This window comes from Beta vulgaris, chromosome 2 (assembly GCF_026745355.1).
Source record: "Beta vulgaris subsp. vulgaris cultivar EL10 chromosome 2, EL10.2, whole genome shotgun sequence".
NCBI lineage: Eukaryota > Viridiplantae > Streptophyta > Magnoliopsida > Caryophyllales > Amaranthaceae > Beta > Beta vulgaris.
In genome coordinates this window covers 28,508,470-28,652,648 of record NC_079203.1, presented here as the reverse complement: position 1 = coordinate 28,652,648, position 144,179 = coordinate 28,508,470, and the positions used below count along the sequence as shown (strand labels likewise).

General features: G+C 36.8%; 3 protein-coding genes, 3 long non-coding RNA genes and 1 other non-coding gene across 12 annotated transcripts; 2 read left to right on the top strand and 5 right to left on the bottom strand.

Moving 5' to 3' along the window:
* Positions 1–44,276: 44,276 nt before the first annotated feature.
* On the bottom strand, positions 44,277–51,738 carry LOC104883566 (hypothetical protein). Its single transcript, XM_010668110.4, has 4 exons — positions 51,295–51,738; positions 49,991–50,044; positions 48,584–48,643; positions 44,277–44,566 (listed from the first exon to the last, which is right to left on the bottom strand). Exons 1-4 carry the CDS (start codon positions 51,601–51,603, stop codon positions 44,435–44,437), a joined length of 555 nt encoding a protein of 184 aa, XP_010666412.1. The 5' UTR covers positions 51,604–51,738; the 3' UTR covers positions 44,277–44,434.
* Positions 51,739–58,616: 6,878 nt separating this feature from the next.
* Positions 58,617–59,852, bottom strand: LOC109133714 (uncharacterized mitochondrial protein AtMg00810-like). Its single transcript, XM_019247406.1, has 3 exons — positions 59,646–59,852; positions 59,431–59,540; positions 58,617–59,283 (listed from the first exon to the last, which is right to left on the bottom strand). The coding sequence occupies exons 1-3, from the start codon at positions 59,850–59,852 to the stop codon at positions 58,617–58,619; spliced, it is 984 nt and encodes a 327-aa protein (XP_019102951.1).
* A 13,764-nt stretch (positions 59,853–73,616) lies between these two features.
* On the bottom strand, positions 73,617–95,106 carry LOC104883567 (uncharacterized). Of its 4 annotated transcripts, none has more exons than XM_057392568.1 (11): positions 94,717–95,106; positions 92,003–92,161; positions 85,426–85,563; positions 85,224–85,322; positions 84,766–84,855; positions 83,886–83,981; positions 83,669–83,812; positions 83,358–83,465; positions 81,639–81,690; positions 77,812–77,876; positions 73,617–74,077 (listed from the first exon to the last, which is right to left on the bottom strand). In XM_057392568.1, the coding sequence occupies exons 1-10, from the start codon at positions 94,813–94,815 to the stop codon at positions 77,848–77,850; spliced, it is 1,014 nt and encodes a 337-aa protein (XP_057248551.1). In that variant the 5' UTR covers positions 94,816–95,106; the 3' UTR covers positions 73,617–74,077; positions 77,812–77,847. The 4 variants fall into 4 exon arrangements, with proteins under 4 accessions (XP_057248551.1, XP_010666414.1, XP_010666413.1 ...); XM_010668112.4 differs by lacking the exons at positions 73,617–74,077; positions 77,812–77,876 and adding an exon at positions 81,169–81,552 and having other exon boundaries at positions 94,717–94,825; positions 94,918–95,104; XM_010668111.4 differs by lacking the exons at positions 73,617–74,077; positions 77,812–77,876 and adding an exon at positions 81,169–81,552 and having other exon boundaries at positions 94,717–95,104.
* A 1,270-nt stretch (positions 95,107–96,376) lies between these two features.
* LOC109136483 (uncharacterized) lies at positions 96,377–98,546 on the top strand. The gene is made up of 2 exons (XR_007271192.2): positions 96,377–97,495; positions 98,255–98,546. It is a non-coding gene; the product is annotated as an uncharacterized LOC109136483 (long non-coding RNA).
* Positions 98,547–99,641: 1,095 nt separating this feature from the next.
* On the bottom strand, positions 99,642–104,067 carry LOC104883568 (uncharacterized). Its single transcript, XR_788580.4, has 3 exons — positions 100,608–104,067; positions 100,419–100,526; positions 99,642–100,204 (listed from the first exon to the last, which is right to left on the bottom strand). It is a non-coding gene; the product is annotated as an uncharacterized LOC104883568 (long non-coding RNA).
* Positions 104,068–104,186: 119 nt separating this feature from the next.
* Positions 104,187–118,852, bottom strand: LOC125494954 (uncharacterized). Of its 3 annotated transcripts, none has more exons than XR_008968021.1 (5): positions 118,419–118,852; positions 116,118–116,187; positions 115,805–115,870; positions 115,521–115,585; positions 104,187–105,119 (listed from the first exon to the last, which is right to left on the bottom strand). It is a non-coding gene; the product is annotated as an uncharacterized LOC125494954 (long non-coding RNA). The 3 variants fall into 3 exon arrangements; XR_007271191.2 differs by lacking the exon at positions 104,187–105,119 and adding an exon at positions 105,801–107,793; XR_008968020.1 differs by lacking the exon at positions 104,187–105,119 and having other exon boundaries at positions 115,087–115,585.
* A 13,507-nt stretch (positions 118,853–132,359) lies between these two features.
* On the top strand, positions 132,360–132,466 carry LOC125495285 (small nucleolar RNA R71). The gene has a single exon (XR_007271923.2). It is a non-coding gene; the product is annotated as a small nucleolar RNA R71 (small nucleolar RNA).
* Positions 132,467–144,179: the final 11,713 nt, after the last annotated feature.

Genomic DNA, 144,179 nt, shown 5'->3' with positions numbered 1-144,179 from the left:
TAAGAGACCTCTTGTTTAAGAAATTAGGTGTTTTTTGCTAAATAATCACTTATATCATCAAAGTGGTCTCTTATGGGTGGTCACTTTGCCCATATTTGTAGTAGTGTTTTGGTTTTTGGGGTAAGGGACTTTGAGTGAAGTTCTGTAAGAGAGAAGCTTTGAGTAAAGCTAGTAAGAGTGAGAAAACTTCGAGTGAAGTTGAGAGGAACTGCTGTTAAGGGAACAGTGGCTCAGGAACTTGAGTTTAGGAACTCAAGGTGTGGCTCGAGATAGAATTAGGTTGTAACAAAGTTGTTTGGCCTAATTAGTGAAAGAGTTGAGTTTAAAATCCCTAGTGGTCGAGGTTGTTTCTTCTTGTTGGGCCCAAGAAGTTTTTCCTCGTAAAAATCCCTTGTGTTCCTCTAGCTTGTTTATTCGTTTAAGTTTTAATTTCCGCAAAAAGTTACGTTTATTTCTACACCTACAATTCACCCCCCTCTTGTAGTGTTCCTAGGGAAATAACAATTGGTATCAGAGCTGGAACTCACGTAAGATAGGAAACCCTATTGAGAAAAAGATCCAAGGAACAATGAATACCACCGAGAAACTTGAAGAAGGTTATTCCACTCAAAGGCCTCCTATGTTCAATGGGAAGTACTACAACTATTGGAAGAACCGCATGGAGATATTCATCAAAGCTGAAAACTATCAGGTATGGAGAGTCATTGAAGTTGGTGATTTCGAAGTCACAACTACAAATGACAAAAATGAGGTAACTCTAAAACCCCTTCTGATTATGACAAATCTGATTTTGAAAAATGGAAGTAAATGCCATGGCTATTAAACTGTTGCATTGTGGACTTGGACCCCATGAACATAATAGGATCATGGGATGCAAATCCGCAAAGCAAATATGGGATTTACTAGAAGTAACCCATGAAGGAACTAATGAAGTTAAAAGATCGAAAATTGATTTACTTATGAATCAATATGAACTGTTCTGCATGAAATCTAAGAAAGCCTGAGACATGTTTACTCGTTTTACTAACATTATTAATGAGTTGGCTTCTCTTGGAAAGTTTATTTCATCTGAGGAACAGGTTCGAAAGGTTCTTAGGAGTCTTCCTAAGGACAGATGGATGGCTAAAGTCACTGCTCTTCAAGAAACAAAAGACTTCACTAAGTTCAACTTAGAACAGCTGGCAGGGTCACTTATGACTCATGAGCTTCACCTTGATACTGAATATGGTGAAAGCTCCAAATCAAAATCAATTGCTCTCAAAGCAGATGAGAAGATGATTCGACTCGGAAGAAGAAGAAGCAGCCCTCATGGTTCGAAAATTTCGAAAGATGTATAGGAACATGAAGAATGGAATCAAAGGTAAAACTAAGAAATTTTCTAACAAAGCTGCTTGTCATAAATGTGGTAGTACAGATCACTTCATCAAGGAATGTCCCTTTGGGAAAATGACAAAACCAAAGAAAGGAACAAGGAACGCTTTGCTGAAAGGAACAAAAAATCTAAAGCACCTTTCTCTAAGGCAAAGTGCAAAGCTATGATAGCTGCTTGGGGAGATTCAGAGACGGAAGAAGAAGAGGAACAACAACTGAAGAAACAGCAAACCTTTGCCTCATGGCAAAACATGACGAAAAAGAAGATGAAGAAAAGTTGAGGTAAGTCAACATGGCTTGAGTCAGACTTAGATGGTAAAACTAGGCTGAAATATATGATCTTCTTTATGATGCAATTCTTGAATGTAGAGATGAACGTGAAAAACGTAAACAAACGGAACAAGCCTTAAAGGTTGCAAGGAACACATAGAATGGCTTAAGAAAATGAGAACAGATGTTGAAACAAGATTCTTTGATTATTTGATAAAAACTTAAAAATCAAAGAATGTTATGAAAGTTTGAAAAATGAAAATTATCTAATTAATTTAGAGATTTCACACTTGAAGGAGTTTGTCCCTGTTCTGAGTTCCTTTGATATAAGATCAACCCTTTGAAAGGATACAGATCTGAGATTGAAAATTAAAAAAGAAAAAATTTTTAAAGGAACAGATCTGTAATCTTAAAAAGGAACTGGTTGTCGCAAGGAACAGAGGCAAAACATGGTTGTCCTAAGTGGATTGAGAAACCACAGACCAAAAGGAAGAAGGTCTTGGTTTTGAAAACTACAAGAAAAGGAACAAGACAAAAATATGTTGATCTACCTAGTGAAATTTTGTATGTATGTGGAAGGTAGGTCATTACATAAATCAATGTCAACTAAAATCGAAATGATTGGAAAATGTGAAATAAGTAAGAAAAATGGGTTGTCAAAACAATCCTAGTCAAGAACAGGAACCCACGAAAGAGGGGTTCCTACAACTAACAATAGTTGATTTTTGCAGGTTGGAGTGAGGGGGAACAACACATGGTATCTCGATAGTGGTTGTTCCAAGCACATGACAGGAGACAAAACTAAGTTTCTCTCACTCACAACCTATGAAGGTGGAGTGTAACATTTGGTGATAATAAGAAAGGTAACATAGTTGCCTGGCAAGGTCGGTAAGTCACCACTACACTCTATTGAAAATGTATTTTTAGTTGAATGTCTAAAACATAATCTATTGCGTATTTCTCAATTCTGTGACAAGGAAAATACTGTAAAATTTGATAAAGAAAAATGTTTGATCATCAACATTAAAACTAAGAAGGTTATTTTGGAAGGAACAAGGAAAGGGAACACATACATTGTGGATCTAACCTTGTTCCTCAAATCAATTTAACTTGTCTTAGTGTTATTGAAGATGATTCACTTCTTTGGCACAAGCGTCTAGGACATGCTAGCTTTTATTACTTGAGAAACTTAGATCAAAAGATCTTGTTTTAGGATTACCATCCATAAAATTTCATATTGATCAAGTTTGTGATGCATGTGCACGAGGTAAGCAAGTAAGATCCTCTTTCAAATCTAAAACGATTGTAAGTACACTAAACCATTAGAATTAATTCATATGGACTTATGTGGACCATATGAAATTCAAGAGAAAGTGGAAAGAGGTATGTACTGTTTTGTAGATGACTACTCTAGGTTACTTGGGTTATTTTTCTCACTAGTAAAGATAGAACTTTGATGAGTTCCTTGTCTTTGCTAAAAGAGTTCAAACTTAAGTGGATCATAAAATAATGCACATTAGATCAGATCATGGCAAAGAATTTGAGAATTATAAATTTGATGACTTAAGCAGAGATAATGGCCTAGATCATAATTTTTCTGCCCCTAGAACACCACAACAAAATGGTGTTGTAGAAAGAAAAAATAGAACTTTGGAGGAAATGTCTAGAACAATGTTAATTGCTAGTGAGCTTCCAAGGAACTTTTGTAACACCCCCAAAATCCACACGCGTCTACCACTGCTACGTCGCGTTGACTTCGGGGGCGTTACCGCTGCGGTGGAACGCAAGGCATAATAAGAGTTTACGATAACTTAAAACATTGTCTTGAAAACTAAAATGCAGTGGAATTAAAATTTAAATACAACTCAGGAATCATCAATGACCCCTTTCATTCAAACCACAAACCATTTATATAAGTCTTAGAAAAACCAGTAATACTTGTTTCAAAATGCTTTAAATGTAAATACCAAAGCCTAGTCCACGTATGCTCGATATCATGCAGCAGCACCAGCACACCTAGTCTGCTCCCCATTGCAGCATCAATGGTTCATCGCAGTTCATCAAACACATAATAACACACAATCAGCTATGCTGAGTACGTAATGAACCATTGCATACATATAAGCATAAATGATGCACACATGAACAATCTTAAGCATGATGCTACATTATATTACATCCTTTAACCTTTAATCTTTAATCTTTATTTGGCATCGAACGGGCACCGTCATCTTACTAGAATCATACGGGCTACTGAATCCTTAATAGACACTAGGTCTATTAGATGAAATGCAAATACGGTTTTGTTCCGTCTCACACCCATCACCTTAGTATGCATACCCCCAAGATCGAACGGAACCTTCCGCCTACTTGAGTTATCAAAAATATAAGGACATACACTACTGTCGTCACAGTAGGCCTGCGTAGGAGCGTAGGACAAGTCCCACACTCCCCCCATTGTTCATCACTTGTAGGGAGTCCAGCTACAAGATATTGCCATAATTCATTTTAATATTAACCATTCATTTCATAACCACATATAGACATTTACCTGTTCTCTTAGTTACAATGCTCAAATCGTATCTCTTGTAACACTCTTGTTACACTATGGATACATAGAATCATTTACCTGTCCTCTTAGTTACAATGCTCGAATCATATCTCTTGTAACAACCTTGTTACACTATGGATAAGATTAAAAATGCTCATGTTTATACTACGATAGAATTACGCATTCCAATGCAACATATCGATTTCAATTACAAATGTCTAACCAGACAATCTCAATTAGGGGCATAAGCGGACTACGAAAAGTCCAGAGTCCAATCCAGTCCAGTCCAAACTTGTCGGACTGGACTGGATTGAAAAATTTTCTGACTGGACTCGGACTCAAATTTTCGAGTCCAAATATTTTTGGACTGGATTTGGACTCATCCCTTTGAAGTCTAATAAGTCCAACCCAGTCCAAAAATATTTATATATATAGTATTTATTTGATATATATATAATGTATATATTAAAAGAATTGATACTATTTTTGAAATTTTGGAGTTTTCAACTTTCCCTCTCTAAATATTTCAACTGGCACCAGACAATTTTACTTGGCGCCAGACTATTGCACTTAGCTCCAATTTTTAAATAAGTAAATTATACTAGCAGTACTACAGTAGTAGGCTAGTAGCCGACTAATTCTATCTCAGTTCACTCCTCAGTCCTTACTACTCATTTCCTCTTACTCTTCATGTTTTTTCTACCTCGCTGTCTCGACTCTCGCATTCTCTATTTCTCCCTCAGATTAATTCTCAGTCTCTCTGCTTCCTCTCAACTTAGATCAAGGTAAGCATCTAATTCAACTTTTATTCATAGTATTTTACTTTAATTTAAGCTTTCAATCTAATTTGTAGATATTGATAATTGAATCAGATGTCAAATGCTCAAGCATCTCAAAAAACGTTGTGAATCATTGAATCTAAATTGGGAAAAAAGATATAATAATCGGACTGGACTGGATTCGGACTCAAGAAAAAATTATCGGACTAGATTGGACTGGACTCAAAAAATATTTGGATCGGACTTGGACTCAATTTTTCGAGTCCAAAAAACTTTGGACTGGATTTGGATTTGGCAAAGTCCAATCAAGTCCAATCCACTTACACCCCTAATCTCAATCAATCAAATGTTCCCTATCATGCTTCTAGGTTCCAATAACATAGATTGCAACCTAATCATGATACTAATACTTGGGCTTAAACTGGTACGCGTACATACCTTGTAACGGAGAATTTTCGCTGTCTTAATCGAACGTTCCGCTTATGAAATTGGGACCTAAACCGTTAAATAAAAGCTGTAGTGCTACGTCGTTGGTAATATTAACGATTACTACGTAACTAAGACAATACGGTTTAATAATTCGAAGTAAACGATAACTAACCCCTTGTTTATGAATTTTCGTTACTTTTCTATTATAAAGTGTTTAACGTCTTTTAGGAGTCAAAGTTAGTGAGCATACTAATATTAGTTAGTGTCATTAGTCCACTATCTTTACCAAACCAATTTAAATTATAAGTCCAACCATGTTTTATGTCCAAAATCTTATGTCCAAAAGTCTTAGATCCGATACAGTATTATGTCCAAAAGTTATATCCGCAATTATAGTCAGAATAATAAAATGAACTCATTAACTTGAATTATTAATTAGCAAATTATAATTTAACATAATTATGAAAACATAAATTATAATTAAACTTAATATACTATATTCAATATATAAAAATGTTTTATACCGTTAAGCTCGCTTGAAATCAAGTTCCGGCGACCGATTTCCGGCAACGACGCAACACCACTCGCGCACTACCGCAGCAGCCTCGCACACCCTTGTCGCGCGCTCAGCACCACCAACCTTCGCTCACTCCGCGTCCGCTCGAGCCTCGCACAACTCGCGACTGTCGCCCGCGTCACGCTCGCGAGCCTCGCAGCGTCCCTCGAACACTCACGGGCTCCCTCGCACACCCCTCGACTGGCCCTCGTCGCGCGCCTTTCGCACAACCACACAAACTCGACTCACTCGAGCCCTTAACCTCACTCGCACGCCTTCGCTCCCTTGCACCCTCGACCTCACTCACTCGCACAATCCACACAACACCCTCGCTTGCACTGACTCGAGGCCCACGCCCAACTCTCGTGCGCACATGCTGCAGCGCTACTCGTCGCACAACACGACGAGGATCCGAGAAGGCACGGTGAGGGAGACGAGGACATGGAAGGACAGATAGAGAGGAGAGGATAGCAACGAGAGAGAAGAGGAGAGCAGCGGGAGAGAAGAGAGAGAAGAAAAAGGAAGATGACGGCTGAGGGAGGATAGTGAGATTTTTAGGGTTTCTCAACTTTCTCCTCTTATTTTCCCTTTTTATACCCTTCCAAAAGTGGTAACCCTAGATCGGGTGAACTCGGTTTACCCTTTATAAATCCGAAATTAACACAACCGACTCGTATTAATATTATTATATTCTTATTATTCTCTAAATAATACTAAAATATCATTTAATTATTTTCTTGGTATTTCTTAATTATTACGAATTAATTCCAGAAATACGGAGTATTACAACTTTTGGGCTGAAGCTGTTAATACTGCTTGTCACATAATTAATCGTGCCATGATGAGACCTATCATTAACAAAACTCCTTATGAACTTTATTTTGGAAAGAAACCCAATATCACCTATTTTAGAACATTTGGTTGCAAGTGTTTTGTGCATAATAATGGAAAAGATAATCTTGGGAAATTTGATGCAAGGAGTGATGAAGCAATTTTTAGGATACTCATCACATATTAAAGCTTTTAGAGTATATAACAAGAGAACTATGTGTGTTGAAGAAAGTATTCACGTAATCTCTGATGAATCTGACAAGTACAATCCAAGCATACAGGTTGATGACTATGAGATTGGGTTGGCACAATCAAATGAGAAAAATGCAGATTCAAATGAAGAAGAAGATGTAAAAGAGGAAAGGAACGAAGAAATTGGAAATAAACACATCGATGATGTTCCTGTTCCTCAAGGAGGAGAAGATATTCATGTTCCTCAAGACGAAGGAACAGAGTCTACCGAGGCTAACAGAGGAACAACTGATCATAGTTCTTCATCTACTCAAGGAACTCATGAGGAACAACTTGTTCTTCATAAGAGAGTTTCAACCAAAACCTTGGAGACAACAAAAGTCACATCCAATGGAACTCGTTATCAGCGACATATCCAAAGGTACGCAAACTAGATCTCAGATAAGGAACTTTTGTGCATTTCAGCGTTCCTATCAATGATGGAACCAAGAAATCATGAAAAGCCTAACTGACTCTGATTGGATCATGCTATGCAAGCTGAATTAAATGAGTTCAAAGAAACAAGGTATGGCATCTAGTTCCCTCATCTAAACAACAAAAAGTAATTGGCTTAAAGTGGTGTTTAGAAACAAACTAGATGAATATGGAACCATTGTAGGAACAAAGCTAGACTTGTAGTAAAAGGTTATAATCAACAAGAAGGAATAGATATGAAGAAACCTTTGCTCCTGTAGCTAGATTAGAAGCCATTAGAATTTGCATTTGCTGCTTACATGGGTTTTAAATTATATCAAATGGATGTTAAGTGTGCATTTTTAAATGGCTATCTAAATGAAGATGTATATGTTGAACAACCCCCAGGCTTTGAAAAAATAATCTCCCAAACATATCTACAAGCTTGATAAAGCTCTTTATGGGTTAAAACAAGCCCTAGATCATGGTATGAAGATTATCAATTCCTTTTAGAAAACAATTTTAAAAGAGGAAAGGTTGATAAAACCTTGTTCCTAAAATCAAAGGAACTGACATTTTACTTGTTCAAATATATGTTGATGACATCATATTTGGAGCACAAATGAAACATTGTGCAAAGAATTCTCAAATCTCATGAGTAATGAATTTGAAATGAGTATGATGGGTAAGTTAAATTTCTTTCTTGGGATACAAATCAAACAAACTGAAAAAGGAATAATTGTTCACCAACAATAATACATAAAGGAGCTATTAAAAATATGGCCTCAAAAACTCAAAGATAAATCACACTCCTATGGGAACTTCAACTAGATTAGATGAAGACTCATAGGAACAAGTGTTGATCAAACAAAATATAGAGAATGATTGGTTCACTTTTGTATCTAACTGCTAGTCGTCCAGACATAGCTTTCAGTGTTGGTTTGTGTGCTAGATTTCAAGCAAATCCAAAAGAGTCTCATCTAACTGCTGAAGAGAATTCTTAGATATCTTAAAGGAAAATGATCTTGGACTCTACTATCCAAGAAGTGATACATTTGAGCTAAAGGATATGCAGATGCAGATTATGCTGGAGATCTTGTAAATAGGAAAAGCACCTCAGGTATGGACAATTCCTTAGTCATAGTTTAGTTTCTTGGAGTACCAAGAAACAAAACACAGTTGCTTTATCCACTGCTGAAAGAATATGTAGCAGCGCTGCATGTTGCTCCAAATGCTTTGGATAAAACAACAACTTAGTGACTATGGAATAAACTTTGATTGTGTTCCTATTTATTGTGATAATACTGTGCTATTAGTATATTCTAAAGATCCAGTGCATCATTCCAGAGTTAAACATATACATATCAGACATCACTTTCTAAGAAAAATGTTGAAAAAGGTTTGATTAAACTTGAGTTTTGTCAAATGAGAATCAGATTGCTGATATACTAACTAAGCCTTTGCAAAGAGATAGATATGAAAAATTAAGGCTTGAGTTAGGATTAATAAAAATAAGTATTGTTCCTATTCATTCCCCATGTCTTGAATCAATTTGAGTGACTTTGTGTGCTAAAAATAATTGTGTTTAATTGCCTAAGACCATTGCAAATTGGAATGTTACAAAACATAAACATGAATTCAAAGGAATTAAACAACTCACAAATGTCACATAATACTCCCCTTACTGTTCCTAAGGTAAGAAACATGCATGATATGAAGAACTTGATATGTAGCATTAGTTGTTCCTATAGCACAAGTTCCTTAGCATTTATTTTCTTTCCAAAAATTAAAACTCATAAAAATTCCAAAAATCGAAAAATCCCAAAAATATAGGAATTAGATTTAATTAAATCTTGATTCTCATTTATCTTCTTTTCGTTTTTTTTCTTTTTCTTTTTACTGGTTCTATTTTTTCCCCCCGTGTACGAAAACACTGTTACATGCATTCCTTTCCCTCTTTAATTCATCTCTCTAGAAACCGTGTTCCTCAAAACTCTTCATCTTCACCATTAACGAAACTCCACACACCTCTTCACAAACCATAAAACCCCAACTCCACTTCACATCATGGCAAAAACCTCACGAAATTCTCCTTTTCCACCCTCAAAATCTCCTAACTCCTCTAAAATGGAAAACTCTCCTTCTCCCACCAAAACCCTCGAAATTGAACAAAATCAAGAAACACCCATTAACGAGCAAAAATTAGAATCTCCAAGAAGGAGTATGCGACGAAGGAACTTAATAGGGGAAGATGACGAAGAAGAGTCCCCGGAACAAACTCAGGGGGAAGAAGAAATCACTCCTGTTCCTTCCAAAGGAACTGGTGCTTCTTCTTCAAAGAAACGGGTTGAAAGAAGCGAATCACGGTATGTGCTAGGTTTTTGCGTAGATCTAGAATGGGTAAATAATGTAAAATTTCATAAATTAACAGACATTCTAAAGGAACAGGGTATGGAATTTCTTTTTTGAATTTGCGTTTAACAATGCACTTGTTCCTTTAGCAATGGATGAATTATGTGCGAATTTTACCAATACTAATGGTCTTTGCACAACTGAAGTTAGGGGGAAGAAAATTAAGTTTAATCAAGAAACATTGGGAAGAGTTTGGGAAGTTCCTTGCCAAGGAACAAATTTGTATTTCAAAAGGAAAGGAACTGTTTCTTTCCCTAATTTTCCTCAGGATAAAATTGTTGAATTATTTGGAGGAACTGCTGGTCGGAACAAAATAAACCATAACCGACTCTCTCCTCTTCACAAAGTCCTATTCAACTTAGTATGGAGAGCACTCATTCCTCGCACTGAAAAGAGGAATGAAGTGGGTCACTTAGACATGTGCTACATGTTCTGTTTAGACCACCACATACAAATCAACTTCCCTTCTCTCTTTATCCAACATCTTACCCACTGTATCGAAAATCACTGTGTTATTGGTTATGGAGCCTTAATTACATCTCTCCTTCATCATTTTGAAGTGAGACTTACTGGATGGCCCACTTTAGGATTGAAGCAGGGAAACATCTTGAATGAGAAAACTCTTAATGGATTGGATCTTTCTGTCCAATAGGGAGTTCTCACTCAAGGGAGAACAGCTCCCAGTTCCTCTAGCAAGAGGAACTGCCAAAGGTAGTTATTGAGGAACTGGCTGATGTTATTCTGGAGGAACCAATTCCTACACCGGCGGAACCTAAACCAAAAAGGCGCAAACACATTGCCAAAAAGCCTACCCCTCCTGTTTCTAAGATAGTGAGGCAGAGCACTAGATTGAAAATAGCTCATTCTGCCTCTGTTCCTTGCAAAGCTTTCTGTTCCTATCACCAAACTCACCTCTATCTCTCCCTCATCCTTTTCTGTTCCTTCCAGTTTTGAACAGATTAAGGATAAGTTGACTGGAGCTAACCCCTTTGCTTGCACATCTACATCTCTTCCACCAACACCACCATTTCTCCCTCCCATCTATAACACCTCCACATATGATTCCACTCCCGGAACTGATGGTCCTTCAACCCACCCTACTTCAGTTCCTCCTCCAAAACCTCCTACTGCCTCTGATTCCAAGGGTGAGGAACAAGCTTCTCCGGATGATTGTGGTTGGGTAAATGATGTCTGTCTTCCTGCACAACATATGATAAAATTCTATAATCACCTACACTTGACATTAGATGCTAAAACTGACACATGTTGGGTCTTATGAAAATTCTAAGTGATACGGTGATTGGGCAACAAAAGAAGATGGAATCAATGGCCCTAGCCTTGGAGGATTTGAAGGAGAGAGTTGGTGTCAATCATGGTGAAGTGATGAAGAAACTGGAGGATGTGGTTGAAGAAGAAGTTGTTGTGGAACACAATTCCCCTTCCCTTTCTTAGTTCTTAGTTCCTGTTTATCTTACAAGGAACAAGACTGTTATTTAGTTTCTTTTCTTTTTCTTTCTTTGTTTTGTTTTTGAACAAGTGCTATATAAAAATGACTTTTGCTATTTTGTCTATGTTTGTGATTATTTATGCATCATTTCTTCCTTGGAATGGCTAGTATTTTGTGATTGATGTTTGAGCAAGTTTATCCTTTGCAATGCTAACTTAAACAAACATTGGTGCTTGCTTATGGTCTTAAGGTCTTACAACCAATTATAACTTCACGCAGAGTTTATTCTTTTTGAGGATGACGAAGGGGGAAAAAGATTTAAGGAACAAACTGTAAATAAAATAAGTTAAGGTAACTGAAAAATCAAAAATCAAAATTTTGTTTTATTTTTCATTTTATGCTTTATTGTTTTATCGTCTTCATTCACTTATATTATTTGTTATTTCCTTAGTTTGTACCTTTGTTGTCATCATCAAAAAGGGGGAAATTATTGAACCCTAGTTCTGATGATGACAAAGAAACAAAGATGCAAACTAAGTAGTGAACTAATGAGTTATTTAAGTGTATGATTTTTAAGGTATCAGTGAAAGGAACTAGGAGAATACGAAGTCAAGGAAGAAGTAAAGAGAGGATTTCAAAGACTAAGTAAAGATGTTTCTTGAAGTTGATACTGGAGCAGCATTGGATAAGAAGAATAAAAGCAAGACGTTTTATTTTCTAGTTCCATTGTAAAAGGAACAAAGTAAGGATGGTAAGGATCATTGGTAGTCTTATTTGAGAGTGAGAGTTTGTTCCTTTCTAAGGAACAAACTAAATGGCACTAAACGAATCTGTTGAAGGAACTTGATATATAAAAGGAATTAGACTTAGGTGTGAAGTAGCATAACGGTACAATTATGAAGTTGAGTAAGTCATGCCTAAATAATAGGAAACCAGTTTTATCTAAAGAGAAAATCAGTTTTAATAGAAAATCTTTTAAGGAAAAGATTTTGTTTTTCGAAAAATATAAGAAAATATTTATCCGGTTTTTAAGAAGATTTTATTTAAAAGATAATATTTTATTAAATATTAAAATTCAGTTTTTATATTAAATCTGTTTTAAAATTAACTGATTTTCGGATAAAGCTCAAGAAACTCCTAATCTTTAGGAGTAGTGGCTAAACCATATCCACGTCCAAAAAGAGATCATGGGATCATGGGACATGATAAGAAACATGTTCCTTAAGGGAAGGATCATCATGGGTTAATGGATTTAGCATTAACTCGATTTTAACTCCCACGTTCTATATGTTTGTCACTATAAATATTGAAGTCTAAATAAGTTCCAAAGTGTGTCTGACTAAGTAATTAAGTGAGTTTAACTAATTAAGTGTCAATGCCTTCATTCTCTCATAATAGCCATTTGTTCTTGGCTTTCTTACTCTAATTCCACTAAGCTTATTTCGATCAATTGTATTTTGGTTTTTGGGGTAAGGGACTTTGAGTGAAGTTCTGTAAGAGAGAAGCTTTGAGTAAAGCTAGTAAGAGTGAGAAAACTTCGAGTGAAGTTGAGAGGAACTACTGTTAAGGGAACAGTGGCTCAGGAACTTGAGTTTAGGAACTCAAGGTGTGGCTCGAGAATAGAATTAGGTTGTAACAAAGTTGTTTGGCCTAATTAGTGAAAGAGTTAGGTTAAATCCCTAGTGGTCGAGGTTGTTTCTTCTTGTTGGGCCCAAGAAGTTTTTCCTCGTAAAAATCCTTTGTGTTCCTCTAGCTTGTTTATTCGTTTAAGTTTAAATTTCCGCAAAAAGTTACGTTTATTTCTACACATACAATTCATCCCCCCTCTTGTAGTGTTCCTAGGGAAATAACATACTCAATTATATACTAAAAAAATTATAAAATTTGATTATTTTAATGTATCAATTGAGACAAATCAAACAAGATCCGACATGATTATTTATCTCTTATATATTGGAAAAATTCAGAAAATTCTCTTGACTTTTTAATAGTGTCAAGATTCCAAATAGGAAAAATAAAAAGAAACAGAGTGAGCAAGTAAGAATGACAAGAGGAATCTCACCAATGAAATAGAATTATTTTCTTGCCAAACAACTTCATGTCCCCTTTCTTATAACTGAAAATGAATCATAATGATCAAAAGTTTAATACCTCATATTTTGAATATCTATTTAGGTAATTAAAATATTTATTTTTCAAAATAAATATTTTAAGAAAAGGGTATTTTTGTAATTTCACTGATTTTAAATTATAAATTATTTTTCAACCACTGTTTTAAATAAAAGAGCACACACTATATATGTCAAACAACATACATAGTTTTTATATATTTTGTCCATTTCTTATTTTATTTTCCTGCCTCTTCATGTTTACCCATGCACGTTTGATATCAATAATGTACTTAATTATATATTAAAAAAAATATAAAATTTGATTATTTTAATGTATCAATTGAGACAAATCAAACAAGATCCAACATGATTAATTATCTCTTATATATTGGAAAAATTCAGAAGATTCTCTTGACTTTTTAATAGTGTCAAGATTCCAAATAGGAAAAATAAAAAGAAACAGAGGGAGCAAGTCAGAATGACAAGAGGAATCTCACCAATGAAATAGAATTATTTTCTTGCCAAACAACTTCATGTCCCCTTTCTTATAAATGAAAATGAATCACAATGATCAAAAGTTTAATACCCCATAAGTATCTATTTAGGTAATTGAAATATTTATTTTTCAAAATAAATATTTTAAGAAAAGGGTATTTTTGTAATTGTGTTGATTTTAAATTATTTTGGCGAGATTATGGCGCCAACTTGGATTTGTCAAACTTTTATCCTAGTCAAAATTTTATTAAATAAGTTTTCTTTTAAAAAATATAAAAACATTTAAAATGAATATTTGAAAAAAAAAATTAAAGCCATGTTATGGTCGGCCATCACCATATTTTAAGGGGGGGAGGGGGGGTTTGGTTTTTCTCCGAACTCCCTAATTAAGGTGTAGGTTACAAATCTTGGTTTGATTTCTTAATTTATGGTGAATGTTACAAACTATTTAATTATTGAAAGTTAAGTACTACATATTCTACTCCTATAAATGCCCATAACTTAAGCCGTGTTTTCCACACAAAAACTTTGGAGAATTCATACTCTCTTACTTCAAGGTTTGTCTTTCTCTTCTTATCTATTCTAGTTTTATATTTCTTATTCAAGTTCCAATTTCCTTTGGGTTAAGATTTTTTTTTCAGGTTTATTTCTTACTCAAAAATATTATGCTCATGATAGGTTATTCATGTTTAAATTCATGATTAAGTTCATGTGATAAGTTACTTATTAGATTTTTATATTATTGGTTTGTTAGGAGATAGTTGAAGATTAAGACTAAGTGGAGATACTAGTATACTCTTTGTGCAAGATCAAGGTACATTATGTAGCTAGATCTTTTGAAAATGTGGTTTTATGTGATAAAGTTATTTATTCATTTAATGGTTGGATTGATTTAGAATTTTTGGTTTAAAATGGTTACACTATTTTATTATTCACTCTTGAAAGTGAAAACAAGGAATGATTTTTTAATGGTTTACAATATTTTGTTACTCACTCTTGGAAGTGAAAAGAAGGAATGATTTTCTTAATCATTTTTATAGAAAAGTTTTGTTATTCTTTTTTTGGAAAATTAAATTCTTCTTACAAGGAAAGATTTGATTGGTTTTATGAACTTTGAATGTTCAAAAAGTTGTTTATGAGAAAAGGAGATTTATTCATGACTTACAAGTCATATTATTATTATAACCGCTTGATTAACATTAAGAAGCTAAGGGTTCATGCTTCAAAGTCCGCTTGTTGGCAATTATAGTTACCCCTTGATATAGATCCGTGATGGGATGACTAGCTTGGGGGTGTGTGTGCACACTTAGCAATATAGAAGGGGAGATAAGAAGATGATTTGTTTTCAAGATTATTTTTAATCCAAGTTGTTTGTAAAGATTTTGTTCTTAAAAGGTTATTCTAGAATTATTATTCAAGTTTTTGGAAAGAGTTTGTTCTTAAAAGGTTATTCTTGAATTATTATTAAAGTGTTTGAAAATGGTTTATTCCTAAAGAATTATTCTTGAATTATTAGTGATGGAGTTTTCGAAATGAAAAATGTCGCGAACTAACAAATGTGCTACTTATCTAGTACATTTCGTACTCGGTTTTCTACTGACGCGTATAATTTTTTTTTCTATTTGCCTTTACCCTGTTTACCTTATTAGTAAGCAGTTTTGCAGGTGAGTTTTGGATGTGCATGGGAGCATACTAGGAAGGGGGTTTTCACCTATATTAGGGTGTTTTATTTATATTGAGTATTGAGAGAATATGTACTTTTATTAATAAAGAAGTATTATCATTTTTTATTAAAGTCTTCCGCTACAAGTTATTTTGTTAGTTACTATTTGGTTGCCGAAAGCGTGTTAGTCACGTGGTGGTAATACTCCTAAATTACTCAAATATTATTTACTAAATTATTTATATAAAAACAAGTAATTTGAAAGTTTAACAAAAAAAACATAGCAAAAGAACATACAAATTTAATTATAAGAACATAGTTATAAAACTTTGATTTGAAAACAAAATACTGCCTGACAAATTTGAATCAATTTTGTGTTAAACACACCATGTTCTTTTTTCGTATCACATTATGTTCCTTTTGTAGGTACTAAATTATAAGAACATACACATAATATAAAAAGAACATCTTCATCTACCTTTTAAAACACACAAACACAAAATTACATCATCATCATCTACATTAATTTAAAACCATAAAAAATTGAAACAATTATATAATTTTGTTTGATGAAAAATTGATAATAGTCTCTCCAAATAATCTCATTTATCCCACAATAAAAACAAGTAAAATTGCGAGAAGCCCTCTTTTAAAGGTGATTTTTGGACTTCATTTGCTCATTTAAAATTCTCCTTTATTTAGTACATTTTACTCACTTGGATGATTTCAAATGAGCAATGATAAAAAAAAATTAGTGTTGGATGTACCATAATCACGATAAACCAAGGTGTATGATAAAATTACAGTTTTTGACTTTTGTACAAGGTTGGTACGAAACCACCAATTATGTTATTTTTTGGCGAGATGAAACCTAACATCAAATTTCAACCATTTACCTCTATTATCTAACATTGATTGCACAATACCTCAAGGGACCCAGTCAACCTCCCAAATTCTTTTCTTTTCGCACTGATTTTCCCCTATTTTCATTTTTTGTGTTCTCCTTTCCATCTTTAGACCTCTTATTCAAGGGGAAAACTAAAGGAAAAGAAAATAAATTGGGGGGGGGGGGGGTTAAGCCTAACCCTTTAAAAAGCTCAATTAATTGCTTAATAATAATTTAAAATATTTTAATAATAAAAAAATATTTTAAAAAGATATTTTTTTGTACTTAAAATCAGATTTCCGGAATTAAAGGATAAAAGAAATTTTTTTAACATGCGTTTTAGAAAAGTTGGCAATGACACGTTAAGAGCCAGGCTGGTGCGCCTGGCGCATGTCTGTGCATCAGGCGCAACTTTTCCTGACACATGACACTGTGCCACACATTGTGTTGTACGCTTGGCGCACGGTTCTCGTGAAGCTCGTATTTCTTTAATATCTATTTCAAAGCACGTACCACGTGTACGCTTTCTATCGAGCATGCCATGTCATGCGCTTGACATTGTGCCAAACGCAGCTAGCGCGTGAGGGCGCAGTGTCATTTTCCCTGTAAATAGGCATGACTTCTGTACAGATTGAGAGACAACAGATTTTTCACATAACACTCGCCGAATATATTACAAACATCTCAATGAACTACAAAACCTCCCTACTAAAATCCATACTTTTAAACACAAATACATACAACCTATATACATATACATTTAGATTTTGAGGCTTCACGATTGCTTGTCCTGAATGTTGTCAATCTCAGAGATCCAAGCCACGTATAATCATGAGGGTCCTTGAATAAATTCTCTATTTTTATATTGAAGTTACTAACTGTTTTCTTGCTTGATGTAGATCTTTAATATAGAATTGTTTTATTGTATATTCTAAATCGTTTTCTTTCTTTTTATTTATTTTCATACATTATTATATATTTACCTGATTATTCTATGCATATTATATGATTATCATGATTTAATGCTTTTTATCACCCACAAGTTATTTTTTGTTAAGCAAGACCTAAAGAACTGTTCTAACATTAATCAAATTAATTTGGACAACGTGTTAGGTTCCCTGTAATATTAATTGCATAATAAAATACCACTAAAAGTAGTCTTTATGTGTTTCCTGAACCAACCTAGACTAATTATTTTTAGGGTGCTTAAAACATTATTTGGTTATTCTTTTTCATAAATATTGATAGAATCGATGTTTAGTAGAGGCCAACAATAACTTGGTTCCTGTCTGTGTTATACCCTATCCCAAAACTCAATCTTTGGTTTAATTTGACCACCTATGGAGTCATGACGAGAAACTATACATTAGATAAGTCTCTAAGATATCCCTATCGTTTCAATATCCAATTAGGTTTATGATTCTTCCTTTAAAGAATTGTTGGCGGCTTCAAAACGTTTTCAATACAAAAACCTCTATAGTGGGGTAGTCAAATCCAATACGCGCTCATCTCGCGTAGGCGAAATAAAAACACGCCTACAATTTAGCGACTTCACTGGGGGATTTTAAAAAATTAATTTTTCTAAAATGACTGTGTGAAACTCGAAAAATACGATTCATGCTCTTGTTATTCATTAAAATGACATTACAGTTTTGCATATGCATGGCTATTGTTCAACCACCATAAGGACAACCTACATTACCCATTAGCACATGTTGTATGTGTGAGGTCACCCCCCCCCCCGAGGGTTCCTTCCAAAAAGCTTCCTGAGCGATAGTGTTGGATCTTAGTTATAAGCAAACCTACCCAACCATGGCATTGCTTTCTTGCTCTTAACTTGAGAACTAGAGTGCGTCTTACACGTGGCCACCTCTTTAAGAAAGGGTATGAAGCTTGGGATCAATCTCTTAGTCATGGACCCTTTCATACTGAACCTAAACCTAACCAATAGTTTCAAACATAGAACTGGACTTTAGGTTGGAACGTAGGCATACATGTTATATGACATTTGTCTGTGATTGCAATGTATGCTTGTTATTATCTCGTCAAATTGTCATTATTATGCGTCGTTCCTAAATATCATGTCTAAGAAACAATAGAAAATTCGTCAATTGGAGATGATCCGTTCATGCCCTCACCATGAGTTCAACAAAAATCTACTCATGCGGTTTTTCTATGATGGTCTTGATCCGATATCACGGGCCAACCTTGATGCTGGAGCGGGAGGTCAACTTTCTAAGATCCCGCAAGAACAACTTGAGTCCACAATTGAGGAAGTGATCAAGAACTACTCATGGGGTGGAAGACGAAGAGGTGAACTTGACAAGAAGAGCGGAAAGTTTGAATTAGACCCCATGGATCAAATTCAAGCCAAGATGGACCAACTCGACAAGAAGCTCTCCAAGATCAATCTTGCATCGTCTACTCCTTCACAGGTAAACTCTTTTTCTTGTGATATTTTGGTGGTACTAACCATGATACTTCTTATTGTGGAGGTACCCATTCGGAGCATGTGGCGGCAATAATTCAAGAGGAGATGGGTATCAAGGAAACCAAGGGTATAGGAACAATCAACAAGGAGGTTGGAGACAACCTCAACAAAACTACACCCAAGGATTCAACCAACCTCAACAAGGATGGAATCAACCTCAACAAGGGTACAACCAAGCTCACAACCAAGGGTTTGCGCAAGGGTATCAAACCAAAACTATAACCAAGGTGGTTCCTCCTCACAAGGGTCCAACACTTACCAAGCTCCACATCAAAGGACCAACAACCCAAAACCTCCCTCCAATCTTCCATTCCCCAAACAAAATCCCGAACCTACACCATCTCCGATCCAACCTCTCTCCAAATTCTCCAACAACTCCAATCCATGAACCAAATTCTCCAAAACCATGAGCAAAGGTTTCAAGAGCTACAAGCCCACAACAAAATGCTTGAAACCCAAATGCCCAAGTAGCTGAGAAAATCCCTCACCCCACAAATCAACTTCCAGGCCAACCCATCCTAACCCCAACCTCCATCAAGCCAAAGCCATTCATTTGAGGTCGGGAACAAGTATGCGGGTCCTAAGATGCCAATGGGGAGTTAGAGAAGGATGAAGAAGTAGTTGTTGAGAAGGAGGTGAGCTGAGGAAACTGAGAAAGAGAAGTTGAGGGAAAATGAGTCACATGTTCAAGTTGGTGACAAAAACCATTGCCATCACCCCACCAACCAAACTATGTGCCTCCGGTTCCCTATCCTCATAGGTTGGTAGAGAGAAAGTTGAGTGACAAGTTCACTAAATTTCTAATGTGATGAAGAGCCTGCAAATCAACATCTCCATTCCTTGAGGCTATGTCTCAAATGCCGCTTATGCTAAGTTCTTGAAAGAGATCTCTCCAATAAGCGAAAACTTGAAGATGAGCTTATCTCCCTACCTTACCAAGTGAGTGCTCTTGTGCAACGAACTATGCCCAAGAAGCAAAGAGATCCCGGGAGTTTCACCTTGCCGGTGAAGATAGGTGACTTGAGCCTAAGGGTGCACTGGCCGATCTGGAGCAGTGTCAATTTGATGCCCTTTCTATTGCAAAGCACCTAAATTTCCTCTTCATCCTACGCGCAAAAGATTCAATTGGCGGACCGCACTGTGAGAGTCCCTTGGTGAGTTGGAGGATATACCGATTCAAGTTGGGCATGTGTTTGTACCATGCGACTTTGTGGTGATGGATATGGAGGAAGATCCTGAGACTCCTCTTATTCTGGGAAGAGAAGCTCTAAAGACTTTGGGTGCCGTGATAAACTGCAAAAACGACACAATCACGGTTGAGGTAGCTAATGAGCGGGTGGTGTTTGAGTTCTCTAAGACATTGAAGAGACCTATGATGGAGAAAATTTGCCGGGTAAGCCTAGTAGAAGATGAGGTAGAGGAACGCATGAGTGTGGTAATTCTGGGAGAGTTGTATGCTACTCTTACCGACACCCTTAGCTTGGACATGGAAGAGGAGCACAAGATGAGGCGTTTGAGGTTCTAGCTACATCATCCACTGTAAAAGAGGAGTGTTCTAAGCCTCCTCCCAAGGTAGAGTTCAAACCCCTTCCCTCCTCCTTAGATATGTTTTTCTTGATGATGCATGACTTATCCTGTTATTGTCAATTCGAGTCTTGATGACATTTCTATATCAAAACTGATTGGAATTTTGCAAAAATATAAAGATGTCATTGGGTATTCGATTGATGACCTTAAGGGGATAAGCCCTTCTCTTGCTATGCATCGTATCCATCTCATCGATAGTAATGCCTCCATCGAGCATTAGAGAAGGCTCAATCCCAACCTCAAAGAGGTTGTGAAAAAGGAGATCTTGAAACTGTGACGCGGGAATCATCTTGCTATCTCAGATAGCAAGTGGGTGAGCCCGATTCACGTGGTTCCAAAAAAAGGAGGCATGACTATAGTTGAGAATGAGAAAGGAGAAACAATCTCAACTAGGACTGTCACTGGGTGGAGAGTCTGTATTGATTACAGAAAACTGAACAAATCCACCCGGAAAGATCATTTCCCCCTTCCCTTCATTGACCAAATGTTGGAGAGGCTTGCTCGTCATTCACACTTCTGTTTTCTCGATGGTTATTCCGGATTCTTTCAAATCCCCATTCATCCGGATGACCAAGAGAAAACCACCTTTACTTGTCCGTATGGGACATTTGCATATCGAAGGATGCCCTTGTTTTGTGTAATGCCCCATCCACTTTTCAAAGGTGTATGACACAATCTCTCTCTGACATGCTAGAAGATTCCATTGAAGTGTTCATGGACGACTTTAGTGTGTGTGGTTCGTCTTTTGACACATGTCTGGTTAATCTTGAATGTGTGTTAAAAAGGTGTCAAGAGACGAACCTGTACTGAATTGGGAAGTGTCACTTTATGGTCGAGGAAGGCATTGTACTTGGGCATAAAGTGTCGAAAAAGGGTATTGAGTAGATCCGGCAAAGGTTTCGGTTATTGAGAAGCTTCCGCCACGAACTCGGTGACGGGAGTTCGTGCTTTCCTTGGACATGCTGGTTTTTACCGGCGTTTCATCAAGGATTTTTCTCAAATAGCCAAACCATTGACGAATCTACTTCAAAAAGATGTTGATTTTGAGTTTGATGAGTCTTGTACTAAGGCTTTTGAAACTCTTAAAAAGCCCTTACTTCTGCCCCCATTGTGCAAGCTCCGGATTGGAGCTTGCCTTTTGAACTAATGTGCGATGCTAGTGACTTTTCAGTGGGAGTTGTTCTTGGGCAACGCAAGGAAGGGAGGCTTCATGTGATAGCCTATGCAAGTAGGACTCTGGATGATGCTCAACGGAACTATGCAACTACGGAGAAGGAAATGTTGGCCGTGGTCTTTGCATTTGACAAGTTCTGTTCCTACTTGACATGTAATAAGGCGGTGGTGTATACGGATCATTCTGCGGTCCGGTATTTGATGAGTAAGAAGGATGCCAAGCCTAGGCTCATTAGGTGGGTGTTGCTTCTTCAGGAGTTTGATTTTGAGATGAAAGAGAAGAAGGGGACGGAGAATGTGGTAGCTGACCATCTTTCTCGCCTCCCTCTTGACAATCTGGAGGAGATTCCTATCGAGGAAGATTTGAGAGAAGAAGCATTGTTCGCCATTCTGAACAATGAGGTTCCATGGTTCGCTGATTATGCAAATTATTTGGCTTGTGGGATTGAACCTCATGGTTTTACTCCCAACAAAGGAAGCGGTTTTTAAAGAAGTTTCGAGGTTCTACTGGGATGACCCGCTCCTTTTTAAGAAGTGTGTGATGGAGTGTTTAGGAGGTGTGTTCCTAATCATGAGATGCCTCGGTTTTGATCATTGCCATACTTTGGCATGTGGAGGCACGGTGGAGCAAGCAAAACTGTTGCTAAGGTGCTCCAATGTGGTATGTTTGGCCACATTGCAAAAGGATGCCGGAAATTTGTGTGGCTTGTGATAGATGTCAAAGGAGTGGTGGCATCACAAAGGACATGAGATGCCTCAACAGAACATTCTTGAGGTTGAGCCGTTTGATGTCTGGGGAGTCGACTTTATGGGTCCATTCGTTCCTTCTGTGGAATGTGTACATTCTTGTTGCGGTCGACTACGTGACAAAATGGGTTAAGCCATTGCCTCTCCTACCAATGACCAAAGGTAGTGACCAAGCTCTTAAGAAGATCATTTCCCTCGATTTGGGGTGCCCCTGTGTTGATTAGTGATGGCGATTCACACTTCGCCAAAAAGCAACTAGAAACTCTCTTGAAGAAATACAGGGTAAATCACAAAGTCGGTCTTCCTTATCACCCCCAAACCCAAGCCAAGTTGAAGGTCTCGAATCGAGAGTTAAGAATGTCCTTGAGAGAGTGGTCAATAAGACACGAAAGGATTGGTGTTTGAAGCTTGATGATGCTCTTTGGGCTCTTCGCAGGACTTTCAAGACACCTATAGGCACCACTCCCTATCGCCTTGTGTATGGCAAAGCATGCCATTTGCCGGTTGAACTAGAGCACAAGGCTTGACGGGCAGTTAAAGAGCTCAACATGGACCTTCACTTGGCGGGAGATGCTCGGAAGGAAAGGTTAGTAGAGCTAGAAGAACTTCGTTTTGATGCTTATGAGAGTTCGAGACTATACAAAGAGCAAACGAAGAAATGGCATGATCACCGGATTCAACAACGAGAATTCTGGGTTGGGGACAAAGTCTTATTGTTCAACTCAAGACTAAAACTCTTCCTTGAAAAGTTAAAGTCCAAGTGGTCGGGTCCCTTCTCCGTGTTGAAGACTACTCCATACGGGGCTTATGAGGTTTTGGGTGAAAACGGACCATTTTGGGTGAACGCTCAGAGATTGCAGCTCTATCATGAAAATCACGTTGTTGGTTCGATTGGTTGTTTGATTCTTCGCTCACCCGAGCGACTCTCATGAAGGACTTATTCTTTCTAGTCCAGCTAATGACTTAAAACAAGCGCTTTCTTTCCTTTCTTTTATTTTAGTTTATTTTTCTTTTGATTGTTAGTTAGACTTCTGATCTATCGGTTAGCCATGAGAGCTACTTTGAGACATGATTTTTATGGAAAATTGAGTGATTTGGGAAAAGAAAGAAATTATGAAAATAGCCGCATAAGGTGCGCCCGCACCCCTACGAGGTGCGCCCGCACCCCTTCGAGGTGCGCCCGCACCCATTGGAGGTGCGCCCGCCCCCGCTTTTGGAAACAAATTTCAGAAAAAAAACAGAGGCCTCAGGTGCTCCCGCACCTCGTCTAGGTGCGCCCGCACCAAACGCTCTTAAAACATTTTTACGCTTTTGGTGCGCCCGCACCAAACCCGGCTGGGCTAACATTCACGGTTTTCTTCATTTTTTTCGGTCCTCCTTGCTCATTCCTCCTCATAATTTTGAACTTCTCCCATACTCACTCACTTTCTCTCTCTTCCTCCTCTCTAGATCCGGCCACCACACTCATTTTCTGGCGACTTCCGACGACTTTTCTCACCGGAATCGGCATCACCTTCCTCTCTACAACATTCAAGAGCACAAAATTTGGGGTTTTGCAAGGTTTTGAATTTCTAGGGTTTCAAATTTGGCAATTTTCATCTCCATGTTGGTAACTCTGTTCTAATCCTTGTTTTTTCATCTATAATCTAGTTATTTGGACTTCTAGTGTGTTTTCTTTTAGATTGCATGCTTGTTTTCCATAAATTTTTGATTATTCATGAACTTTGCTCACTTTTGTGCTTGATGTTATGATGAACAAGTGCGCTTTCATGTTCTATGTGATAATTTCATGATATTCTGAATTTTTGTGAAATATATTGCGTGAATTGATAAGTGTTGTTGATTATCTTGCACTACTTGTGGTTGGTTTGATGAATTTGTGTTGAAAAAACTTTGTGAATGGTGAAATTCTTGAAGTAACTATACTTATTGCTTGTTAGCAACTTGGTTGCTATTGATTGTGGATTGGTTAGCTAGTAGATTTTAGGATTAGTTTTTCTTTTCTTTTGGTTTTCTTTTTTGTGTGTTTCTTTGTGTGGTTGATTTTTTTTTTTTTTTTTTGTGTGTTTCTTTGTGTGGAGAATCAGTTTTGTGGTGTGTCGTTGCAACATACCGTCACTTATCCTTTCCCTTTTGGATTTTTTTTTTACCACCATGAGAAGAACTAGTGGTGAAGGCTCCTCCTCTCGGTCTAAAAGAGCTAAGACAGGGTCCTCACAAGGACCCTCTTCCAGCTCTAATCCCCCACCCCTCTATGCTCTGAAATTTCCCAATGCCACTCAAAAACAAATTTTTACACGACTTTCTGAGCGCACACTTCGTCCCACGAAGTTCTATGACTACACTACCTGTGTCTACCTTAAAATCGAATCGATGATAAAGGAGATGACAGGTAATGTAGGGCTATTGGACTTCCTTGCGGTCCGTGAACCTACTTATGATCAACTTACTCTCGAATTCTTGAGTACGTTGAACATAAGTAAGGAGGCGGACACAGGTGTTCTAACTATTCAGCGTCGTCTGTTTAATCAAGTTAGAACACTCTCTTTCGACGAATTCTGTGAGGCATTTGGGATGGATTTTATTGCCCCTTGTGATGCCCCTTTGGGCACCATTTGACAGGGGTACAATGAGCAGGAATGGTGGGCTAAGATCACCAATGGCACGACTCCATTTCGAACGAACTCGTCCAAAGCGTCGGAGATCATCCATCTTGCTCTCCGTTACTTCCATAGGATGTTGGTTTACACCATCTTTCCTAAACAGGAAGTCGGGCAGTTGAGGAAGGACGAGCTGTTGGTTCTTTGGTTGGCCACTAACGGAGCCCACAATAGAGCCCGAATCAACTTTGCTGCTCTCTTCCTTAACCGACTGTAGGAGATTCGGGGTGGGGGGGACTACGGTGTCTGGGGAGATCGTTTGTGGTGGAATGATCACCCGGATAGCGTCCTACCTCGAGTTGGACGATGACCTGGCTCGCTTGGAAGTTAGCGCGCCTATTGTTGGTCAGTCCAACAAATTGGATGGTGCAAGTCTGCAGCAAATGAAATTTCTGCGCCATTACATGAAGCCAAACTACATTTGGCTTGTAGGGGGGTGACCTTATTGTTATATGGACCCCGAGTTTATCTGGAACCTCCCCGCTAACTGTGAAAACCGTTGGTGCGTTTCCCTTTTCCCATATCGCCTCTCAGGATGTCCATGCTAGGACTTTCACTCAGTTCATCCTTGTGGAGGGCATTCCACGCTCTCCGAGAGGTCCGAGGCCCGACCACTGCACTCTTGAGAATGAGGTGACCAAAGCTTCCTCCTCTCAATCCTCGATATGGGCTCCGTCATGGCGGCTATAGCCCAGATGCAGGCCTCTCAGGAGGCCAATCACTGTGCGGCTACTGCTACTCTTGCCGGTATCCGCACCGACCTTGACCATGTGTCTAAGGTGGCCTGCCGCACTCACCTCGCCAATGTCCACTCCGGACATGAGGCTCCCTTCCCTAACCATCCCCACTATCCTCCTTCTTTCAACCCTCGTGAAGGGTCGTTTGAGGAGCCTTCTTTCCGTCCCTATCCCCACTATCCGTCTTACTATCCTAAGGGGTCCTCCGATGGGTATTTCCCACCTTACCCCCCTCCCGATGGCGATGGTGGGAATTATTAGGCACTTTTCATGACCTCCCTCCCTCTCCCTCCTTTTGCAACTCCGAGCGCGGAGTTTCGCTTAATCTTGGGGGACTTGCATGTATGTCTATACCTTTGGGAGTTTTGGGGTCATCGATAGTTAGCAATTTTGGGGTTTCATTGGTTTTCAGTATCATTCGGTGATTGTTCTTGTATGTTGATTTGAATTCCCCCACCCCTGCTAAATTCTCTTTCACCTGTACAGCTTTGTTTTGGTAGCTTTGTTTTGGTAGATTTGTTTTGCTTTGCATATATATATAAAAAAAAACAAATACAAAAACATTTTCCTCTTTTATTCTTTTTCTTTTTATTTTTCTACATTTAGGATAGCTTCGTTGCATGCATGATTTGTTGCTAGAAGTGTTCATGACTTGATTGAAAGACCTTCCCTACATTAGGCTTGATGATTTTGGAAGCCCTGTTGTGATTTTAAGCGTCTCTTGAGAACGATAACTTTTGGTAGAGTCTCTTTGAAATTAGGCGAGTTGGATGAATGGATTGCCTTGTCCCTTGTGCGACGAATCCCTAAGGAGGGCAAAGAACCTCGTAAGACTCACTCACAACCCTCACCATTGATCGCCTAGCTTGTGACTTGCATTTTAGCTCCCCTAGATTACATAAGACCGAGCCTCTACAAGAATGATTTAGGGCGTTTCTTTTGCTAGTAATAGGAGCTACAAAACCAAAAGCTTGTATATCGGCATAATATCCGCTTCTCAACCCATCTGAGCCTTTCTATCCAATTTTTGCTTAACCCACATAATGAGTTTTAATAAAAATTGTGAAAAAGAAAGACAAAAGAAATTGAAAGAAAGAAACCTCTTATTGTTTGATTCAAATTCCTATTGAAAAAGAAAAGAAAGAAAGAGCAAATTGATGAGAAAAACGAAAAAGTTCACAAAATGAAAAAGACAAAATGAAAATCAAGGTTACATGTGAGATTTTGGTTTGAGATTGGCGTTAGGACTAGCTTGGGGGAGTGTTTACCCCTAGTTTGTGCTCCACTTACCCTTTTGGCACCACATTCCTAAATTATAATCCACACCCCTAACCTAGCCCCATTACAACCTTAACAAAGTCCCTTTTGACTTCTAGATTGGACTTGGTCAATTTAGTAGTGGCGGGCAAGATTTTGTGCAAGTCATGATTAGGGTCATCAAAATGTGGTAGAGGCGAGCAATTATGGTTGAGCATCCCTAGGGAGGAGTCAAACTTGGGTCTTGGAAGTGGAGAAGAGTAAGAACTCACTCTTGGAAAGCCTTCTTTCAAAAAGACTCGGTTGATCGGTGGATTGATCCCTTAGAGTCACTCTTGTGCTTCCTAATCATCTTCCCTCTTGTGTTTGGTTGGTCTCCTAAATCTTGCTATGAACTCATTTAGCTTGCATGTCATGTTTGTAACCTTGCATTTAGAGCATATAGGTTAGTTTGTTGCATGTTTCCCTTTTCTTCTTAATCTCTTTTTCTTCTTCTTTCCTTCATTCTCACTCTTGGTTTACTTGGGGACAAGCAAAACGCTAAGCTTGGGAGAGTTTGATAAGTGCGTTTCTAACGCACTTTGTGACCTCCTTTTGGCTTGTTTTGGCCCCCTTATTCCCCTTTATTCCCTCTTTTTCCTCACTTTTCCCTTCCATTTCATTCACTTGAACATACTTGATCATAGTGACATTTTACAAGATTTTTGATCTATTTTGATCGAATTTCTAGCACATATGCTTTCACCATGTTTTCTCGTGTTTTTATTGCAGGTATGACCCTTTTCGGGGCCGAGTAATGCGAGACATGGCTTAAGGGGACAAGCTAGAGGGTGCGAGGGAGCATGAGGTGTGCTTGGGTTCCCCCGCACATACTACTGGTGCTCCCGCACCTTCAACCAATTTGGGAGCAGAGCACAGAACACAAAGGTGCGCCCGCACCTACTGTTGGTGCACCCGCACCAATTGATGAAACAATACACCTTGAGACAGAAGAGTCAGGTGCGCCCGCACCTGACATATGGTGCGCCCGCACCTGACATATGGTGCGCCCGCACCTATGCATGGTGCACCCGCACCTCTTTATGGTGTGCCGGCACCATGCGTTTTCGGAAAGAATTCTTAGCTCATTAAACTATGGTTTTGTTTAGTTTTTAAAGACTTACGTTTTATTCTAGTTTCTACAGAATATTTTAGGGTTTTGGTATTAGAGAGAAAACAATTTAGTTTGATAGAGATTTGAGATCATCGATCCTAGTTTGTGATTCCATTAACATCAAATGTACTTTTCGTTGAATTTCAATTCTAAGTTTCAGTTTTTTATTCATTCTCCTCGTGTTTGTTCTTGTTTTTATATTATCTTATATCTCCATTCTCTTAGTTTCATAATTGTGATTTCCATTAGTTTAATCATTTCTTAATCATGTTTAGCCTTAGATTAGTCATAGATATTTTACGTTTTATTGCTTAAACTCCGTGATTAGTGAGTAGTTTCATATCTAGGGTTTGGGTGAAAGTATGAATTAGGGTTTTAAATGTGTTGTTGATGTGATTGTGATGTTTAAAGAAGTTTATGCATTGATCTTGGTGTTTTGAAACCTTAGGATAGATATTGATCACATTTATACTTTGGTATTTTCATTTCAAATGTTCTTAAATCGAATTTTGAACTCTTTTATCATCCCCAAGAATCAACTTAACCTCTAAGCCAAGATATTGGGTAGAAATTAAGGGGATCCTTCATTAGGGGTTTTCCGAACTTATTGAATCTCTTAATCAATAAACTAAAGACCATTCGAGAGAGGATTTAGTTGATTGATTAAGTGATTACTCTTGAGGACCATTCGAGAGAGGACTCGAGTATTTTAGAGGAAAACTAAACCTTTCATAATCGTCTTCGTTGATTCACAATCACATTAACAATCATTATCCGTTCTTATTCATACTAGTAACCTTAACTCTAGTGTCTTTTATTTGATATTTAAACTCTTGATATTTGCTTGTTCTTGTTATTAGTTAGTCTAGACTTGATAGACTTTAACCAATCCCTTTTTCCCTGTGGATCGACCCTTGACTTGCCCTTACTATTCTCTTAGTAATTGCTTGTTAGGACTTATAAATATTGTTTAGATAGCGGTTTTTGGTGCCTTAATGACACACCAAAAACCTCTTATCAGTCTACAGACTATAAAAGTTAGTCTTCGTACTACAAAAATTCAGTCTTAGGATTATAAAAATTCATTAGGTTTTGTTTGCATTATATGTAAACCCTAGTCAGTCGCAGACTATAAAAATCAAGTCTACGGACTATAAAAGTTCATCCCCTAAGTCTTAACACATTTACTTGTCTACCGTGCTTTGAGTCTAGTCTGCTTATTGTAAGTGCAAAGTCTAGCACTCAGCATAGTCTATTCAGTCCATTCTACTTGCATAGTCCAGTCTAGTCCACATAAGCATATGCGAATAGTTAGGCCCATGTCACCATGATAACCATAACCATACTCATTTCTAATCATTTCCCATTCCCATTCCTACTTTCATATTCATTGCTCATCTCTCATTTTCATTTCCATTTCTCCATCCCTAATTTCCATTATTTCTCATTTCGAAAGCAGATTTCTAAAAATTTACGAGATCCATTCGATTTTTCTTCAGGACAGGTCGTGAGATTATAACTTGGGAACAAGATCGACCTACTCCCAGACTCATAAAGCGCATCTTAACCTTTTCAGATGAATCTTATGACTCCTCTGAATCGTCATCTGAAATGGGGGATAATAATGAACAAATCAGTGCCATTATGCATGGCTCAACTTACACTAATGAACTATAGTCTTGAGGAGCAACACAAAGAGATTATAGCACCAGAGAGAAGCTAACTGAAGAATACAAATAAGGGAACACTCCACCACCACCACCACCACCACCACCACCAATAAAGTCCAGCATGGATTTGAGGTTCGAAAAACTCGAGCAATTCATCCAGTCAATTCCTGCACTTGAGAGTCAGGCTCATGGCCATGACATCATTGATACTGAATTGAGGGACAAGTTCCATAAAAAGGTAACATTACGTGACCTCCCAAAATTCAAGGGGGTCAAAGACCCAAATGATCATCTGAGAGATTTTTCCATCTCTATGGCTCTTAAGGGCATGAGCAAGGACATGTTTGCTTATGTTTTCCCTTGACCTTGGATGCACATCCATCCAAGTGGTTAAGATCACTGAATAAGACCAAGTTGAACGACTAGGACAACATCAGAGAAGAGTTCCACAAACACTACATATATAATAATCAGCTTCCCATTGGCCTTCATAAGTTGGAGTTAACTAAACAGAACTCCAACGAAGATTTCTTCACCTTCCTTAACAGGTGGAGGGGAAAAGTTGCGCAAATGACTAACATGCCATCTCAAGAGGATAAAGTTCGACTGGAGATACGTAACTTGCAGCCCAAGTATGGGAATCATATTAAATTCCAACCCATAGTCTTTCACGAAGCTCTATAAGGTAGGCATGCTGATTGAAGAAGAGGTACAAGCCAACAAGAACAAAGGTCATAACAACAACAACTCTTTAAAGAAGAGTAACAACAACCTTCTAGCTCCTAAAACAATGAGGTCAATGCCCTAGCTACTGAAAATAGAGTTCATGAAAAGCCTCAAAGAACATTCACACCTTAATGCATGTCTCTAGAAGAAGCCTTCACTAGGCTTAATGAAAAATGAGCACTTCAACCTCTCGGTCCTACTCCATACCCTACTCCCAAGTCCCAAGAACTCGTGGAGGTGGGATCCTAATGCTTACTGCAAGTGCCATCAAGGAAAGGGACATATGACATCACATGTACCTTAAAGAATACTCTACAGGATATGGTTGATAGTGGAAGACTTCTAATCCCGGCTGCAATAAGAGTCAACAGCAATAGCAATCCCTTGGGAATCGTCAATAGTGCATGAGGCTTAGTCATTTAAAGCTAGTTTTCTAGGTTGAGTCGGTGAGTCCCTCCCCTAGCTCCTTCATTTCCTTTCCCGTCGAGTCTATTCATCATTATGTGCTTATCTAAGTTGTAAGCACCTATCTGCTAATTAACATCTTCTTCCACAGGTAATTAGATTGCTTGTAGTTAGTAACTTTATTTTACAGAGACCGGCGTCTATTGATTAGTTCTGAATAGCAGAGTGTTTAGAATCGTTCTCTGTCCCGATACCGTATACTTTGACTTTCGGTTTTCTGAACCTCAGTCAAAGTGCGGGCTTCTGTAGGCACATAATTGTGTCTCCCCATTTAAAAATCCGATAATGAAACATATCATGGTCTTAATTGCTCTGATCAAGGGAAGAGCAGTCTGAAAAGTCATTTAAAAACCATTTCGGAAAGTGTTAAGGTCCTATTTGAAAGCCCAATTAATTATTCATGATAATTAATTTTATTTTAAACCCAAACCTTTGAAAAGCCCAATTAATTGTGTAACGACAATCAATTATTTTATTTATAATAAAAAAATATTTTCAAAAGATATTTTTTATAGTTAAAATCAGCTTTTATCCTGTAAAATCAAATTCATGCAATTAAAGGATAAACAAATCTTTTAAAACGCGTCTTAGAAAAGCTGGCAATGACACATCAAGAGTCGGGCTGATGCGCTAAATGCAAATCCAATGTCCAAAAGAAAAGCCCATGCATTATATGAGGAATTAGAATAATCACTGTTATAAAGAATTATAACAGCCATAATTCGGTCAATTTGGCTCATTTCGTGGACTTTAATAGGTCTATCAATAATTTTACACTCTAAGCTTATGGAAAAAGTGGTCAAACACTTATTTTGGACAAGGTTTACGCCGAATTCAAGTGTTGCATTATTACTTAAGAAGTTGATTAAAAGACCCAAAGAGCTGTTGTAAGAAGGTGATGGATGTGTGTTGTTGTTTTGACGTGATCATGGACGTGTCTTTGTGTGCTTATGTTGGTTGTAAGCCTAAGTTATGTTTGGACCTCTTTTTATTCGCTTAAGTGTGTTTTAGTTTCAGTAGTAATAAGATAGAGTTAGGGTCTGTCTATGCTCTAAGTGTAATATCCCGAAAAATTAAATGCTTAAATTAAATAATAATAATTAGTGGTTAATATTTTCCTTTAATCATAAATTACAATTGAAATTTTGTTACTCTATATCCGAGTAAATGATAATTAGTTCGTTAAATAAATATATGTTGTATTTGTGGCAAGATTTACAAATTATGTTAGATTAAATAATAACATTAGTTAAAGTAAGAAAACAAAATAATAAACAAATTGATTACTAGGGTAGTTCTAATGTTGACACCAATTATTAAGAATAAAAAGGAAAAAGAAAAGGGAAAAAAGAAAATAAAAAGAAAAAGGAAAAATCAAAATAGAAATTATGTTACTTTCTTCAATTTTCCTTCACAGAAAAACCCAACAATGGAGTTTTTATTCAACACACCATTTTTATACACAAACAAACTCTTTCTTAAATTAAAAACTTCAATCCAAATCAAACCAACCTAAAAATCCAATTTCTTATCAAATCAACCCACTTAATTCATAAACTTTAACCCCCCAACTATGCCTATAAATACCCATTACTGCCTCCCTCAATTCACCACCACCACCATAATTCCATTGGCTTCGCCAGAATCCCACCATCCTCACCGGAAAACGCCACCAAAATCACCCCCCAAAACCTCTGTTTTTTTCGCAACGCACCACACTCTCTCTCCTCTGTTTCGGGTCAGCCACCACGCACCACCCTCGCAGCGTCGCTGCACTGTCGCGCCTCCTATGCGCCTCCTATGCGCCACCACCGCACCACCACATCGCCGTCTTATCCCTCCTTCTCTCGCCCCTCTTCTTCTTCTCCCTCGCGCCGCACCCCTCCTCTGTTTCACGCCGCAGCCACTACTGCTCGAACCACCACCATGTTGCCACATGACTGCTTACGCCGCCCTAACGAACCCCATGCCTCCACCTGTTGCCGGAGTTTGAACCTGCTGCCCTTCCTCCCCTGTTCTTTGTCTTCTCGGTTGACTGGTTGAGGAGGTGAAAATACCTCTTCACTGTTATTTTAATTTTTGACTTCTCCGTTCTAGTTTGAGGCCAAGTATAACCCCTCTTTAGTTAACCATAATATGGGCCTAAAATCTGGTTTTAGTTTACTTAAACCAATCAATAAATTCCACATACTTAATTTGTTAAGCTTGATGGATATTTTATAATTAATTTGACAAGTTGTTCTATAAACTAAACAAATTTAGTTATGCAACACTAATTGTCCATTTACTCTTGTAATCTGAAAATCATAAATGAATTATGAATTTTACGATTAGCTTGCTTAAGATAACTAAAATTGTTTTAGAACTTGTTGAAGCTAATTTACTTATTAAATTGAATAAGGTACCTATAGTACAAGTATATGACAAGTAAAATTATAATCCTATTAACCAAAGTAACGTAAGTAAATTTGTGAGTCTCTGTAATGTCAACAACGATATTAAAGAAATAAACGTAATCTTAATAACTAATTAAAGGCCAGTTGTTAAAATAAATCGAATATTTATACTTTTATTGCGTCGTTTCATGGTTAGATTAAACGGAAAGGATATTACAGCCTCCCCCGGCTTTCTAGATTATTAAGCAAGAATCGAGGTAACATCTATTGCTAACACCCACGATCCCCTTCGAAATGTGTTTGTGAAATGATGTTTATAATTATGCTAAGGATTTTGCGATGGGATTCTTATATGAATTGTGGAAATAAATTGTTTTTGAATGATTTTCGTAAATGATGATCTTATGAGTTATTGATGCTCAAGTATGATTCATGCGAGATCTATGGCTTATGCCAATGAATGCTAAACAAACGAAACATGATAAATAAAAGTGAAAGAGGTTCTGGCAGTATAATGTTACGCTTATCTACTTTATGGTCGTGCACGTACCTTCGCACCCGTCGTACACCCGAAAAGGGAGCAGAGCTCCTTGAGGGGTACCGCATGTTATGTTACTACTCTATTTTGGTGAGAGCAGTGTATCCAAAAAGGGAGCGGGGCTCCTTGAGGATCATCGCATGGTGGGAGACGTCCGGCATGTCTATACTTGCCAGTTACCAAGCTAAAAGATAAAAGATAATGGGATCTTATGAAGTTTCAAGACGCTACTTAAAATTGTTCACCTTGTTATTATTTTATTATTGATTTCAAATGTGTTTTACTATATCCTCTTCTCCCTGCTTGCAAACAAAATGAATTGAAATGAATTTACGTTGTTAGGGTAGTATATTACTGAGCTTCGACTCATGATGTTGCTTTTGGTTTTAGGTAATGACGAAGGTGACGATATGGCGTAGAAGTGAGGATGGTAAACTACTTATGAAAAACTATATTGGTTGTAAACTAAACTTATGATCATTAGAACACGAACTTAGTTTAACTATAACTACGTAATTATCTACGCTTAGCTATATATATTTGTATAATTAAGATGCTTATGAGTTTTAATGAATATAATATGCTTAGCGTCATGAACGAATGTTTGCCTTGTATTTTCTGGAACGGAAAATATGGCAGTAGCGCACCGACCATCTAAATTTCGCTGCCAATAATGGATTAATTAACTTAAAACTGATGTTTAGAGGTCGGGCCATTACACTAAGGTAGGCATGTAAAAGGAGTGTTTTAAACTCTTAATTTACTGCTAAAAACCGGTTCATTAATGAACCGTTATAAGGAGTGAATTAAGGAGTGATTAGTGTCCAAAACCGTTACGTTCTTGTATGATTTTCTTAGGAGTTGTAGCTGATGCTTTACATCCTTTTCTTGGATTGTATTTCCTTTCAATAGGGATCTAATAAGAAGTATTAGACATTTTTGAATTTGATTAAAAAAAACTTTGTGTTTAATGTTTTTATTTTGAGCTTGTCTCAAGTATTGGCTAACACTTATTACTTTGAGTGAGTCTTAAGTGATAACCCTAGGAGATATTGAGTGAGTCTTATCTCTGGCCTAGAACCCCAAACTTCGAGTGTGTTCTTGAGTTTTAGCATCTATCCTTATTTTGAGTGTTTTCTTGTCAAAGTGAGTTTTCTATTGTCCCTAAGTTTAGTTTCATCATCCAATTCTTTGATGATATCGCTAGGATGTTACATATTATAACTCAAAATTTGTACTTGGAGAAAAAATCATTGGAAAAAGTGGAGAGGAAAAAAGAAAGAATATGGGAAGATATTTTCTTTGAAACTGGGAAGGTTGATGGTGCAAGATGTTCAAAATAACATGGTTATGGGCATACATGTCATTCCTATCCTAATAAGTTTTATTTGTTTATTGATGATTATCAAAGTTTTGAAGAAGAAAAAATAAATAGGGTAGTAATTGTCATGCGCTTGAAATTAAAATCATGGAAAAAGAAGTTATGAAAAAAGAAAATAATTTTGAAGTTGCTATTGAAAAGAAAGAAATAAATCAAGAATTTAAAGAAGAACAACGGAAAGAAAAAAATTTCATGAACTTTTTGTTTTTTTTTTTTTTGGCGACAAGAACAAACAAACCAATTAGGAAACTATCTTACCCTGTCTAGCTACTACTGCTAATTTATGAGCTAGGATGACATCCATTCTACTACCTTTCTTTATTCACAAGTGATAAAATCCCTACGTAAGGCTCTGATGTCGTGCAGTAAAGTGGCAATCTCAAATGGTTGGTGTGGGCTACCAATAGCTCGGACGACTTCCACTGAATCTGAGTGAATTTGAAGATGACGGATTCCTCGCAACTTAGCTTCATATATCCCTCTGTGGACAGCATAAGCTTCAGTTTGGAGAGACGACGAGGCGACAATTATAGAATTGCCTTCAAAGGCTCTAGTGCCATTCACACTAGCTGACCAACCAATTCCTGCTCTTGGATGCTTATCCTTATGCCGTTTCCAGGTCCCATCCACTACCATCACACAAATATCCTGCTGGTAATTAGAGATCTGAGAAGTTGGACGATCTTGATGTGCTCCAGTTGAGAAGACGCTGCTCTTACGCGAGGATTCCTTTAAATTTTTACTCTCTGTCCATTCTTTGAGGAGAACATCTTTCCTGTGAATAATGATTGTAGGGTCTTCATATAACTGTCTGAAAACAATATTATTCCTGTGGATCCATATCGACCAGAGAGTGACTACGAAATCTGTGGCTCTTTCTGATTTGACTCCGTCCAACTTCCAAAACAACTGCAGGAAATTTCGAACCCAATCACTTAAGGGGATAATCTGGCTTGAGGTTACTTTGATGCCTAAATTCGAGCATAACCAGACACGTGCTGAGATTTCACAATCTCGAAATAGGTGATTGTTGTCCTCCTTCTGCTGATGGCAAAAATAACAACTAGGACACACTGGAATGTTGCGTTTTATCAAGTTGGTATTCATGGCAAGAGCTTTATGAGAAAGCCTCCATATGAAAATTTTCCATTTGGGCCTGAGATCTGAGGCCCATAGTTTACTCCAAAAGGCTCTTTGATGTTGATCTGTATCTAGTTGGCCCTTTTTGCATCAAAAAGTGGGTATATACGTCTTTCACTCTTAAGGAGCCGGATTTGGACTCGCTCCATGCATATTGATCCTGGAAGGTATCCTGTGGAAGATACGTGGACAGAATCCTGATAGAAGTTTCTGGTGAAAAAACTCTCCATATCAATGGAGTATTCCATGCTTTATTGATTGGAATCATCAGATCCTGTACTTGTCGAATTCCCATGGTTTCAAGATTGATGCCCGATTTCAGCTTGATAGGCCCACCTTTCAACCATTTGTCTTCAAGAATACTTGTGCTAGATCCATCTCCAATTAGTTTGACGAAACCTTCTGAACAGTCTTGGATCGATCTGCATAACCCTCGGAATCCCTAAGAAACTCTGCCTAACTTATTTTTTTGTAAAACCATGTTCACCGGAGAGCTTTTGTATTTGGCATAGTAGACCTTGGAAATCAATGACTGTGTTGAGTTATGAATCCTGACTGCTTGCTTTACTGGAATCGCTTTGTTGAACAGGTGAACATTTCGGATACCTAGCCCGCCACCGCCCTTGGGAAGTTCCAGGGTAGTCTTACTCTTCCAGTAAATTGGTTTTGATTCTCGGGAGCCCGCCCAAATAAAACGTGCAAAGATTGAGTTTAATTTGTCTGCTATAACTTTTGGGATGAGGAACACACTAAGAATATTTAAACTGAGCATAGCAAGCACACTATTAATGAGGATGACTCTTCCTGAAATGGAGAGAGATAGATGATGCCAGCTTGAGAGACGATTCTCGACTTTCTCTATTATGGGAAGGAACTGTCTTGTCGATCTTCCATTGACCTCGATGTTACATCCGAGATACTTCCCTATTGACTCAGTAGAAGGAGTATTAACTATTCTCCGCATTTGTTGACGACTCCCTATTGGAATATTAAGACTGAACATGATGAGAGATTTGTGGAAGTTTATTACTTCTCCCGACAACCTACTAAATTTATCCAATATGGTCTTGACTCCTGCACAAGTTTCAGGTGAAGCCTTGAAGAAAATCAGGGTGTCATCTGCAAAGAATAGGTGATATACATAAGGGCCTGTTTGGGAGAGTTTAATTCCCTGAAAAACTTTGTCCTTAGAGGCTTTCGTTAATAATCTAGAAAGAATTTCCATGACAAGAATAAACAGATATGAAGATAAAGGTTCTCCCTGTCTGAGACCGCATGTAGGGTTGAACCATTGTGATGGTTCTTTATTTATGAGGATGGAGTTCGAGACGGTAGTGACGCATTGCATGATCCAGTGGCAACAAATAGCTGGAATCTTCATCTGAGAGAGTAGCCAGTGGAGGAAATTCCAATCAACCTTATCATAGGCCATGAACATGTCAATTTTCAGAGCAGCATAATATTATTTTCCACTCGTACGCTGTTTTATTCCTCCCACTAGTTCATGAGCAATTAGACAATTGTCTGCCATGAGTCTCCTTGGAACGAAGGCATTTTGAAATGGAGAGACGATGCTCTGCAATATTGGTTTAAGTCTGTTGGAGATGATTTTTGAGATGATTTTGTATATCACATTGCACAGACTTATTGGTCGATATTGATTTGCTTCTTCCGGTCTATCCTTCTTTGGTATTAGGCATATATTCGTGTGATTCCACTCTTTAAGGAGGTATCCCGAAGAGAAGAAGTAAGAAACTGCTTGCCATATATCCTTACCCATTATAGACCAATATTTCTGATAGAAAATGGCGGGAATTCCGTCCAGGCCAGGGGCTTTGAAACTACCCATTTGGAACACCACTAGTCTTACTTCCTCAAAATTAATCGGTTTGATCAGATTGGTTTGTTGATCTAAGGATATGTGGGGAATAAGATTTTGGATTGAAGCAAGTTCCACCCAGTAATTATTGTCGAGTTGAGCGCCCTGGTAAATATGAGAGAAATATTTTTAGCAATTCTTGCTGAATGTCCTCTTTTCTTGAGATCCATTTCCCTTCTGCAGTTTTGAGCATCAGAATTTCGTTTCACCGCTTCCTACGTTTTGCTTTTCTGAAGAACCATTTGGAATTAGTATCCTCCCACGCTCTCCATTTACCTTTTGCTCTTTGCTGCCAATATTGTAATTGAAGCTCTACCTTTCCTCTTGCTTCTTTCTTTGCTTCCTCATCAATAAATCCTCCATTATCAAAAGGAAGGCTGGTTTGTATGTCACTACATTTATCGAGGCATTCTTCCTAGCTGATATTATGACATTGCTTATACTCTTTACACCACTTGAACAGACGGTACCTTGTTAGACGACATTTCTGAGCTAGACTATACATCGGGGATCCATTAACAGGGATATGCCACTGGTCTGATACTATATTCGAGATTTCCTTGAAGTCTAAGCACCATGCTTCCATTTTGATAGGCGTTTTTTTTTTTTTTTGGACGGTGATGTGAGAAGTAAAATGGGGCTATGATCAGAGACTAGAATATGAAGGTTTAAGACTGTGGCTTCTGGTTTCTGATGTATCCAGTGCTCCGTAGCGTATACTCTATCCAATCTTTCGTATATTCTATCAATTCCAGATCTATTATTGCACCATGTGTAATGTTGTCCATGGTAGTTCACTTCAGTTAAACCCAAATTACTCCTCCATATGGAAAATTGCTCCTTGCCCGGAATATGATCAGAAGCCCCCAGTTTTTGATTGAGATATTCTACTTGATTAAAATCACCCATTATTACGCTATCTAAAGTGTTTTGGTTGACACTATGGGTTATCCGATTCCATGCTTCTTCCCGATATTCTAAGTAAGGCGACCCGTACAACAAAATAAGGTTCCATTTATAAGGTTATCAACTTCATCGTTGATAATACAAGCAAAATGATTAGAGGAACTAGACCCAACATCTATATGTACATCATTACACCAAAATAAGGCCAGACCACCCGCATTATTTATGGGATCAACGGTGGCAACACTAGGGTACCCTAAATACATAGATAGTTTGTTAATAGACGCAGCATCGGATTTAGTTTCAGATAAGAATAGAATGTGAGGAGAGAACTTGCGGACTAGCCAACCCAGAAATGCAATCGTAGGGGAGTCCGCCGTCTTAAGACCCCTACAATTCCAAGCCATAATCCTCATGGGGCACCTGGTGACTGTTTGGGCCTAGTCTCCAAGCCGTCCTCACCAAAAAAATGCCATGTGCTTAAATTTTTTAAACTTGTGGAGAATTTCATGCCTTTTGTCTGCAATCCATTTGTGGAGGTCCAAAGTTACTTCGCTTATGAATGCCTCGATTAAAGGTTCAAATTCCTCAAATTTTCTTTTCTTATCACAAACAAGAGCCTGCACTATCACCCTTTTGGGCCTCGGTGGGCGACCCACGACCCTCCTTGGAGGTTCAAACTTCACATGCTGGGCAGAGTTTTCTTTTTCAGTAACAGAAGTATTCTTATTTTGTGGAATCTTACCTGCCTTTGGGCCAGCTTCGGACTTGGGCTTGACAATAATACTCATCTTTTCTTCTTGCAAAATCGCTTCATTCTGAACTTGTTCCTTTTTTTCCTCAGCGACACCTTCAATCTTGGGCTCTTCTTTGTCATTTTCAGTGGGCCTCGGCTTTTCTCTTTCCTTGCCCTATTCATATGCGGTTTCAACCGGGACTTCCACTAAGCCCTCCTTAACTTGCCCTGCAACGTCCAGTACTTCACTCAGAGCATCAAACTTTCTTTTACCCAGAGCATTCCCTACAGCTTCATTAACATCCATTGTCAGACTATATGGGTTCTGCCAGGCCGGAAAAATTCGGAGATCCGCGAATTCGGACGCCAGAATCCCTGCAACCGCCGAATGAAACGAGCTAGATGATCCCGTCTGTAAAGAGGAATGAGAACCCGATAACTGAAGGGGGGTTTGAGGGGAGAGGTTAGAACTTTGGCCTTGGAGAAAGTTTTGAAGGTCACTCCAGTCAAGAGGTTCACTTATAGAGAATGGTTCATAGAGTGGGTCCCCTCCAAAAAGAGCATCTTCAGAATTAAAGAAAGAGGAAAAACTATTAGGTGTTATGGGATTTCCCCAAGAGTTGTTAAAATCACTTGTGTTGACGTGGCTAACAAAAGCATCTTGTTGAAACAGGTCTATGCATTCGTCAAAAGGTACAGGAATATTAGTTTGAGGAATATTATCATCAGTGTTTTGTGGGTTTTGTGGGGTTAACTGCATAGGATGGGGTTGAGTAATAGAGTTGGAAGAGTGGGGAGAGGAAGTATTTGACTCCATTGTGCCAGCTTTACCACGTGAAGAAGAGGGAGTTGAAAATGATTTAAATGAGGAGAGAGGGAGGTAAATCTATTTATGGTATTGTAATTTAATGGGAGGAAAGATCCTATTTGGTGGGGTTGAATATCCTGAAATGTGTTTGATTGTTTAAAATGGGCATGGGAAGGATTAAATTTATGAGAGAGAAAGTGATGGAGTTTCTGAGTGACAGCTCCCTCTGGCGACTGATGGTCAGACATTTTTGAATTATGCAGGCGCTTCATTTTGTCCACAAAAAACCCGCTTTTCCTCTTATGAATTCTCTTGAATGGCGGTTGTTTAATTGAAAGGTCAGATTTGCCCTTCTCTTGTTCGATTTTTTGGGATTCATTTTAGTAGGAGGTGGATTACCATTTAGTTCATGCCAAGTGCTGGGCCCACCCTCCTCCCTTTGTTGGTTTCCTGACCCGTATGCTGGCCTAGCTGATGGGCCTGAATTGGCGCCTCCTTCGGTTCCGCTCCCATTGTACCGATGTTCCTGATCCGGAGACGTGTTTTGCATCTCCTCGTCATTTGATTGATTTGCATCATCTCCATCATCATCATTGTCGGAGCTACTACTTAAATAAATAACCGAGGGTGGACGTCTAGGTTCGTCAAGTTTGACTATTGTTGTCATGAATTCAGGCGAGTATGGAAGACCCATGATCTTATTTGAATAAAGAGAAGCATTCGGACTTCCAAACATCAACGGGATTTCAGGAATGCACGCGTTGGATATAGCTTTTTCAATTGCTGCTTTAGTTTTGTCCCATGGTAGAGAACACGATGAACTTTTATAACCAACTCTACCGCATCTCTTACAGAAAACATATACTCCTTCGTATCTTAGATCAATCCAAATTGTTCTACCTTCCTGCATCTCCAGATACATACCTGGTATTAATGGAGATTTTATCTTGATCCACACTAACGCTCGAAAATGTTTCTTGAGCCCGGGTTGGCCTGATGCTTTGTCAAAGTATAGTAGTTTCCCAACCCGCGAGAAAATAAGACTTGCTAACGACTTTGAACTGATAACTAGAGGAATCCCTTCTATTTTTATCCATAATGTTGATTCCGAGAAATTAAATGATTTGAACGAATCCAGCGGCTTCCAAGCTTTGATTATGAGGAGCGCCCCTCTGAAATTCATTGCATCATATAAACCTAGAATATCCGCCCTATCTTGTACCTCACGGCAGTGGAAGAAAAAGAGATTACCTTCCTTTTTAACAATGATTCGACCCCTTGTGAACCATGAGTCCACCCAAACTTGAACATGCCTCACCGGAAAATCCCTTTGATCAAGGAACTTTCCCACTAACACTAACGAGACATCATAGGGGTTTTTAGAACAGGTCCTTGTTTTCGGTGCCACACTACGAAATTGGAGGTAGATTGGGATTGATCCATCAAACCGTGATAATTTAAGCATGAAATTCAATGAAGAAGAAACAGAGAGAATTGAAAAACAGATTATTAGTTTGGGTTCTTTCGTGGTGGTTTTATTAAAAACAATAGCGAGATAATATAGAATTCATGAACTTGCTTTTAAAGGAACTTTGTTTCACAAGAGATCTCTTATCAACTCATATGATGTCACAAATTTTAATCTTTTTGAAGAAGATTTTGCCGAACAAGGTTCTAGTGATGGTGATGATGAAAGTGTCACAAGTTCAAACATGATTTCTTCAATGTATCCAAGTGATGTGGAAAGAGTACATACTTTATCTTTACCCTTGCTTACAAAGTAGCCACAAAAGAAAAGGAGCGAAACACCTCTCTTGTAATTATTCATATGAAAATCTAGTAGAATCAAATGGGGAGGGTTTCATTGTGAATGAAAAACAAGAAAGGGGTACTTCTTGGGATAGCTCGTCTCTAAATGAGTTATTAGGAGAATACCAGGATGGAATAAATGAAAATAAGAGAGTGGGAGTATTTCAAAATTCATTTCAGAAAATGAGAGAAGAGATTGAGAAAGTGAAGAAAAGAATCTTGAGAGGGTAAACAACAAAAGGAATAAACTATTGAAACCTGGTCCAATCTTCATATAAGAGATCCCTTTTCATACTTTGGAAAACCAAATTTGAGGGGAAACGTCTTTGGACAAAGGGAGAATGATGCAAGTCCAAGGTCCAAAATAAAAGCACATGCATTATATGAGGAGTTACAATTATCAGTGTTGATAGTTATAATTATAACAACCATAATTTGGTCAATTTGACTCAATTTGTGGACTTTCATAGGTATATCAATAAGTTTACATCCTGAACTTACGAAGAAAGTAGTTAAACACTTAATTTGGACAAGGTTTACGCCGAATTCAAGTGTTGCATTACTTGGCAAGTTAATTAAAAGGCCCAAGGAGCTGCTATAAGAAAGTGATGGACGTGTCTTGCTGTTTTGATGTGATCGTGGACGTGTCTTTGTGTGCTTATGTTGGTTGTAAGCCCAAGTTATGTTTGGGCCTCTTTTGATTTGCTTAAGTGTGTTTTAATTTCAGTTGTAATAAAGTAAAGCTAGGGTTTGTCCATGCTCTTAGGTAGGCATGTAAAAGGAGTGATTTAAACTCTTAATTTGCTACTAAAAACGGCTCATTAATGAACCGTTACAAGAAGTGAATTAAGGAGTGATTAGTGTCCTAAACTGTTACATTCGTCACTAGCAAATCATCCTTGAATCAGAATCTAGCAATGCAATTTAGGTGCAATGAAAATAGTAATGGTCGATATTGTTTAAGCTTCTCTCTCAATATAATCCGCACGACGCCAAAGAGATGACTCAATATCACGATCAACCACAAAAAAAGAGGATACAATGTCACGGCAAACTCATTAGCAAAACATGCCGTCGTCAAGACTCGGAATTTATCACCTAACTTTAGCTCATCTTGCTGCCTTAAAACTCATACTATATTTTTTTGGGGGGATTAGCCACTTCATGTAACACAATCCATTTTGTAATGCATACTTTATGAAATAGTAATGGAACTCTCCACTTGTCAAAAAATAAATAAAACTTCATATAGAGTACACAGAAGTTATAGAAGTGGAGAAAAATTAAGATAATATTCGAAAAAGGTCAAAATATTAAAAAGAAAAGTCCAAGAAAAAAAGTTCAAAATAGTTAGAAAATAAGAAATATCTTATTGAAAAAATAAGTTGAAGAGAATTGACCCTAAATCTTGAAGCCCCCGAACCCACCACCACGAGGATTAGTAATCTGATTACTGATAAAGGACGAGTAAGTCATGTAAATTGGCACTGTGAAACTAAAATACCTAGCACTGCCTAACTTCCCAGCTGACCTACCCTAAGCCATACATAACTGAAGCGGATCTCTTAGCCTTTGCTACAACAAATTTTATTTTCTTTCGAAAATTTGATTACAAATCTGCAAGACTGCAACCTTAAATTACAATGCCTTGGCATACAATAGTATCAAAGCCTAAAGATAGCAGGGAGAAAAAAAAAATTAGAGATTCTTTAGGGTAACAAACAAATTATTATACCCCCACTAGCAACTCTTCATCTTCAAAACTCAGATTCAATGTTTGCAGCTTGAAGCCGGCTCCTTGTATAGTTTCAAGCAGACTAGACGCGACTCCAGTTGCTTGAATTGTCGTCTGCTTTGTAAGCTAATGAAAAAAATACCAACAACATGATTGTCAGAACCAATAACAGATCCTTTTATTAGGTCCTTTGACAAAATAAACTCTTTGGTAGCCAGACAGAGCACAAGGAAGCACAAACATGGGAAGCTTTTAAGACAACTGTTGTTTGTAACGATCACTAAATGAACATGAGTGCAATAACGAAGTTGATACATAGTAATGAAAAATAATAATTATGATTTCAATTTTAGGTGTTATTTATATAAAATGTAAAAATAAACCGCACAAAATGCGGAAGTCCAAAAAGCGCAAAAAAAAGGGTTCGCCCCAGCGGATTCTGCCCGATCGGGCCCGCAAGGAGAGAACTAGGCAAAGAGAGAAAACTTGTCTAGCCCAAGCAGGAGGACATTGCCCGGCCGGGCGGGACAGACCTGACTAATGACTCGTCTTGCCCAGGAGGGTCGGGCGCGACGCACGAAATCGAAAAGCTTCGCGTTCACTTGGATGTTATCCAACAATCCCCCACAAACGCGAATTTAGGAAAAACAAGAAACGAGCAATAAAAGGAAAGTTTGATACTTACATATTAGCTTTGTTACCCGGACTCGGCAAATTTTGCCATATACCAGTGTCGGTACGACACGACACCGACACCGGTACGAAATACGTGTCGAATCCGGTAAAGTTCACTCGAACACGACGGCTCTAAATCCAAGATTCTCAAACCTTAGAGTTCGAAGAGGAGAAAAGAAGAAAAGACAAAGAGAAGAGGAAAAGGCGATAACTCACCTTGACTCGACGACAGAAGCTTCAAACTCGCCGCCGGAGCTTCGAACTCGCCAGTAAGTGTTTTGTCTCTTCAGTCTTTACTTCTCTTCTTCTCTCTCTTCGATCTTGTGTTATGTACTTTTGTCGCTTCAGTCTTCATCTTTTCTTTTTCTTTTTGTCACAAGTCCACGTTACTTTGTCCCTTTTCTTTTCTTTTTTCTTTTTAATTTTCCTTTTCTCCTTTCCATCATCTGTTCTACTTTCTTTTCTTAAAACATTTTTTTTCTTCTTAGCCTATGGCTAAGTTGTTCTATTTATAATATGTTAATTTTATTAATATGTTATAATAATATATTATATATAGACAATTATAAAATATAAATTAGCTGATTAAATATTAAATTTTATATTATAAAATATTATTTTCGCATACCCGTGTCCAAATTTCGGACACACTCCCCTTGGCCTGATTTTTTGGAATTGTCGTACCCGACACTCGGATCTGTACCCATATCTGACACTCCTAGCCGAGTCCAGGTAACAGTGCATATTAGTAGAGGTAGTTATGGGTCGGATTAGGTTCGGGTCGGGCTGCACCTAAAAAAGATTGTCCATTGTTCGGGCCAAGCCAAATTTTTGTGCTCAAATCCTGTTATTTTGAGCCAAAATGAGCGTGCTTTTCGGGCCAAAATCGGACTGGGCCAAAAAATAGACTAAAAAATCATTTTGCTTGCCCAAAGCAAAAAAAAATCAGGCCGACCCAAGCCAAAAAATTCTGCCAATCGAGACCGGGTTAGTTGATCAGTTCTACATATTAGTATACAAGGATTGAACTAACACGTTAGTGAAATGGGGTGTCCCATACCTAAAAGTATCCTAAGATTCAAATTGCAGGAGAGAGAAGGGACCCAAGAACACATATCTTACTTTCAGAGTTTCAAAAACATTGCGTCATCCATGCATTGTCCCATGAACAACATACAACGAACATACAATTCAATTTACCTTCAAGACAAATCATGTCTTTCAAATGATAGTGAACATTATATAGTTCAACAAACCTCACCATCACCATATGATTATAAAGAGTGTTCTGCAATGCCTACAAGAACGACATTCGACAAAAGGAGGCCATCCCTTCACACTCATCCACGATGTTCTATTACGTTCAAATAAATCAAAGCAGTCGTAAAGGCCATAAAAACATCAGTTCCATTACGTTCAATTAAATTGAATCAACCAAAGGTCATGGACACCAAATCTCAAAAATATACACATGCAACCTGTTCGACAAGAATTACTCATATTAGAGTAATAAGTATATTAATGAGAAATCATAACTACGTCCATTATAGAATTCAAGAATGCAATAACCTACAATAGTTACAAACCCATTTCTCTTGAAAATTCTTATACTAACTTCCTACTCAATCCTTTACTAAAAGGATCATTTCAGTTCTCACAAACTCTAAAGAGATGACACCATTCACAATTTTCACAGAGTCTGACTCGAATGTGCCTTTTCTTGCCATTATAAACACTCTTGTTAGCAATCTTTGTCGCAACTTGTGAATCACTATGAACCGAAACGGAATGAGCCAGTTCCCTCAACAAAGGAATGTCTACCAAAAGGTTCCTCAACCAATCAGCCTCTTGAGTAGCAAGATCCAAGGCAATGAACACAGCTTCCATAGTAGATCGAACTATACATGTCTGCTTTGATATTTCACTTCCATTTAGAGTAAACACATACCCACTAGTAAAACTCACCTCATCATTGTCAGTCACCCAATTAGCATCACAATCCTTCTAGGACAATTGAAAAACCCACAAAGCTTAAACCCTAGTCCATGGTTCCTCTTAAATATCTCAGTAGTCTTTTAAGTCACCGAGGCTCGCTAAAAGTTAAGACCCTCTAAAGTTAGGACCTACATAGGTTGATCAATAGTTCAAACCTTTTAAAAATTACCGTCCAAAGTTCAAACCTCTATTGTCAATTTTTCCATCTTATTATCCTTGAAAAAAATTTCCATACTTATCCCTCCATCAGATTTAAGAGTTTTCTCGGATTTCTCTTTGGCAGGAATAATAGTCTTAGATGTAGCATCTAAACTATATTTTTGTGGATCATTAAACAACACATAGTCAAGATCTACTTGTTCACATGTAATCAAGAACTTTTGAGACCACCTCTTATTATTAGTTCCATCTAAAGGTTCCAACTTTGACATATTAGGGAAAAATCTATTCTAAGAACTAGACATCATTTCAACATAATAAATTCGTTTCTAAATTGTAAGATGTAAATTTGCAGAAAAATAATTTTACTTGAATTACAAGAACAAGTTGCGCCATGATATGATGGTCAGTGACTTAGAAACGAATTTTGATTCACGTTGACGTTCGTCCTCCAAGGTTCACACAACTATCTCTGACTCCATCTCCATGCACTCGGATCAAAGATTTGTATGCTGCTCAAATCTCAGAGAGAATAGGGTAGGCTTGTGTTTTAAGGTTTGAAGAAATTAATATTTATGATTTCGGTTTTAAAAGGAGGTATTTATATAAAATATAAAAATAAACCGCACAAAACGCGGAAATTCCAAAACCGCACAAAACGCGGAAATTCCAAAACCGCACAAAACGCGGTTCACCCGGGCGGATCAAGCGTAGTCCGTCCGGTCGGCCTCGCAAGGAGAGAATTGGGCGAAGAGAGAAAACTCGTCTTGCCCGGGTGGGCGGGACGGACCTTTATTGATGACTCGTCTTTCCCAGGCGTGTTGCGCGACGCACTAAATCGAACCGCTTCACGTTCACTTGGATGTTATCCAACAAGTGGTCTTTTGGTGAAATATATGAAGTATTACTTCCTAGAATATTGTTTCTCCCACATATTACTTCCTAGAATATTGTTTCTCCCACATATTACTTCCTAGAATATTGTTTCTCCCACATATATGAAGTATTACTTCCTAGAATATCCAACAAGTTGTTTGGTTGATCATTGAACTAAAACTCTCCACTTACATAAGGGACTAATAAGCAACTTCACACTGTGGAATTGAACTTCCCAAGTAATTTTGCCACCCAAACAACTCTATAGCTTTTCACTTTCCAGTAAAATCTACTTCCCGTGCGTTTTTATGTGAACCAAACAAATACTTTGTATAAATAAAATCAAAGAGGGAAATTGGTTCCTTTGCTCTTAGATAGACTGAAAATGTGAATTACACAACATATTAGCCAACCTTAGGAGTCAAGTAGTGTACTCACCTCAACACTTGCGATGCCCTCAGATATATGAACCTTCAGATTAGAAACTCCATCTGTTTCCTGGAAAATATAAGATAAAAAAGAATGATTAACAAACTAGGATAAAGTTTCATAACTTTAAGAGTTCATTTATTGCACATGAAACTGGAAGTAGATTCATAGAGCACGTTGCTGTCAAAGATGCCATGTATAAATTCGAGTTTTAAGATTTATGTAAACAGAAATCTCAATATGAGATACAATCAAATGAATGGAGTACCAACAATCCCATTTTATACCCTGTGCACTCCCGCCTGGCGCCTAGTTGCTATAAAGAGAGTGAGATATAAAGAGAAAACGAAAATAAGTTTCAAAGGCTTTAGAGCCAAATCGATAGTAGATTTTGTCCAACGAAATCTATAGTGTCGATAAATGTGGTAAACGAAGGTTGACGTTTATATTCTGACAAAAAAAAAAACTAAAGGAGTAGGGCTGGTTTTCTAGAACAGCAGGACACTGATAAATATGTCCAACAACTAAACTAACTAATTTCAAGGCTTTAACCTTTGCAAGAAGCAAAAGTTTATCTTAGAGTTAATCAATATGAAACCAAGGGCTGCAGAAATTAATTGAAATGCTTTAATAATATCATGGAAGTACAGTGGAATACAAAGGATGATCCTGCGGAAAATAGTAAGAAGTTTCACATCTAAAAATTCTCATACATGTCAAGGCATCAACTTCATTCTGGTGAAACATGGATGCTTTAATCTTTATCCTGTTATTCATATAAATAAACAGTATTTCATATACATTACCCAACTTAAAATTCCACGTCACTTCTTCTCTCTTCTTTGGTGCATTCACATCGTTTTTTCTAGTTGCAATGCATGATTTCCCTTTCTTCTATTATGGCCAATCTGACAAGTGTCGAGCATAACAAGGAACAATAAAGCTTGGATGCAGCAACTCAGCATTGCCTAACGGACATCACGGCGTTATGTAACGGCATCTTACGAGTAAAGTTTAAAGTAGGTTATGTAATGGAATGACCGAGTTTCTTTTTCCACGGTAACTATTACTCAGCATTATTCTTCAATTACAGAGGCTCGATTGTCTGCAGTGTTGCCACCTTCCACTAGAAACCAGAGGGCCCATAAGGACTACTACCAAGCTATTTACTCTGCTGTCTCACTCAGCAGGTTAAAGAACAGGAGACTTCGTCTATCAGTGATATCTAGTCAATCTCAACTCTATATTCCTTAAGAGATCTTATTTCGCATCTATGTTTTGATTGACTGGAAACACGAGCCCAGATAATTAAGAGATAGAAAAACAAACAGAATCTTTTTTAGGAAGGTATGACTAGAAGAAATATATATAGCCACATGCACGAAAATCCATTTGAAGAGAAGTATCAAGATATACCTCTAATGCTTGGGTCACCTTGGGAATACCTGAATCACTCATTGTTCCTTCTGCCTAAAAAAGTAGCAGAAATTAGTAAGACAAGGAAACAACAGACTGCAGAGGTGCAAAATCACAAGATAGACAAGGAAACAAAAGAAACCACCTAAGGTATATAAATGCATTCAAATCCTTAAGCATGTAAAGAACAACAAAATCTGCCACAAAAGTGACCAAATATCATTGCCAAATTAACATGATGCAATAAGTGCACTTCATCTTCCACCAATCACTCAGGGCATGAGAGAAACAGTCACAACTCACAAACCCACATTAACGAATATTTGTGGGAAAATCATCCCAAAAAACATCTTTGAACTCTAACTCTTCACATGAGAGTGATGAATCCTACCTACCTACATTGTACTTATAAAAACCACAACAAAATTGCTTCAAAAGAAGAAATAAGTTTGGTTGCAGTAATATCAAAGCAGGTTTGACTGCCCACCCCATTTTCTCTAATCCAACCCTAGAGGACCGGGAAGGATGCACCTCTGGTGTACCAGTTATCGTGCCCACAAACGCTGGGTAGCAGGTGCGGAGCAGATAACTACGCCTTACGTTTCAGAATTGAAATGAAATGTGGTGAGATTGAAACCTCCATTTCTCTGACACACAGAATAGATGTGTCCTTTGGACAGTCGTCTGATGTGTTTACATACACATTTTGCGTGAGCACAATCCTTTTAATATGATGAAACCATTAAAAGATACTTGCTCTACACCTATATCCATATCTAAAAGATCTCACATTTCAACATACTATTCCAAATTCACCATAAAGATGAACACGTCTTTTTTTTCACTAGAACCTATGTTTTATTCGCACACTTCATTTCACTTCAAGTACCCGTGTCTAATTCTCAACATTTTAACACGGGTAGAACCACACAAAATACACCTCAAATCAACAAAAACCACAACAACTAAAAAACCACAACAGCAATAACACTAACATTCATTATAGCCCCACAAGCGCCAACTGCTTCCAAATTGGAATTTCACTAATATTAGACATTAGTAGCTAAATTAGCTTAAATACATTTTTTAATGCCTTATTCCTTATGTTTTCTCCCGCCTTACTTTCCTCACTTACCTTTATCAATTTTCATTGTTTACCGTCTTTAACTTATTTTTCACTTTTATTGTTCAGAAACGATTTCTTATGATGATTTCATGTTAGCGAACCCCAAATCATTCTATGACCATGGCTTTATTGTTGATGAAAACTTCCTAGAAAAACAAAAAAAAAAGTTGACAATAACCTGGAAAAACATAAGCAGCTTATCAGAAGGAGAAACTGGGATGGCAACAGTTTCAGCTGGCTCCGTTGAAGCTTCTTCTTCCACAACAGCAGCAGTAGTTTCTGGGATTTCTGCGTCTTCCTCTGCTGATTTTACCCTTCTCAATTTAGAATTGTGGGTAAGTCTAAAATGCCGGAAATTGTGGGTAAAATTTGCATTTTTCTGGAAGTGAAGTGCAAAAGAATGGTTTATGGGGGAAGTAAAAGGTTTGAAGTGATTGGTTTTGTAGAATGAGGAAGTGAAAGGTTGGAATGTTGACATTGTTGACATTGTTTATGGCAGTTGAATATCTATCTCGAATCAATGTTGGGTAATTTGTGAGGGAGTATGAACTATGAGGTGTGCTACAAATGCGAGGGGTTATCCCCTCTATCCACGGTGATGTTTTATTTGGGGTTTTTTTTTCAATTCTTATTGTTTATTTTTTAGATTTTTTAAACTACAATGGTACAAACTTTTGACCGTTTTATGACAATAATACAAACTTTTTATTATTACTCCCTCCAGTATTTATTAATTTACTCGTTTCAGTTGCACAAAGTTTTAGAAGAACAATATTGTAGGACATAGAAGGAAAGATAAACTATTATTTTATGTTAAAGCTAAATGTATGTGTGATGGAAAGTTAGTAATCCCATTCCAAAAATAGAAACAAAAAAATGGGTAAACTAATAAAGGACATCCCAAAAAGGTATACAGGTAAACTAATAAAGACTAGACGTAGTATTTATAATACAGACTTTACATCAAAATTCTCCCAGTAGGTCAAAGTGATTTTTAACCTGTAAAACAGATAAAAAGAATCTAAAAAAACCCCCAAAATCTCCTTCTCCCTCCTCCCCTCCCCCCACGGATGAAACTACCAGTCCACCCTCACCACCACCCCCCACCACGAAACTACGCTCCCAGCCACGAAATGTCCCTCATTCAAACTCAACTCCTTTTTTCCGCCGCCAAAGCTCCCCACATCTGCACCGGTTACTACCAAACAAGGAGGAGTGGCTGACAAAGCGAAGAGGAGAAAGAATAAACAAGGAGGAAAAGAGGATGAGAATCGGCGGCAGGCGAAAATAGGCGATGTCCTATCGTCCTCCTTTGTCTCCACCAACACTTCTCTCTCTCCCTTCTCCTTCCGTGCAACTCAACCCACATTGTTGTAGAATCAAGCCCTAACAGAAATCGCCAACATCCTCCTTTCTCAATCTTTCTTCTTCGCCTTCACTCGTTATCGCCCAACTGCTCAAAATTATCAAAAAATTCCACATCGATCCATCTCATTTCCCTGCTCATTTTCTTCCCCTTTTTTCCCCCAAAAACTCCACTCTCTTTCCTTCTGTTGTTGATTCGTTGTAATACTAATTTCTTCACATAATAACTCACACACAGGAGAGAAAAAATTAGAAAGAGAGTGGAGGGAGAGCAGGAGAGAAGAAAGAAAAAATGTTTTTACCGTTCTTTTATATTTAAATCAAAAATTTAAAAATCAGCCAATAATATAATAATACGTTTCCTAATGAGTGCCATATGTCAGCTTGTTTACCTCCTTCAACAAGTTACCAACCGGTTTCGACTTGCCGAGAGAATGTTGATGTAAAGTTTGTATTATTAAATAATAATCAAAAGTTTGTATTATTGTGAGAGAACGGCCAAAAGTTTGTATTATTGTAGTTAAAAAAATCCTATTTTCTATCAAAAAGGTTTTTTTAAGTCATTTACATGTTGGCGGGATCGCATGACGTCCTGAATAATCTATCAATACTAGTCCTAAGATTTGATCTTGTGACTTGAAACTTCTATACTAAAGTCTAAACTACTAAAACAAATGATATTTGATGTTATTATTTCAAAGCAAAATACTACTAAATGAAAAGTATAATTAACCAGGACGTAGCTCGAGTCTAAACGTTGATTTAATAAGGAAAAAAAAAACATATTGCTCACACAAATTTTTATATACAACCGGCCACACCAGATATTTCGCGTGTGGCCAACCCATATATAATAAGCCCAGGTGAAAATTAGCCCTTCTCCTTCCGCTTGATTCTCCTGTAAATTACATATCAAACTCTTCTCTCTCATGGTTGAAGCCAACGATGGCGTTACTTCCCTGGACCTCTCAAGACTCTTTAATATTTTTTCTCTCCTCAATCCATTTCTTCTATTTTCTCTCTCCTCCATTGAAGGAAACTTCACTCGTTCTCTATCTTCTTATTCTCTTTCTTTTCAATCTCGGAAAAACTCTTGCATTTGATATCTATCTTGTATTTTCTCTCTCCTCTTTCTAAACTGTTATCTTTGAGGGAAAAAGAGTTTGAAGATTAAATTGGATAAGTTAATTTGGGAATTTTAAACGGGAGTTAGTTTAACGTTTGCTTCGATTTGAGGATTTCATCTAAGTAATTAACCTCCTTTGTTTATATCAGTAACCTTATTTATTCATATCATATCATATCATATCATATCATATCATTAATCTAATTTGTTCATATGAGTAACCTTAAAATATTATATGAGTAACCTTAAAATATTATTGGAGTAACCTCGTTTAATACTATGAGTAACATCATTTAATCTTACGAGTAACCTTGTTTAATCTTATGAGTAACCTCGTTTAATCATACTAGTAACCATATTTATTTATACGAGTAACCTCATTTAATCATATGAGTAACCCCAATTGTTCACACAAGTAACTCCTTATTTATTAATACGAGCTAGCAACCTCATTCGTTTATAAAGAGTAACCCTATTTATTCATACTAGTAACTCCATTTAATCATACGAGTAACCTCATTTTGTTCACATAAGTAACCCCATTTTATTCGTATCAGTAATCCCAATTGTTCGTACAAGTAACCCTCACTTATTAATACGAGTAACCTCATTCGTTGTCCAACATGAGTAAGCCATTTATTCATACTAATATCCCCATTTAATCATATGAGTAACGTCATTTTGTTCACATAAATTCGTATCAGTAACCACAATTGTTCATACAAGTAACCCCCACTTATTAATAAGAGTAACATCATTCGTTCATAAGGAGTAACCCAATTTATTCATACTAGTAAACTCATTTAATTATATGAGTAACCCTATTTGTTCTCATGGGTAATCTCATTTTGCTTATAAGAGTAACCACATTTCTTTATCGGGGTGACACCCTTTTATTGTTAAAAATAACCATATACTCATATAAGTAGCTCCATTTGGTCATAAGAGTAACTTCATCTGTTCATAAGAGTAACTCCATTTGTTCATAAGGGTTTATGCATAAGGGTAAACTGCAAAAGGTCATATCTCACATCACACTTAATATTTTGGAAAGATTCAAGTTGGAGATGAAAATTTGGTTCTATAGCTTTCCAACACCTGGTTAAAATCTCTCTTCCGATGAGTAACGAGTGAGATATGATCATTTGAAAATGAGCTGACGGGCTGACGTGGAGTTACGCGCGGCCACACCTGTAATTTCGCGTGTGGCTGGCCACACACAAGACGCGCTGTATCGCTTAAAGTTTTGAATTAACATAACGGTCAGTTAGTGGTAATCTAAAAAGGCGAGGCTTATCTTAACTCTAGTTGCCCCTCTTTTTTTCTCTCCTTAAATAACCCTAGTATATCTTTGCTCAATTTAAGACTATCACCATCATTTTTAATAGTGGTAATCACCAATTTGTACTTTTATTATCTAGTATTCGTTAATAATGATCATCATTTCTCTCTTTGTTGGAGAATTTTTGACCCGGTTATTGGTTTTTTTCTCCAAAATGGTGTGAGTTTGTAGTTTGATTTGTTATCTTTCATTTTGGGAGTTAAAGGTTGTTATGGTTTGTTGCAAAGATGCAGTTTAATGATGCTTTTTTGACTCTATACATCGATTTAATAAAGAGATTTATTCACAAACTATTTCAGGATAACATATGCTCTGAAAGAAGGTTGCATGTTTCATTAAACAAACAAGCGCTATAATGAATTGACGAGTCATTATTATAATAGTTATATCTTAAAGAAACTTCATATGATAAAGTCGTATTTAGTTTCTATTTAATATCGATTGTAAGTGTCGCATAACTTTCAACTAATTAAATTTTCCTTCGAAAAAAGTTTCAGATTGACATTTTCATTATAAGCACAAGTCTTAATTGTTGTCAGGATCGCGATCCTACTTTGGATTGTGAGTGGTAAGTAGGATCGGATCTTAAGATCATAAGAATTTTGAAAAAAAAAACAAAGAGTCAATTTTAACTAATTTGCTTGTACATTTCTCATACTTGAAGTTAAATGATACTAAAAACTTGTTCTCTATCTAAAATAATTGATATTTTATGATCTAAAATTCCAAACATACAATAACAACCGTCTACAAAATAAATAGGAAATGTTAGAAATTGTTGCCTAATGTCATTCGAAGCTATCTACTTCAGTTCCATGCTCCCAACCCGAAGCAGTCCTACTTCAAGAAGCATATTTCCTCTCTTTTTTCCATGCACACAGAAAAATTAAAAAATTAGATACATTATACGATACAAAATTAGAACAATAAAACCGAAATGGGAATGACATAAATCTAATACGCGCTCATCCTATATAGGCGAAATAAAAACACACCTACAATTTGGCGACTCCATTGGTAGGATTTTTTTAAAAAAAAAAAATTTAAAAGAGTGGGTGAAACTCGAAAAATACGATGCATACTCTTTTTATGCTTTAGAATGACATTACAGTTTTGCATATGCATGACTATTGTTAAGCCACCATAAGGACAATCTACCTTGCCTCGTTAGCACATGTTCTATGCGTGAGGCCACCTCAAGGGGGATTTGTGCTTTGTCCTTCTAAAAAGGTTCATGAGCGATAGTGTTGGATCTTAGTTACTCTAATTTTGACATACTTTAAGACATAACGATATCTCTAACTTCTACAATTCAATGTAAAAACCTTTAATTCAAATATCTCTAATACATGGTTAACTCCTTTAATAAATTTCTAGCGACTTTCTTAGAAAATCATCTTAGACATGGGAAGATAACATGAATAGAGTTGCCATCCAGACGACTTCTCTAAACTTTTTAGAGGAGCGTCTCCATGCTTCTTATGTACTGTTTGCAAGAATTTCAAGACATGTCCCCACAATATAAAATACATAATACAGACTTACAGATGTACAACGTTGTTCATCACTCCCCTTGTAGCTTCTTCCCCATATAAAAATTAAATCACTATTTAATATTTTATGAAATTCAAATCCATACTTCTAGAGTCAAATATATCAAATATTATAACTTAATCACACTTGGATTTTCATATACAAACTCAAATTTATGCTTGATTTTCCAATAAATTAGTATAATTCAATCCTTTATAAGATTCATTTGCTAAAAAAAGCCACCCAAATAGGATTGTAAAGGAAATATAGTCCAATTTTGTACTCTCGACATAATTAAATCCTAAAACTAGTTTATCAATTAGAATCCCAAAATAGAATGTAAGGTTTATATAAACTTTATATCTTAATTACAAAGTTCTTTACTCATAAATATTTTTCATGTAATCTTATTTGACAACCTATACAATTTACAACCTGAGTAGATCCCAATGTCTATACTTATGTTAATCATAGTAAATATAATAGTCTTGTTATATCCTAAGTAGGACTTCTATTATTCTCTTTGAATACTCGTCCTAAAATCAAAATGTAATAATACTATTAAATTGTACATCACCTATATATCATAGTTTTCAAAGTTGTATGACATATATTTAAGTCTCATGATATAAAACGTCTCATAATCTATTCCTATAACTTAGATACACAAAAATTTATAACTCCTAGAGTTTGAGCTTATATCATAATTATAGTTAATGCTTCCTCCAGCACGGCTTACTGATTAATCTGTTGGATTGTGTGAAACTTCTTGATTGGAGTCATTCTCATTGATCAATATATATATAGGTTACAAGGGTCGGTCCTAACTATGTTAGAAAACCTGACATCAAGAGATAATATTTACATCAAAAATATAGGAAAAATGGATCAAAATACCCCCAACTTTGGCCCATCCGCTTTTAATACCCCCAACTATGAGTTATTTTTAAATACCCCCAACTATTGAGGAGGTCCGTCAAAAATGCACCCAGATGACTTGTAACCTGTTAACAAGGTAATTTTTATTTCTCTTTTATTTTTAATTTCTACTCCTACCCACCACCACTTCAACCACCCTCTCCCCTCCCCGGCTGCAAACACTCATGCCAGCCCAACTATCCCCCCACTCGCACCACCCTAGAACCCCCCCCCCACTCCCATCCCCTAGCAGTCCCCCCTAACTCCCTCCACCCCCGCACCCCCCTCGCCACTCCCAACCCAGCAACCCCCAATCCCCCAACCCCCACCCCCATAGCAGCAGCCCCCCCACTGCTCTAACACCCTTCGGAACCCCCCTCCCCTAACCCCCGTCGAAATCTCCCTCCCCTCCCCCTTGATTTTTGTGGCAAATGCCTACCCCTAACTTCCGCCAGAATCGCTTTTTCTGTCCTTCAATCCCCCTAAACCAATTGTTTCTGACCTCTTCCTTCGTTACAGTACTAAAGTCTTTCGGGTGGGGGTTTGCTGGAAATCGAGGGGGTGTAGGTAGGGGTTTCAAAGGGGGTTAGGAAAGGGGGGAATTCGATGGGTGTGGGGGTAGGGGGAGGCTGTTGGGGGCCGCTGGGGGTAGGGGGAGGGGCTGGGGCGTGGGAAGGGTGGTAGTGGAGGTGAGGGAAGGTGGCAGTGGGTGGTGGGATGGGCATAGGAGAAAGATGATCAGATGAGCTGAGGGTGGGGGTGTAAGAGTTTTGGTTTACAGGTTCATCCGGTCATAACAGGTAAATGGAGCATTTTTGGCGGACCTCCTCAATAGTTGGGGGTATTTAAAAATAACTCATAGTTGGGGGTATTAAAAACGGACGGGCCAAAGTTGGGGGTATTCTGATCCAATTTATCCTAAACCTATGAAGAGAATCTTTACATATATTCTCTATCATACCCCCGTAGTCATAGCGGGAGGAGGACGGACGCTAAGACTGGATCTAAAATCCAAAAAAAGTTGTCATGGAAGTCCCTTTGTGAATATGTCACCAAACTGATACCGGGATGGCACATGGAGAACCCGTATCTGACCCAACACCACATTTTCTCGAACAAAATGAATATCCATCTCAACATGTTTGGTACGTTGGTGTTTAACCGGGTTGCTAGAAAGGTAGATAGCACTGACATTATCACAATAGACGAGAGTAGCTTACTTAAGTGGACAATGTAGCTCTAATAGAAGATTTCGGAGCCAGCAAGCTTCAGCAACGATATTGGCGACGCCTCGGTATTTTGCTTCGGCACTGGAACGGGAGAGGGTGTGTTGACGTTTCGACGACCTGGAAATAAGGTTATCCCCAAGAAAACAACAATAACCAGATGTCGAACACCTAGTATCGAGACACCCACCCCAATCAGCATCAGTGTATGTAATTAATCGTGTAGAAGCAGACGGATATAGATGTAACCCATGATCAATGGTGCCCTGAATGTAGCGTAGGATGCGTTTTAATGCATTAAAGTGTGATTCCCTCGGATCATGCATAAAAAGACAAACTTGCTGAACCGCATAGGCAATATCAGGGCGAGTGAAGGTGAGGTACTGAAGAGCACCAACCAAGCTGCGGTAATGAGTAGGATCATGTACTGGAGGACCAGAGTCTGCACTAAGTTTTGAGTTGGTGTCGACAGGAGTGACGACAGGCTTACAATTGCTCATACATGCGCTATCTAAAATCTCCTGTGCATACTTCTGCTGAGAGAGAAGTAAATATGAGGGAGTACGAGTGACAACAATGCCCAGGAAGTAGCTGAGGGGCCCCAAGTCAGTCATGGGAAACTCAGTTTGTAGCTGAGTGATAATGTGTTCCCGGAGACTGTCAGATGAAGTAACCAATTTGATGTCATCCACATATAGGAGAAGATAAGAAGTCGCTCGCCCCTGATGAAAAGTGAAAAGAGAGGAGTCACTTTTGGAGATGACAAAGCCCAAACGAAGCAAAAACTAAGCAAAACGCTGATACCACTCCTTGGGTGCCTGTTTGAGACCATAGAGAGCCTTTTTGAGGCGACACACATACTGCGGAATCTGGCGATCAACAAACCCTGGTGGCTGATGCATGTATACGGTTTCCTGTAGGTCACCATGAAGAAAAGCATTCTTCACATCCAACTGATGAATGGACTACTGACGGAACATGGCCAAGCTGAGAATAGTACGGATAGTCTGGGGTTTAACCACGGGACTAAAAGTCTCATCACAATCGACTCCAACCTCCTGTGACCTGCCATCACAAACAAGAAGAGCTTTGTGCATTTCGAGAGCACCATCAGATTTTTCCTTATGTCGAAAAAGCCACATGCAATTAACAACATTCACCCCCATAGGCCTAGGTACTAGATCCCATGTCCCCGTTGTAATCAAAGCACTATATTCATCAAGCATCGCCGCATTCCAATTTGGGTCGGTCAGGGCTTGTTTGTGGGATTTGGGTAAAGGGGACCGAGTTAATGTGGGGCCGCTAGGCACAATGGTTAAGCCGTACCTAGGGTTGGGTTTGACAATGCCGTGTTGGCTGTGGGTGATGCGAGGCGAAGATGGGGGCCTTGTGGGCCGAATAGGTGGGGTGTCGCGCATGGGGGGTGGAGTGTAAGTAGCAGATTGCGTGTGGGGGGGCCGGGGGCTGATCAGGTGGGCTGGGCCGTGGAGGAGTAGAAGGGGAGGCAGAGCCGGGTGGGGATGCCACACGCGGGCTGACAGAAGGGGAGGCCATTGGGCCTGGGATATGGGTGGGCTGTGGTAGGCGCAATATTGGATGAGTGAGGAGAGGGGATTGGTCATCGGAGCCCAAGAAATTGTACACCCAAAGATTAGAAGGACCCATTTTGGAGAAAGGGAAAGTGTGTTCATTGAAAATGACATGACGAGATAGGATGATTTTGTGAGAGGAAAGGTCAAGACATTTGTAGCCTCGATGATTGGGTGGGTATCCTAAAAATACATATGGGGTGGACCTAGGGGATAGTTTGTGAGGAGCAGTAGAGGATAGATTAGGATAACATAGACATCCAAAAACCCCTAAATGATCATATGAGGGTGTTTTGTGAAAGAGAGCCTGCATTGGAGATGCATTTTTGAGAGCTTTAGTGGGCAAGATATTCAAGAGATAGGTGGCGGTCTCAAGAGCATGAATCCAATAGGATGGGGCAAGGGAGGCATGGAAAAGAATGGTGCCTTTGGCATTATTAATAGTACGAATCATACGTTCGGCTTTCCCATTTTGAGATGATGTGTGAGGACAACTAAATCGAAAAACCATACCATGGGAGATGTAAAAGTGTTTAAACGGGGAATTATCAAATTCACGTCCATGATCACTTTGAATGCTTTTACGGGTCGTTCAAATTGAGTGAAAACATATTGACGAAAATTTAGAAGTGTTTGGTAGGTTTGAGATTTATGAATGAGAGGAAAAGTCCACACATAATGAGTAAAATCATCCAACAAAACCAAATAATATTTGTGACCATTGGTACTATGAATGGGAGAAGTCCATAAATCAGCATGAATAATATCAAAAGCATAAGTAGTAGTAGAATGAGATTTATAAAACAGAAGTCTAGTATGTTTCCCAATAGGACAAGAATTTCAAAAATCCGAGTCACTGAGTTTATTACATGAAATAAAATTATTGCGCCTAAGATAATTAAAAGATGGGTCTCCAAGATGACCAAGATGGTTGTGCCAGGTGGATGGTGTTTGAGCCGTGAGGGCGGTTGCAAGGCAGTTGGACTGGTTCTTGGTGGTGGTGACTGGATAGAGGTGTCCCGAGCTATTGCATCTCGTGATTATGTTCCCCGGACGAAGGTCCTTTACAGAAAAACCAAATGGGTCAAATTCAATGGAAACCTTATTGTCAGATTTAAATTTACGGACTGAAATTAGGTTCTAAATGATTTGTGGGGGCAAGTAGGACATCACGATGTTTTAAGTTTTAGTTAGGGAGGGTGGAGTGACCATAACCCGTTATTGGAATACGATGACCATTACCAACTAAAATATGATTATTAGTGCTTAAATTAAAAAGGGGTAAGAGAGTAACAGCGTTGTTGGTCATGTGGGATGTGGCACCCGAGTCCATGTACCATCCATCATCCGGGGGTGTCAGTGTCATAGTGTTGAAAGAGTCGTCAAGCTCCGTGGGGGTCATGAGTGGGCCATATTGTTGCGCAGGGCCATAATATGGCATGGGAGCATAGGATGTGTGGGCCGTGTAGGCCTGTTGCGGGTGTTGATGTGTCGAGGAGACGGATCGGGGAGCAAGGCCCATAACATCATGGGGCTGCGGGCGGAGAGGTGCTTGTGGGTATGACGTGGGGGGAGAAGCCCACGTAAGTGTGGCTGAGTATGTGGGCTGCCAGGCCTGCGGTGATTGGGTGGCCCAATTTTGGCCTTGAGTCCAATTCGGCTGCTATGAGGTATTGGAGGGGTTTCTGTTCCCCTGCCCTGAGCCGCGGCCTCGCCCCCGACCGCCTCTGCTGCCACGGTTGTTCGACCAGTTTCCCTGCTGGCCACCATTGCCACCACCCCGATTGGTGGTACTCAATGGTTGTTGCTGCTGGGGTTGTGGCTATTGGTCGGTCGAGTGAGCCACGAACGATTGTGGGGCAAGGGACGTGCCTTGGTCATTGGCACGTCAGGTCTCCTCAAGGAGTAATCGGGACCTGGCTGTTTCAAAGGTAGGAAGAGGGTTCGTTTGTTGAATCATAGCAGCGACGGTATCGAAATCGGTGTTAACAAGTCCAGCCACAAGGCGAAAAACCAATTTTTGTTCGGAAATAACTTGATAAACATTCGCCAATTGATCTTTGAGTGTCTTCAACTGTTGACAATAAGAATTTATGTCCGAAAAATTGTTCAAGTGTAGGGAATTGAATTGATTTTCAAGATATACTGCCCGAGTGTGTTTGTTGTCTTGAAAAATTCCCTTGAGCTTTTGCCAGATGAATTGAGCGGAGTCACCGCGACACAAAATAGTTTGGAGGAGGTCAGGAGAGATAGTACCATAGATCCATTGTTTCACAACCGAATCCAAGCATTTCCACATAGAGTCCGAGATGTCCGTAGGACGAGGTAAGGTTGGATCAATATGGTCAAGAACATTAAAGGCATGAGCATGACACTCAAATAAATTCCACCCAATTGGAATATTGCACTTTCTCGCGATCAAGAATTAGCGGAATAGCATTACGGATGTTGTTGACGGCAAGCGTGGGGTGGAATTCGGTAGAGGGAGGAGGAGGTGTCTCGGTGTCTTTGGCCATGGAGGACGGGTGCTAGCCACGGCAGAGAAGCGTGGGGACAAAAAGGGCATAGATCCCGCGGTGAGATCGAAGGGGAAGAGGGGCACGAAGTTCGAGAGAGAGAGGTGAAAAAAATTATTTTGTGGAAACCTAATTGTTAACCTAGCTGTGATACCATGTTGGATTGTGTGAAACTCCTTGATTGAAGTCATTCTCATTGATCAATATATATATGGGTTACAAGGGTCAGTCCTAACTATGTTAGGAAATCTGACATCAAGAGATAATATTTACATCAAAAATATATCCTAAACCTATGAAGAGAATCTTTACATATATTCTCTATCATAATCTCATATCTTAATCGTTGAACCCTTCATACTTAAAGTTGTGATCTTCTAGTAACTCATGCAACTACTTTAACATCTGAAAACAAACTTTATTACCTATTGTTCAATATAACACTTATGTTATATGTGTTTCCAACGTTATTCCCCTTTTTTGTCTCATTTATTTGTGTGAAAATTATAATCTCAATTATATAACTTATATCCACGTTAGCCTTAGATCTATATTTCCCCATTATTATTAAATCATATCACTAGTTCTCAAGCGCTCCATTACATAATATTTATAATTGTCCAACTTTCCATTCTTAACCTCACTCTTCTCATTAGAGGATAACATCTATGAACCTTTTTATTTGTCCCCATTTCGTATTCACAGTAGAAGATTCCAAATTTTAATATAGTTTCTTACAACTTAGGTACAACGATTCATTGACGACATTTGTAACATCCCACAATTCTGAGTTGCTAGCTAATACACTTAACATTCACAAATCTCACTTAGCATTATTAAATAAACGATTTTTTCATCAAATACCCCTGACAAATTTTTTTATTCACCATATACCCCAATTTTTTTTCGAATTTACTATATACCCCTAGCTTTCTAAAAACTACATCCATATGCCCTTAATGACTATCGGCGGTTAACTCCGTTAGTCATTAACCCTGAAAAATCCTAAGTTACCCTAATTAACTCTAGTTAAACCCTACAAACCCTAAGTAACCCTAACCCCCCACCAGCCCCCTCGCCTACTCAGCGCCCCCTCCCCCCGATCTCCCCCGCGCCTCCCCCTCCCTCAATCTCGTCGGCGCACTCGTCCCTCTCACTAGTCTAGCCGGCGCCTCCCCTACCCCTCCCCAACACGTCCAGCCTGCATCCGTCCTCCCGCATCCCATCTCCTTTTCCGATTGTGTGAACTATTGTGTTGTTGCGTGGGCGGTGCTTCATTCGTCGATGTTGTTGCTTCCGTCACCACCTTTCATTTCTTCGCTCTTCGCATTTTGTGTTCCTATTGGGGGCGGGAGGCACCGGCTAGGTAAGAGAGACGAGTGTATCGGCGAGAGTGAGCGAGGGGGAGGGGCTGGGGAGAGAGAGAGGGGGGGTGGGGGAAGATCGATAGGGGGTTGCGTGGGGGAGGGGTGCTGGTGGGGTTGGTGGGGGCTGGTGGGTTTGGGTTAGGGTTAGTTATGATTTTTAGGGTTGGTTAGGGTTTTTAGGGTTAATATAAGATTTAGCTAGGATTTTTAGAGTTAATCAGGGTTTTCAGGGTTAATTAACGCTAATAATGGAGTTAACCGCCGTTAGTCATTAAGAGCATTTGGATGTATTATTTAGAAAGTCACGAGTCTATGGTAAGTTCGGAAAAAAAGTTAGGATATTTGGTGAATAAAAAAATTTGTGAGGGTGATTTGGTGAAAAAACCGTAAATAAACCTAAAATTACATTTTCTTGCAGAAAACATAATTTACAAATTGATCCTGGACCTGTGGTTCAGGGCCCACAACATAAAATTTCAAAACCAAATATCAGATTATAGAATACTTTATTTGATTTTCAAAACAATAGAATATTTTTTTTCTCAAATTAGCACTTGAATAGTTCTAAATACAATCTCTAAATCCCTAATCTAATTATAATTTCATAACCAAACTTCCTTTTGATCCACTCCGAGCCTTCAACGCAAACCTTCAAATTACAGAACAAAATACAAAAACAAACACAAAACTAAAATGAGCGGAAACTCAGTAACTTTATTTTTGCCCGTAAAAACGGTTTTCGATTGCAAACGTTTTTCATAGAATAGACAAACTTGGTAATTATTCGAAAAATCATTATTTATAATTACAGCTGGCATAGTTAATCCCTTAACACAAATCGCTATCAAGTACAAGTTCTAGTAGAAACTTCACATAACATAACCAATATTCGACCTTATCTGGTCTTAATTCAAATTTGAATCATTTTTCTTCACATGTACCTTGCCCACTCTTCATCTCAGTTCATAAGCTAAGCCAACTAAATTAATATGAAATCTTTTTTACATTATCATACTCAAAATCATATCTCAAGAAACATAATATTTCTGAAAAGATCCAATATATGAACAACTCAACTCATATAGGTACATCTATAACCATGGTTGTGACTATAAACGATGTTCGATATCTAAAACACAATACATCACAGACATTTAAGTACATTTTGTTGGACATTAATGTTACTGATCTTTCCTCTCATTTTAGTTTTGTGTTTGTTTTGTATTTTCTTCTGTAATTTGCAGGTTTATGTTGTATTTTCTTCTGTAATTTGCAGGTTTATGTTGAAGGCTCGGAGTGGATCAAAAGGAAGAGTTTTTAAGAGTTTGGTTATGAAAGTGTAATTAGTTAGTGATTTGGAACTATCAAGTGCTAATCAGAGAATAAAATATTCTATTGTTTTGAGAATGAAGTAAAGTAATATTTAATCTGATATTTGATTTTGAAGTTGTTATGTTGTGGGCCCTAACCCATAGGTCCATGATCAATTTGTAAATTATGTTTCTACTGCAAGATAATGTAATTTGAGGTTTATATAATGATAATTGAGATTTGTGAATGTTAAGTGTGCATCAATCAAATATATGTTCAAATATATCAAAGGGGTAAGATAGAGTCACAACAACAACATATAAGAATCCTAATGTCAAAACTCTAATGATCCTAATGGAATTGATGAAATCCAAATGTATTATGATTGTATGTACATATTCTCATGTGAAGCCATGTGGAGGATATTCAAGTTCACTATCCACTATAAAATCCCAACCGTGGAGAGATTGAGTTTTCATCTACCTAACGAGCAGATCGTCCTATACACTAATAAGGCTAACTCAGAATCGGTGCTTGAAATATGTAACATGGAGAGAAGAAATTTTTTGTCATGGATGGTGTGCAACAAAAATCATCTGGAAGCCAGAGAATTGAGCTATGTTTAACTCCCTACAACATTTGTACGACAACAAGGTCGACGTCAATGGACACCTCGAAAAAAGGCTTTTGCATAAGGAGAGTTTATCATGTAACCCCAAGAGCAAGTAACAAATTCTATTTGAGGACATTGCTAAATTTTGTTAAAGTTGCAACATGTTATGAAGATATACAAATTGTTAATGAGGTACAATATTCAACGTTCAAAGAAGAGTGTTATGTTTTGAGGTGTGCTAGACGATGACAAGGAGTACATTGATGCCATAATAGAAGTCAACTTCAAAGAATCAGGACAATATCTATGTAATCTTTTCTCCATGTTGTTACTACCGTGCAGTTCACTTTGACAATACCTGAAACTCTTTGGGAAAAGACTTGGCACCTTCTTTATGATGATATCCTATTTAGACGACATAGACTTCTCCCAGACGAAGGTATATGAACATCTATATCCCTTTATTTAATAAATGATCTCATAAAGATTTAGCGTACAAAAATTTGTTTTGAATTATAACAATGAAATGTGTTTGTTTCGCAGCATTATGCTTAAGTGATGAACAATGTCAAAACTTAGCTTTGGCTGATATTGAAGCTAAGCTACAAATGACTATAGCTCCCTTTGTAAAATCACCGAAAAGTCATGTTCAGATGATTTGATTATTTCATATGGTCAAAATAAGCTCATAATGGATGAGCTATCTTATGACAGAGAGCAATTAGAAAAAGAGTTTCAAGATCTTTCTTCGGGATTGACTGTTGAGTAGTGTGGAACTTATAATGAAATTATGTTTGGTGCATCGCGAGGGGAAGAGGGTGTATTTTTTGTATATGGTTAGGAGGGACATAGTTTTTATTTCTCAAATGACATTCACCCCATCAAACGCAAAAAAGTTGCCAATCAAATTCTAAAGAAGGCAATTCTCATTGATTGTTTGTTTTGCAATGATGATAAATACAAGCCAAGAACAATATCTAGAGCATGTAGGCTTATAAATCCCTCGGCAGGTATTCATCCACGGACAGTTTAATGTTACCGTATAAAGAACTACAAGCAGAAAGGGTTTGAAAATTTTAATCTGTGATAAAGATCGTGGCAATTTCAATGTTACCACGCACTAATATAGTATATAAAGGAAGTATTTCAGAATGTGTAATAAGTATACCCAATACTATTTTAGCTTACTTTTTTTCAAAATTTTAACATTGTTATTCATAATTGTTTTTTCGTCTAATATGTTGTCAAATAGGTGTGAATTGCGTCTTTCTAATTATAATTGAATACTTTTTTCCTTTATATGAATTTCATCATTTCTATATTTTTTTCAAAAGATCTCTTAGGGCCTGTTCTCCCCAACTTATTTTCAGTTCAGTTTAGCTCAGTTCAGTTCAGCTCAGTTTAGTTCAGCTCAGTTCAATTCAGTTCAGTTCAGCTCAGTTCATTTCAGCTTAGCTCCATTCTTTTATAACCATTTTGTTAAATATTAGGGTTTTTTCACCAAATACCCCTGACAAATCAAAAAATTCATAGTATACCCTCAATATTTCAACAATTCACCATATACCCCTGACAATTCATTTTTGCGCACCAAATACCCTTTTTTTAACTGTCGTTAACCACCGTTAGATTTATTTACGATTTTACCATCATTAAGCCCTAATCCTAATTTGACCTAACCCTAACCCTAATCTAACCCTAAACCCTCCCCCTTACCCTAACCTTAGGCCTTGGAAGCCCCCACCCCACCCCCACCCGGCCCCCTCCCCTCCACCCACCCTAGCCACTACCCCCACCCCCACCCCCTCCCCCTCCCCCACCGTCGATGTGCGTGCCGGCCTCCCCCACCCCGACCGCGGCTACGCGTGACCCCCACCCCCTCCCCTCCCCACCGTCGATGTGCGTGCCGGCGTCTCCCACCCCCACTGATGCTGCCCGTGCCGGCCTTCCCACCCCCTGCGCGTCCGTTCGCCGCCGACCACCTCTTACCCCTTCCCCGTGATTTTCCATCCCAGACCTTTCGAATTCCCCACCCTACCCCTCCCCCTTGAACGCTAAACCAGTCGATTTTCGAACCCCAACCAGTCGATTTTCCAGCCACAACCAGTCGATTTTCCAGTCCCAACCAGTCAATTTCTAGGCTCGATTTTACACATTAACCCGCGAAAATGGCAAATGGTGGTTTAATTGGTGGAGATTGTGGTTTAATTAGGGAGGGAGTGGTGGTGCGGTGGGACAAGCTGGGAAAACAGAGGAGAGAGAGAAAGATTGTGAAACAGAGGATTGGTGGAGATGGTGGTCTGGGCTAGCACGGGATGGCTGGGGAGCAGCGATGGAGGGAGGGGAGGGGTGGGAGGAGCGACTAAGAGGGGAGGGTGTGGGGGAGCGACGACTGGGAGGGAGGGGAGGGGTGGGGAGCGGCAGTGGAGGGGAGGGGTGGGAGGAGCGACTGGGAGGGGAGGTGTGTGGGGGAGCGACTGAGGGGAGGGGAGGGGTGGGGGGAGCGGCAGTGGAGGGGAGGGGAGGGGGTGGGGGCTTGCGCTGGGGTGGAGGGGAAGGGGAGGGGGTGGGGGTGGGGGCTGCCATGGTGTTAGGGTTAGGGGTGGGTTATGGTTAAGGTTAGGGTTATGGTTTATGTTTAAAGTTAGAGTTAGAGTTAGGGTTAGAATAGAATCAGGGTTTATGGTTAATAATGGCAAAATGGTAAATAAATCTAACGGTGAGCTAACGGTGAGTTAACGGAAGTTAGGAAAAGGGTATCTGGTGCACGTTTTCGAAAACTCAAGGGTATATGGTGCATTGTTGAAACATTGAGGGTATACTGTGAATTTTTTGATTTGTCGGGGGTATTTGGTGAAAAAACCGTAAATATTATTATTATGTTGGTCTAATTTATTTTACTAATTCTTCTTCTTCTTCTCCTTCTTCTTGTTATTATTAGTATTATTATTACTATTTATTTTTATATCATTATTATTAAGTATTATTGTTATTATTATTTTATTATTATTATTATTATTATTATTATTATTTCTATAAACTATTTTGCTTATTATAGCTTTACTCATTAATTATCACTATTATTATTAGGAGGAATATGGTTTAAGTCAAAAGCACAAATAAACTCACGTTTTTTAGCCCATAAACCAATCAAATCGCGTCAAAACGGGTTATGATGCAATTTTGCGCGGTCCGACCCAATCATTATTTTTATTATTAAATATTATTATATTATTAAATCTAATTATTAAAATAGTAATATTAATTTACTTTTTAGATATTATTGTTATTATATAATCATCATCAAGTATTAATTATCATCATCAAGTATTAATATATTAATACAAATAATATAAAATAATTATTATTAATTATCATTATTATCATCAATTATGATTATTATTAATATTATTTATTTATAACTATCATTTAAAAATATCCAAAAATACTATTATTATTATTCATTATTAATTATTCATTATTAATTATTCATTATTATTACTTATCATTATAATAATTATTTGATATTCATATTATTATTATTTAAATATTAATTATATATTTATTACATTCAATCGAATTCAATTCAGTTTAATTCAATTCAATTCAGTTCAGTTCAGTTCAGTTCAGTTCAGCTCAGTTTAGATCAGCTCAGTTCAGTTCAGTTTAGCTGTTTTATGACGAAGAGAGCATGCCCTTATTTTACGATAAATAAGTAATCAAATGAATTATGTTGATTGACATCCCGTGCATTCTTGTAGGGGTTTTAAAACTAGTTTAAATAATATACTTCATATGTTCTTTATTAATTACAACATTTGCATTTTTATACTTGTCGAGGCATAATTTTGACCATTAAATTTTCTATGTATTTGTAAAATTATGTAAATGAAATATTAAAAAACTACATTGAGATGATCAAATAAGATCTCATATACACGGTCAAAATGTGAACAATAACTAATAGACAAGTCAAAATATTACAATTTAAAAATAAAACTAAGGAAGTATATATTGATATTGCTTCTATACTTTAAATATCTATAGTTAATGTATAGGTAACTATGGGAAAGTAATCTATTTGCAAGATATGGTTGTGATACACAAACCATAGGTACTAGATGCAATACCCAAATATTTGCAAATATCTTATATACAATTTATCAAATTGGTAAAGACTCGAATACTATTGCCACTTTGGTATATAGAAACACTTTGCCATCACTTTGGTAAAACAAAAATAAATATTGTATAACACCCCGATAAATCTCTCTTTTCCAAAATACCTTTTTAATATAAACCGTAGAGAATCATCAAAGCATATCGCCCATGTGATAACATATCAACTTATTTAGAATTTTGCAACGGAAAACATAATAACTAACTCTAGAATTGAATTTAATTAACAACAAAGTCAACTTGAAAAGTCAACCAACAATGTCAATGTTAACTTAAAACCAAACCAACTACAAAGTATGTAAATCAAAGTACGATAATTAAATTCAAACTACACAAGCCCTCCAATCTATCCCAAATCTAATGATGCATCATCTTCAAACCTATAGATAGACAATGCACTATTGATCCCTAGAGACTGCTCACCAAGATGGGTCATCACATGATCAATAAGGCATAGCCATGATCAACATACAAAAAAAAGTACGTAATCAGCAAAGCTGAGTACCACATAATAAATAAATAAATAATCCTAACATGATACTATTACATAACAACAGGAATAAATAATAATTAATAACTTGTAGATAACTTTTACTGAACTAAATTTCACAACCAATAATTCAATTACTTTTAATGGAATAAACAATGGAACGAGTTGTCTGACTAAAAACCAGCCTTCCCTTCGGAAGACGAAATACAGGCGCGACTCCATATTCCCATGACCTACGATATCGAGTAACCTTTAAAATAAAAAGAGGAACGATGATCAATCCGATCCCAGTAAAGCCATGGGCTACCCATGTAGTCCAACTCTCTACTAGTCGATGTTCAAACATGCACAAGTCTAAAGTTATTACTATCCACGTTTCACTTTACATGATTTACCATTTATTCCTTGTTATGACTCACAAGCAACACAGATATACAATGATCAAACAATCACAACTTTCATTTTTACCTTAGGATTAGATAAGTGATCACACAACTTAGCAACCCATGATGAATTCATTCTTTACTCCAATCCTCTTATTTGTGGAACCTAACCAATAACCAAACTACCTTTTACAGGTATAAAAATATCAACTTACCAAATAAGGCCATCGGTCCTCATAGAGTAGTGAAATAATAATAAAAAAGAAACAACATGATTCAATCATGATCCAAACCAATATATATATATATATATATATATATATATATATATATATATATATAATAATATATAAATATATATATATATATATTATAAATATAATATATATATATATATATATGAGTTTTATATGATAAGTGAGAAGAAAATCTAACCCTTAAATCATATCTCATTCAATGGTCAAGATTAAAAACTTAAATAAACTAAAACCCCAAATTTTTAACTCCTACCCTACTTTCTCTCTCTTATTTCCTCTCTCTCCTCTCTCTTTCTTATTTCGACGGTTCTATGGAAAATCCTACGGTAAATTTTTTTTTTTTTGCAATACCAATTCAGTAAATTTCGTCCCTGATAATCAGTGAAATAGGACCCTCAAGATTAGTTCAATAGTTGCAGACAATATGGGAGAGGAAGGTTAGTATTTTGTTAATTTTTTTCGTTTTTGTTTAGTTTTGAGGTTTTTTCAGAATTGTTGCTATATTCGAAATTGTCGCTATACTCAAGATTATAATTGAGATGGTATGTTATTGCTGTGAAACGAATTTTGATTATTGCTGTGAAACGAACTATTTGGGGACTTCAATGCTGACATTAATTATGTAGAACAGTCCTATTGCTATTGTGATGCCAAATTCAATTGGTTTTGTTCTTGTTTGTTTTTTTACACCATGAATTGATCTTCATGTATGCCTTAAATTAATGCATACATTTGGATTAAGAAAGTTCAAATAGTTACATCTTCCTCTTTGGGATGCAATCTGCAGCGATCCTACTCTTATGAGCACATCGATTCACGAATGGGAGGATGCTAATGAACTTGGGAGGATGTTGATTAATCTAATTAGTACTTTAATTTTATGATGAAACCAAATCATGATTTTGTATATGAAGATTAATATTATGTATCAGGTGATTAGATTGCAAGTCTAGCTATGATTCTGCACCTGGGTCCTCTCAGAAGGTTAGTTTGTTTTGTTTTAAATTTTTCTTTTTTGAGGGGGTTTTGTTTTTAATTTTCGGATTTTGCAAATGTGTAGCGATTTTAATGAATTTTTTTATTCTTTGAAAGAACTTGGTGGTTTTTAATGAATTTTGCCATAACTCTAACTAATGATTGTTGAGTACTTCCCATAACTCTAATAAGTATTTCCTATATAACTTTAAATAAATATTGGTGTAATTCTAATGAGTACTTCTTATAACTCTAAACAAATATTAGTGTAACTCTAATCAACTCTAAACAAATATTGGAGAGGAAGAAAACGGATGAGGAGTGAGGGCTGAGAAGAGAATGGAAGGCAAGACCGCAAGATTTGCCATTAGCATAAAATAGTGTTGTGTTCTTAATTTCTTTTGTTCAAGCTACAATGCAAGGTATTAGTCTGTTTCAGAAACATTGCACCATTACACATGATTAAAGGTATATAAATAAGAAAAACATTGTTTATAATCTACTTGTTGTGAAATAATCTACTTATTCTTGGAAATAGAAGCATTTTTTGGCATATCATGTTCAAACATCCAAAAACCTATTAGCTCAAATGGAAGAGCATTGTGCTATGCACAAGATGTGGGGTCGGTTCCCACATAGGTTGTGAAATGACTATAATTTGAGTTAAGACAACATTTAATTAGAGTCATAGGAACTAAAATTTAGAGTTATGCAAACATTTGATTAGAGTCATAGGAAGTAGAATTTAGAGTTATGCCAAGATTTGATTAGAGTCCTACGAAACAAAATTTTGAGTTGTACAAACATTTGTTTAGAGTTGTAGGAAGTAAAACCTAGAGTTATCCTATATTTGATTAGAGTTATAGGAAGTCAAAGTTAGAGTTACACCAACAGTTAATTAGAGTTACATGAATTAGTAGTTAAGAGTTTTGCGATCACTTGATTAGAGTTATACCAACATTTGATTAAAGTCTTATGAACTACAGTAGTTAGAGTTATATGTTCTAGTAGTTATATGAACTAGTTTTTTTTTTACAACAATGAACTAATTATTACTTCTTATTATAACTCTAAACAAGTGTTTTCATTTTCACAACTCTAAATCTATTTTATATAACTCTAAACAATAGTTGGTATAATTCTAGTAAGTATCTTCTATTACTCTAAAGAATTGTTGCTATAACTCTAATTAATACTTTCTGTAATTCTAAACCAATAATGTAATAACTATATTTTCTACTTCATGTAACTCAAACAAGTGCTACCATAACTCTAGCTATTACTAGCGATAAATCTAAACAAGTCTTGAGTAATTATAAATCTGCAATTTCACAATCACACCAATTCTTCCATTTCAAAATGCTTAGTCACAACAACTATTAAATTATATAAATTGATGGATAAAAAATTGCTTGACCAATTAATCTACTAAGCAACAATATTATAGACCACATTTGATTTGATGCAGCCACTGCCTTCACTCCTTGCTTGTTACACAAAATGTATTTGAATACAATAGTCTCATCCTTTGCTCGAGTCTCGGTAGACATTCTAGTATCAAACACACATGCTACATCATATATATTATAAAAGTCTGTTGCATCTTTAAGACTGTCAAAAATCTACCAAACTTTAGGAATTAATTCTGCTGGAATAACTCGAGTGAACTCATGTTCTTCGCATGGGGTGATGTTTGTACTTCGTTTAGGTGGTGTAGACAGATTTAACGACGCAATGTTTATGCTTTGCGTAGAGTTACTAGTTCCTGCCTCTGCATATTAAATAGGTATAAATTGGAAGTCAACGATTTACAATTCAAAGTATTGCACACATAAAAGATATGGCAATAAATTCCTATAACTCTAATCAAGAGTGTCTATAACTCTAATCATTACTTTATATAACTCTAAACAAGTCGTACAATAAGCACATTAATAAACTTCCCAAGAGCTCATTCATAGGTGTTAAACACAGTTGAATCAAAATATTGTCAAAACTATATCATATAATGCTTTTCTATCTTATATTATAGTTTTAGAATATATATAAGAACTACATTTTTTTTATTGCTGTTCTTTTAGTTATATTATTGTACAGGTTGATATAAAATCAGGTTATGCGTCCTAATTAGCAGTACTCCATGAGGTAGACTCTGAAGTCACAAAAATGAACACAATTGTCATGGCAATAGATTCGCAAGTTCTAAATTTTCTCAAAGTTACATTCTCTTGTTAAAAAATATACATGAAAAGAAGTAAGAGATACATTCTCTTGTTAAAAATATACATGGAAATATACATGAAAAAATATACATTATCACGTTGCTATACACTACTTCATTTTTATCCTCCTTTAAATCTTTTGTATTATGATAACTCTAATTAGTTTTCCTATAACTCTGAACAAGTGTTGGTATAACTCTAATGACTATTTCTTATAACTCCAAAAAAGTGATTGTACAATTCTTAAACATGTATCAGCATAACTGTAATAAATATAATTGATTTACTTATTAATGAAAATCAAAAGTATTTGATTAGAATTTAAAAGTATTATGATAACTCTAATTAGTTTTTCCTATAAAGAAGTGATTATACAATTCTTAAACATGTGTCACCATAACTATAATTATTATTTCATATAACTCTAACTACTCATTCGTATAACTCTAAAGAAGTATTGCCATATATAATTGTAATTATCATCAAAGAAAAATAAGTTAGTATAACGCTAACTCTAATTAGAAGTACATAACAAGTAATGTCATCATAACTATAATTATAACTCTTATGACTAGTGAAATACTCATGTAACTCTAATTAGTAATTCATATAACTCTAATCAAATACTCCTATAACTCTAATTAGAACGTACATAACAAGTAATGTCATAACTATAATTGGAACTCTTATGACTAGTTAAATACTCCTATAACTCTAATTAGTAATTCCTATAACTCTTATCAATTACTTCTATAACTCTAATTACAACGTACATAACAAGTAATGCCATAACTATAATTATAACTTTTATGACTTAAAAAAAACTCCTATAACTCTAATTAGTAATTCCTATAACTCTCATCAAATATTAACTCTAATTAGAAGGTGAATATAAGTTTGCAAAATATTTTCTTTTATTGATGTTTGAGTATTGTAGTGTAACCTTTTTGTCTTATATATGTGATAAGCTAACACCATCATGATAAATGTGGATGCACTTAATTTTATTCCTCTGCGTCATTGTCTGTGTAATAGTATGGAATTTGTCAACATGTTTGAGGAAGTCGATAACTCATAATTGGCTAAGAGGTAGAATTTCCAGCCACCATTCAACACCAAAAGTCATATATTATATGAATGAGTAGTTCAAATGTATATGGGAAGCATCTTTCTGTGATGCTTCCTCATACTTGCACGGAAACGAAAAAAACAGAAAAAAAACAACGTTTGAAATTAAAGAACCGAAGCAGTGGATTTGTTGTAAATATTTGTTGCGAAAAGTTTATTAACTTTGCTGCGTAAATTTCAGATTTCACTAGTGGAAAAATGAAGAAGGGCTGCGCTAAAAAAGACATGTAGGGCTGCGCTTTTTGACAGCAGCCCTTTCAGTAGCAGCCCTTCACTTTTTAAGTAGGGCTGCGCTAGAAAAGCGCAGCCCTTAAGCTAGAAGGGCTGCGCTAGTTAGGAAAAAGCGCAGCCCTTCTAGCCCAGAAGGGCTGCGCTAGTTAAGAAAAAGCGCAGCCCTTCCTACAAAAAAAAAAAAAAAAAAAAATTTTTTTACTCATAATCTCACATTTTCTGAAATTAAACAGAAGAGAAGAGAAACGAAACGAAAATACTAAACCCAAAACAATAAAAAGAATGAAACGAAAATGAGAAAAAGGAACAAAAACTAATATACAAAGAGAAGTATACAATAAGTATACAAGAACATTAATCAAAACAAAGATGAAAATACAAGAAATTATATACAAAGAGAAGTATACAAGAACATTAATCAAAATAAACAAAGAGAAGTATACAAGAATAACATTAATCAAAATAAACAAAGAGAAGTATACAAGAACATTAATCAAAACAAAGAGAAGTATACAAGAACATTAATCAAAACAAAGAGAAGTATACAAGAACATTAATCAAAACAAAGAGAAGTATACAAGAACATTAATCAAAATATATAAACAAAGAGAAGTATACAAGAACATTATAGATCTGAAAATACAAGAACTACAACCTAATAATGTTTAAATACATAAAACAAAACCCAAATACATAATTTAAGGGAAAAAAAAAATTCGGAAAAACTTAAAATGGCTATTTGGAGGCTTAAACGAACTCGGATGGCTTAAAAAGCCTAAATATCACAGCATAACGGTGAGTTTGACTCGTTGGCCCGTTCCGCTTCCGAAAAGGTATCACAATAGGCAATCGGACTCCGTCGCCATGTTTAGTGCAAATCATTTCAAGGTTTTTGTCGCAAATGTTTATGGGAGTTTTGAGATAGAAGAGAGGATGAGAGAGAAGAGAGGATGAAAGAGAAGGAGGAAAGGAATAATGAGGGACGTGAGAGAGGAGAGAAAATGAGGGATAATATATTTGACGAATCCCCGCTCAATATTTCAAAGCCCGCGATTCCGAATTTTCAAATTTTTTCAGGAAGAGCTGCGCTTTTTTAAAAAAGCGCAGCCCTACTAAGCAGAAGGGCTGCGCTTTTCAAAAAAGCACAGCCCTTCACTTAGTAGGGCTGCGCTTTTTTAAAAGCGCAGCCCTTCTTACCTACAGAAGGGCTGCGCTTATTTAAAAAAGCGCAGCCCTACTAGTGAAGGGCTGCGCTTTTTTAAATAAGCGCAGCCCTTCTGCTTAGTAGGGCAGCGCTTTTTTAAATAAGCGCAGCCCTTCACTAGTAGGGCTGCGCTTTTACGAAAAGCGCAGCCCTTCCTGCGCAGCCCTTTATGTTTTTTCCCCTAGTGTTTGTTCTCCTTATAATTATAAACAAATTTTGAAAAAAGAGAAGCATGCAAATTCATGAATATAAACTAACCTTCATGCGATGCGGTAATGGATTCCATGAAATTTCTTGAAAAAAGGATATGACAGGAGAGATGTGCAGTTGTATGGGAGGGAATATACGATGTTTTTGGAAGAAGGAGAAAAAAGGAGAGCGCACACACGCACGCACGCACGCACGCACGCACGCGCGCACACACGCACGCACGCACGCACGCACGCACGTATATATATATATATTATATATTATATATATACTAATTCCTCCATGTGAATTAATAAAAATAAAGTTTCCAACCAGAAGCTTGCATCAGTCTTCTCTACAAACATAATATAATCTCATAATCAACATGTTCCACACAACAACACAAAATATGCAAACTCAATATAATAGAAATCATATATGAACTCAAAATAGTTTCTATACATGATACTACATGATTTGTATCCTTAAAATCATGATACTAAGCACATCAACATATAGGTATGTACGTACCTTGTGTAGACAAACTGGGTGGCCACTTTCACAACCTTAAAAGTCGCCTACAACGAATTCTCCGCCTAATAAAAATCAACATAACAAAAAATCAATACCAAATAATTTCATGCAACTTTAAAATATTTTAAACCTCCTTTAAAAATATTTAAATGTATTTTCCATCATTAAAACTTAAATTACTAACACTTCTTAATATAGTACTATTATACTAGTTATTAAAATCTTTAAAACTCCATCAATAATTCCTTTTTAAAATTCCAGCAACATATAATATGTTAAAACTCCCTTTAAACATGCTTAAACATGCTTAAACATACTTAAACTTATAAGGGTCATCAATTTCATAGTTTATAACATACTACTATGATTTTTCAATATTTAACACCCTGAAAATCCATGCTTTGATGATTAAAAATCCAATCTAAACATAATATATAAATGTGAATTTGTATTTCTTCAATACATAAATTATATAATCTTAGATTCATAAATCCTTAAACTAAAGCTTTTAAACATAATCAAAATAAAAACAAGTCTTAAAAACACAATCAAAATTATGGGTTTAATGAATTTATATATGTGTTTTCTTGTGGGCTTAGGGAAAAGGTAATTGGGCTTAACTAGAGTTTAATGATGAGTAAAATTGATGATTGGATCTCCCTACATATCTAGAAGTCCTTTTCCTAATCTAATTAGTGTTTGGATTCTTCAAGTCCATTTAGACTCCTTTTTCAAATCCCAAAAGTATTTCAAATATTTTTCAAAGCATGCCTAAACAAAATATTTTAACTTCTTTAAATCCTTAAAATAATTCCTTTGACTTTCAAATAATCAACCTTTTAAGAAAATAAATATTTTAATATTAAATTATATTAAATATAAATATATATGCTAAAATATAATTATAAAATTCATAAATTTACGGGAAATTACATTTTGTTATTGAGTCGAGTTGTCCTATGAGGCGCTCACAATTGAAAATGCTATAAATATTCATAGTTGACAACCAAACATGCATCCCTTCTTTCCTCTTTCGCTCTCTAACACCAATATCCAATTTGAGGTTTCGTTCAACAAAAAATTCAATATGCACAATGTATAAATTTGATTAGTTTGCTTCATGTTCTATGCAAATTCTTCTTACTTTCCATAGGATTCACCAATTCGATTGTTTAGGAGTAATGAGCAATACCCAGTCCCGTCCGAGTACCATGAGATTCAAACTTCACTCAAATTTGAATGAACTTGACATGAAAGTTGGCAAAATCTCAAACGACTAGACTACAAATGATCTGGCCCAAACTTGATATAAATGACCCTATTGCCACTTTTACTTTGTATTTGTTAAACACTTAGTATTATAATCAAATTATAATATCAAACACGCAAAATAAATGCGCCATATTTTACAACTTTCGAACAAAAAAAAACTATACCCGTGACTTACATCACACTTTTTTTTTACCAAAGTGGTAATTTGACATTTAACTTAGAAATTGGCAATGTGGTGTATTGTTTTTTTTACCAATTTTCTAATTGGTCCTTTACTTCTCTCCTTTTGTTTGGCGAACTCGTTTCCCTCTTTCATTTCCTCTCTATATGCAACCCAAGTTCCCTCTTCCATCTCCTCTCTATCCAGTTTAACATGCATCACATCAGCAAGGCAAAATCAAAGAAAAATAATCTATTAGACCATCATTAATCTCAATGAGATGATGAAAGTAAAAGCTGCAAGATTTGAAGCAACATAATGTTTTAAAAAAGTTGCTCTGGTTTACTTATTTTTAAAATTAGATAAGTTTCCCCATTAACAATTTAGAATCTATTTATTGTCCTCTTCCAACTCCTCTGTGTACTTATTACAATAATAAATGTCTTGGGTAGTTTGTGAGAAAATACAACTATCTTGTATGAAGTGTTGTACATGTGAGTAGTTATTTTCAGTGACAAATTTAAGATTTTAAATTATGATAGATGCAATTAGAAAAATATGAACTATACAATAAATTCATTGCATATAATTCAAGATGACAATAAATTGATGGTTCTACACATGGTAACCAAAACTTTTTATCTAATTTTTTAAATAAAAAATCTATAAATTAATGTATAGGTCATTATGCGATGTTATTTGATATGTAGGATGCATACCTAGCCGACTTAGGATCATTTTAGTTATAGGTATAGGTATAACGACTAATATGGGATTTACAATAAACATGCAACAACAATTTTATATTCTCTCAATTAGTATTGTGTCCGCTCGCTGTATTATAAATTTATTGTAAACGTAGTCCACATTAAATCAAATGAGTCACTTTTAAAATCAAATATCTTTGACCTAGTGGTTAAGATTGAGGTGCTATGAACGATAGATCACAGGTTTGAATTACCCCTCGTTTCTTTGTACTGCCTTCGTGGCTCATATGGATAAAAAAAAAAAAAAGTCACTTTTAACAATTTTCTAGATGACTTTTTAGTGGTGGTGATTGATTATCAAGTAAAGGAATTAAATTAGAAGGTTGAGTATATGTTTCAATTATTAAAAAGTAACAACTCGTAGCAAATTAATTAAATAAATGTAATTTAATAGATAGTTTATGAATATAAGGGTAAAGTTGGAATTTTTTTCCCTAGCATGTGGCATTTTCAAAATCATAAGATTACCATATAAAATTTCCCAAAATTAAAGGTTATCATATTCCTATTGATTAACAACATATTTAATGATGAAACTGCATAACCATTAACATTGATATAATACTTTTCTAGCAAAATCATACACAAATTCGTTCTCTTTACTACACTTTGTAACCATTTATCAAACTTATCGTATTAGTTAGAATGCTAAAATTGACGTATGAATGAAGTTGGAAAACATTTAACTTATAATATTAAAGCTAGAAAAAGGAATATGTGCCCCAAATTGAGATGGAATCATCTTTGCATAATCAGTTATAAAAATTCATTTCTTTGCTTTACCAACATGCTCCTGAAAATTGCATGTCAAAGTGTTCATCAATTTTTAATCACTTGCTACATTGTTATAGGCGCAAGTATTTATGAGAGGATATTAAGTGCAGTGAGGAGTTGAGGATCATAACTTTATAAGAAAACAACAAATACTTAAAAGTTACAGATAGAAAGATAACAATAATAAAAGGAATTATAGATATTTTTTGCGGGGTTATGGTTAAAAGAAATGTAGCAAGTAAAGAGTAACCTCCACTTTTGTAAATGTAACAAGTAAAAATAGACAAAGGGACTCAAAGGAGTGACTGTTGATCCTCGTCTATTACTGGCCTAATTAAGCAGGGAAAATAACAGCTTCAGTATACCTTCTTTTGCAGTATAACAGATTCAAGCCTAATAAGCTTGTACATTTTTCTGTTTATTTAGTGAGCAGCATACTCTGAATCTGTTTTAACATTATAAAACTTCCAATACTACTATGGACCAAACAGCTCCATACTCAAAACTACTATGAAGCACAAAAACCAGCAAACTCATACTTATCCTGTTTTACCATAGAAGCCATAAGATACTTAAATTTATCTTTTTACACTTTCAACTACAACTTACCTACAGAACTGAGCATCTCTACCTATACTTAGTTCAATCAGGACATTTTTTAAAAAAACACAAGGATTATCTGAAGGACCAAAGGAGTTACCCCCATTGGAATATTCATACGAACTGATTATGCACGAGATTTCATCTCAATTTCAACTTGTCCATCTGCAGAATACATCAATACTAGCTTATGCGAAAAGTACATGTTAATCAGTATGCACAAAAGAACAATGATGCATAAAGGCACTCACCTCTCAGATTAATGGCTCGATTTGCTTGAGCATCGGCAGCAGAATTGAACTCCTGATGACGATGGAATGTCAAAATTAGATAAGAGATTCATATGACCCTCATCAAATTTGGGATATAAATCACTCCACTCGCCCTGATGTTTGGCAGACTTTATCACTTTCCCTCAGACATCAACTTAAGTCTACTATGAAATTGACTTGACAGTTCTTAAAGATGAAATGATCTGCCTCTTTTTACTTGGATCTCTTTTATTTCCCCCTTTTTGACACAAAGGACATGGGGAATGGGCGAGTTATCATGACATCACAAATCAGGGAGAAAAGGAATGACTATAAAAGCAATAGCCATTGGACATGAACAACTTTCCTATCCCATGAGTTAAACTTTGTTCTTTTCACCTTTAAAAAGAAAACGTAATTTTTAGGGCCAATAATTGAGAAAAAAAAAACTAAGTTCACATAAAGGCCAATAAGTTCATATAAAAGAAGGGCCAAAACAACTTATGATAAGGACTAATAAATTGAGATCACTTCAAAATAAGGTGCTTCAGGCAAAGAGAGTAAAGCTCAAGTCCAAGCACATTTGCAATTGTGAGAAAACAAAAGAGAGAATGGGATGGTTAAAGAGAAAGACAACTGCAGTTGCAAACGCTATAAGGCCAGCCTTAACTTGATACAAAAGGGTGTACATGAAGAGGTCTTAAAATATGACTTCATACAACATTTTACAGAGGTGCAAAGCAGCATTTGATTGTGTGAGGGAGTTGAGGGAACCTTGAAAATTGTTCTTCAATGAAGCCTTTGCCAAATAACCATATTGCAGGTTCTTGCTAAAAGATGGGAGTGAATTGTGAAGCAATAACATGGAAATCTTTCTTTCGTTTGATACTCTTGAGGTTTAACAAAATTCAAATGCATGATACCTAATCAGTATTCAAAGTGCCCTGAGGTTTGTGAAAATTCACATTATCTCCGCCACTCATTGGAAGTTTTGGCTGAACGTTTTCGTTTTCAATTCTGTGCTGTGCTGTTCACTAAAGATTTCCATCATGGACCTCCTAGAGACTAAAAAAGAGCATGAAGCCAGAGAATTATATTGGATAGATCGAAAAAAGATTTCAGTCATGTGGAAGTGTAAAATGGAACACTTATATAAGAATTTATTGGGTCCAAAAAATCCAATTTGATGAATTTAGAAGGCAAGCCCAGTAATTATATATACAAGGGTGTAAATTGGTTTATTGAAATGTTGGAGATGGATCACATTCCTAAATGCAAATCCGATTTCAAACTGTTGGAGATGGAATATTTGAGTCCAAATCAAACAGTAAATTTCACAGAAATAAATCCACAATATCTGAGTAATATAATCTAATTTCAATCCAACCAAAATAGGTCCATCTATTACTTATGTGCAATAGGCTCATCTCCAACATTCACAAAAAACCATAGTAGACGATTCTGCTTTAAAACCAGATACAGTGCACACTCTTATGAACCTCAACCTAAAGGTCATCATGGACACAAATTAGAACAGAAATTCTGTTACAAACGTGACCATATAGAATTTGTTAGACCTACGGTTCACCCAGTATGATTTCCATTATCCACAGTTTACTGGTGAGAAAGCAGCTAAGCCTAAGCAGTTCTTGAAATAGCAGCATCTCAAAGAGTAAAAAGTCGGAAAGCAATGAATAAGTCTGGAGTTCAAACACTCACCCTAGGAACATGCTCAATAGTAAACGACAGAAACTGTTTCTTCAGGAGCAATGCATCCTTGCACAGCTTGGCCATGTTCTCATGTTTGCATTTCCATATACCCTGGATCTGAATTCATTCAATATGACCCTTGTGAGCGAGAGACAAAGCGTGGCCCATGAACAAAGTATGAAGTATGAACTAGTATATGGCTGATGTACCCACCAAAAAAAGGAGGAGATTGCAAGTTGAAAAAAAAGTGTAGAATTTTGTGCTTAATGTTAGAAAACGTGAGGATATTAGTATAAATATATCGAAAATAAACCAAACACCTGATTGCAAACCAGCAGAGAGTCTCCTCGAACTTTAACATGCTTGAATCCTTTTTGGAGAGCTGTTCTCAGACCTAATATCACTGCTCGATACTCAGCGACATTATTAGAAGCAACCCCAACACCTTCTCGCAAAAGCCAAACCTGCCAAAATAAGATTATGAAAAGCAAACAAACTTCTTGTAAGCAATCTTGGCAAAAATGAGATACTTCATACCTCATTTCCTCCATCTACAGCACGCATAACAGCTCCGGCACCAGCTTGTCCAGGATTTCCTTTTGAAGCTCCATCAAATTCAATTGTACAAGATTTCTGTACATATTTATAGTAAGTAAGATTTGTAACCAGCAACAGATGAAGATACCATGATTACAGTCATAGCACAGGTAATAAAATCGATGACTTTCAAGTTTCAAGTTGCACTGTGTTCATATGACATGCAATAGAATCCATTACTCTGCATTACTTCAGTCTCTAAAAGAAATACTGATCTTCAAATAGGAGCAAAAGAATAAATAAAAGAAACAATCAATTGTCATGATGCACTTGTTACAAGGATTTAGTGTGATATCAAATTAAAAACTCAGTTTGTGATGCCTAAGAAGATCTTGAAACTTGATAGTGTGTGATGTTAATCATTGCTTGAAATGTTGCTTTCTAAAATATTTGGGACCTAGATGAAGGAACCGTTCCCACAAGATGAGCCTCCCCTTCAAATTATAGGTCTTCTCCAAATTGCAGTAGATTATAACAACTGCTCAAATTTCCACTCGTTGACCATTCCACAAGGAGTAATACTCACATAATTTGATCTTGACTAGATATTTTATTACAATTATAAAGACAAATATGAACACTTGATTATTAAATTTAATTTGATTTCACCTAAACCTACTTGATCTTGAGTTATAGACATCGCATAGGGACCTGTAACTTGATCTTGACTAGATATCTAGAAGAGGAGGGATAATACTTAAACCTTCATAGTTAACCGGCTAACCCTTCATAAATTACCCCAAACCTTGAGGTAACTCAGTGAAAATTTCTATAATGCTTCACTTGCTATATATATCAATCAAGTTGCTGAAAAACTTACACTGGTAGAGGGGACTAGCTCTTGGTAATTCCTCAGGTCACTAATTTTCTTCTGAAGTTTTGGCGAGAATGAAATTGATTCAGCGGGAACCTGCACACAAGTGAGAGTTTATACAACTTTGTGCTTACATTATAGTCCCGCTTTTTCTTGATAAGTTTATTTTAAACTTATGCACATAAATTAAAAACATGTTATCTATTGTATTGGAACTATAGATTGATATGTAAAACTTAAAAGTACCAAGTACTATTACATTTATATTTTATATATGACCTGACACGGAGTATGAAATTTTGGTCACTTGACGGATAACAATAATAAAATTACACCAATTAGCCATAGTCATGCAGCATTAAACTGAAAACTCATCTCCTATGAATAGCCTAATATCTCTTCAGCAAGATGGATTTGCCGGTTGAAACTCACATACATAGAGCATTTGGACTGAAGGAAATTACACATGCAGGACGAACCAGGTTAACGGGCCTTATATTGTTCTTCAGCTCACAAGAATTCTGTTGATGACTCGCTTGGAATACATTCAATCCAGTATCAACCTCAAAAATAAACACCAGTTAGAGAGTTCAAGTTTAAAATAGAAATAATTTCCATGGATAACTTTATTGTAATAAATTAACTATAGCAGTTCTAGAACAACACCTGCTTCTGGATCCTCCCATTAGGAGCTGGAATAGCAACAGAAGCAGGACCAACAGAGGCTTGAGCTTCTACATAATTCTCTAACTTGACATTTTTTCTTGAAGGATTCAGGGTGGAGCAGCTTGGTTCACCAACATCCTGATAAACACATTCATTACATTAATTAAACAAATCCTATAGAAAAATCAGGTGACAGCCACAGCAACCAGAGGAGATTCAAATTCCTTGAGTTCCGACATTCTCAACAGAATTTTAACAATCAGCTTGTAGCCATAGTTCATTATTATTATGAAGAGGAAAGACAAAAGGATTCTCAAACTTGTAGAAAGAAAAATGCTAAAAACAAGGTGTATGGAATTCTCATTGCTGAAGCTGTCTACAAAATGTGTCTGCAAAGAAAATGAAAGCAATGTCAGGGAATCACATTGATACAATTGCTTTAAGTAGACTTGTTTGTATTAAAGTTTGCTGTAGGTTGCCATGTAGTTTACAGCAGTTGCTTACATTGTTACATCCTAAGCACATGAAGAACCCTCCCTTCTAATTCTTCCTAGAAGGTGGGGATTAGAGGATACTGATGCTATTTCTTTTAGGCTTTTTTGTTGCTTTGTAGTATATTGGTGTGCGTATTCTGCTCTATGGTTAGTAATAATAAATTTTACTTTTCAAAAAAAAGAGTTTAACCAAGGATTTAGAGAACTTTGATAGAGAGGACTATGAAAAAGAAACTCAAAACTTCTAACAAGGTAGAAGTAGAAATAAAAATTCAAGGTAAGGTCCAATTACCTCATTCGGAATAAAGGCTATATTGAAATTGTGCAACAAGCATCGGAGTCTGCTCACAGTAATCACAAGTTGAAGAATGTTTGGGTTAAATTGCAGGCTGTTAAACAAGCTTTGAAAGGCTTCCATACCAGCAAGTTCTCAAAGGCCCACTGCAAAGTGGATGATTTTAGAGAAAAACTGGCTGCCATCCAAGCTCTACCAGATTTGAATCATGAGGAGGAGAAATTTGCCATGAATCCATATTATGGGGAAGGGTAATCTAGGTATTATCTTAATTAGTAGCTTGGGGAATAAGCTAGATAGTTGTGTTAAGGAAAATACACTATATACAGGGATAATTATAGAGAGAAAAACATGTTGAAAATTGTTAAGGAAAAATTGGGTGAGCTCTTAGTAGTTCAATGGGAGAGAACAAGCCTCTCGAAAGCTTGTAATTATCCTTTTTATTGCTGTAATTTCAGTTTATTAATCAAATCTTCTATTTCTTCCTTAATCTATGCTATTAATGGTGTCCAAGCTATGTTAATTCATAGCAAATGGTATCACAGCAATACTTTTCTGGGGGATTAGAGAGCTGATTTTCGTATCCATAAAAAAAAAAAAAAATTTGCAATGGAGTTCGCCGGAGAAAGGGCAGCGGAACAGATGCAAGGGTGGATCCACGAGAAGTTTGCCTACATTTAGAGCAAAAGAGAATGAAGAAACTCCGATCATGAAGAAGAGCGAAAAATCCAAAGAGAGCTTCAACTTCATGAGTTTGATGGAAAAAATGTGGATGACTGTGAGGTGAGAATAAAGAAAAATTTACCACCATTAATGTAGAGAGACTTCCAGAAAGAAAAGGTGAATCACATGGAAATGGTAAATCTGGTGTTAGTGGGGACATTTTTGTGGGTCGAAACATCAAAGGGGTTCTAAAAGTTACATCAGGTTTTGGGGGTGGAAGAACTAAATCGGGCAAAAGGCCGGGTGACTTCGCAGAAGGGTTTACTGGTGGAGGTCAAGGAGACTTCGTTGGTGGCCCAAGCAGAGTCACCGACAACCGACAAACTCGACAGAAATCAGGCCCACTACTCACTCCCCAACCAACCCAAAATCTAATGGCACATTTGACCATTTCAATTCTAAACCGACGGACCCACTTTCTTTTTCACCAAACTCCTCCAACCCATATATGCCTACCCCTCTTCTGCCTAACCCATATTTTATTACATCTGCCGAACTTTTTATGGTTAAATCAATTTTTTTACTAATTTTCCCCACCAACCACCTTACAAACAGATATCACAGTCTTCACACCACATTACCACTCTACTTTCACCGTAATATCACTCATGACAGACCTCTTCCCTCCCGAGTTGCACTCAACCAAGAAGAGCATGAACGTCTGGCACTATCAAGGTAATATGGACCAGCCTTTGTCGAGGCCGAGCATCAAGTGCTGGATACTATCCAACTTGAGGACAAAGTGGAAGTTTGGGTGGCCGGTAATGCAATAAATCCATAATATAGGGAAGGGTAATTTAGGTATTATCTTAATTAGTAGCTTGGGAAATAAGCTCGATAGTTGTGTTAAGGAAATTACACTATATATAGGGATAATTAGAGAGAGAAAAACATGTTAGAAAATTGTTAAGGAAAAATTGGGTGAGCTCTTAGTAGTTCAATGGGAGAGAACAAGTCTCTCGAAAGCTTGTAATTATCCTATTTATTGCTGTAATTTCAGTTTATTAATCAAATCTTCTATAGCTTCATAGCAAAATTGTCAACTGAAGAGCTAAGGAAGTGGTCTAGGATTGATGATAGCATCATTCATCAAAAAGCTAGAATTAATTGGTTGTCTCTTGGTGATTCAAACACTAATTTTTTTTTTCACTAACAGTCAATGATACTGTAGAGTGGGTTTTTCTTGAAAGTATGTTGAAAGCATTGGGCTTCCCTAGTCAAATTTATTAGCTATATTATGGGTTGTGTCCAGTTTGTTTCTTATTCCATCCTGATTAATGGACTTCCATCTGTTCCTTTCATGACAAAGAAAGGTCTAAGACAAGGAGACCCTTTGTTTCCTTTATTCTCTGCATTGAGCATGGAGTATTTGAGCAGGTGCATAGCTGATATCGAGTACAGATCTAGACTTCAATTTTCATCCCAAATGTGATAGAATTAAGCTTACTCGTCTCATGTTTGCTGATGACTTACTGATGTTTGCAAGAGCAGATCTTAGTTCAATTTCCAAGATTATGGGCGCCTGTAACGAGTTCTCTAAATCATCTGGAATCCACTACTGAGAAGAGTTGTGTGTACTTTTCTGGAACTAGCAGATCATGTCCAAATGAATGTTGGTACATTACTTTCAAGTACCTTGGAGTTCCACTTGCTGCAAAAAAACTCAGCTTCACACAATGCAAGCCTCTTATTGACAGAATTACAGCAAGAGCACAAGGTTGGATTCCACATTTTCTTTCTTATGCTGGTAGATACAATTGGTGATTGGGAAGCATGCTGAATTACTGGGACCAGATTTTTCCTTTGCCTAAGAAATTAATCAAGGCAGTTGAGAACATTTGTAGAAAATTTCTGTGGACTGGAAGCAACTGACAGCAGCTCTAAGGCACCCAGTAGCTTGGTCTTTTTTGCAACATCCAAAGTCTCCAGGAGGGTTAAACATGACAGACATGGTACTTTGGAACAAGGCTGCAATCTTTAAGCTTTTATGGGCCATTGCTATTAAACAAGATGAGCTCTACGTTAGATGGGTAAATGCATATTATATCAAGAGAAACTCCATTGATACTGTTAAGCAGTAATTGTCCTTGGCTACTGAGGAATAATTTTTATACCAGAGACCTACTGGTGAGAATATCAGCTCTCACCGTAGGTTCAGCATTAAAAAAAACCTATCTCGTTCTACAAGGTGCCTATGAAAGAGTAACTTGGATAAGGTTACTGTGTAACAACAGAGCTACTCCTAAAAATAAGTTCATTTTATGGTTGACCTTGCTTAATAGACTTGCCACTTTAGACAGAATTAGTAAGTGGAACACGAACTGTGATCCTGTTTGTAAGCTGTGCAATGAACATCATGAGTCTGTCCATCATCTGTTCTTCTCGTGTTCTACAGTAGTGAATTGTGGAACAAGGTCCTGCAATACATTGATTACCAGCCCTCGAGCTTCAGCTTGAGCTTGAGACAGCTATAAAAAAAGCAAGGTGCAAGAAGAAAAAGTCCAAGATATATGTTATGATGTACTGAGAGTGTATATGCCATTTGGTTACAAAGAAATGTCAAGATTTAGGAACTCTCTTGTTAGTCCTAATCATCTTGTCAAAGATATTATCTTTAGAGTCTCTTGCAATTGTAAGGAGAATGAAAGAACTGGCCTAATTATGTACTAATTTAGTTGGAGGAGTGCTTGTAATGTGGTGTTAGTACTATGAGTAGCTTGTTACTCTAGTGCTCTAGTTTGTAACCTTTTTTTTTGGTTCTCAATAACAACTTTGAATTGCCAAAAAAAAAGTAGGGTTGTGTGTAATCTTTATGACTAAAAAATATCATACTTCCTCCGCTCTAAAGTAAATGAAACACTTACTATTTTAGGTCATCTGAAAATAAATGAAACATTTCTTTATTTGTTACTCACTTCTCTCTATCTCTCTCTTAATCACATGGGTCCCTCTTCTTCTTTCTCTCTATCTCTCTCCTCTCATAAATCCCCGTGCCAAGGTCCTACGTTTCATTTAAAACAGAACGGAGGAAGTATTTCTTTTTACAGTGTCCAACAAATATGCTAAACAAAATTTCCCAACTCTGGTGAGGTCCACAATATTAGGAGCTACTAAGCAGTAAGCACATAAGGTTGTGATGATTATAATTTTTCAAGATGTTAGGCACATAGCACATGTCTCTCATGAATAGCAAGAATAAAAATTGCAGGTTCAAAGTGATAGAGTTAATTTACACGCTTTAACTTTCTTCATATCTCTATTATATAAGGGAAAGGGGAGCTATGGTGTCCCCCAATAAATTTACTTAATTACCCGCTTAGTAAATCAACTACTCATGCCAAAAAAAGATGAAAGAAAATCAAACTCAAATATAGCATAAAAAAATTAACAAAGAAAATTATATCAATCAAATATTTGATCAATCAATACACAATCAAGTAGTAAACCAAAAAGGAAAATACAATCAATCAACAAAGTGAAATGATTTAATTAAAACAAAATACTTTGTTGATAATAATATAAGAAATACTTAATAAATCTGCATAACATTCTTTTATCGCTCATCAGTTTTAATTTTAAAAATCTTAAAGAAAGTATAAATAAAATAAATAATAAAAGATGGATTTGGTGAAGTGATATAGGCTTAATCAACAAAATTAGATAGCCCAAAAAACATGTCTAATGTTAAAATTTTTTACCTTTGTTTATGCCCAAAAAATTATAAATTATGTTCAACAAAAGTGAGGCATGCATCGCGTGCATAGATTGCTAGTTATAACTATAACAAACTAACCATGAAACTGAAAAAGCCACCGGTAATTAACATGTTTGTACCAATCAAAAGCCATATAAATTAATTTATGACAACAAGGTTAAATGTGTGCCTTGGAAAGATTGATTGAATCTCAAACGATATCAAAAAAAAAAACTAAAGAATGAAGAGATGAGGTCTCAACCTAAGACAATGGCGACGAAAACAATTTGGATTTTGGACATTAATGATTCATCATGTGAAAGTGAAAAAAGGATGATCATTGAAAAGTCTGACTGAGCACAATACAATATTTTAATAAAGAGCATATATGATCTATATTTTCAATAGTTTTATCAAGTAACCAAATCTCATAGAATGTGAAGATAGAATAGGTCTTGACGAGCAGGTGGATATGAGAACATTATAAAACCTTTGATGAAAAAAATGTACCAGGTACCAGGATATTTCTTTTCCGTACAAGTCATGTATATCAGATCTATCTAAAAAAAAATGTCTGAGAACATTATAATTTCAAACATATGTAGATAAGTTCTAATAAATTCTAATAAGATCAATTCACAACTACAATAAGTTCATTTTGGAAGGAACTGCAATAAGTTCAAATAAGTTAAATTCTTTAAATTTAACATACTGCCCATAAGAGCATAGTTCTTGAAAGGCAACTGGCCATGAGACACCTTTATGAAAAAAGGCCAAAAACTCATCTAAACCTACTCTATCTAGAATAAGACACTCTACAAGATTCCTATAAAAGGTTATCGTCTTTAGGTTTCTGACACAAAAATGACCTCTAAACAGTAAACAGTAATAACTTGACATATTTTAATGGATGGTGTATTAGCTATTTTGCACAAAGGTTACAAGTAAAAATGTTTTGCCTGTGAAGACCAAGGTGTTGCTATACCATAGGAGGCTAGGAAGTTCCACTCTGGTATGGAAGGGAAAACCAAGAAGTGAAGCAGAACATAAAATGTCCACATATTCTGCTCTCATCTTTACTGTCAGTTCTACAAGCCAACAGCTAAAATCAACAGATATTAGAAGTAAAGTACCAAAAGCAACAACATTACTTCCTAGCTAGGAGGTTTTAAGTGGCTCCCCTACTTTTGATTTCCATCACTCTTATGTTACCAACTTCCCCTTTTCGATTCCTACTCGTTATCCTCTTATTTTCTCTCGTTCCAAACTCTCTCCTCCACAAACTCTATCCTCCCACCCAACAGAAGAGAGGGGGTCAAAAAGCAATAACATTAATTTAATTAGACATACATAGTATTTGAAATTCCTTACCTGAAAAGGGCAAATAGAGAGACAACCAAAAAGTCCATCCTGCAAGTCACATGCACTAATGGAGAAACCTGCTTGCTGAAGCCCACGTGACAAAAGGTACGATTCTGTCTCCTTAGACAAGCCATATCCTTTGTATACTGATATAGAAGGGTCTAGTGGCTGCAAATTGAGAAGTATAAGAATTTTTACATGTTTCCACAATAACTAATTACTCAAAAGGAAAGACAAAGAATAATACATGGAAAATCAAAGTCAAGATGGATCAGAGGGGAAGTACATTTCAGTACTAACTAGCAATAAATCAAATTGGCGCAATGCCACTAAATTTAGATCAACATCCTCAAAACCCAACCAGTTTCAACTTTCAATTCCCCCAATATGGATGCTATTGAAGCCAAATAACAAGAATCGTGAATGACGACTAAAACATAATGATTTTGGTTTTGAGGTAGATGAATTGCTCACATGTACATAGTTTGATTAGTTAAACAGATTGACCTTTTTAGGCACATGTCAAGAAAGCAATTGAGAAAAAACATGGAAAGTTAAAGGCTAAAGCCATGGAAAATTGAGGCAATTAAAGCAACACTAGCTTAGTTTCGCTACTAAATCAAACAAGTTTGTCAGATGCTATGAATAAACTCAAATAAGAAGTGTCACATCGAGCTATAAAAAGGTTATTATGAGTCTTAGAACTGTAAATCAGTTGGCTTTCACCAACTAAGAAGATAAAGTAAGATGACTCCGTTAAACCTCAACAAGGCTTGTCCTTGAGGATTATTGTAGATGGTCTAAAATAGAATAGAATTCTAGCCAACAAAACTTGAAAAGCAATTAAGTGTCAACTAATCGATGAAAGTCCTTGAACAAGTTCTATAAAAGGAATATTGCTCCTAAATCATGATAATAGTCGAGCATATTAATTAGAGAACTTAAGAGTGACAAACTTATTCCACTCTGAACACAGACTCACATAACCTACTCTAACAGAACTCAAGTAGAGATTTCCAATTCTATATAAGAACTGGTGATCTATGATGAATATTATAAGGGTCTTGTCTAAATGTTTTTGGTCCAATCTAAATCTTTCTAGTCTGTTGTGAATTCTTTTAGTTGTTTTGTTACAAAGGAGAATAACGGTAATACAACAGCAATGTCAAAGTTGTAATCACGCTAGGATAGACTGGGTGCCTGAACCAGGATTTTATCTCATATAGCCCACATAAACCCTTGGCCTTCATTCCTGAAAACCCAATTTCTTCATTATATTGTTAACGCTCTCCGTCTAAGTCATTTTTGGCCTCCCTCTACTTGTTTTAATAACTTTATAACTACAACTCTCTACTACTCTTACTGGTGCATCCCCAAGTTGATGTCTCACATGCCCAAACCAATGTGATTAGATCACCCTAGCCTAATCATCAATAACCATAACTCGGACCTTATGAATATCTTCATTCTGGATTTAACTACAACTCTCTACTACTCTTACTGGTGCATCCCCAAGTTGATGTCTCACATGGCCAAACCAATGTGATTAGATCACCCTAGCCTAATTATCAATAACCATAACTCGAACCTTCTTACGAATATCTTCATTCTGGATTTGTAGCTCTCAAGGTGTTTCCAAACGTCCATCTCAATATACGCATCTCTGCAACATGGATTTCCTAAATATAATCCTTCTTAAATACCCACAATTTCACCCTGTATAATCAAAATGCTGGTTTTCTAAGTTAAGATGATTTTGTCTAGGATGATACAAATCTTTATGGTCTAGTCTTATGTAATTTAATTTGAACAAGAATGAATAGCAAGTAATAAAATATGGAAATGAGGTGACATAAATCAACATAAAGCAAGCCACTTTGTATGCTTGGCGGCATCTCAAAAGAATTTCTGATTTCAAAAACCTTGCGCCATTATTGAATCTGGTTTATTCTTGGGTCTATTAGAAAACTTCTATAATCAAATAGCTAGTTTGTTTTCATCGTCAGTTATCATTACTATAATAAATAGAGAAAATAACTTCAGCTTTTTGTCTACGGTTCTGAACATGATCCTGATTTCTGACTAGTAGAAAAATATAACAAACGGGATATGAAATTTCCTATACAACATGTATCATACAAATTCTCAAATCTTCAAAAACTGAAAAATGTATCTTCAGTTGTATGGTATTGGCGAATTTAAGCTCAAACGCCTCAATAAGTATCATCGAGCAACATGGTAGATGCCCCTAAGAGTATATTTCGTTCAGTATTTTTGGGTTAAAAAAACCGGAATGAATTACCTACTACTTTTCTTCTTGTGAGGGAAAGAGAATGTAACAAATTGGAAGGAAGAATCCATTATTATTATTAAAGAGAGGTTGAACCAAACAAAAAGAAAGGAAATTGGTAATTGACTGTATTTCGTAGAGTCCAAAAATAGTGAACCAAATATGTTGTATGTCTCTTCCAAAAACAACTAAATACCCAACACATCTTTCTTGTTTGTTCAATCTAAAAGCCGACACACTTAAAAGCTACTTCTATGAGAATTTGAAGTATCACCCATCTTCCAAGATCACTAATTTATACATATACACAAAAGGGAAAATTGAAGATGTGACATATATTTTTCAAGTTAAATGGGTTACAGATCATATAAAAAAAGTTGAAAAATAAAAGACAAATTGAAAAGTGTGGTTGAAAGAAGAAAGAGTGAATTACAGAGAAACCAGCTTGAGCTTGACAATCTGAGAAACTTGTATATATTCCGATGATATCGCCTTTCCTGACCACGTAGAATGCATCTTTTTCATCCTCCATTTCTGTCAAACTGCAACCACCAAAATTAAAAACAAACCCTTTTCTTCCAAGTGAGTACTAAAAACTTTGAATAAGTGTCAGTATCGGAATTTTGCAGGTTACTTTTGTTTCAGATGATCATGCAGGAAACAGGAATGATGCGAGTAGTAGGCGAAAAAGGGGATTCAAAATTCAAACTTTAACAGGAAACTTGGTGTAGGGTGAAGGAGTGAAAATTATGGGGCCCAAAAATAATTTAGGTTTACGTGCTGATTAGCTTCTTGCCTTCTTGTTCTTGGCGGGAGAAAAAAAAAAAAGTAAAGTTTCCTGAGACGGGAGACGGGACGCTACTTTTTTACCCCTAAACGTAAACGGCGTATTCGGCACAAGCTTTTTAAGTAGTAGCTTTTAGTGTTTTGACTAGGTCAAAACACTAATTAAGAAAAATAGTAGTGTTTGGCAAGTTAGTGGTATAAGTAGTTTTTAATGTTATAAATAGTGTTTGTGAAAAACTACAATTTGTAGCTTTTGTGGTAGCTTTTAGTGGTGCATAAATTATATATTAAAGTTTTGTTTGAGTTTTTAATTAACTATTTGTAAATAGCTACTATAACAGCTTCTTTACCGAACATTAATATCTTATACCGCTACTTAGACAGCTAACAGCTAACAGCTACACACCAACCACTGACAGCTACCAGCACAGCTAACAGCTACTCTAAGAGCTAAAAGTTACTACCACAACTATTTTTGCCGAATACACCCAAAGGCTTTATTTGGTAATTGATTGTTGGCTGTTTTATTTGGCTGGTTTAACTAACTGTTTTATTTGGTTGTTTGACTATTTTTATTTTATAAACATGTTTAGTAAAATTGATTTTTGGATGTTGCTGTTAACTATAAAATGAACATTATGGGCATTGATTTTTTATTAAACTTATACATTTTAAGACACTATAAAATGACCATTATTATTATTATTATTATTATTATTATTATTATTATTATTATTATTATTATTATTATCATTACTATTATTATTATTATTATTATTATTATTATTATTATTATTATTATTATTATTATTATTATTATTTAATTTGAAGATGATTGTAAGTAACATATATTGTTGTCAATGTTGATAATGATGTATAAACAGTCACTATTAAGCATTACATTATTAGACAAATATTTAAGGAAAACTTCACATCAATAATCCCAACTATGGGCACTCTTCCAATATTAATCTCAACTAAGGATTATTCCAGTATAATCCAAACGATGGGATCCATCTTCCCGAAAAAATCCTAACTGACCAGTGACTTACTAAACAGGTTAACTTTGTAATTTTTCTTAATTTATTTAATTAAGTTAATATTCTACCACCACCACCTAACCACCATTGACCACTACCACACACCACCGCACCCACCATCGCACACCACCACACCCGCCGTTAACCACCATCCCACGACCACAACCGCCACTGTAACACCCCAGATTTTGGAATATATAATATTTATTCTATTGAAAATAAATTATTTCTTTTAATTATTTCATATTTAATATTTTCATGTAGGAATTATTTTAAAAAAATATATATATAAAATATAAATATTTATGAATTTAGTGGGTTAAGTTTAGTGAAGAGTTTAAGTATTAATAAAGAAAGGTTATATATCTATGTAGTTATTTGGAAAAAGGAAAAGAGTAGTCTTCATGTTAAAAAGGAAAGGGGGAAAATAAAAGAATAAGAAAAGAAAAGAAAAGAAGCAAACTACGTTCATATCATTTCTTCCATCTTAATTCTCACCATCAACCTCTCACAATCTTCATCACACAAATAACACTACCACCTTCAACCTCTCTATCTTTCCGGCGCCTCAACTACAACACAACAATCTCTATCTAGCGGCAAGCGGCACCGTGAGGAATAGGTTCAACAAAAAAAAGTCGGATTTTGGTGCGTTTGAGGTTTGGGGTGCGTTTTAAGGGTTGATTTCACAAGCTTTCTTCACCATTAATCTTCCATAGTAGTGGATAAGTTAAGTTCTTAATTTAATTTTAGTTTTCTCAAAGTTTATGAAGTTAGGGTTTTTATAATTGAAATTGAATTGGGGGTTTTTGATTGTGAATGTTGGGTGTAGTTTGATTTAGTGAGATTGTTTCATGATAATAATGAGTTTATGAACAAGACTTGAAATTCGTATAAATCACAGGTCAGTTTCGTAATTCATGTTTTTCAACAGTTTCCGGGTGTTTTTCGCAAAAATACTATTTCACAAAAGTTGTTCATATCGAAATTCTACTCAAGTTAGGCTCAAGAAACGTTTGGTTCGGAGTTCGAATGAGGAAGTTATGCCCATTTTTATTTTCTGCTGAAATTAATAAATCTAGTTTCGAGTGTTTTAAGTTTGAATGTTTTTCCTAATGGATTTTAAGTATCTAAATATATATTATGAAGCTTAGGTGTTGGTTTTATATAAACTAAGAGAGATTTTAGTATTGTTAGTATGAGTTAATTATGTCATTTGAAGTGAGGCTCATAATTTATAAAACTAGAGTTAAGCAAAGCTCATTAACTAGTTAAGCCAAGTCTATTATTACCTAATGAGTACATATATGTTTATATTGTAGATTCCGATTTCATAGAGGAGCCGTATTGACTGCTTGACATAGTTGATTTGTTGTATTTTAAAAGGTAAGATTTCTTACTAAAACTTTTGTAGTTAGAGAAGAGTTTTGAAGAGGTATGTATCTCATTTTGGTTGAAAGTGGTTTGAAAAGGAGGATGTTCCTCCATTAATAGAAAGTTTTGTTGGTAAGGGAGGATGTTCCTCCAAAGATAAAGATGTTGGTTTCCAAACCACAAATCGAAAGTTAAAGGAAAGTTTATGGAAAGAGTATATCAAATAGTTTTGTGTTTTTAAAGTTGTGGGGATTGCCTGTGTGGCATCTCAAAGAATGGAACTTTGTCGGGTTTGGCTCGATTTTATAGAATAGTTTGTGGGGGTACGTTGATCAATACCTCGGACTTTGATCTTCTGCTACGGTTTGGCCGTTTGTAGGGTGTGCACACTAGGGATCTTTGTCTTAGTTTTATCCGGAGGGCCTAGCTAGCCCAATGGAAATAAAAGCTGTTCCATTCTCTAGATTTATAACTTTGAGACTTTTAATATATTTTGTGAAAGAAAAAGGAAAGAAATAATTTGGTTTCAAAAGGAAAAAGGAAAGAAAAGAATTGGTTTCAAAAAGAAAAAAAGAAAGAATGTACACGTTTTGGAAAGAAATACAAAGAAAGGAAAATGGGTTTTATAAAGTTGTATTTAGTATTATGTTTTGAAAGTAAATGATTTGTAGGATATGTTTGTTATATCCTACCAGCATATATGTTTGGCTTCTTAGTATGAAATCTTGCTCAGCTAGTTTGGCTCATACTACATGCCTGATATATATGCAGGTACATGAAGATTTGCAAGTGGGGTGTGGGCTGAGAGCAACGTTCCACTAGCTTAGTTGAAATATAGTAGTTCTATTTCCGTTGCACTATATATATATATATATATATATATATATAATATATCATCATTTTGGAACTTAAGGTTGTAAATATTAATTTACTTAAACCTTTACACGTTTGGATTGTAATAGTTTAATTTAGTTGTTGCTTTAATATTAATTCAGTTAGGTAGTTATCCTTAACGGTTATTCCTACAATAACCGTGGAATAACACTTTTGGATTTCGAGTACTTATGCATGGATGAATTGACTTTTGAGCTGGATAAGGATTTTGGAGAACTTGGTTTGCTGGATTATTCATACAGGTTTATAATTTGGACGCGAGTCCTAAATTGAATTTTAGGCAGTCCATATTTTAAACGGAGCTCTACCGAATTTTTTGTAGAATTTTGATATTATTTAATTTAATTAGCCACTCGAAATTCAAGGGTGTTATAGCCACCACTTACACAACTAACACAAAAAATCTACCCCACTAGAACCATCATGCGCACAATCACAACCTCAATTATCCAAACCCACCAGAAAAACCCAGAACAATTATGCCAACAACTACAACCACAACCTACCCGAAACACCATGCCCGTTTAAAATCCGTGCATTTATATCGCGCACTTGAGCAGCAACAACAAGTCGTTTTGGTCGACGTCGGTTAATTATTCGATAGAAGGGGGTGAAGCCGCACAGACGAGGGAGGATATTAAGGGGGGTATTCATACCATAAGTCGAGGTGGTTGGTGAGGACATTGACGATGGTGGTGGTGTCAAGGTTTTTGTATTTTTGAGGGATAGGATGATGAGGTTGGGGAGTAAAGGTGGAGGCGAGTTGGCGGAGTAGAGTTTGGAAGGTGGGTTTGAGGGGTGGACGGGGGAAGATAGTGAGGTGTTGGGGATGTGCACAGCAGGAAGGTGTTGGGGACAACGAGGCGGTGAGGATAGTGAGGGAGGTGCGGAGGTTGACGTGTGGTTGTTCATTTTGGTGGAGGGGTGGTGGCCGGTGGGTGGGTGAGTAGGAGGGAGGGTAGGTGGTATGTGGGTTTTTCATGGTCATATGAAAGAGAGAGATAGATGGTCGCTGCTAGGTGTGAAGGGAAAGAGAGAGAATGATGTGAAGAAATAAAAAGAAAAATAAAAAAATATATGTGAATTAGATTGCGCCACATAAGCGAGTTAACCTATTAAACAGGTTATAACAGGTAAAGGATCAATTTGGGAAGACAATTGATATAGTTAGGATTATACTGGAATAATCCTTAGTTGGGATTAATATTGAAAGAGTGCCCATAGTTGGGATTATTGATGTGAATTTTTCCAATATTTAATAACATAACAAATGAAACCATAAATATATATATATAAATGTAACTTCCAAATTAAACAATAAATAATCTAAGAATCTAAGATCGACGTCTAACTCTATTGACTCGTCTAGCTGTCATCAAGCTAGAAGCAATGCTATCACGGAGTGATGTCATATCTCTAGTTGGCAATTCTTGTACACATTGTGGGGGATTAACTTCAATATCTTCAATATCTTCAAGTCCCTCAGGAGGTACGAAATTAAGATCTTTATCGACAAGTCTAAAAGCGGGATCACCAACTTTGTTTCGTCTAATGTAATTGTGCAATGTAAAACATGAGGAAATTATTCTATTTTGGTCTTTGAATGAGTATCTAGGCATTTTGCCTAATATTTTCCATCGAGCTTTAAGAACTCCGAAAGACCTTTCAATGCAACCTCTCAAAAATGAATGAGCACGATTGAAGACTTCTTTTACCCCCCTTGGATTTGCACCACGAAACTCTGATTGATGGTATCTTGTCTTAGGATAAGGTGTCAAGTATCCTTTTCTTTCCGGATACGCTTTATCCCCGACATATAGTATTTACCTATTTGACATTATTAATCAAAGTTATTAAAAAAGAAATGTAAGGAAACCAAATATTTAGGCATGTACTAATAATATATTAAATTATATCACCTTCTAGGGGTTTTGGAAACTTAAGTTTCAAATCACCTATTACATCAAGAAATATACGAGAATCATGTGTTGAACCTTCCCACCCCTCAAACATACGTAAAAAGGAGATCAAAGTCACATACTGCTAAGACATTTGTAGTAGGTATCCCTTTCCTTCCTCTATAACGCATTTGATCTTCTTTCGGAACAATGACTGTTATATGTGTACCATCTATAGCTCCAATGCAATCCTAAACGGAAAAAAAATACATCTATTACACAAGTAACGACCTAAATGCAATAGTGTAAAAGGAAAAACAAATAAAAAGTACCTTGAAAAATGGCATGTATCTAGTATCCGATGCTAATTATTGCGGTATTTATTTGAAATCAGGATCTCTAGGTACAGTTACATCCCTTGACAATCCATCCATTGCACAAAAAACTTCCTTGACTACTCGACTTATTGTTTCGCCGGAATGCTGAAAAAGCTCTTATATTGCTCTATTAGGGGCACCATGAGCAAGAACATACACAAAGATACCCACTTTTTCTACAACTGACATCCTAAATGAATGTCTCAAACCATACCTATTTTCCAATCTGTGCACAATTGAATGAATAAATTTGAATACATTCTAAGGGCATTAAAACATCTAGTTTCATGACCATTGAGTATTTCATCCATCCACATTTCTCCTGTCAAAGATGAGGTCATGCATGGTGCCTTACGTATATGACTTAAGTAATGCATGCTAATATAACCGGTTGTACAAGCTATCATATCCCAAAAGTTGTCATCAGTATCCATATAGTCACTATATAGAAGGAGCATTTTCAATTGCACATTATAATCCATACTTACAAATAAAACCAAAAAGTGTAGCAAGTTAAAGATTACTACTAACATCACTATAATATAACAAGTTAGTTTATACAAAATGTAGATGATATAAACTCATCCAACAAAAAAACCCGATCATTCATATTTAAGTACTCCAAAATATTTTAAGGGGGTCAAGGCCTATATAATTAGCATAACCGAAGGGGATCAAGACCTACATGTCTAACATTCCCATGATACATATATAATGCAGGTAACACGAACTACTTGCCCTATGTATGTCGTGCATAGATAAAATGAGTGTAATCAACTCGTTTTTTGTCATCTGGAAACTCAAGCAAAATAGTCCTTCTTTATGGATCTTCAATGAGAGTACAAGCAAAGTAAACATGAGAATTAGAATCCAAATCAGTCACTGAGCACAACTTAACCATAGCATCAGTCACAAAATATTTTGGAGCACTAATATTCATAGTATTCATCATATTAGCCATAGCAAGCTGAAAGTCTTTGGTTGCAGTATTTCTCTCTGAAATAAGTTGCACCATACCATCAATCTTGTCACAAAGTGCAATACTTACTACAGCCTTCTTAGTACTTTCAAATTTTGCACTTTTGTTGCTTTGACATGAACCACTCTTCATAACCCTTTTCCCTCTACTTTTATCACTAATTTCATTTCGGATGTCTGGGATTAGAAGATGTAGGGCTAGTTTCTCTCCACATTGCATCCCATTCATTTCCCAAATTGGAACACACTTCATCCATGTCATGAATATAACCAGATGATTCGTCAAAAGGAACATTAGTGGGAGGTGGAGAAGGAACATATACTTCATCTTCTCTTGCTACATCATTAACATCAACCACTGGAGTGTACTTTTCAGCTCTTTGGGCACACCCACCAAACACTTGATCCATTCTATATTCTAGCTCGGGTTCTATTCCTTCATCTCGAAAAGTTTCAAATTTCGGATTTTCCTAACCAAAATGAGAAAAAAGATTAATTTTTTTAAACTCCCCTTATCTTATCAAATGCCATATATGTATCACAATTAGAAAAACTAACTTGAATTTTTTAAAGCCCACCACTCATTACTTGCGGCTACCGTTCCTTTTTTATGATCCCATCCTAAACCTATCTCTTTGCCTTTTAATTGTTTTCAGAGTATCACTTTGGGCCTCAACCCGTCTAACTTATTTTTGAGTCGAGATCTATCCTATGGTAAATTAGTATTAATTTCCCATTCATCCACCACTTTTTTCCATAATAGCTTGTGTGAAGTTACTATACCATTTTCCCCTTTACTCCATAGAGTATGTTTGATACAAAGATCAAGAAGCATTAAGATTAATTCTTTTGACCAAGTAATTCTGCCTACATCTCCCCTTTCTTAGTTCTCATTGTTATTTGCTTTTTTTTTATCTCCCTCACCATTTTGGTTTATTTTACGAACCATCTATATAATACATTTTTCAACAATAAAGCTTCAACAACTTGTTCAAGCATAAGAAACAAAATTCATATTAATTACAACACTACCCAGCATACAAAACAATTATATTCAAACCAAAGATTCACGACATATAAAATCTGATCTAATCATGCATAACACTATTTAGCTTATCGACATCAATGTCAAAGATGGGGTTGTGATACTTGCCCCATCAAAGAGACGAAATACACGAACCTTTTTCTCTATGAAGATACAAGAAGATATATGAAGATGAAGTTCCAGAAAATTAGATTGATGAGAAAAAACTAATACAGAATTTTACCTTTCAAATTTTTAGATCTGAAAATAACTTTCAGAATATTTAAAAAAAATAACCAAATTTTTGGGTAAAATATCTTCATAACTAAATTCATAAGAAAATAAAAAGAAAACTAAGAAAAAATCAAGATACAGTAGAATATTAAGCAATTTTTCCAGTAAAAAAAGTATTAAAATTCTACATTCCAATGTAGTTTCATTTAACAAATAATCAAGATCTAAAAATAAATTACTTTGTATATGAAGAAATGAATTATAAACTAACCACCTTTGAGAAACTCTAGTGCAGCGTGTCTTCGGTGGCAAAGTACTCCAAAATTGTAATTGCTAGTTGTAATACAGTAGAATGAAAATGGAAGATGGCAAGTGAAGCGTTAGTGTAACATCCCGTCCAATACAAAGAAGAGTGGAGACTAAAGTAAAAGAAATAGTGCAACTTAGCGGCAGCGGAAATACCACTAAGACGGAGATGCTACTCCAAGAAGTAGAATATGAAACTAAAGATAAGAATAATCCTTCAAAGACAAATATTCAACCTCCGAAATCATATATAAAAAGGGAAATGAGGTCCCATACCCTCATTCCTACAAGTCTCAAAACAACATATGATTTCCAAAAGAAACCTCAAAATAGAGAAAATCCAAACCAAAAGACAACTAGAAATCCGTACTTCAAAACATGTGATAAGACAAGAGGATAGCTACTTAAGACCTACTAAGTAACTAGTCCTAACTCCAGCTTCAAAGTGCTCGTCCACTATGACTAGCACCACTTTCTTGCTCAAAAGGTTAAAACGCACAACCCCGGTCCAAACCGTGACGATCCTAAACAACATCACCATCTACATAATAAATCAACAACTTCCACAATCAGTGGGGAGTAACTAGCAGTTCTCCCAGCTCAAATAGAAACAGATAATGAACTTAAAAGAAATTTGAAACAACATCAAAGAACACATTACCAATATATCTTACTCACAACGAGGTACAAATACTCATAAGCAACCAATATGGAAATCCAATATCACACCAAAACCCGGTCAACCATGCAACAAATGCGGTCAACGAGCTCAAACACAACAGACCATGCCGTCTGTGAGTAAACTCATTGGACCATGCCGCCCAAGGCCTACGTTGATATTCGAGGACCATACCGCCCGTTCCAAATAGCTGAATTCTACAGATCATACCACCCGTAAGAGAACCCATGGACCATATCGCCAAGTTAAGAACCAATTCTAGGACATACCGCCCTTAGGATAATCAAACTCAAGTTCCTAGGACCATGCCGCCCTTAGGATCATCAAACCCAAATTCCTAGAACCATACCGTTCATAGGATCAATTAAACTCAACCAGCACAAGGTATACACGACAAGGTATACTCAAATCCATCTAATCCATCTTTCAAAGGTATACACAATAAGGTATACAAGCACATCGAAACCATCTAACCAAGCAAGGTTCAATCGTGAGGATACACAACCATGCATAAGCCCTCAACACTCTCCAAACTAAATAATCATAGACTACCCAACAAAATTGCGCACATACCCTTAATATAATAACTCAAACCAACCAATCTTACTCAAACATGCTTAACTTACATGCCTAAGACCATCCATTAACAAATATCCATGCTGCAAGCAATATAGAGAATTTAATCAAGGTCACACAACCCAGGGGACAGACCCCTGGTCGCGAGGTACGACGAGTGTCGCGAGCTGCGACTGCTCGTGGCTTGCGAGCTTCGCTCGTACGCCAACCGAAGTTCCAATAATTCTTACGCCTAGCCTCACGCATCCAAACCAACTCAAATTCATGTCAACCACAGTACCAATCACCCTCACATGAGGCTAAAGCTCATCAACAACAACAACTACCCAAAATCCAAAGATAACCAAAGTGAACCAAAGAATCAATCCAACCACAACAATAACAAGGAGACAAACTAATCAACATGACTTAACAAGATGATCATAGTAACAATCCAAGATATGAAACAACACTAACAATCAAGTAACTACATGTAACTTCAATCATACAATCCTCTAAGTTCCACCTAGCATGATACTACATTCTCTAACGCAATTCTAGCATCCTAAGTTCACAATCTATTTTCTTATCGAACTAGAATAACGCTAGTTACCTTTTTCTTGAAGAGAAATGTAGTAGAACGCTTCGAAAGTACTCTAATTGCCTTGTGAAATATCACCACCCTCGTCTCCTACGAACACAAATGCAACGAATGAACTCAACGCGTGCTTGAAAACTGGTGCAAAAATGGCTTGAAAACAAGTAACAATGACTGATGTTTGTGTGAGAAATGTGAATGAAGAACCAAAACTTTTCCTCTCCCTTTTTTCTTGAAATAGGCGTGTGAAATGGAGGTAACAAGGAGGAGTTTTTCTGATTTTATTTTCAGAAAAAGAAGGTGAAGAGACGGTGATCAAAAGGTGTAATAAGAGAGGTAAGTGAAGAGATGACTCTTGGTTAACATAACGTTACAAGAGCTTAATATGGCTGTCCAAAAACCCTTCATATACCATGAATAAAATTAGAAATTCGGACCCTCTAATACACATAATACAATGTACGAAAATACTAGTATAATGTATATTTCAGGCACCAAGTAAAACGTTCAAAATAATATGTATAAGTAAATATTTTATAATTAAAAATTATAATTATTCACGTAATACAAATACGTACTTACCACACTATCACATTTTACACTTCGCACAGACACGAGCACTACATTACCCGTTTAATATAATTAACGCAGATAAGAGCATTGTACACCTACTAAGCAATGCAACACATAAAAACACATTGTAGAAGCATTATAACCTTGTCAAACATAAATGTAGGTGTAAAATTATATATATGTTTATACTTATCGGAAAATATATTAGTAAAATATAATTTTACACTCAAATAATAATAATTAACGCGCGAAAATTTCAGAGAAATTTTGGGGTGTTACAATTAGGAACTTGGAATGGCATTTGATTTTTACTTTTTAGGTTACCATAAGGGTATATTGGTAAACTTATTATTAAACAACCAACAACCAAGGAGAAAAAGCTACTCCAAGTAGCTTTTGGCTTTTGGCTGAAAAGTCGGCTTAAAAGCCAACGAAAAAGCCACAAACCAAACATGTTTTTTGGCTGTTTGACCAAACTAGAAAGCTCATAAAAGCCAAAAGCCAGGCAAAAAGCCATTTACCAAACACCCCCAAAGGGTTTATCCCTCAAACTCAAATCGAGATTATGTCGCATCAACTTTCTACTAATTATTACCTACTTTTTATTCTTCAAACTAACTCCAAACTCATTCAAGTTTTACTCTTTATCCCTCAAACTTTCTCCAGTCTCTCTATTAAAAGTTTAACATATTATTTTATATATTTTTTTTTTTTTTTCTAAAACGTTCGAATATTTATCGACTATTACATCATAAAAATTACAATTTATGTAATTATTTATTTAAGATTTTAAGCTTACTTTGAATTTATATAAATTATGAGACACAAATTGAGTACATTATAAATAACGACATAATTTAAAGGCATGCATAAACATAATTAGTTGCATACATAATTGCTAAAATATAAAAGAAGTACAACCACAAGAAATTGAAAATTACACACGAAATTTAATTAGCGTTTCCTCCAAAACTCGGCCACTTGTGTTCCACCAAACCGTGCTGCATTTGGTGATATTGGGCTCGGTTGCGAATTCGCGTATGATTTTAAAAGTATCTGCTCCGGTTACATAATAATTTTTACTTAGATCAATATGAATTTGTGGACTTTCCCTTTGATTCCTTGCTATTGTATAGTTAACGCTAGTGGTCAATTCGGTATCATCTCTTTCATCCTGAATAACTATATTATGTAATATGATACATGCTTTCATGATATCACCAACTTCCCTTTTTCCATAAAAGTACGGGGTTGCAAACAATCGCAAATCTCTTTTGGAGCACCACAAAAGCTCGTTCTATATCCTTCTGTGCACCTTCTTGATGTTGAGCAAATAGTTTCCTTTTTTTCAGATAACATGTTTGCTGTTTTGACGAAAGCATATAATTCAGGCTAGATGCCATCTATTAGATAGTATCCGATATTGTACGTGCTTCCATTTACCGTGTACTGGATTTCAGGACATTGACCTTCAAGCAACTAACTCATCAAATATCGGGGATGGATCCAAGACATTAATTTCATTGTTAGATCCTACAACACCAAAATATGCGTCTCAAATCCATAAATCATAAGAAGTAATAGATTTTAATATCATCGTTGGTACACCTTGATGACCTCCGGAGTATTGACCTTGCCATGTCATGAGACATTTATTCCATTGCCAATGTATACAATCGATACTACCAAGCATACCAGGGAATTCATGGGATTCCTCGATTTGAAGAAGGCGTCGGGTGTCATCGACTGTTGGCCTTCTCAAGTAATAAGGTTAAAAAACCTCAATCACACACTTACAAAAATTTTTCAAGCATTGTAGCGTCGTACATCCACCAATTCACACGTATTCATCTACGGCACCACCTGCCACTCTATAAGCCAATAACCGAATGGCAACAACATATTTTTGAAGTGGGGGACAAAGATTTCCTACCAATAGCATCAAATCTTTCTTGTAAATATTCGAAATGATTTTCAAGAGCATTGACAATGCGAAAGAATAATTCTTTTCTCATTCGGAACCTTCGGCGAAATTGTTGTGCACTGTACATCGGTTGCTTGAGAAGTAATCATTCCATATGCGCTCATGCCATTCCTCACGCTTTCTTTCTGTGTTTTATTTTCCTTCTTGTTTTAGTAGGGTTTGAAGGTGATGTATCTTCAATCACATGATTTAGGATATCATCTACTCAGCCTGTGAAAATATCAACCCCCCAATATATGAATCATATGTTTGATTATAAAATTCATCAAAGGTGTTGGGAGGTTAAAGTATTACATTATCACTATGTCTTGAGGTTTATAATTTTTCAGAGGATTTGGGAAAAGGTTGCTATGAGAATTTGAGCTCAGAAATCGGTATATATATAGAAGTTGTGAAGGTTAATTATTTAATGCACAATATTTAAATAACTCAATGCATACTACAACAATAATGCACTTATCTTTGGTACAATAATTCAAAACAAAATGCAATGATATTTGATAAAGTTACTGAAAAGATGGATGTGAGGTAACAAGTCATGCATTAATATAGACTTGGAGGTGACAACTCACTGAAGTTGGAATCAATTCACCATTTTTGTCTTGATTATTATTAATAATAATATTACTAATAATTATTATACTTGACGTTAATAGAGAAAATAACTAACTATTATTAATATTAAGAAATAACTAAGTTCATCAAACAAAAACATGCTTAATCGAAATATAGCTACAACATCTTAAAACAACATAAATAAACGTTAATGAGCATAATGACAATTTAACAAGCTGAAAGCAACCTAATTGTCAAAATTCTATCCATATTTTTCTGCAAGTGCTTGCAATCTCTTCTCATGAATCTTTCCTTGCAAAGGAGCAATCCTGCTGACATCAGCATAAAGTAGTTGATTTTTAAGCTCTTGTTCTTTCAAATCTACCAAACGACTTATTGATTGTGCATGTGATTCTTCAATATTCTTTGCAAATGATATGGCTTCACTATGATCACTCTGGATGTTTTTTCACTTCCTCTAGGCAGCTAGTTGTTTCTTTGCAGCTTGTTGACCCATTGGTCGGACCTCCTCAACTTCATCGAAAGCCTCAACATCCTCCCCACTTACTGTGTAGTCTCCCGATTCAGAAATCTTATTCCTTTTTTATGAATCAGTTTTGGCCTTTGTTACGTTTGCTCTTAAGTTTAGCTCTAAACTTATCTGTTTCACACACAATACTCCATACATGATCGTACTGGAACTTGAAATTATAGAGACTTTGGTAAAGTGCACGAGCCTCTGAGAGTTTCAAGACTTCATTAAGCCCACTCTTCTTTTCATACTTGGCATAACACCATGCAACTTTTCAAGTGAATTATTAATTGTCTACCAATGTTGTTTGCAAGGGTTTACTTCTCGTTCAGCTTGATTTGTTTGCCTATTTTCATTGAAGAATGCAAAATTCTTCCCCTAGTAGGCATATGCTCTCTGTGAATTGCCATTTACTTCATCTTTGGTAGTATTACTCCACGCCATACCAAGAAGTGTTTTATCTTATATCGTCCAATTTTAGCCCTTTTTTCTCTCTGGGTTGACTTACTTTGCGAAATGTAGTAGTACGAGCAGCAGTACGAGTAATTGTAGTGACATCAATATCTTCTGCCTTTTTAGTGCCTACATTAAATGGGTTATCGGAGTTGGATCTAGAACTGATAGGTGTAATAGGAGGTTGGTCCATATTAGGACTAGTAGGAGTATATTGATTAATTGGAGTCTGAAAAAATTGGGTAAAAGTTTGCACTTGTGCGTTTCCCATATTATTAGGATTTGGGGTAGAGAAATTTGAAGGGAATTTTTGGGTTGGTTTTGTTGAGCTAAAAAAGTTTGAAATTGGGCATTGTTTTGCAGTAAGCTCATTAGAGAATTCAAATTAAAATTTCGATTCGGATCCACTAAAAAATACGATAGGTTGAATTTGGAAGAATTTGGAGAGAAAGACAAAATTGATAGGAGAATTTGGAAGAATGAAAAAATTATACACACAAATGGCTATTCATAAGTAGTTTCACATAATATTACCGTTGGGAATTTTTTTATTTAAGAACAGTTGTCACATCTTAATTGGGCAAAAATAAATAATATGACAATTAGCTGCATTGAAGTAGGAAAGAAGGATTGTGTGTAGTTGAATGGCTTGTGGGGCCACTCCTATTTGTTGCATTTAATGCAACCAAGTCTGAGAATGAGTTTGGGAAACCAAAACCCATGCCCAGACCCGCTCAACATTTTATTCTAATTACCGTTGGTCTGGAGGCAGACTTAGAAAAATTTGACTTCAAACTCATGCTTCCAGACTAGCGTTATTCTCACTCTTATAAGAAGAAAGAATATTAAGAGTTTAGGCTCCAAAACATTTTCAATGTACAATCATTTTCATGGAAAACAATTTCCAGTTGAAAACACAATTTAAAAATTAGTTTTTCGTTGTTTGGTTCCATGTAAGAAAAATGATGAAAAAAAGGAAAAGGAAAGTAAAGAGGTAATGAGAGCCTCTTAAAAGTTTTAGTTGAAATTGGATATCCGATACGATTTTTTAGTTTTCAATATATCGGATTAGATATCCGAGAATTTTCGGATCAGATACAGATCGGAAATTTTCATTTTCGAATATCCGAACATATCCGAAACATTGGAAATTTTCGGCTTTTTTCGAATAGCAGTTCCGAAATATCCAAGAATTTCCATTTCAAAACCGAATATATGTTGATCTAATCTTATACGAAACTTAATTTATGAGATTTTCGTGGGAAAAATTCCATTTTTTAGTTTCGATCGAATATCCGATTTTTTCAGATCAGATTCGGATCACATTTTTTTGCAATCCATATCAGAAATAGATTTAGATTATCCGAAATGAACACCCCTAGTGAGAGGAGTGTGCAAGAGAGATAAGGGAAAGGAAGGAATAGTTTTCCCGTCATTTTAAAGGAAAAATGATTTTCCATCATTGGAAGAGCAATTTTACTCATAGGAAAAATGGTTTTGCACTCATTTACAAACCAAACAATTTAAATTTGAAAATAGAGGAAAACAACTTTACAAGAAAATGTATTATACCCTATCAAACAGAATCTTAAAGCTGCATTGATATAATTTTTGGTTTTTTTACCATATACCTCCGTCAAATTAAAAATTCACCATATATCCCTAAGTTTTCGTAAACGTTCACTAAATGTCCTTATTCTAACGAACGTTAACTTGTTGTTTGCGTTTTTACAATTTTGTCATTATTATCCCCTGCACCCGATCCCCTAACCCCTAAATCCTACCCCCAACCATAACCCATCACCCCAACCCATACCAGCCCTCAACCCATCCCCCACCCCGCCCCTTCCCTCCACCCGTACAATCCCACATAGTCCTCTACCCCTCCCTCACCCCCTTCAGTCTCCTGCTCACCTCACCTCTACACCTCACCTCCTCCTCCTCGCTTCCACCCCCGCACCCCCCATAGTAGAGGTGATCAATATGGATCCGGCCCGGGCATATTATGGATGGGTTTTGGGCACGAAATTTTCGGCCCCCGGTCGAGTCTTGACCCGATTTTTGGGCAAAACGTTCGGGCCACAGGAAACATAAATATGAAAAAGACTAATTTTTAGTCGAACCCAAAAATGGCCCGAAAAGAACGCATGGTGTGAGTCGCGTTAGTGGGTTTTGGCAAGGGAATTTCGGCCCAAGGCTTTGACCCGAAACGAGTCACTTTTTTTGGCCAAAGCCCAGCCCTGCCGACCTATGATCACCTCTATCCCGCAATCCAATCCCCTGTCCCTCCCCCACCCTTCCATTTCCTTGCTGCATCGTCCCCCCCCCCCTCGATTTCCTGTCGCTACGTCCCCCTCCCTTTGGATTTCCCTCGGATTTCTTGCCACAACATCGTTAAGGTCTGCTTGGTGGTAGATGGATAGGGAAATCGAAGGGGAGAGGTGGGGGACTGGAGAAATCAAAGGGGAGGGGTGGGGGATGGGCAAATCGCAGGGGAGGGTTGCGGGATGCGGAGGTGGCGGGTGGGGGCTGGACTGGGTGGGCTAGTAGGGGAAAAGGGTCGTGGGTTTGGGTTAGGGTTAGAGTTTAGGGGTTAGGAGCAAAAAATAATGGAAAAATTGCAAATAATGCAAATGACAAATTAATGTCTGCTAGAAAAAGGACATTGAACATTTTCGGAAACTCAGGGGTATATGGTGAATGTATGAAACATTGGATGGTATATGGTGAATTTTTCAATTTTTTGGGGGTATATGGTGAAAGAATCGTACTTAGTTGGCTATCTAATTAGCAACCTTGTTTGCTACTCTGTAAATGTGTCTGATACTCTAGTGGTGGGAGGAGAGGAGAGTTTTGATATATGTGATGATGTTTATAATTTGCCATGACGGGACCCACCTTGGACTGCATTGATGCCGAGTAGGTTATCACCTTCAATGTGGAGATTTTGTGCTACCTTCATTGATGGCTAGGAGAATGCCTTGTTGCAAAGTTGTAACTTTGGCAATGTAGACTTGAGTTTACCTAGATTGTAGGCACATACCTTAATGAGAGTGCCATGATGATTACAGATGATGATTCCGCCGCGGAAGAGTTTCAAAGAGAACTATCGAAGTTAAGTTTGTAGAAGGGGGGTTGCGGGGGTGTTTCACATGCTAAAGTCGTATGACCTAATAAATAATAACCTAAGTTCCACTAACTAGTAGTTAAGGAATTCGAGATCGAATCCACATGTAGATAGCTATACTAATATATTTGAACTCTAATATTATACTAACTAAATCAAATGAAAAGGGTTGGTTTACTGAAAATAAATAATCAAATCACAAATACCAAATAAGGGAAAGACTAGGGAACGGTTCACCTTGTATGCAATTCAGGATATCAGGAATGATTGACGAACTGAATGAAATAATCTAACTAGGGCACATGTAATTACACTAGAACATTACCTCCATTAAAGATCACTAAGCCGCTCTCGCATTGTCATAGATCGTTAAACCTACTATTGAGAGCCTATACAAATCCTAGCTCACGGTCTATAACTTTGTATTGCAACAATAATCAACATTGTTGGTCAAACTTGTAGATTAACTTAATTAACTCAATAGCAAATATCAAACAAATAAATGAATTAAATAATCATTCAATCAATCCTTCATATGCATACATAGATTCTTAATCCCTAGAAAATAAACTACTCACACATAATTGGGGGAAAAATAATCACAATTAAATATGGAAGCAACATGGTGGAATAAAAAAGAAGAATTGAAACGAGAATAGTAAGGCATGAGAAACAATACCAATTGTCGAACATCTTGAAATTAATACTCTATTTTAATCTCCAATGGATTTGTAAAGTAGAATAAACTAGGTTTTTTGAAACAAAAAAAGTGCTTAACAAACTAATATTAAAGTAACAGACAGCGCAACACGCGATTCAAAACAGCTAAAAATCACCCCGCTTGGGTTACCAGGGTGGATAATTCCCCCCGACCGGGTGGTTGTCGGGTCATAACTCGTCAAAAAAGTAAAACAACGACCCGCCTGCCTAGACGAGATCCCGGTCGGGTCGGGCTCGCAGCAAATACGAAAACTGCTCATTTTTAAAACTTTATAACTTTCTCGACTCTCATTAAAATTTAGCGTGTGACCAGTTGTTGGAAAGCTCTTGAAGTCTATTTTCCAATCCAACTAAAATCACTCTATTATCAATTTTTTTATCAGAAGTTAAGAGTAAAAGAATGTACAAGAGTTAGTTTTCACATTTCTTATAGTGATGGTTCACTTCATTCTAGTCCAAATTCGTCCCAAAGAGATGCTTTGTGATTCTCATGCAATCTACCTTTTTTTATTCATGTTTGTTTTACTCAAGCTTAGCTAGCCATAGTCTATTTGCATTATATCACCTGAAATTCATCAAAACAAGCTAAAGGAGAGCAGTATAGCAAAACCTAAGTAAATTATGCAAATATGCACCGAAATGCTCTAATATGAACTAGAAATGCAACCTAAATGCACCTAAAATATATGCATAAATATGACACATAAAACTCCCCCAAACTAAACCATTGCCTATCCTCAAGCAATAAGATATAGACATCGAAGAAGAAAGTCACCTACGATATGAGACTACAAACGGGCCAAATACTCAACTGAAACCACGAGAGATATATCCACTACACAAAACAAGCATCGATATCGAACAAAGTCGCATAGCATATCATGTATCACTAGTGGAGAAAACGTCAAGGGTTGCGGTCAAAATAGCCGTAAGGGCTGTCTTTTTGGCCCGCAGTCCTTGGCGTAGCACCCCTTGGGTAAAATGGAAGGGTTGTGGTTTTTGACTGCAACCCTTCACTCGCAAGGGCTGCTGTTTTGACCAAAACCACAACCCTTGATGCGCATAAAGGGATGCAGGTTTGACCAAAATCGCAGCCCTTGTGACCCCAACTTTCTTGTTTTGCATTTTTAAGTCCTAAATGATTCCCGAACTGCTATATATATATATAATACCAATTTTCATTGCAAATTATGTTTTTTATGCAAATATAGAGAATGTTACATTAGTGTAACTTATGGACTAAGCTTGTAGTCTTCAACCAACTATTAATAGGGTCTAAGATCCTAATGCATATAATATGTATGCATTTGCAGCTGAATATGTGACTCTTCATTAAATATGTTACCACAAGATGAACCATGCGGAACCAAATATATATATATATAGAGCAGCTTCGCTCGCGGTGATCTAATTATTGGACTAGCTGAACAAAGGTGATTGATGAGAAAGCTCTTTACATGAGAAATGAGAATGAATCTCAACCACACAATTGGATTAGAGTTACAAGACTTGTTCATTAGAGTTATACCCCCTTAAAAAATTTTGAGCCCAAAATAAAATAATTAATTTTTTTTTCTAATATTCTTTTTTCTTGGAGTTGCATCACTTTTTCATTAGAGTTACATCATTTATTCATAAGAGTTATAGCTCGTAATTTGATTCTCATTTCTCATGTAAGTATGCATTCTCATATGAACTCACTTATACATATGTATATATATATATATATATATATACATACATATATATATACATATATACATATATGTATATATATATATATACATATATACATATATATATATATATATATATATATATATATATATATGTACATATATATATATATATATGTACATATATGTATATATATATACATATATATATATACATATATGTACATATATATATATATATATATATATATATATATATATATATATATATATATATGTATATATGTATATGTATATATGTATATATGTATATATATATATATGTATATATGCATATATATATATGTATATATATGTATATAGATGTATATATATATACATATATACACACATATTGAACTAATTAAATTGCAATATAAGCTATAGCAATAGCATGTTGAACCTATTTCTTGGCAATGGCCAGAACAAAAAGGAATCACATTAGGCGCGAGAGCACATCTAGGTGAAGTAGCACATGTAAGAGAGAACAATACAAGATTTGTTTTAAGAGGAAGTGTACTATGCAACAACTTAAAAGTTCAAGAATCCCGAGTGTCGAGGTCAAATTGTTAAAAATCATTAACTAACTAAATTCACCAATTTTTAGCATGAAGCAAGCAATAACGGCCAAAAATAATTACACAAAACCAGCACCATGATCCCAGAGGGGGCTACAATGCCCATAGTAATTCCTCAAACAATCGTCTTCAACTAAGGGGAAAAGGGGGATAAATAAGGTTCATCCTTGAACAATCAACTTCGGTCAAAAGGGTCCTAATTTCTAAAACATAACTAGAAAAAAAGCAGTATAAAAAAGAGTAAGAATAAGACATACCTTTTCTCATACATACATTGCGAGTCAATATGTAACAATTCTTTCCTCTTCGCTTCATATGTTCCCTCCAAAGATACATAAATCAAAATATCAGATTAACTATCAGCACACAACACAAACAATCCAATTAGATTGTTTTAGACCAAGTCAACAACACACAATCACTAGAGGAGTAGAAAGTTTAAATCTTCATATAATTTCTTGTAATTTGCATAATTCACGCATTAATATCTTGCATTTCATTAGATGGAGACAAAATTCAAGTAATAAAAGTTTCAACTTACCTTCAAGTTATGGAAGCAATCACCAGCTTGAATAGAGATCTTGCTGGGTGTGTAGCTCTCGTCAAGCTTGAAATCGACATAGAGGACAATTAGCGGGGACAAAATTAGTTTCAGGCAAAAGTGAGTAGAAGTCAAAGACAAGGAGAACAACAGAATTAAGGACAATATAATGATTAATGACCCCATTATTTGCAATTTCACTTTCTTCTTAAACCAAATGTTTATGAAACGAGGTTGCGCTCCATCAGATCTTCAAAATAAAGCCATAAAACAGTAAGCCTTCAAAATATAAATAAGGGTTTAGAGAACATACTAGATGATTACCCGCAAATAGGTCATGATACAAGGAATCTTCCCCAAAAAATTCATTACAGAAAAGGTACCTGGAAAGTAACATTTAATTAAGATATCATACAAACAACACAAAAAGAAACACTAATTGTATTGAATCCAATGATGAAAAATGGCACTCTTGTGCATACTAAGAACTGACAGTATCCATCAGCAGCTTGTGCAAGCTCCGAAAAAGAACTTTATAGGGATACTTCTAAGCACTTGCTTCATGTGCATAAAAGATCAAGGTCAATGCCAATCAAATAACACATTCATGCATAAGAAAGAGAGAATGATAGAATCATCATAAAAGGCAAAGCATAATATGATAATTCATGAAAAGTTCTTTGTCCCTTGAAAGAGAATCACAGACGGCAAGAAACAGGGACAATACAATAACATGAAATTCCTTGTACAAGGAGCTAATACATAAACTAGCTCTATTGAATAAATAAATGGTATGCTGCGAACTAAAAAACTCCTTATGACTTAATATTCGCAGATCATAAGAGTAAGAGGCAAAAAAATGAGATCCAATCATAGGTGTAGGGAATAATAATATACACTGCCTCACTCTAACACCAAAGAAGCAATGCAACTACCAACTAATAAACACTTACCTTGCATCATAATTAGAAAGTTCTCTATGTTTTGCATTCGACAACTACCAACTTTTCCCAAGAGATCTTCAACACAGTTTATAGTCCAAAAGTCCACATATACAACTTGTATAATAGCATCCTTTAGCAGGATAGATACATCACATGTCATTGGGAAGAAACAAGAGAAGTCATCCTTTTAATGCAGATACTATTTTTTTTTTTCCAAAAATTGACAGAAAGAACGAGGTGGAACTGTGGAAGGATTGTGACGTGCCTCAAAAGCAAGAGTCCAAAATAATGAAAAAGACAAAAATAACAAAAATGTGCTATGACCTTCAGATGTACACAGCCTTAAATCATTTTCATTTCACCCTACGGCTTTATTCAATCCCATCATTGGTTCTTCTGATTATATAGTAGGAACCTCTGTGTATCATTATGTTTCATGATCTCTCCTCACATAAGATACTAAATACTTCCCACACAAAAAGTGAGTTATTCGACAGGTCCATCCCCTGGGAAATTTGGACTTCTAACCGAAGAAACAAACCATGCTACTATTATTGTATGACAATGAGCTAAACAATCCATACCAAAATGGGACGCACATTGCAAAGAAGTTCCATCCTCAAGTCTCAACCGTACCCTTTTTATGACAAATAATGGATTTACGAGGTTATATTGTTAATTGACCCATCCTAGAAAACAGCAGGAGTTTATAAAGGTTTTGTAAAGTTTAGGTGGAAATTTAGGGAAAAAAACATAAAGGTGGGAGTTTCCAAATAAGTGAAAACTTAAGGTGGTTTTGTGCAAATTAAACAAACGTTTAAAATATTTATTCTATCGCCCAAGGCAAAAATGGAAGAACGGTTCTTCATGGGTTCTTTCCTGGTTGAGAAAAGACTAGTTCCTCCTCTAGCTTCAACGCCGATTAAATCACTGGATGTTGCAATATCAAGCTGCAATTTCTCCAAGGCTTGTATATAAGCACGAAAATGTGAACTTAAAAACTGTAACATTGGCAGAAATACATTATTGTTGAACAAAGAATGACAACCACAATAACATATATACAAAAGACTGTTGTTCTGCATCAATAGCCCATAGAAATAACAAAATGGATGACTTACCCAATATTAAATCGTTTTAATACTAAAAGGTCTAAGAGTGAGGCCAATGGTTGCTGTGTTTAGTGAGCAAGAGGAAAGAGGGTAAAGAAATAATATACAAAAATAGGAGAGATAAACGAAAGGAAGAAAGAGGTAGAAGAATGATTCTTGAAGAAGAACCAAAAAGATGGGGAATGAGGAGAGAGTAGAGAAATAATATACAGAAATTGATGACTGCTAGTAATTATCTAACCATTGTACATGTGCTTTTAACGCAAGAAACTTTGTTTCTTTCGTTTCTTTCTTCCCCATCCCACACTTTCATTCCCCGAGAAAATGTCATCTTTGTTCTCCAAACAGAGCTTGGCATGTCATAAGAGGCTAATATGACTTAAGATCATATTGTCATTGGCAAGAAACAACAGAAGTCATCCTTTTAATGCAGAAACAAGAGAAGAAAAAAGCGATTCCCAATAGTACATTTCGAATTGTAGCCAAAATCATTCGCAAAAAATGACCAGAAAATTGAGACCAAATCAAACAAAAAGGAGGAAGAATGAGAACCCATACTCGAGACAAAAAATTCGCTCAATTCATTGGGTTTGCTGGGTTTGTTTGATTCAATTCGTTCAAAATCATTTGCTCAATTCATTGCCTCAATTTGTTGCTCAATGATTTCACTTGTACTCAACAATTTCACTCGTGTTCTATACAAAAATTCTAGGGTTTCAACGAGGAGAGAGAAGGGAGAGAACAAAGGAGAGAGAGAGAAAAAGGAGAGAGATGAGGGGACGCAAAGCTTGCTGCGGTGCTTTGGTGGTGCAAATGATACGAGGGTGTTAGAGACGGAGTGTTGAGTTCCATTTCCCTATTTACAACCTTGATATTGGTATGTTATCACTCATACTTAACTTTCTTTAATTTCATATTAGTAAATTGGTTTATATGTGTAAATTGGTTTATATGTGCAAATATGTATATATGTATCGTTGAATTAAGATTAGATGTAAAACGCTTTGTTGTTAAAAAACCTATGTATATACATCGTCATCGTCATCGTTAGAGGTGATTGCCATCGCTTCTAGCCTGCGCTCTTCCTCAAACCTGCAATATTTATGAACAGCGGACGAGGGGGGTCCCTCTCTTGCTAGCCTTTTGGCTGCAGATTATGTCAGTCCACATACATCAGATCCACCTGAAATAACGTTGATTGCATTGACATGCGTCGCGGACGCAGGTGGAATACGTTTGGTGGGATTTCTTTCGAAGGATGCTTTTGCTTTGTTGCTCAGCAGATCTTGCAAATGGCCTTTGTTGAGCATAAACGTGACTTCACGACGCAGCGCAATGCACGCTTCCGTCATATGGACATGGTCATGATGGAACTGACACCATTTTGACTGGTCTTTCTGGGCGTCCAGGCAATCACTCTTTCGTGGCCAACTCACGAGCGCTACGATCTTGGTCAACGCGTTTATGACGCCTCCGACATCGATAGAGAATCCATATGACTCAAGGTCGGGATAGGATGGTTGCTCTGTCTTTGGGTCAGTTCCTGCATTGTAAACAACATCAATAAGGTTATGTACCTGACTTGGATGGTTACAAGGATGGATAAGATTTGCGATCGCTGGAACTTTCAGGTGCATGACGCGTAGAGATGGTGTTGAGGATAGCATCATCTTCTTCCAACCGCATCTGCGCCGATGCTCAGGCTTTGACTTCTTCGAACGTCTAGCATGGATACTTCGTCAGGCGGTTGTAGAGCTTCGACCGGAGAATTAATCATTTCCTGAAACATTTCAATGGCAGTTTTAGTGTCAAGGTCTTTAATACTAATCATTTCTTTGTGAAAGCAATTATAATAATCGCGGACGGATTCTCTTGGTCCTTGCACGAAGCCATATAGATCACTGGTCTGCCATCAAGCAATTGAATGAGAATAGCAAGATAGGAGCAATGCAACATAGCAAAAAAATGCACAAGATAAGTTCAGGGAGAAAAAGAAATATGAAAAGATAAAAAGAATGAGACAAATGAAAAATAAGAAACAAAAGAAGGTGTGCTCCGCACAACCATAGGTAAAAAAAAAATAAAACAAGTCTCCAACATTTAATACAACCCAAAAGAAAATGTTTAATGAGGTAAAGAGATAGAAATTGAAATGGGGATTAGGGTTTGGGACAGACAAAGAAAGAAGAGACCACATGGTCAATCTTCTCTCTCAGTGCAGCTTCACCATGCCTCACAACAGCAAGATCCGTCTCCTGTTGGATGTCAAGGCATGCAACTCGAGCTTCCACACCCTGGACTCTAGCATGCAAGAGAGTCAGAGACTCCTGTAGTGAGCGAAGAATCCCAAAGAGACCAGTGGTGGAGAGTAGGTGATGATCAATTGCCTAAGATCCTGAAGGAGCTTGATCCTCCTCCAAATTGATGTGAACTGTACCCTGTCCCTGTTCCCGAGGGGTCTTGGTCTCAACAATCCTTTGACTCTTGCGGACAAACCTAGGACCCTCTATACTGACCTCCTCCTCCAATTTCCTCTTAGAACCAACTTCTCCCTTCTCGTTTATCTCTGCTCCCCCAAAGACTAACTTCCCACCAAGTACCTTCAAGGACAACCTAGAAAGGGTATCTTAGGTCTAGTAGTTATTAGGTTTAAGGTCAAATGATGTATTTGAGGGGAGTTTGATTTGATTTTCTCGAGGATGACAGAGATAAGGTTGACATATCCAACCTTAGTATTGCGAGAAATATAGTAGGAGAAATCGAAGATCATTAAGGCAGAGAAATTGATCTTAATGTTTTTAGCAAGGCAGAACATGAGGGAGAGTCCATAAGACTAGCTTGAGTCCTTTTGGATGTTCTCGATAAGATGAACCGCTAGACCAATTGAAAAAGAAATTTATGGTAAGGAGAGAGATCCTTTTGATTAAGGGACAATTCAGATTGTTTACCCCCAAAATAATTTTAAATGGTTGCGTTTGATGCACCATTGACATTTAACTTATCCCTATCCTTCACATACTCTTTGTACCCTTCAAGAGGTATCTTAAACCATTAGCTTCAAAAATTTTCGGAAAATTTCACAATTTTCACATTCACAACCCCGATGCACATACCATTATTATTCTCAAAACTAGACACAAACTCACCCATTTCCACTTCATATAAACCCTAATCAAAACTAAGAATTTTACCATATTTTTGAAACTTAACTAAGTCAAGAAATTGACTCCATTTTATTTTCTTGCACTAAGAAAAATTGACAAAAAACACAATTATGTATTTAGAGGACTTATATTTCTTACCCCTCTTAGTAGGAACCAGCACTTCTTGCTCTGTTTCAACCTCCTCCATGAATTATTCTTTTTTCGGAGAAATTATTTCTGGTTCTCCCGAAAGTTGATGCGATCCCATAGAATTGGCGTTTGAGTTTGAAGACTCAGTTTCGCTTGCATTGTAATCGACCAGTGAAGAGGAGTTTTTGATGGGTAAGTTTTGGGTACTTTTTGATGTCGTTTTCTTGGAAGCCATTTTTGAGTGAGGTGAAGAGGATGAGTTTGAGTTGAGATGTTTTAGGAGAGAGAATAGGGTGGTTTTGTAGAGGTAGTAGTTTTGGGATTAATAGCGGTTAAATTTTGCGTGTGAGAATGGATTGATTTGATAGGTTTTTATGTGGGTTAATTTTGGGAAAATTTAACGCGACTTTTCTTTTTCACATCTCTAAATCCTTTGAATTTATCATTTCTTAGGTTTGCACATGCACGCCGGTGAAGTGATGCTTGACTTAATTTATGTAAATTTTTGTGGGGGATTAATGAAGAAAGATAATTAATTTTTGAGATTATGGATGAAAAAGAGAAAGAGAAAATAATAACTGAAAAGAAAATTGAGGGGAGAAAAATGAAGAAGGTGTGAACTCCTACATGAGAGGACCTAGGAATAACATGCAATCAGTTGCCGAATTCTCTGCTTCTGTAGGTTATAGGGCAACTGTGTTATGTTTCTTTGAGCTCCACGAGACCAAGCTTGTTCCTAGATACTGAACAATGCCAGACGTGATTTTGCAGTTTACTAAGTCTCCAACATAATTCGCATCTGAATAGCTTATAAGATAAAAAAACAACACTTGCAGGATAGAACAAACATAAGTCATCGCTTCCTTTCAAATATCTAAGAATTCACTTTACAGACGTTAAGTAAGATTCTTTAGGATTTTAATGGAATCTTGCACATAAACCAGCACTAAAAGTAATATCAGGTGTACTTGCAGTTAAGCAGAGTAAAGAACCAATCATACCTCTGTATTACTTCTCATTTACACACTTACCATTTGTATCTTCGTCTAACCTTGTTCCTGTTCCTATGGGAGTATGGTTGGTTTTTTGATTGATCCATCCCATATTTCTTCAACAGTTCCCTGACATATTTTTCTTGATGGATCATTGTTCCTCTTTCTGTTCGCTGGATGTACAATCCCAGAAAGAAGTTCATTTCTCCAATCATACTCATTTCGAACTCACTACTCATAAGATCAGCAAACTCCGTATATAGAAGATCATTAGTAACACCGAATATTATATCATCAACATAAATCTAATCTCCTAGTATTTCTGTTCCTTTTGATCTGTGGAACAGTGTTCTATCAACCTTGCCTCTAATGAAATCATGAGAAAGTAAAAATTTGGACAACCATTCATACCAAGATCTAGGAACTTGTTTCAACCCAAAGAGGGCAATGTCAAGCTTATATACCTGGTTTCGAAGGTCTGAATTATCAAACCCATGAGGTCGTTCCACATAGACGTCTTCAAGTAAGAATCAATTTAAAAATGTGATAGGCTAAAGTCGTATCACCTAATCAAAAATAACCTAAGGTCCACTAACTAGTAGTCAGCGAAGTCAGGGTCGAATCCACGGGGAGAAGTTATATTATTGTATCTGAACTCTAATACTACATTAACGAAATCAGATGAATGGAGTTGTGTTACTAAACTAAACAATAACAGAACTAAATATGAAGGTGTAAATATATTAATAAAGTACTAGAATCATGGATCTCTATGCATACAATTCAGGAAATCAGGGATAAATAATAACCACCTAGTAAGTCAACTGTCTAGGGCACATGTAATTTCTCTAGAACGTTACCTCCCTCAAAGATCATCCAGTCGCTCTCGCATAGTCAAGGGTCACTTTGCCTAATAATTGGAAGCCTATATGGTATCTCTCTTCTCGAAGTAGATTCAGTATTGCAACAATAGAAATATAAATCAGGCCTAACTTATAATTCTAGCATGAAGAATCAATCAAAGGAAACAGTTGAAATACAAGATAATCAAACTAATCTATCAATCCCTCATTGCATACATAGATCTCCACAATTCTAGATATAGAACTACTCACTCATAATCATGAAAACAATAACAAAAATCAAGGTTCCTGAACACTCTCTAGAGAAAACTAATAATAAAAACCAAGATCATCCTAATAATTCTGATTTTCCTATTTATACAAGCCCTAAAACAATTGCCAAAAGTCTCGAAAAAAGGGCCCGTATTCATTAAAAAAACACGTGTCGTCAGCCGCCCGATCGGGCCAGAGATGCCCGATGGAATCGGGATCCAAAACAGAAGAAAGGGCCAAAAATCCACAGGCGCCCGATGAGATCGGGCTGACCCGCCCGATGACATCGGGCGGCCTATTAACATAGCATTTTGGCAGCAGCTGGCAGGGGCGCCTGATGTCGGGCCAAGTCGCCTGATCGGGCGGAAGACAGAATCACGACTGGGTGTCCGACGCCCGATCGGGCCCGCAACAGAAACATGGAACCTGCTTCTTCGCCTGATCGGGCTGGGCCGCCCGATCCTGTCGGGCCGGTCAGCTTAAGCTCGTTTCTTGTTCTTCCTCTGCTCAAAGTCCCGGAAAGCATCCTCGGGATCTTGAAACTCAGTGTCTAACCTCTCTAATCCAGTGTGCAATCATATAAAGTAGGTAATAGCTCCTAAAACCTACAATCAATACAAAAAGCAAACCACAACTAGATGGAGAGAGTTAGTACCAAATGGCTCCTAAGAGCACCATAACCAATAAACTTTTAGCACATAATAGGGGAGAAAACTCTATATAAAACCATAACATCAAACTCCCCCAAGCTAAACCTTTGCTTGTCCCTAAGCAAAGCACAACATGAATATGAATAGAATTTGCTTCACCCCTCAAAGTATGAAACTCAAACATTTTGACCTCAAAAACCTTCAAGCAAGCAAAGTTCAAGTTCAGTTGATCAGATCACTTTTGACTACCAATCACTTAAGCAAATTGTCCGAAATAGCAGCCATACATAACTTGCACATCTTGAAAAGGGACTCACCAGGGTGTCACTCCTCTCAATTTTTGTGGCGAGCATAAAGTGTGCCCGAACGCTCACCAACCCAACCATAATATCCCTTCCCTCTCACACTCTCATGTGTTTAGAAAAGGTAAAATATCGCTCATCCTACTCAAGTCGACTCGAATAACAAACTTAAACTTCAACTTTGGCACATTGACTCTGTATCATTCCAATAAACATTCAAACAAGTGCTCAAAAGGTCTTTCTGAGGGTTGTAATGGGGCTCGGGTAAAGGTATGGGAATTATTTGGGGAATGTGGTGGAAAAGCCCAGAAAAGGGGAGCAATCAACACTAGTAGAACTAGGTGTGGTAAAAACAACTTCCATGGTCTCAATCACATACCCAAAATAATGACCAACTTTAGATTTTTCGAACCAACCAACAATTGTCTCCTTGATAGTTTTCAGCAAAATGTATTGTTCTGATTTTTACTCTTTTTTTCTTTTCATGACTCGTGTTGATTCTTTTCATGTGTTATTTCCTATTTTTTTTTCTTTGTTTTCTTTTCTCTTATTCACTTCACCTCATGTCAACATCAATATTATTTCCAATCAACCCGAAAATCAACCACAAATATAGTCAACCTAACAAATGCTCCCCCAAGCTAGGCTTGGGACAATAAACATTGAAAAGGCTCAAGGCATGTAATGTGGCTTGATATAGATCCAAAAAGTCATTAGGCTCAGCGGGGCTAGGAGGGAAATGATTCTTTTTAAAAATTCTGAGGCCAAAAATCAAACAATTGAACGCCTCTATCACAGCACAATGTCCAAAGTCATCAGAAATAACGAGTACAATGCCAAAGTCAAGATAAGAATGATATGAGGAACTAACACACAAGGATAATTCGGACTAAATATGCATCCGAAGGCTCGAATGAATCCTTACAATGTAACCAGTTCAAGCATGCAGTTAAAGTAGGTGTTTTATCATCAAAATCTACTCAAGACCAAGGCAATCAAAGATCACATCACAACATCCCAATCACGAATGCCCGACTATCCAGTATAATGAGTTAAATCATTTTTCAAGGCAAAGTTTGGGGCACAGGGAAGCAATTAGACTATTCATGTTCAACTCGTATTTTTGGTATTTTTTCAGCAATATTTCATTTTTTTGTTGTTTTTGTTTTTATGAAAAGAAAAAAAGAAACAATTAACTAATTAACTTACTAGCCTAAGAACACAGTAAACTAACTACTAAAAAGCAATAATAGTGAGAGTGTACTTACAGAAGTCCTCCCCCAAGCTGAACATGGCAATGACCTCATTGTAACAAGGGGAAAAGGAGTCATGGATATCAGTCATCCATGTGCATATACTCACTAGCCTCATCTCCATCCTCCTCACTCTCGCTCGCGGCTGACTGTAGCTCGGGTTCCAAGTATACCACGAGGGATGGCATCATGCTCAGCAATGCGATGAAGGCGCAGTTCTCGTCGTACATCGAATACAAGCCAGGTGCTGATCATTGGCAATGTATCGACCCGCTGACGTAGATTCTGAAGAAGCACCATTGGCATCAACCTGCTGGCTAATGCCCTGGATAGCGACCGTGTTGGCCGTAATGCCAGTATCCATAGCTGAAGCAGGGTCATCATCTCCTGAAAATCAAAGGAAGGAGGAGCAGTAGAATATGGGGGAGGGGGAGCATCAGAAGATGAGGGGATATCCTCAACAGGGTGGACGACGGTGGTAGGTACGCTCAGGTATCGGGGGACAAGGGGCAGGAAAGTCAGAACCGACAATGGGAAGGTGATAGTGAGGTTAGCCAGGTTTGATTCTTGCCAGAGGGTTGGGCAGTGCAACGGAGGGCCTTCTGTTGACCTGCCACTGGTAGGTATCCCCACCCCGCTCCAACTAGTGAAGGCGGGGAGTAGGCATAGTCCATAAGGTAGGACCTAAGGCCGGCTGATAACGAGTCTCATCAAGTCGGGATGGCCCAGCAAAAGAGTAACCAATCCCCCTTCACGATAGGGCGAGAGGCAAAGAGCCATCAGCGCGCCGCTTAGGGTAAGTGGTGGCAATTCGCTCCATTTGGAGCGCGACATGATGGGGGATATTGTAGTGAAAGCGGCGCGTAGTGCCCCGATACATGTAACTACCATTCAGATAAAGCTCATCCCCTCGAATGAGCTGACCTTCAACCCTCTCAAACAAAGTCTTGGACATAAAACGAACCCAAATTTTAAAATGGGTTGGTGTGTACCGCATGACAATGTTGAAGGTAAAATCATTTTCATCCCCTGTATATAGCATATAAATTCCCGGTGATGATAGTCAGGGGGGGTGCCCAATCTCCCCCCGATTAAGGACACGGAGTATGCGAGCAAACTCCGGGAGGGTGAGGGTGAAGTCCCGATTTAAGAGCCGATAGGAAACATGAGAAATTGGTCCCGAGCGAGGGTGGGTCACTTTTAAACTACTGTAAAATTCATATACAAGCACGGGATATGTGTTAACATGAACAGTAAAAAGGGTTCCATCCAATATTTTCATAAATTCTTAAATTCAATGAATCCCAATTTATCCAAAAATTCAATGTCAAGGAAAGTTTAGGACTTACCGCGCCCCTTGTGGCGCTGAAATCGTTCTCTTTGTTCCTCTGTGGAGAAGATGACGTCCGGGAAGGTCTCATCGCGGGGAATTTCCGGTGGTGGTGGTGGTGGTGGTTGTGAGCCCGTTGTAGATTTTCGTCGCCTTGTGAACATGATGCTGGAATGTGCAAGATTTCGAAGCTTCAACTCACTCTCTAATGGGGGAAGAGACGGGAAAACTTGTATCACTCAAATCCTCACTTTAATGGTGGAAAAGATGAAGAAGAAGATGGAGGGAGAGATAAAGTGGGAGAAATTGAAGAAAGTGGAGTGAGAGATGAGAAGAAAGTGATGGGAGAGAAAAATTGGTGAGAATTTGAAGGTGTGAGTGAGGGTCTTCAATGGTGGAAGGGGTTTGGAGAAGAAGATGGGAGAATTTGGGGGTTAGGGTTTGGAGGAGAGAGAAAGTGTAAGAGGAAGTGAGTGAAAACAAGGGGAAAACCCCTTTAATCTCGCCAGCCGGATCCCGAGCCCGATCGGGCATGTTTTTTATTTTTTCTGAAATTTTCCGAAATCCGTTGCGCGCCCGACCACATCGGGCGTCTGTCAGTTTCTTCTCCAAAACCGAATTCGTTGCGGGCCCGATCGGGTGTCCATGCCCGATCTGGCGATGTTTTTAGTCTTCCCAGTTCTGGTTGCGGACCCGATCGGGCGTAGTCGCCCGAGCCGATCGGGCGTCTGTCAATTCCTTGATTTTTGTCGTAATTTGAGTTGACAGAACTTCGCCCGATCGGGCGTCCAGGCCCGATACCATCGGGCGCCTGCCTTTTTCATGAGATTCATGTTTCTGTTGCACGCCCGATCGGGCAACCTCACCTGATGGCCTCGGGCTATGCCCAGTAAGCAATGGCTCGTATCTTTGAATGAACTTTTCCAGTTGGTAAGCAATCCTGCACACATGTAACCTGAAGCGGAATATCAGTACCCTCTCACACTCTCACCAAACTACAAAAATTAGCAAAGTAAGTAAAAAATAAAAATCTAGAAAAACTACGAAAGAAAAGGAAAGAAATCGGGTTGCCTCCCGATCAGCGCTGGTTTATAAAGGTCCCGCACGACCATAATGCTTCATCCCTCAAACAGAAGGGGATGGGGGTTGAAGGTATAACTCCTCCACAGATCCAACATGGATTCCCGTATAGTACAACTTCAGACGTTGGCCATTAACTTTGAACTTCTCACCTGTTGTCATTCATTCCAAACTTGTTAGTGTTAGTGACAGAAAAGGACCAGACCACCTAGACTTCAACTTACCAGGAAAAAGCTTTAGTCTAGAGTTGTACAATAAAACCTTGTCACCAATATTGAACTCCCTGCTCAGAATTTTCTTATCATGCCATCTCTTAGTGCGCTCTTTGTAGAGACGCGAACTATCATAAGCATTCAGTCTAAGTTCATCAAGCTCATTGATTTGCAATAGACGCTTTTCTCCTGCTAATTTAGCATCAAGGTTCAACTCTTTAACAGCTCAAAAAGCCTTATACTCTAGTTCGACAGGTAGGTGGCATGCTTTTCCATAGACTAGTCGATAAGGGGTGGTACCAATAGGGGTCTTAAAAGCAGTTCTATAAGCCCATAAGGTGTCATCTAACTTATCACTCCAATCTTTTCTAGATTTAGCTACCACTTTCTCCAAAATAGACTTTATTTCACGGTTAGACACTTCTACTTGCCCACTTGTCTGAGGTGGTATGCTAGGCCAGTCCTATGGTAGACACCATACTTTTTGAGTAGGGCTTCAAAGGTTCTTTTGTGAAAGTGGGATCCACCATCACTAATGACAACCCTTGGTACCCCAAACCGTGGAAAGATAATCTTTTTGAACATTTTCATGACGACCTTAGAGTCATTGGTTGGTGACGCAGAAGCTTCTACCCACTTAAATACATAGTCAACAGCAACAAGTATGAAATTGTTGCCTGAGGAAGAGGGAAAAGGACCCATAAAATCAATACCCCACACATCAAATAGTTTAACTTCCATGATGGGGGTTTGGGCATCTCATGTCTACGGGAAATATTTCCTGTTTGTTGGCATGCATCACAAGACTTAACAAAAGTACTAGCATCATGAAAAAGAGTTGGCCAATAAAAACCAGATTGAAGTACCTTTGCTACTGTTTTGGAGGGCCCAGCATGGCCTCCACATGGAAGGAAGTGAGAGTGCTTCAGAATTTCATGCACCTCCCACTCTGGGATACATCGCCTATAGATGGTGTCAGCACAGAGCTTGTAAAGCAAAGGGTCATCCCAAAAGCACTGTTTGGCATCATGGAGAAATTTCTTTCTCTGCTGGTAGCTCAGCTCTGGAGGGGTTTGTCCACTCACACAAAAGTTGGCGAAGTCGCATACCACGGGGTAACAGAAGTGACTGCCAGGAGCTTATCATCAGGAAAAAGAGTCATCAATGGGTAGGCCTTCTTCCATATCTCATACTGCAATCGGGACAAATGGTCAGCCACTACATTTTCTGCACCCTTTTTATCTCTGATTCCAAGTCGAATTCTTGGAGCAGCAAAATCCACCGAATGAGTCGAGGCTTTGCCTCCTTTTTGGCTAGGAGGTACTTCAATGCAGCATGATCGGTGAACAATGACTTAGACCCAAGCAGATAGGTCCTGAACTTGTCCAGTGCATAACCACATAGAAGCTCTTTTCTCGTGTGGCATAATTAACTTGAGCTTCATCGTAGTGTCTTGCTAGCATAGTAGATGGCATGGAGGAGTTGTCTTTCTCTGACCAAGGACAGCTCCCACAACTAATCAGCTAGCGTCACACATGATCTCAAACGGGAGGGTCCAATCTAGAGATCGGATGATAGGAGCAGTAATCAGAGCTTGCTTGATCCTGTTAAAAGACACTATACACTCATCAGTAAACAGGAACGGGGAATCCTTGAGGAGCAACTGAGTAAGTGGTTTAGCAATTTTAGAGAAGTCCTTGATAAAGCGGCGATAAAATCCGCATGACCAAGAAAACCTCTAACACCCTTAACATTCACAGGGAGGTAATTGCCAATCACTTGAATTTTTGCTTTGTCCACCTGGATGCCTCGTTCAGAAATAATATGACCAAGTACCACTCCTTCAGTAACCACGAAGTGGGACTTCTCCCAGTTCAATACAAGATGGACATCCTCACATCTTTTCAGTACTTTAGCCAGATTCAGCAAACATGCATCAAAATCAATGCCATACACACTAAAGTCATCCATAAATACTTCCATGATGGACTCAATAAACTCAGAAAATATGGCCATCATACAACGTTGGAAGGTAGCAGGGGCATTACATAGGCCAAGGGCATCCTTCGATATGCAAAGGTACCATAAGGACATGTAAAGGTGGTCTTCTCCTGGTCATCTGGGTGGATAGGAATTTGGAAGAAACCAGAATAGCCATCTAGATAACAAAAATGAGAGTGACAAGCTAGACGTTCCAACATCTGATCAATGAAGGGAAGGGGAAAATGGTCTTTCTTAGTGGCAACATTTAATTTCCTATAATCAATGCACATACGCCACCCAGTGACTACTCTTGTAGCAATTAGTTCATTTTTCTCATTTTTAACTACAATAGTATCGCCCTTTTTAGGGACCACTTGAACTTCACTCACCCACTTAGAATCAGAAATAGGATAGATAATCCCAGCATCAAGCAATTTCATAACCTCTTTTTTGACAACTTCCTGCATATTCGGGTTCAAACGACGCTAACCTTGTATACTATCATCACCTGTGGAAGAGGTAAAACAAAGCAAAGCCTCCAAAGGATCCCGCAGAAGGGATTGAGGCATGTCATCATTAACCAGCACATCAATGACATCGATTCTATAACAGGCTTCCTCTAGCATAGGACTTTTCAAAGCATTGGTCAAACTAAAAATCACCTTATCAACCCCCACAGTCAAAGTCAATTTCCCATTTTTAACATCTATGACAGCTCCAGCAGTATGAAGGAATGGTCTCCCTAAAATGATTGGGATTTGAGTATCCGCTTCCATGTCAAGCACAACAAAATCCACAAGAATATAAAATTTACCTACCCTCATAGGAACGTCCTCTAAGATACCTCGGGGGTATTTAACAGAATGGTCGGCCATTTGAAGAGTAATGTTGGTACATTTTAAATCTCCCATGTCAAGCTTTTTGCAAACAGTCAGGGGCATGACACTAACACTAGCACCTAAATCACATAAGGCTTTGTCAATAAATATGGTGCCAATATTACAAGGGATGGAGAAACTCCCCAGATCTTTCAATTTAGGAGGGGATCGATTTTGCAAAAGAGCACTACATTCTTTAGTAAAGGCAACAGTTTCTACTGCATTAAAGGCTCTCTTCCTAGTCAAAATTTCCTTCAAAAATTTAGCATATGCAGGTACTTGAGTAATAAGTTCAGTAAATGGGACAGTTACCTGAAGATTTTTCACTACCTCCATAAACTTACCAAGTTGGTGATCCAGCTTATTCTTTGATAGACGAGTGGGGAAGGGTACCTTTATCGCAGGAGTGGTGGAGGAATTTTTTTCAGGTACTATCTCCTTCTTTGCGTTTGTGTTGGTGGTAGCCTCAGGAGCTGACGAAGTTTCAGTGACGTCTGCATTTTTTTCTGGCTCAACCGGACCATCTTTAGGCATTGGGGGACCATCGTAATGTGTTCCACTCCTAAGAGTGATGGCATTGGCAGTGTCCCTCGGTTGCATTGATTGTGAAGGTAAGGCCCCAGGTGGCCTACTAGTAGAAGAACTAGCCAACTGAGCTAGTTGAGTCTCCAACATCTTGTTATGCGTGCCCAAATTTTCCAGCTGAGCTTTTGTGTCAGCTTGAAAAGCATTGAACCCTTTCTGCATCTGGAACATCATATTCTTCAACTCTGTCATGGCTGGGTCAGAAGTAGGAGCAGGCTGTTGAGGTGCTTGATTTCTCTGAAAACCAGGTGGAGCTTGTTGTGGAGGTTGGTATTGTTGACCCTGTTGTTGAGGCGGATATGGTTGTTGAGGTTGAGGGTTCAACACATTAGTACTCCTATATGAGAGGTTTGGATGGTGTCTTAACCTAGGATTATAGGTGTTGGAATATGGGTTGAACTGGTTCCTAGGCTGTGACTGGAAAGCATTGACGGCCTCACAGTTATTTCCAAGCGCATGACACTCTTGAGAGTTGTGCCCATATATTCCACAAGCATCACATATATGCACATTATAGTTAGAAGCACTAGCCATCGCGTTAACACTCATATGGGGGGAATCATTACCTAATTTCAGGGAATCAATCTTTTGAGTTAGGGCAGCTAGTTGCCCAGATAGTAGGGAAATGGCTTCAACATCATGTTTACCTCCCTTTTTCAAAGAGGAACGAATGGTAGATGCTTGATTAGATGCTAGCTTCTCCAAAAGTTCATACCCATCCTCAATCGCTTTATACATGAAGAACCCACCAGATGCTCCATCAATTACCCGTCGTGTATCTGCATCAACTCTAGTGTAGAAAATCTGACATAAGTACCACTGGTCCAACCCATGATGAGGACATAGACGCTGCAGATCCTTGAACCGCTCCCAAGCTTCATATAGAGACTCACCAGGATCTTGGGTGAAAGTAACTATAGCATGTCTCATATCTGCAGTTTTCTGGTAAGGGTACCACTTGATAAGAAAAATCTTGGAAAGTTCTGGCCAGGTGGTGATGGTGGAAGGCAGCTTATTATACCAGAACAAAGCTTTATCGCGCAGAGAGAACCCAAATAGAAGGAGTTTCATCTCATCAGGAGTAAAACCAGCTTGCTTTTGAGTAGCACAACACTTTAAAAATCTCTGCAGGTGCTGATTTGGGTCTTCAGATGGTAACCCAGCGAAGTAATTGTTCTGAACCATATTCAGAACATGAGACTTGATCTCAAAATTTGTAGCAGCAACAGTGGGCATCCGTACCCCAGTAGGCACGTTATCAGGAGATGGTTGTGCATAGTCTCTGAAGGTTCGAGTAACATTCTCACCCATGTTGAGAGTAATAGGTGAGGTAGGGGATTCTTGGTGTGGGGATGATAGTGGAGAATGTGTCTTTTAGGAGGGTGTCCCTGCAGACAGGTTAGCTTGTTTAGTTTTCTTTCTGAGTCTACGAGCGGTCTTTTCAATCTCTGGATCGAACGGGATGAGATTTGGGGATTCCAATTTCCTGCTTATACACAAAAAACACTAAAACAAACGTGAGATGCTCCAAAGAACAGGTGTTCTTTAGAGGAGAGGTTAGTTTGATACTATATTCAGATAAAATAAAATAAACCGTCTCCCCGGCGACAAGGCGCCAAAATTTGATAGGCTAAAGTTGTATCACCTAATCAAAAATAACCTAAGGTCCAGTAACTAGTAATCAGGGAAGTCAGGATCGATTCCACAGGGAGAAGTTATATTATTGTATCTGAACTCTAATATTACACTAACGAAATCAGATGAATGGAGTTGTGTTACTAAAATAAACAATAACAGAACTAAATATGAAGGTGTAAATATATTAATAAAGTACTAGAATCATGGATCACTATGCATACAATTCAGGAAATTAGGGATAAATAATAACTACCTAGTAAGTCAACTGTCTAGGGCACATGTAATTTCTCTCGAACATTACCTCCCTCAAAGATCATCCAGCCGCTCTCGCATAGTCAAGGCCTAACTTATAATTCTAGCATGAAGAATCAATCAAAGGAAACAGTTGAAATACAAGATAATCAGACTAATCTATCAATCCCTTATTGCATACATAGATCTCCACAATTCTAGATATAGAACTACTCACTCATAATCATGAAAACAATAACAAAAATCATATAAAAACTCATACTTTGGAACATGGCAAATAACTAAGAAAATAATCTAATTAACAATGGAAGAAATAACAAAGAAATAATGAAGAAAGATTACCGAATTATATTGAACTATGAATAAGCAAAAGGTTTGATCTTGGATTGAAATCACAAAGCACTAAAATCAAGGTTCTTGAACACTCTCTAGAGAAAACTAATAATAAAAACCAAGATCATCCTAATAATTCTGATTTTCCTATTTACACAAGCCCTAAAACAATAGCCAAAAGTCTCGAAAAAAGGGCCCGTATTCATTAAAAAAAACGCGTGTCGTCAGCCGCCCGATCGGGCCAGAGAAGCCCGATGGAATCGGGCTCCAAAACAAAAGAAAAAGCGAAAAATCCACAGGCGCCCGATGAGATCGGGCTGACCTGCCCGATGACATCGGGCGGCCTATTAACATAGCATTTTGGCAGCAGCTGGCAGGGGCGCCCGATGTCGGGCGAAGTCACCCGATCGGGCGGAAGACCGAATCACGACTGGGCGTCCGACGCCTGATCGGGCCCGCAACAGAAACATGGAACTTGCTTCTTCGCCCGATCGGGCTGGGCCACCCGATCCTGTCTGGTCGGTCAGCTTAAGCTCGTTTCTTGTTCTTCCTTTGCTCAAAGTCCCGGAAAGCATCCTCGGGATCTTGAAACTCAGCGTCCAACCTCTCTAATCCAGTGTGCAATCATATAAAGTAGGTAATAGCTCCCTAAAACCTACAATCCAATACAAAACAGCAAACCACAACTAGATGGAGAGAGTTAGTACTAAATGGCTCCTAAGAGCACCATAACCATAACTTTAGCATCTAAATAGGGGAGAAAAACTCTATATAAAATCATAACATCAAAATGAACATTTCACATCCATTTGGTACAACTTGAATCCCATAATTGCAGCAAATGCAATTATAATTCTTATTGCTTTTATTCTAGCAACAGGAGCAAAGGTTGCATCGAAATCAATAACTTCTTGTTGGTTTAACCTTGTGGCTACAAGTCTAGCCTTGTTCCTTACCACTGTCGGATGCTCATCAAGCTTGTTGCTGAAGATCCATCTAAGTCCAATAACTTTCTAGTTATTTGGTTTGTTCTCCAGGTGCCAGACCTTGTTCCTTTGGAACTCATTTAGTTCCTCTTGCATGGCATTTATTGAATCAACTTCCTTGAGTGCTTCCATATGATCCTTAAGTTCTGTCATAGATAAGAAAGCATGAAAAGCACAAAAACTCTTTATTTCTCATCTAGTTTGAGTTACCTTTTCGATATTGTTTATACTTAATTCTAAGGGATGAAAATTTAGGTGTTTCCAAGGTTTAGGGTCAAAGCTCCTTGTTGCTTCTTGAGTTTCTTGAGGCGGTTGATTTATGTGAGTTTCTGCCCTTATTTAATTTCCTTGCGGAAATTGAACTTCTTCACTTTCAGGAGTTACTAAAGTTTCTTGATCTCCTCCAATTTCTTGTTCCTTGGGAGGATCAAGCATTGAGTTCTCTGGATCAGGAACTAGCTCTTCTCTTTTCCTACAGGGGTTAGTTCCTCGTCATCATGATTAGACTCTTCTGGACGAGTTAATCTAATTTCAAAGTCATTGTCATGACTTTGTTCCTGCAGAGAGTTAGTTTCATCAAATATAATATGGATACTTTCCTCAACCCACATTGTATGCTTATTGTAAACACGATAATCCTTACTATTTGAGGCATATCCTAGAAATATAGTCTCATCACTTCTAGCATAAAACTTTCCTAAATTGTCCATTCCATTATTATGTAGAACACATTTACATCCAAAAAATTGAAAGTAAGAATTATTTGGTTTTCTTCCTTTCAGCAGCTCATAAGGAGTCTTCAATGTAATTTATCTGAGCATGACTCTAATGATGATGTAGCATGCCGTGTTTACTGGTTCCTCCCAAAATTTCTTCGGAAGACTGATTGTAATTAACATTGTCCTTGCCATATCCTCTAGGGTCCAGTTCTTCTTCTCTACTACACCATTTTGTTGTGGCGTTCGTGGAGCTGAGAAGTTGTGATCTAGAATCTCATTGCTGCAAATACATCAAACTTGGAGTGTTCAAACTTCTTTCCATGGTCAAATCTTAGATGTTTTAATTTGTAACCACTAGTTCGTTGAATCTTTTTAGAAAACGTTAAAAATTCATTAAATATTTCGTCTTTGCTATGAAGAAAGATAACCCATGTATATCTCGAGTAATCATCTACAATCATCAATACATATCTCTTACCTGATCGAGTTTTAATACGTACAGGGCCACAATAGTCCATATGTATGAGTTCCAATGGACTTTGTGTGCTTACTATTTTCTGTGATTTAAATGAGGATCTCAAATGTTTTCCTTTTGCATAGGGATCACAAACACCATGCTGCAACCATGGCTCTCTTCATTTCTGTTTTTGGAAAAGGTTTTGGCTGGTCCTTGCTCCTTTCTTTGAATTAGCCTTTACCCTTCTCGGTATCCATTGAGGACGCTCTTTGATAAAGTGGTATGGACTTCCATATTTGTGACAACTTAATTTGGTAGGCTTCAATTCCTTGTGACCTTCCCTTTATAGTTCTTGTTAAAGAACTTCATGAAAATCTTCGTACTATCATAGCTTCTTCTTCGTCATATGTTTCCGGCTCTTCTTGAATATCTATTTTGAGAGCCAGAGTCTTTGGTCTTACCGTCTCTGATTCATGAGTTCCTAGATGAAATTCATGGGTTATCAAGGAACCCGCCAAATGCTCTACATTGAATATAGTGAAATCTTTGGTTTCTAACAAAGTTGTTACTTTAGCCATCCACTTCTCATCTTGGGAAAGACTCCTTAGAACCTTTCAAAATTGTTCCTCTGGAGTAATGATTTTTTAAAGAGACTTAAGTTCATTTATGATGTTTAAGAAGCGAGTTAACATTTCTTAAACAAGCTCTTTTTGTTTCATTTGAAACAATTCATAATTATGCATGAGCATGTCGATCTTTGATCTTTCCACCTCACTAGTTCCTTCATGCGTAATTCCAAGAAGTTCTCACATTTAACTTGTAGTCTTGCACCTCATGATTTTGTTGTGTTCATGAGGATCTAGGCCACAGTGGAGTAGCTTTTTAGCAAAGTTGTTCATCTCCATTTTGTCGAAGTCTTCTTTATCAAATTCTTCTAGGGGTTTTGGGATCAGCTCCCCTTTATCATTCTTCTTAGTGACTTCGGAGTCACCAATCTCAATTACTCTCCATACTTGATAGTTTCATGCTTTTGTAAAAATCTCCATACGATTTTTCCAGTATGGATAGTGCTTCCCATTGAACATGGGTGGGCGCTGAGTAGAATATCCTTCATCAAGCTTTTCACCAGTAGTGTTCATGATGCCAAGTTCTAGCTCCTTAGGGTTAACTGATTTTAGAGGTACTAGGCTCTGATACCAATTATTGTTCTAGTATGAACACTATGCCAACAATAAGAGGGGGTTAAATTGTAGTTGAGCTAAAATTTTCGAATTTATAACGCAGAATAGAAATAACTTTAATACTTAACAGAAAAGACACACAAATTTTTACAAGAAAAACTTCATAGTCCCAATAGGAAGAAAAACCTTAAGCCCAAGGGATTTTAATCTCAACTTTCTTTAATGAAGTAGGCCAAAATAATCTCTCTTTACAACCAAACAAGGACCCTCTCTGTTCCTCTAGGAACATATTCCCAGTCACTCAGTTCCCCCTGAACTGATGGCACACACTTTGACTTCTCTAGAAGTCTTCTTTTTTGTCTCATTCTTTTTCTTTTTCATCTCAAGGATATTCTTTGAATTTTTCTCTCACCCAAACACTTAGAATATTACAAGGAATAGTGAAGAAGAAAAATACAGAAAAGACGTTCAAAGTAATAATTGACTTTAAAAGCGAGAAAGTTATGTTTTTTCTTCGACAATTCTTCTTCTTTTATAGTTGTTAAAGTCGACTGTTTTCTTCCTGAATAGTACTACTCCATGATCTCCTAAATGTGTGCTTGTAAGATCATGTGAGTTGTGGCCCTAAATTAGTTGCGCATAATCCATGAGTGTAGCAACGGTCATGACAACTCCCAATATCCGTTAGTGGAGCGAAAATCTAGCTGGTAGTTACTTTGTTCTTGGCCGGTTATTTATGAAGGTTGGAGAACTAATAGGAAGTAGTTCCTCCTTTTGTGCGCCACTTCAGCCAACAAAATTATTGAGGACCGGTATACTTCCATGCACGATTTAACTGCATTTTAACAAAAACAACAACAATATCGATCTAATAATTAAGTATCTTTAATAAAAAAAAAATTCTAAGTTAATAGAACACTAAATATACCTCATAATTCCAAGTGAACAAAAATAATAACTTGACTTAGATTTATAAAATGTTTTCTCCCCAAGATATACAAAATAAATATGACAATATTTTTGGTGCGTGTTCTATATTTTCCAAAAATGACATAATAATTTACCTAAGTATTTGGCATCATCAAAATATGGAATACAACAATGTCCTTGATGATCTACTCGTTTAATTGGTCATAGTGACAATAATAGGGCCAATCATGGCTTCGAAATTGCATAAACCTGCACCAAATGCGTCAATTCTTTCAAGTTTTATCCACATTTCTTCGATCTTCCCAAGCAAGCCTTGTGAAAATGTGGAAGGTTGGTAGATCGCAATCTCTACGCATTGGATGAGCATATTCAAAGGTTGTTAACCCTATGAGGAACAAATAATAGAAGGATGTCAATAAGACTTCACAATTTTTTTTTTACATGTATAGAAATTCACCTTATTGTATCTTATAAAAAACCATAAAGGTTAGAGTTTTTTATCTTTTATTTTAAATTTTCATTGCATGTTATTTTTGAATAAAATGGTCAAACTTTTAGAAATAACAATTGTAAAAAAGGAATGTTTACAACTAATAAAAATTCCGATTTTTTCACCATATACCCCTGACAATTTTTTTTGCACCATATACCCTTTCAACTTTCCAAATTCACCATATACCCCTCACCTTTCAAAAAATACATCCAGTTACCCTTTTTGTTGACGGATGTTAGGTCCCCATTAGTGGCAAACTTATTTCATGATGTACCCCTGTTGTGGAACTTAATGCACCATATACCCCTAAAATATGTTTCAGTTATAACGACTACTTTTCCAGGTTAAAAAACTAGCTGTTAGGAAGATTGAAGGCCTGCCAGGTTTCTTTATAAAGCCATTGCTATGTAAAATGAAACCCTTAACATGAAGCATGAGTTCTCATTCAAATACATGCTCTTCAAACTATGATTCTTTATACATAAGGCTCCCTAATTCTTATTGCATTTGTAGGAGAAAATATGCAATAAGAAGTTCTGAAACTGTAACAAATCCTCAAAGGTTGTACTACAAATGTGATGCATGCAATAGTTTCAAAGAGTGCAAAGGAAGTTATGAGCAAGGTAGCAACAGCCATGGAATGGGATTCAAGCACACTGAAGGTAGTAGGGAAGAGGGGGAAAGCTCTGTCAATAATAAAATGAAGGAAGAACTTAAGCAATTGAAGAAAAAATTGAAGAAAGCAATAATAAAAATTAGTTAATGTAGCAATAAAAGTAGGAATACTCATGTTTGTAATGCTAATGTTAATATTTAAGTGAAATATTGTTAGTTGTTCAAAATACGTATCTACTTTTGTAGCTTATCTACTAATGTAGCTTTACAAAAACTATCTTCATATTGATCATATAACTGTGCTTGACAAAAGTAGCTATGCAAAACAGTGCCCAAATTTACAAAGTACCTATGCAAAAAACAGTGCCCCAATTCACAAAAAAAGCATGCATGAAGCATCTTGGAACACTTCAACCTTCACTTCTTCTTAGTCTTCTTTCTTTTTGGTTGCTGCTTTGAGGTACTGGTAGCCTTAGATGCCTTTATTTTCTTATGTTTAATCTGAGAATCTTGGGCAATTTAAGTAGAGGCTTTATCCTTCTTTTGAGATCCTCAGGCAGTTGAGATAGAGGCTTTGTCCTTCTTAGCTTTTTTAGTGGCTGATGGGTTTTAAAATATATACCATAAGTGCACGGTGTCTGTTTAGCAGAAACTGGCAAATACGGGTTGATCCACAAGAGAGGAGTTCTATAGATTTATGCTCAATTATTTAACAACTTCAAGAGAGGAATTTGATTGAATAATTAATAACTACACTAGAATAATCTTGAACATAAAAAGATAAAAGCTTATCAAATCATTTAAAACCTAGGGCAATCGATCGATCCACCATGCTTATACCAATTTACTCACTACAATATAGTTCAACAGTACCTGGATTGAGGTTCGAATAATTAGAGTATTTTGTTAATCCTACGATCAGGCATTAATAACTCTTAAATTAACATATGCAAGTACGGTCACTCAATATAATCAAACCTACCTATTGTAACAAGCCTTTAATGAATACGATCTTTCGATTCTAACTCCTATTAGCTAAACATAACTCATGATATTGTGCAATTACACAAATTTAAGAAGCATAACAAATCAATAGGAATTATTCTAATTCAATCCAAATATCGAAGAACTTTAAACCATAATAAAAAAAAAGGTATAAACATGGCTTCCCTCTCTAAGCCCTAGAATAATACTAGTCACTCATGATAATAATAAAATCAATAAACATAATGCAAGTAGAAGAATTCATTAAATTGAACAAAGTAAAGAGGAATACGGAATTATTGAAGAACAATGAAAACGGAATCAACGATCTTTATAATCTTCAAAGGCAAGAGTTACTACCAAGCTAGAGCGAGAAAATTAAGTGTTTAAACCTAACAACGCGGAAATTAAGATGGTCTAATCGAAAATACTAAAAACCTATTTATAGTTTTTACAAAACTGGCTAAAAAAAATACAAAAATAATCGTCCCGAATAATCGCCTGGTCGGGCGACGGTGATTGAAATCTACGACAAAAGGGGATAATCGGCTCGGTCAACCAGGTAACATAGCCCGATCGGGCGCGTAAGCACTTTTGGCCTTTTGCTCGCCCTGTTATCTAGGAAAATTGAGCATGCTGCCTGCTATTCCTTTGTGGCTTGCCTGGTCGGGCCAAACCGCCCGATCGATTGGGAGAATGAGATTTCTCGTTCTTTGCCTTGCAAATCTTGTCCGAATCACTCGTGCAATCTCTCGGATCTTCTCAGGGCCTTGATAGGCTGTCGTACACCCGTCAAAAATAATTCCAACAAAACCTTCTAACAATGTAGTAGGGTAAGTAGGGTCGAATCCGCAGAGAGATGATCGTTTTAATCTAGCTTATAAGGTATAGAGAAACTAAACAAGATCAGGAATAATTGAATTAAAGTTCTAAACTAATCAAACTAGGAAAATCTAACTAAAAAGGATATAGGGTAATGGTTCACTATGTTTATAATTATAATTTATCAAAATATCATCAACAGTTCAATCAATCAGATATCTAGAGCGCATGCTAATCCTTGGTCAGGCATTAACGCTCTCAAATCAACATATGCTAGTACGGTCGCTCAACATAATCAGATTTACTAATTGTAGGTAAGCCTCTAAAGAGTACTATCTCTCGATCTATGACTCGATAATAACAATGTTTAATTTAACAATTGATCAGATTGCAAAACTAACAAGAAAAACACTAATCAATTAGAGAAATCAATAACTAATCAAACCATGAATAAATATCAATCAAATCATAGCATATAAACATGGATTCCCAAACCCTAGAAATAAAAACTACTATATCATGAAATAAATTATGAAATCTAAACCTACAAAGAAAAACATAATCAAAGAAATCAAGGAAAGAAACTAATAGAATTCATGAATTAATGAAAAAGAATGAAAACTAGGGTTTACCACTAAAAACTAGAGAGAAAAAGAGGAGAGAAAAACTAAAACTAAAACCTAAAAAATAACGTGAGAGGGGAGGAGGAGAGAGAAAAAGAATGAAAACCTATCTAAAAAATATTCTTTAACCTAATATGACTAAGAAAGTAATTTTATAAGATATGAAAAGTCTTAATTAAATCATTAATGGGCGGATTAGTCATCCGCGCGTACGCGTGACAGATTCCAGCAGAAACAGTGCAATCTTTCGAAAGGCATAACTCCTTGACTAGAAGTCTACTCGGGGCATGCAACCTATCATTGGAAAGCTCTTCAAGTCTAGTTTCTAAATCTGCTGGAATTACTCGATTTTAAGAAGCACATCAAAAGTTATGATCAGAAGAGTAGACGTGACTCTTTTTCACATTTCTTCTAATGATTTTCTGCTTCGTTTTTGCTCAAACTCCTACTATGACATATCCATAAGATCCTTATGCATTGTAGCTTCTTTTCAAGTGCTCCTAATCCTTAAGCTTAGCTAATCATACTCCAAACTCGTTATCAATGCCTGAAATTCATCAAAAACAAGAAAACATACCGAATAGGAGTAGAAAAGCATAACTTAAGAATATAATGCAACAATGAACCTAACTATGAAATTAAATGCTCGAAAATGCAACCTAAATGCACCTAAAGACTATATATATAAATGACTTATCAAACTCCCCCAAGCTAAACCATTGCTTTTCCTCAAGCAATAAGACATAGATATCGGAAAAGTTAGACAACCCACAATATAGGACTACAACAGGGCTAAACACTCAATTGAGAATACGAGAGATATAATCACTACAAAACAAGGCATCGAAACAATCTCGAACAAAGCTGCATAGCATATCATGTATTACAATCGACTCTCCAATCATATCGCAAACCATCTCTCCCCAACTGGATTTAACCAAACATGACAGACCTCACTATAGTTACGTGCACTCAAATCTCTCATGTGCTTAAGGGTTAAATAATGACTCTCAACCTAAACAAGTCGACTCAGATGAAGCAAATACTCTTTAACTTTGACTTTTTGACTCACTTAATTCTCAACAATACAATACATAATGATCAAGAGAACATTTAAGGGTTGTAATGGGGCTGAGGTTAAAGGTGTAGAAAATAATTTGGGAATCGTGGTGGAAAAACCGAGAAGGGGAGCATCATATAACTGAAAACATGAGCAAGATATATAACAACTCCGTGCAACAACCAACAATCTCCAAAAATAAGCAACAACCTTTTCACTCAAGAAATTCAATCATAACCCTTTTTATTTCACTTTATTCACAACTCTTTTTCACTTCTTTTTCATTTCATTTTTCACCTTTTTTTTTGTGTTTCTTTTTCACGAACATTCATTTCAATTTCCAAGCTCACTAAACATATTTTTCATCCTTCTAACCACTAATAAAGCATTTCAATTCAATACAAACCAAACCAAAACTAATACTCGCTCCCCCAAGTTAGGCTTGGGACAAGAATCAAATGAGGCCAATGGCTTGTAATGTAGGTATCAATCAAAAAAAGTCAGAAAAGGCACAGCGGGGCTAAAGGAAGGATAATATGAAAATAAGAATAACTCTGGAGCTAATATCATCAAATGCAGCGCCTCAATCATATCAAAATGTATGCACTATCAAATATCAAGGAGTACCAAGTCAAAGTCAAGATCAACGCAACAACGAGGAACTAATCACACATGAAAGAACAGAACTGACACATATACGTCAGTTTATAGGCACAAAAACTCACTTAGGTTAAGGTGTCTGCATAGTAATGTTAAATCGAGTCAGAGAGAGATCAATCAATCTTACCACAAACAATCAGTTGCGAAACAATCATGCTATGAAGTATCATGGACAAGACGAGTGACACTTAACAAATGTAGTAAAATATCAACAAGGTTCTCAAAAAGTCTTAGCAGTAGTCCCATAGATGCAACTAAAATGAGATGAAATATGCTAATGCAACTAAGAAAGCAGTACAATTTTTTTTGGTTACACGTAAACTTCCACTTCTAATAAGCAGTATAAACCGTGCAACATCCTACAAAAACAATAAAATCTACACTATAAAGCAATAAATGATAGAATATTCCTCCCCCAAGCTAGAATATGCAGTGTCCTCACTGCATAAACCAGTTCAGAGAAAGAACCAAAAGCAACCCCGGGATCACCCAATCACCAAAGTTCCCCACCAAAAGCCACAACACACCACCAAGACCACACACAAACTCCAACAATCCAAAAATTCAATCAATCTGTTAAAAAGATTCTTACAAGAGGACATCAAAATAAAAATCCAGCCAAAAATGTCAAAGTCATATCAAGAATATTAACAATACAAATATAAAAGGTTACTATCCAATTGAAGTATCAGATAAGCTTAAAAATCACATTGTATGAGGTCTTGAAGACTAACTTGAGTATTTTGTTGTCACTTGCACAAATCCTACAACAATCATGAATTGGAGAGAGAAAAAGGAATTAGATGATCAAGGGAAAAGGTAATAATAAGAAGAAATAAAAACAAAAAGAAAAAAAAAATCAGACTAAAACAAATGAGAAGAAAAGAGAGGAA

Excerpts from the sequence above, each read along its gene's own strand:
- LOC104883566 (XM_010668110.4), bottom strand. The coding sequence starts at position 51,603 with ATGTCAACAATGTCAACATTCCAACCTTTCACTTCCTCATTCTACAAA. Across the intron at positions 48,644-49,990 it reads AGGTGACCCAAGCATTAGAG|GAAACAGATGGAGTTTCTAA; the intron begins GTATATCTTGAT and ends TATATTTTCCAG. Across the intron at positions 44,567-48,583 it reads AGGGCATCGCAAGTGTTGAG|CTTACAAAGCAGACGACAAT; the intron begins GTGAGTACACTA and ends TTTTTTCATTAG.
- LOC109133714 (XM_019247406.1), bottom strand. The coding sequence starts at position 59,852 with ATGCTTGATGAATATAGTGCTTTGATTACAACGGGGACATGGGATCTA. Across the intron at positions 59,541-59,645 it reads ATGAGACTTTTAGTCCCGTG|GAAACCGTATACATGCATCA; the intron begins GTTAAACCCCAG and ends GGTGACCTACAG. Across the intron at positions 59,284-59,430 it reads AAACAGGCACCCAAGGAGTG|TCTCCGGGAACACATTATCA; the intron begins GTATCAGCGTTT and ends TTCATCTGACAG.
- LOC104883567 (XM_010668111.4), bottom strand. The coding sequence starts at position 94,815 with ATGGAGGATGAAAAAGATGCATTCTACGTGGTCAGGAAAGGCGATATC. Across the intron at positions 83,813-83,885 it reads CTGTAGATGGAGGAAATGAG|GTTTGGCTTTTGCGAGAAGG; the intron begins GTATGAAGTATC and ends TTATTTTGGCAG. Across the intron at positions 83,466-83,668 it reads CTCTGCTGGTTTGCAATCAG|ATCCAGGGTATATGGAAATG; the intron begins GTGTTTGGTTTA and ends GAATGAATTCAG.